General features: G+C 48.8%; 1 protein-coding gene across 1 annotated transcript; it reads left to right on the plus strand.

Annotated features, from left to right (window-relative positions):
- Positions 1–21956: 21956 nt before the first annotated feature.
- LOC144776450 (calcium-binding protein 2-like) lies at positions 21957–100704 on the plus strand. Its single transcript, XM_078659270.1, has 6 exons — positions 21957–22370; positions 48659–48689; positions 54260–54403; positions 75488–75597; positions 88207–88354; positions 96736–100704. Exons 1-6 carry the CDS (start codon positions 21960–21962, stop codon positions 96762–96764), a joined length of 873 nt encoding a protein of 290 aa, XP_078515396.1. The 5' UTR covers positions 21957–21959; the 3' UTR covers positions 96765–100704.
- Positions 100705–101049: the final 345 nt, after the last annotated feature.

Here is a 101049-nt window from a genome sequence, read left to right on the forward strand (position 1 = left end):
CTCCTAACTTTAGGAATCCTAAATGCCTTCTGTGAATAAAGAAAGTCTTACAATTAGGATTTTTCTCAATTTAGTAGTAGTAAAGTTGAGAAAAATCCTATTTTTAAGACTTTTGATATACACAGAAGGCATTTAGGAGTCTGAAAGTTCGGAGTCCTAACTTTACTACTACTAAACTGAGAAAAATCCTAATTTTAAGACTTTCGGTATTCACAGAAGGCATTTAGGAATCCTAAAGTTAGGACTACTAACTTCTGTGACTACCGAAATGAGTAAGTGCTTTCTGTGAATACCAAAATGAGTAAGTGCCTTCTGTGAATACCAAAATGGTAGTAAGTTTAGGATTTTGTCTTAAGTTAGTTCTGTGAATCGGGCCCTAGGAAAGTATGTTCGAATCCCAATGTTGTGTCAACAGCCTGCGAGCCTGGGCAAATCAATTAATCTCCAGGGCCTAAAATAAAAATGTATTTGATCTTGTGTCCTGTAGCTGATGCTCATATAAATCTCTCCATTGGCTTAGGCCGTTTTGAAGCTGTTTAAAGGTTAAAAAAAATACCTTCGATTTGTACATGTTTTAAGATTCTGCAAGGGCTTGACAATGATAATTGATGGTGACTCTATATAAAAGTCCATATTCCTTGTTACCAGGGCTTTTCTGCCTTTGTTTAGTTTAATGAACAGTCACCGACAATGAAGGCAGCTTTAGAACACATTTTAAAGTGCGTTTGGCGACATACTGATCAGGCAAAAAAAAAAATACCGGCTTCCGGTGATTTTCTTCATTTGCATACCAGCCAGGATATTAAAATTCCACTTATGCTGGTGTAAAATAACAAGAACAGGTGGTACCCGTATCCCGATCTGAAGTGGTGGCCTTTAGAACATTTTGTTTCACCTCGCCCGCTCGGCCAAAATGCAGTGTTCCTACTTTTCCCCAATGTTACTGGCTATAAGTTTTAAAAAGACTAATTGCGAAACATTTCTCTAAAAATGAGTCAAATGAGGCAAACCAAACGGTTTTTGGAGAAAGGTCATGATCAGGGCACATGAGCCACTTTTTTGGGAGTGCCCGGGCCGAATTGTGATCCCCATCCGACGCTATGTATGAGTGTTCAACTATAAAATGTGTAAGCAGGCCATTCACACTTCGTGCTGCAGTCCTGGGATAAGAGACCTGTCTGAAGTTTTCAGCCTCTTTACCTCTCTTCTCAGTTCTCTTTTTTTCCTACTTGTTTTACTGAGATTACTTTTAAGTAGTTGCTGTTTGGAAATATTCCACTAGAGGGCGCCAGAAGATTGTTTTAGCTTTATATAGCATGAACTCGACCCGAAGGTATTGGAGCGCTTTATATGAGCACCGGTTACATTACACAAGGAAGCAATCAGGCACATGGAGACCCGGGGCCTACCCTAGTAGCGCAGGGCAACGCAGCAAGTCAACTTGCGGTGCTGCCCTGCGTCACAGGAAAAGGGCAGGAATGCACCTTATTTATCGAATACAGCGCATTCCTGTCCTTTCCCTTGCGTCGGCGTCCTTTTAGCTGCCTAGCGTCAATGCAGGCTCCCTTGCACCATGGTTCAATGGTGCCTGTGTTGTAGGCAGGATTGTTTTTGTGCAGGAAGGGGTACCATCCTGCACAAAAACAATCTTGAGAGGCTTTTTCCTCTTTCTATGTGTGCTGCAGAATGCAGAGTACTGCAACACAGCAATGTGTTCTGCGTTACATTACTCCATGTTTTTGAAGACTGGCTTTGCATGGCTTCAAAAACATGACTTTAGGTTTGCGTCACTCAAGCCAGGTCATAAATATGGCCCTAATTGATTTGCCCAGAATCACAGGATGTTGAGCTGCTGCCAACACTCGAACCTGGATCCCCAGGTCCCAAATTGGCAACTCTGACTGTTATCCCACATCCTCTCGCTCTATACTAAATGAGGGTGGGGGCAATTTCAGGCGTGAGAAAGTCATTTGTTATTTGACCAACAGGTATCACGTGACAATGAACGTATGCCGAATACAATTCAGGCCTGTTGTTGTTGCAACTGCTAATTAGCAGTATCAGCCTGTGGGCACAGCTTCTCAAGGGTCACTGCATTGCTAGCAGACGGTGAATTCTCTCTCGCTGCTAGTAAAGTCAAGGCCACCCAGGGCTGGAGTTGGGGTACCACGCGGGTGGACGGCGTCCCCCCACGTATTTTAACTGGAGCTCGATCACTGGAGCAAATGGAGCCAGACAATCACTTTTTGGCCTCTCTTGGATCGAGATTGGAGCCCATTCAGAATGCTGCTCATGCGCTGTCATCTCTGATGCAATCGCATCAACGAGGTGAGTGAGGGGAGGCAATGAGTCTGATGGTGCAAACCACCTTTCGTGACGTCACTTCCTGTCGGGGCGAGATTATAGTAAGCGGAAAAGAAAAGTCTACCAAAACGGATGCGGATCGCATACCGTTCATGTGATCTATGCGCGTGCACAGCCACATAACACACCACCATTTGTCTGTGCCTCGGCATCAGACTTCAAGGGCTGCCGCTTCCCCGCCCCCGCATGCACATCGAGCACCACCATTTGTCTGTGCCTCGGCATCAGACTTCAAAGGCTGCCGCTCCCCCGCCACCACGTCCCCGCCACAGCAATGCCGAGAGCTTGTTTCTGCACGAAAGTGAAAGCCTACCGTGCTTGTTTACAGTAGCCTTGCTCCTCAAATGCTGTTGCTGTGTTGCTGTCTCTCTAGGGACACTCATCTTGAAAACACTCGACTTGCTAGCTGCAATGCTACATCCGCTATGCTTTGCCTCAAGACACGTTGATCCCTCGCAGACTGTGCTGACTCTGCTCCTCCTGATTCTGAAACTGACCAACGTAGTCACCACGCAGTCTCTTCTCTCAGTCTTATGATGTCTGCCCTGCCACCATTTACTTCGGCCCTCACCCTCACACCTCCTCACCCTCACACCCCCTCACCCTCACCCTCACACACCCTCACCCTCACGCACCCTCACCCTCACCCCGATCACCCTCACCCCATCACCCTCACCCTCACACCCCCTCACCCTCACCCACCCTCACTCACCCTCACACCCTCACCCACCCTCACAACCTCACACCCTCACACCCCTCACAACCATCTCACCCTCACTCACCCTCACCCCCCTCACACCCCCACACACCCTCACCCTCACACACCACATCACTCAGGAACACCACCACATCACTCGGGGACACCACCACATCACTCAGGGGCACCATTCAGGGGCACCACCACATCACTCAGGGACACCACCACATCACTTAGGGATACCACCACATCACTCAGGAACACCACCACATCACTCAGGGACACCACCACATCACTCAGGAACACTACCACATTACTCAGGGACACCACCACATCACTCAGGGACACCACCACATCACTCAGGGACACCACCACATCACTTAGGGACACCACCACATCACTCAGGGGCACTACCACATCACTCAGGGGCACCACCACATCACTCAGGGACACCACCACATCACTCGGGGACACCACCACATCACTGGGGGACACCACCACATCACTCAGGAACACCACCACATCACTCGGGGACACCACCACATCACTCTGGGACACCACCACATTACTCAGGAACACCACCACATCACTCAGGAACACCACCACATCACTCAAGGACACCACCACATCACTCAGGAACATCACCACATCACTCGGGGACACCACCACATCACTCGGGGACACCACCACATCACTCGGGGACACCACCACATCACTTAGGAACACCACCACATCACTCAGGGGCACCACCACATCACTCTGGGACACCACCACATCACTCAGGGGCACCACTACATCAATCAGGGACACTACGACATCACTCAGGGACACCACGACATCACTCGGGGACACCACCACATCACTCGGGGACACCACCACATCACTCTGGGACACCACCACATCACTCAGGGACACCACAACATCACTCTGGGACACCACCACATCACTCGGGGACACCACCACATCACTCTGGGACACCACCACATCACTCAGGGACACCACCACATCACTCAGGAACACCACCACATCACTCAGGGGCACCACCACATCACTCGGGGACACCACCACATCACTCGGAGGCACCACCACATCACTCGGGGGCACCACCACATCACTCGGGGGCACCACCACATCACTCGGGGACACCACCACATCACTCAGGAACACCACCACATCACTCAGGGACACCACCACATCACTCAGGAACACCTCCACATCACTCAGGGACACCACCACGTCACTCAGGGGCACCACTCAGGGGCACCACTACATCACTCAGGGACACCACCACATCACTCAAAGACACCACCACATCACTCGGGGACACCACCCCATCACTCAGGGACACCACCACATCACTCGGGGACACCACCACAACAATCGGGGACACCACCACATTACTCGGGGACACCACCACATCACCCTGGGACACCACCACATCACTCTAATATACCACCACATCACTCTAATACACCACCACATCACTCAGCCCAACCACATCATCACTCAGCACCACAACAGCACTGTCCTTGCTTGCTACCAACAAGCATTGCCATAGACAATAGGACTCGCATTAGGAAAGTGTAAGCTATTGGCTTTGTGAATAACAATGCTATTAATTTATATATTTTTTAAAGCCGATACATATTAAAAATTGTGTCATTTACAATACCAATAGCTCACACTTTCCTAATGCGAGACCTATTGCATTGCAAATGCTTGTTTTTCTAGGACTTGTGCCCTGAGGTCACCCTCTTCCTTGGACGAGTCCTGGCAGATAAGGGTAGGCTGGCAGGATCTGCCACTTTTAAAGTGTGAGGATCCCACCTCAGGATGCTCGGTTCAGCAGCTGCTGAGGAAGAAACAGAGGAGGTTAGCAATAAACTGTCCTAGCCAGCTGTTTCTGAGGTGTCTGTGCTAGCAGGGATGCAGCAGGTCGTAGCCCAACACCAGACCTGCCAACTAACACAGTGCCACCACGTGACATGATATCAGCTTCCATCACAGGGTCACCCGGTGAGGAGCCGATATCACACAGTGGCAGGGAAAACAAGCTGAAAACCACTGTAAATCGTAGATTTCCTACTCGTTTTCTGAGGCTTTGACATGCCGATGAACTTAAGGGGTGTGAAAACGACCCAGGACTACGGCACCAGCCACAGTACGTTTTCTTTTTTTTGGGGAAGAGGGGCTTTGGGGGCGGGGTGGGGGAAAAAGTGCCTCTTATATACTTCTTGACAAGGGCCTTGCCCCATCTCACATGGTGAGAATTGTGCTCAAGTTGGCAGGTCTGCAACACCCCAATTAGCAGCCTTGCCCGCTCCGCAAGGTCCAGCATCCACAGTGTGTCTCAGAGAGGCTGGTGGGGCTGGCAGAGGGAGCACAATATATCCCTTTGTGCCCTGCCACTATGACAACAAGTTGTCCAGGCCCGCATCAGCAGGCTAAATCCCTTCCCAAGCATAGTGGATGTGTAGAGATTCAGTGCAGATATTCAGTGCTGCACACAAGGTAATTTTGGTTGGAGCACCTCATGATACCCAAAGTGTGTCAGGGTGCTATATGTGACCAGTGCATTTTAACGCATTGATGCGGACACTAACATTAAAATGCGTTAGTGTATACCTGATGCGTGGTACTTGACAGGGTTGTGTCTCCTGCCTGAATCAGGTGTATTCCCAACTTGACATGTATGGTATCGATACATACCAACAGACCTGATTCAGGTGGGAGACATAGGGTCCGCCCATAAGGCAAATCCATGCAGAGTTTCTGGAGTGTAACATGCCCGCTGTATGATCCTATAGTGAATGATACGTACTCGACTGAAAGTTTGTATGCAATAAAACTTCCACATCCCTCCAAATCCCTTCCTTCCTCCTAAGGATGTCTTGCCCTGTGAAAGAGACCAGACGTGTCTTCAATCATTTTACGATACAGCCTAGAGCTCATTTTTTTAGTAGAGGCTGCCGAAAGTCATTTGTCTAGTGCCTGACAAGAGGTAGGTTCATTAGGAAAGTCGGGAGTAAAAGAGAATCCTCATACCCCATACCTGTCCAGTCCACCCCAAGCCTTGGAGGTGCATATGGCCGTTGCCATTCTTAGTTTACAGTGCGGAAGTAGAGACCCCAAATATGGTCCTAAGTTGGGTAGGATTAGCTGCATCTTTCTCTACCGCTAAGTGCATAAGGTAAGGGGCATGGTAAGATCAATAGTTTGCAAACTGCACGTGTGCGCACAGATAGTAGAGCAATGGATCAGGTCCATCGAAGCAACCTCGGTGGAAGGGAAGCGTGAGATAGGAGAGCTCTACATAAGGAGCCCTATATAAGGTGCCTCGAAGCCACCCCGGTGGAAGGGCAATGTGAGATAGTAGAGCTCTGGATCAGGTGCCTCGAAGCCACTTCTTGTGGAAGGGCAATGTGAGATAGTAGAGCTCTGGATCAGGTGTTTCGAAGCCACCGTGGGGAAGGGCAATGTGAGATAGTAGAGCTCTGAATCAGGTGCCTCGAAGCCACTTCTTGTGGAAGGGCAACGTGGGATAGTAGAGCTATGGATCAGGTATCTCGAAGCCACCCCAGGGAAAGGGCAATGTGAGATAGTAGAGCTCTGGATCAGGTGCCTCGAAGCCACCCCGGTGGAAGGGCAATGTGAGATAGTAGAGCTCTGGATCAGGTGTCTCGAAGCCACCTCATGGAAGTGCAATGTGAGATAGTAGAGCTCTATATCAGGTGCCTCGAAGCCACCCCGGTGGAAGGGTAATATGAGATAGTAGAGCAATGGATCAGGCACCTCGAAGCCACCCCGGTGAAGGGCAATGTGAGATAGTAGAGCTCTATATCAGGTGCCTCGAAGCCACCCCAGTGGAAGGGAAATGCGAGATAGTAGAGCTCTGGATCAGGTGTCTCAAAGCCACCCCGGTGGATGGCAATGTGAGATAGTAGAGCTCAATATCAGGTGCCTCGAAGCCACCCCGGTGGAAGGGCAATGCGAGATAGTAGAGCTCTGGATCAGGTGCCTCGAAGCTACCCCGGTGGAAGGGCAATGTGAGATAGTAGAACTCTGGATCAGGTGCCTCAAAGCCACCCCCACAGGAAGGGCAATGTGAGATTGTAGAAATCTGGATCAGGTGCCTCAATGCCACCCCGGTGGAAGGGCAATGTGAGAAAGTAGAGCTCTGGATCAAGTGCCTCGAAGCCACCCCGGTGGAAGGGAAGCGTGAGATAGGAGAGCTCTATATAAGGTGCCTCAAAGCCTCTCCGGTGGAAGGGCCGCCTGAGATAGTAGAGCCCTATATAAGGTGCCTCGAAGCCAATCCGGTGGGAGGGGAATGTGAGATAGTAGAGCTTTATATAAGGTAACAAGTACAGAATGCCAACGGTGGACTCTAGATGCCGCACCAACTCCTGATTATTTCCACAAGTGTCAAAAAGGTACTTATAAGCTGTTAGTGTGCAAACATAACTCCTGCACCCACCGTTGCAGGGTGCAACCCAAGGGGATGGGAAGAAAGTCACTGACGTTGATGGAGTTGTGCACTACTAGGATATCCAGGCTATAATAAAGAAGCTCAATCAGTTTCTTCGTTGCAAAAGTCTTTATTTGATATAATTCCAGAATATAAAAGCAACAGCCAACGCGTTTCGTTCTTAGAACTTCGTCAGGGCAGTTAGTAAGTTGCATAAAGATCATCTCAATCTGTCCTGCCTGTAGGTTGTGGCAGTCTTTCAAGAACGTGTGCCACCTTGATAAGGGCCACATTATAGAGCTGTTAGTAAGTCGTCTCCGCGAGGTGCCGGATATCTCCTAGAACCTTTATATAAGGTGCCTCAAAGCCACCCCGGTGGAAGGGCAATGTGAGATAGTAGAGCTCTGGATCAGGTGTTTCGAAGCCACCCCGGTGGAAGGGCAATGTGAGATAGTAGAGCTCTGAATCACGTGCATCAAAGCCACTTCTTGTGGAAGGGCAATGTGAGTTAGTAGAACTCTGGATCAGGCGCCTCAAAGCCACCCCCGGTGGAAGGGCAATGCGAGATAGTAGAGCTCTCGATCAGGTGCCTCAAAGCCACCCCTCAGGGAAGAGCAATGTGTGATAGTAGAGGTCTTGATGAGGGGCCTCGAAGCCACCCCAGTGGAAGGGCAATGTGAGATAGTAGAGCTCTGGATCAAGTGCCTCGAAACCACTGCATCTAGAAGGGCAATGCGAGATAGTAGAGCTATGGATCAGGTGCCTTGAAGCCACCGTGGGGAAGGGCAATGTGAGATATTTGAGCTCTGGATCAGGTACCTTGAAGCCGCCCCTCAGGGAAGGGCAATGTGAGATAGTAGAGCTCTGGATCAAGTGCCTTGAAGCCACCCCTGGTGGAAGGGCAATGTGAGATAGTAGAGCTCTTGATCAGGTGCCTCAAAGCCACCCTTCCAGGAAGGGCAATGTGAGATAGTAGAGCTCTCGATCATGTGTCTCGAAGCCACCTAGTAGATCTCTGAATCAGGTGCCTCAAAGCCATTCCGGTGGAAGGGCAGCGTGAGATAGTAGAGCTCTTGATCAGGTGCATCAAAGTTACCCCTCAGGGAAGGGCAATGTGAGATAGTAGAGCTCTGGATCAGATGGTTCGAAGCCACCCCAGTGAAAGGGCAATGTGAGGGACTACAATGACATTCTAGGCTGCTTCCCAGACATGTAAATTTAATGGAAAAACGAGTTAGTAAGTTGTAAAGGGATGTTGATACACATATAGAGGAGTTTGGGTAACAGTGCCATTTTTATGAACCCACCACGTGTTGCTAGTGAAAAAGAAATCCACTGCACAGTCTGCTTAGACATCTTATTGACAGCAAGCCCATCAGTTTCTTTAAATATGGACTGCATATCACGATTTATCCTCATGCACAAATATTTAAGCAATCAATTACACCATTCCAGTGTGACTTCTGGGCCAAATCTGATTGTGTCATCAGTGACGGGACAATTGTGACTTGGACTAATCAGTTCTATATCCGATAATGCTCAAAATCATAACTATTCCCGGACAATCTCATTAAGACACAACCTTGAATTCCTAAGATATAGCATCATGTCATTGGCATAAAGGGATGTGATAAATGTCCAATTTGTGTATATCAAGGTGCGTGATGCATTATGTTGCCGGAGCTTAGCTATGAGTGGCTCGCGGGGCAATGCAAAAAGAATCAGAGAGAGGGGGCAACCTTGTCTTGTTACCATAGAAACATGCATGGGTGGTGAGAGTTGTTTATAGGGACAGTGTGATATAGGATATCCAACCTATAAAGGCGTTAGTCAGGCCCATTCAACATAGAATCGTGAAGAGATAGTCCCACTCCAGGGAGTTGAATGCATTTGAGACACCTACAGATACAGCTACTGCATCTAGTTCTGGGTTTAAGTCTGGCATGAGGGTGACTAATGTGCAGAAGTTGAGGGCAGTGGAGCGTCTCTGGACAAATCCAGACTCATCCATTCGCACCGGGTCTGGCAGCAACAGATTCAGGCAGGTCGTGATTAATTTAGCCAGTATTTTGGCATCACCATTGAAAAGGGCTAGAGGGCGGGAGGAATCACAGTGCAGTACTTGTTTGCCTGGTTTTAGTAGCATTAAAAATGATGCCCTCATGCATTGGGGGAGGTAAACTGCCTTGTTCCTGGGACTCTTCAAATACTGCTATCAAGTAAGGGGCAAGTATATTGACCTAATGTTTATAAAAATCAGCAGGCAGCCCGTCCGATCCCAATAATCACCTCCCTTATTTCATCGAGAGTAAACAGCTGCTCTAGAGCATCACTTAGCCATCTCAAAGCTGTATCCTCCAGGTAACCAGCAGTGCTGCGATGGCCACAGGTCCAGAGGATGAGGATAACACAGAAAATTATGGTTGAAAAGTCCTAATGTTTGCAGGGTGTCCTTGTAACAATAATCTGCCTAATCATCTAACTGTGTAATATCACAGATCTCCCTAGGGCGCTTAAACATGGTTACTAGTGATATTGCTCTGTGCTCTCCCTCCCCATATGCCCAAGCTCTAGCATACTTCCTCTGAAACCTGCATTCTCTCTCAGACATCTCAGAATACTCATTCAATGTATCTCTGATTCATGACTGTATCTGGACATGGCTAGTAGAAGTTAAGAAGGTTTCCAATGTCTTGAGTTCATGGCCAAGCCTAACCAGGTGGCATGTAGACATTTTGCAAACCCACTTTGTTTGGCAATGCATTTGCCCGGTATTGTAACTTTGAAGGCCTCCCTTATAATGCTCATTGTGGTCACCGATGCCATATTAACCTGAAAGTATTTCACTATGGCGTCTCGTAAGTCCATAGAAAACACCCCACCTAGGAGTGCCTCTGCATTCAACCCCCAAAACTCCCAGGTCACCAACATTCCAGGAGATCTAAGAGTCAGCAGCACTGGAGAGTGATCCGAGAGTGGGCGATCCAAGAGGCGCACATCTGTTAGCCATCGTATGTGATCAGCCAGTAATCCTGCTTGGACAACATATGTTGTACAATGGAGCAGATAATGCCATCTTTGTGTACGGGGTGATGCTGTCTCCAAATATCTAGAAGATTATATTCAAGAATTATTGCTTAAACATGACAGGACACTTATGAACAACCCCCAGGGAAGCTCTAAGACCTATCCAGGTGGTCCTGAAGTGTGCAATTTAAGTCCCCACTCCATAGCTGTGAGCTAGGTTTTGTGGCCACCCCCCCCCCCCTCATAAAGTGTTGTAGAAGGCTGGATCATCGATGACAGGGCCATACCAGTTGACTATTGTGATCTGTTTAGAGGTAGAGTTAGCACTTGGACCAAAGTGTGTCTCCTGTAGCAATGCAATCTCAATCAGGTGTCTGTCCAAGAAGGCCAGGGCTTGTCGCTTTTTTCGAGAATCCCCGGGTCCTCTAACATTCCAGATCAGACATGTCACCGTCATGTCTACGGTATTGGCATGCATGCGTATACTAGGAACATCAGGATCAGTAAGTTAGCCCGTAGAGTATACCTGTCCTGTGGCTGCAGCGATACGAAGAGTGCACTGGTGCAACTTATCTCTGTGTCATGCTGCAGAACTAAGGAACCCGCAACAAATCTCCCCTCCCTATCCCACCCACACTGATCGCCCAAACCCATCAGGACATGACCCATTATCAACCCTGAGTAAGACAAACTTAACTTTTTCATCAGCAGGGCGAGCTACTAGTAACAGAGAATGACCTAAAATAACAAATAAATGGACATACCACTCGGAAGCCAACAGAAGAGCCACAGGGGTCCCCCTCAGTCTCTTAATGAGGGTGGCACAGGAAACTTCATATGGCACCAATTCTAATGGAATACATGACTCAGGCAAATATATTATTTTAATACCTATTATAACACAAGCAATTCCAGAAGAGGCTCAGTTTGCCAAAACAGTCCCTAGTAACCCCGTAGAGGCAGGTCAGCGAAAGATGTAGTGTGGGTGCTAACATTTAGTCAGAGTTGACTTGGGGCATTGGTGAATTATCCCAGTCTGGGCTGTTCCTGTTATGTCAAAGCCACTGGAAAGTTTCTTTAGGAAGTCTGCAGACTGCTCTGGTGTTGAAATGGGGTGCTGTTCTTTCTCATGTGTGATTTTTTGTGAGGCTGTATAGAGCATGAAGTACTGTATTTTTGCCTTAATCAGCTGCTGCTTGACTGCTTCGAATTTCCTTATGGCCTCTTTCACAGGGATAGTGAAGTCCAGGTAAAGTGATAAGTCATAGCCCTTCAAATGATAACTTCTAGTCTTCCCTGGCTAGATGGAGCACCATGTCCCTGTTATGGAAGTTTAACAAGCATGCAATAATGGGGCTTGAAGGGCCACGTGGAGGCTGCCTAGCTACCAATTGCGTGTGCGCCCTCTCCACCACAAATAGGGGAGAGAAAGTGTCTGTCCCAAAGACCGCCTGCTGACGCCATATGACATAGTCCTCCAGTTGTCCAGTATTAGCTGTTTCTGGAACACCGATTATACGAATGTTGTTTTGCCTCAACCTAGCCTTTAGGCCTTCTTTCTTAGCAGCAATGACACGCAGCACCTTTTCCATATTGAGGAATGTTTCTCCTTTAGTTGTAAGACTTTGCTCTGCTGAGGAAATCCTCCGCTCGGCCTCCACGAGCCTATCACTGTGTGCCTCAATATTCCACTTGATGACATCCATATTGGTGGTGAGGGACTTCATTATATTATCTATGACCACTTGTCTGTCCTCCATTGCTCGCAGCAGTGACCTCATCCGTCCCCCAACTTCGGGGCTGGTTCAGAGGACCCCACTGTGCCATCATCCTGAGTCATCCTAGCTCCTAGCCGTTGCTCAAACTGGAGCCTTGGCCCCTGATTGTCTGTTTTTCCCCTGATGTAAGTGAGGTGTACAGCAGGCAATAACGGCTCCACCCAGCAGATCACACAATGGTTCACCAGGGACATAGTATTTGCAAAGTATGCACCAAGGATATCTGAACCATCCAACCACAATAGTGATTTCCCAGGTGTGGTGTTGAGCTACAGTGGGCGCTGGTTTGAAGGCTCCCCTTGCCCAGGCCTGGTTCTGATTGTCAGTGGGTGCTCGTGTATAGGCTCCCCTTGCTGAGACCTGGTTCTGATTGTCAGTGGGTGCTCGTGTGGAGGCTCCCCTTGCCCAGGCCTGGATATGATTGTCAGTGGGTGCTCGTGTGGAGGCTCCCCCTGCTCAGGCCTGGTTCTGATTGTCAGTGGGTGCTTGTGTGGAGGCTCCCCTTGCCCAATCCTGGTTCTGATTGTCAGTGGGTGCTCGTGTGGAGGTCACCCTTGCTCAGGCCGGGTTCTGATTGTCAGTGGGGACTCGCGTGGTGGCTCCCCTTGCCCAGGCCTGGCTGTGATTGTCAGGGGGTGCTCATGTGGAGGTCACCCTTGCTCAGGCCTGGTTCTGATTGTCAGTGGGTGCTCATGTGGAAGTCACCCTTGCCCAGGACTGGTTCTGATTGTCAGTGGGTGCTCGTGTGGAGGTCACCCTTGCCCAGGCCTGGTTCTGATTGTCAGTAGGTGCTCGTGTGGAGGTCACGCTTACCCAGGACTGGTTCTGATTGTCAGTGGGTGCTTGTGTGGCGGCTCCCCTTGCCCAGGCCTAGTTCTGATTGTCAGTGGGGACTCGCGTGGTGGCTCCCCTTGCCCAGGCCTGGCTGTGATTGTCAGGGGGTGCTCATGTGGAGGTCACCCTTGGTCAGGCCTGGTTCTGATTGTCAGTGGGTGCTCATGTGGAAGTCACCCTTGCCCAGGCCTGGTTCTGATTGTCAGTGGGTGCTCGTGTGGAGGTCACCCTTGCCCAGGCCTGGTTCTGATTGTCAGTAGGTGCTCATGTGGAGGTCACGCTTACCCAGGACTGGTTCTGATTGTCAGTGGGTGCTTGTGTGGTGGCTCCCCTTGCCCAGGTCTGGTTCTGATTGTCAGTGGGTGCTCGTGTGGAGTTCACCCTTGAGCAGGCCTGGTTCTGATTGTCAGTGGGTGCTCATGTGGAGGTCACCCTTGCCCAGGCCTGGTTCTGATTGTCAGTGGGTGCTCGTGTGGAGGTCACCCTTGTCCAGGCCTGCTTCTGATTGTCAGTTGGTGCTCGTGTGGCAGCTCCCCTTGCCCAGGCCTGCTTCTGATTGTCAGTGGGTGCTCGTGTGGTGGCTCCCCTTGCCCAGACCTGGTTCTGATTTTCAGTGGGTGCTCGTGTGGCGGCTCCCCTTAACCAGGCCTGATTCTGATTGTCAGTGGGTGCTCGTGTGGAGGTCACCATTGCCCAGGCCTGGTTCTGATTGTCAGTGGGTGCTCGTGTGGCGGCTCTCCTTGCCTAGGCCTGGTTCTGATTGTCATTGGGTGTTCGTGTGGACGTCACCCTTGCCCAGGCCTGGTTCTGATTGTCTGTGGGTGCTCATGTGGAGGCTCCCCTTGCCCACACCTGGTTCTGATTGTCAGTGGGTGCTCGTGTGGAGGTCACCCTTGCCCAGGCCTGGTTCTGATTATAAGTGGGTGCTCGTGTGGTGGCTCCCCTTGCCCAGGCCTGGTTCTGATTGTCAGTGGGTGCACATGTGGAGGTCACCCTTGCCCAGGCCTGGTTCTGATTGTCAGTGGGTGTTTGTGTTGCGTCTCCCCTTGCCCAGACCTCATTCTTATTGTCAGTGGGTGATCGTGTGGAGGTCACCCTTGCCCAGGCCTGGTTCTGATTCTCAGTGGGTGCTCGTGTGGCGGCTCCCCTTGCCCAAGACTGGTTCTGATTGTCAGCGGGTGCTCGTGTGGAGGTCACCCTTGCCCAGGCCTAGTTCTGATTGTCTTTGGGTGCTTGTGTGGAGGCTCCCCTTGCCCATGCCTGGTTCTGATTGTCAGTGGGTGCTCGTGTGTAGGCTCACCTTGCCCACGCCTGGTTCTGATTGGTAGTGGGTGCTCGTGTGGAGGTCAACCTTGCCCAGGCCTGGTTCTGATTGTCAGTGGGTGCTCGTGTGGCGGCTCCCCTTGCCCAGGCCTGGTTTTGATTGTCGGTGGGTGCTCGTGTGGAGGCCCCCCTTGTCCAGGCCTGTTTCTGATTGTCAGAGGGTGCTCATGTGGAGGCTCCCCTTGCCCAGGCCTGGTTCTGATTGTCAGAGGGTGCTCGTGTGGAGGCTCCCCTTGCCCAGGCCTGGTTCTGATTGTCAGTGGGTGCTCATGCTCATACCTGGGCAACCTGCTAAGGTCAATGGCGGCTTCCAAAAACCAAAACGGTGGTGAGTTGCAAAATTTTGGTTTTTGGAAGCCGCCATTGACCTTAGCAGGTTGCCCAGGTAACCAGAAAGGGCGTCTGGTCTCCCACTGCCTGCCTTCCTCCCCTCCCAACAAGCAGCTCACCGGAGCACGAGCGCGAACTAAGCCCGTATCATCCAGGAGCAGCTTCAATGTAACAGCTACAACCACATAGTGGGGACACAGGTCTCCTGATCCGCCCTGGATGAGATAAGAGGGTATCATCCAGGAGCAGCTTCAATGTAACAGCTACAACCACATAGTGGGGACACAGGTCTCCTGATCCGCCCTGGATGAGATAAGAGGGTATCATCCAGGAGCAGCTTCAATGTAACAGCTACAACCACATAGTGGGGACACAGGTCTCCTGATCCGCCCTGGATGAGATAAGAGGGTTCTCATTTTAACTTTTATGTATTTTACTCACGTGCACTTCACTTTGTTTTTGGTCCTGACGAAGCGCCAATGACCTACGGGCGATAGAGGCGCGAAACATGTTGACCTTGACTAGTGACACCCAGGCATAGTGGGCCTTGTGGGGTCAGTCATTTTTAAGCAGTACTTTTAACTGCCAAGGGTTACCTAGACAATCTTGTCGCTGCTTCCATACCCTTGATTTTATCACACTATCATGTTTGCACGTAATTGATTTACCCTCCCTTACCCTTCCCCACACACCTGCATGCAACATCCGGCTAATCCTCTAAAAGATCTCCGATAAAGTGACCTTTCGGGGACCCGTAGGGAATTGCAGCGCCGGCCCTACGAGGAGCAAAATTGCCCGATGATGAAGCATGACATCCTCCGGGGTGTGTGAGGGCAGCAGAGGATGTAGTATGTCTTTCCCTCTCCCATCAGGGTATTTTTTACCTAGGATTACTTTTCCCCATTCTTCCCTGTTTTTAATGTATGGGTGACTATTTGCACTCAGATACGTGGGTGACTTTTGCACCCTGGTATAGGAACTTTGTCCTCTTTTTGTGAACTTATAAGATAAATGTCACTAGTGGGTTGCATCAACTATTGAGTCAGCCACTGCAGCGACAGTGGAAAACATGGCTTCACGCCCACTATTGTAGCCTGACAGTGGCAGTTTAAACACTGCAATTCGACCTTTCAAAATAATCCCTTTTGTCGGGTCAAACCTACCTTTTAAATAGTAATAAGCTTTGCATTCAACAAGGTAGGTTGCATGGTATTTAAAAGTATAACATGTAGAAGTTTGATGTTACCACTCAAAAGCTATTTTTCATTGCAGCAGGACTAGCTATCCTATGTAGAAAACCAGAGTATAAATTAAAATGCTAATACCACATCTTGGGAATGGGACTAGCTAGAAAAATAATTAAACAACTATTTTAAGTACTTATTAAAAATCCAATTCAAGGGTTAAGTCAGATTTTAATAAGTATTAAGGAAAAGTAACTTTGATGTGCATCCCAGGAGCAACAGTAGGCTGATCTGAATGGGTACAGATGACTACTCTGACCCTATGAATATGCAATGTGGGGCTTGAGCATCCTTTTTGACATTACAGTGTCAAATCTTGCTTGAATCTTGAATCCTGCTTCACATGTCTGCTGGATTTTTACATATACTACTTGGGCTCACTTGAAAGGAGTGGAACCAGGATGCCAAAATAATTCTTGTGTAGCACTCTGTGGTTGCTGAATTACCTGTTTTGTCCCACAAGACACCTATCCCTGGGTTTTTACATATAACACTCAGAGTGCACTGAAAGGCAGGGAAACAGGATGACCAAAAAATGCATGTGTATCTGCTGTCTGGCTGCTGGAAAACCTTGTTTTTGTCTAACAGACGTCTGTCTCTGGGTTTATTAGTGGTTCCAAGGCTGCCTCAAACTTAATTTTACGGTTAGATGTTGGAGGACACTAGAATTACCATAGTACACTCCCCACACACCCCTAGCCCTGAGCCCATGTTAGTGATGCTGGTATCTTTCACCATGTTGAAATTGCCCAAAGTGGATATGGTTGGCCCTGTGAACTTTTACATCATTGGTTATGCTATCCCCAGGAGTCATTCTTACCCACTAGCTCATGTCAGGCATAAATGTGGCATCTCCAGGTACCAAGTTCTGAACGCTAACGCTCCTAGACCTGAAGAAGATAAGAAGAGGACTGAACGCGCTGTCTGAGACCTGAGAAGAGCCCTGTCAGACTGGACCGGCGCTGTCTTGTACCAAGGACAAGAACTGGACATGAAGGGTCATAAGGCTGACCTCCTGTTAAAGCTACGGCAAACAAACAGCTACAAGTGAACTTTTCCTGCAACGGCCCAGTGGCAACTGGACCTGAACTAGACCCTACTGTTGGCCTCTGTCTGACATCTTATGAGTTTCTAAATGCATGGGCAGGCAGGAGGAGCTTTAGAAGGGTACTCCTGTGCTGGATAGAGACTTAAAGAACTAAAGTAAGAAGGTAACATCTTTGAACAAGACTAACCTGGTTGGTGTATCCAACCCACGCTCCATTGCAGTCAGCATCCAATTGCGTCTTGGTCCCAGGCTACGGTGACCTTTGTCTATCCTTGACACTTTATGTTTCTTATCCCTACTTAAAACTTTAGAAAAAGGTATCCCTTGTTCCCCTTACTGTTTTTTTTTCATTTTGCTGTGAATATGTTTATTCAATTTTACTATACCTTTCTAATTCATTTTGGGATTTTTTATTGTGTTGTAGATTGACTTTATTACTGGTTTGGTATTGCATGAATACCTAACACATTCAGCTAAGTTAAGCCTGTTCGCTCTGTGCTTTAGCTAACAGTGGGTAGAGCTCAGGTTAATGTAGTGACTTTAAGGGTTATTAATATTCCTTGAGATGGGCATTCACCTGCTTTAGTTGCTCATTCAATTTCTTACACACTCCAAGTCCAAGGCTTGATTCTGATGTTCTCCCGCTGCTTGAGTGGAGTACTCCATGGTCGAGCCTAGTGATGTTGTGATGCCGGTACTCGCATGGTGGCTCCTTTGGCCAAGCTTTGGTGCTGTTGTGTAGTGGGTGCTTGTGTGGAGGATCCTAGAGGCTGCTGAAGACCAGTGCTAGCGCCTGCTGTCTTGTGCTGATGTTTTGAGGGTGCTTGTATGGAGAAATCCCATGCCTAGTTCTGATGTCTGTGGAGATTTCACAAGCACGGTACTGATGTTCAGTGGGTGCTTATGTGGAGGTCAGCCCTGGCCTAGGCTTGTGCGGATGTTCTATGAGTGTTCTTGTGGAGGCCTCTTTGATCCTGGCCAGGTACTTATGTCCCATGTTCATGTGGAAACAATGGGCCCAGACTGGTTCTGATGTTCTGTGGGTGCTCATGTTGAACCTATCCTCACGTAGGCTTTGGGCTGATGTTATGCCTCCTATGGAGACCTCTCTTATTCATGTTTGTTGCTTCTGTCCCATATGTGCTCTTGTGGCCTAATGCTGATGTACTGCGGTGCTCTGCCAGAGCTCTCACAGGTCCAGAACTGGTGCTGGGTGCTAGTGTGAGGGCCTCCCCAGGCCTGTTGTTTTAATGCTGTTGGTGTACATATGGCTGCTCTGTGGCCCAGGCCTGGCTTTGAAATTCCATAGCTGATAATGTGGATGTTCTCTTGTCCCAGGCCCAGTGCTGATGATGTGCTGGGGCTCTTTGGAGGCCCCCCAGGAACACACCCCATGCTTGTTCATGATGTCTGGTTTCTGTGTTTTGCAGGTGCTTGCATGGAGCGCTTCATGGCCGAGGCCTAGTGCTGATGTTCTGCAGGTATGCATGTGGAGGTTTCCGAAGCGTGGTGCTGATGTGCTGCAGGAGCTCGTGCAGAGGTTCCCCCTGGCCAAGGCTCGATGATGGTGTTTCCCAGGGCCTCCGTTGGAGGCACCCCTGGACCAAGCCTGGTGCTAATGATCAGTGGGTACTGGTATGGAAGTTTCCCCAGTGTGGTGCTGATGTTCTTTGGGTGCTGGTGTGGAGCCTCCTCAAGCAGTAGAGACCTTCCCAGGCCTGGTGCTCAAGTTCCTCATATGCTTATGTGGCTTCTCCCTTGACCCTGCCTGGTTCTGATGTCCCATTGGCGCTTTTATGGATGTTCCCCACCTCATGCCTGGTGCTTGTGTTGTGCTGGGGATCTCGAGAGGCCCCTCCCTTCAGTCCAGACTAGGCGCTGATGGCCCATGCTTGCATATGATGCCTGTATCTGCAGGTGCTCCTGTGGAACACTCCATGTCTGATGCCTGGTTCTGTGAGTACTCATGTGGAGATTTCCAAAGCGTTGTGCTGATGTTCCGTGGGTTATGTAAAGGCCCCCCAAGCATGGTGCTCATGTTCTGTGGGTACTAGTGTAGAGATTTCCCCAAGTGTGGTGCTGATATTTCCCTGGATGCTCGTGTAGAGTCTGACTTATTATATGGTGCACACTCATTAAAGTGATGCACCTTGCACTAATCCAGGCAATCCTTATGGTGATTTTTGTGGTCTTTGATAACCATACAAAGCTCTCAAAGTACTAGCTGCGGAGAGCAGCCTTCAGGCTTACCTTGAAAAAGTGTAAAGCAGTTTGTTTTACCAGTTTAACCTTAGGATGTAAGTTAAATTAAATAAAACCATACAGTGTGTATATAAAAATACTTCTATTTATTACACAAGATTCACTAACACATTAGTATATTTCCTACCTGGAGATAGCAACACAAATACCCAATAATAATTCAATTACAATAAGGTAAGAAGCACAAAATAGAGTGGTCTCCAGGGGAAGACCAAACCATATACTAAGAAAGTGGAATATGAACTGCAGAAGAGGATGGGACTTGGACCAGAAGACCCAGATGAGCCGGGAACACAAGGAACCACCCAAGGTAGGTACCCAGGAACCCCAAGGAGGCTGTCTACAGAGTGGGAACACAGCTGTGTGACCAATGGAAGTCAATGGAGAAGTTGTGGTTGCAATTTTGCAGAAGAAGGACTCTTCCAGTGGATCCCAAAGAATTCCCTTGGAGGACGGAAGGTTGGAGAGCCACCCCACCCATGGATGCCCTGGAGACCAGATTACCTACAGCAAGGAAGCCGAGTACATAGGGGTGAAGAGACATCCGAAACCTCTGTAGACGATAATAAAAAACTTAGAGAAAAGTGCCTCTGGAGAAGAAGGTGAAGAAGTCTGTTGGAATTCAAGGGTCGGTTTTTAAAGTGAAGAACCTGTAAGCAGAGGGGACAGAGTATATGCCACTCCAGATTGACCAGGAGGCACGGAAGAGCAATGCCCATGGATGTCGGATGCTTCAAAAGGGTTGACGGTGACATAGTGGCTGAAGCTGTGAGGACCAGGCGATGCTGAGGAAGACCAGGAGCTGTGCAGGAGCTGTCCCATGTCAGATGTCGGAGACTAGGTGGTGGGTGGCAAGCGGGAGATTCAACAAGCCTTGGTAGCCGCAACTGGCATGGAGAGCAAAGAAGGAGCAACGTTGGGACCAGCAAGGGCCAAGAAACGCACCAACCGCAGGAGAGTCAGAGCGGGCCCAGAGCAGGCAGAGGAGCACACTAAAGCAGGAGAAGACCCTCAGGAGGACCCACGGGCCGAAGGCGCAGGAGTCGTAAGAGGACCTCGAGTAGCTCACCAAGCAGGAAAGGCCCACAGTGCAGAGGATGAGGTGAAGACGCTGTACATGGCATGAAGAGATGCTGGAGGCTGGAGCTTCTTGTAACCTGAAGATCTCTGGAGTGCAGAGCCAACAAGCCTTGGCAACAGCAAGTCAAAGCAGTGCACATGGGTTCGGTTCCAGCGGTTCAATGAGGGATACTGGCCTCAAAATTGCAGAGAGGACATGTCAGGCCCGAGGGAGTTGAAGAACCACTACCTGTGTTGCCTGCCCCCGGGATGTCCGTGGGACCCCAGGAGCGCAGACCGGTCAGCTTGGTTGCGGTGCCTGCAGATGCAGGGGAATGACTCCTTCACTCCAATGACATTATTTGGGGTGGCATTGATACTCACAGGTCTGTCAAAGATCCTGGAAGAAGCCCAGACACAGATGACAAAGAAAACTTGCAGAACAGCGAGACCAGGAGCGGAAGGAGAATTCCTTGATGCAGTCTCAGTTCCAGGCGAAGTCCAAGTGTCCAGATGGTCAAAGAGTGGTGTGGTTTCAGTCTTGAGTCTTGTCCCATGACAAATCTGAGGACCCACCCACAGGCAATTCCTTAAGGACCCTAAGGGAAAGATTGGAACAACTCAAGGGTCCCCCCCAGAGGAGGGGCTGGAAATAGGGGAGGATACTCCCATGTCCTTTTGTTCAGTTTCACGCGAGAGCCACAGTGCTCCTTGAACTGGCTCAAACTGGAGTATGCAAGGAGGGCACCAAGTGTGCCCTTCAAAGCAGTCTGGTGGCGCTGGCAAGCACACCCACCCCAGCCCAATACGCTAAGTCCAGTCTGGGAGGTGGTCACACCTCCCTGCGACAGTCAACCTATTATCCTACCTTCCCCTGCTTGAGATTGACTCAGCAGAAGGAGGGTAGAAACCTGTCTTTGGTTGGCAGGACCACTATCTTGCTGTCAGACTCTGAAAGGCTGTAACAGGGGATTCAGGGGGGTACCTCAAGGGAGCCCCCCAGTACATGCTATCATACTTCGAAAACTGCAATCTGTGTTGGGGTATGATTCCAGCATGTTTGATACCAAACATGACTGGGTTCTGTACAGCCACTATATAGTTAGACATCTCATAGTGACTGATATCTACTATATGTATAAAACAGGCTGCCCGCACTTACAAAGCCTGGCGAATCAACTCTGGGGTTTGTAGGGGTGTCCTGCTCATGGTGTTCCCCAGATGCTTGTGTGGAGTCCCCCGGGCCTGACTCTGATGCTCCCCTGATGCTCGTGTGGAGGCCTCCAGGCCTGGCGGTGATGTTCCCTCGATGCTCGTGTAGAGTCTTCCCAGGCCTGATGATAATGTTCCGCGGTCCTGCTAATCCCATAATGCGGCTGATCTCTTCACCTTGGTCGCCTCCCATCAGCAGCAGTTTATGGTAAGTGGATTACAGGTCTGAACTCCTTCCTCCACAGGTGACTCTGCCGCCGAAGCAGACCCTGCAGAAGAGCAGTGCCACGGGTTGCCACCTTTAGTCCTCGCCATGCCGCGCAGCCAGGCTTCCGAGATGCCAGGCAAGGAACCCCGCAAAGCGGACAAGAAGAAGGAGGACGAGGAGGAGAGCCCTCGCAGGAAAGGGGAGAAGAAGGCAGAAGAACATGAAAGCCCCCACAAGAAAGACAAGAAGAAGGCGGAGGAGGAGGCCGCGAAGGACAAGGCGGCGAAGGACGGCGGGAAGGAGAAGCGCAAAGGGTCCAAGGGAGAAGAGGTGAAAGAGCCTTTGGAGGAGGAGGAGGAGGGCAAAGAGCGAAAGGGCTCCCTGGAGCATCACAGCGGTGGGCACCACCACCACCACGGACACCACCGTGGCCACGGACGGGGGAAGAGGCACAGTGACGCGCACTCCATCACCTCCAAGATGTACTCGCCGTTCCTCAACGCCTTGTTCAGCAAGGTGAGTGGGTGTCTGTACCCCAAAGACAGCCGTGGTGTGGGGGGGTAGAGAATTGAATAGGTGTCACTGAGAAGGGCACAGTAGAACCTGATATTGTTCTTGCTAAGCAACCTTGTAGTGCGTAATATGTTTGTGGCTTCATTATTTTTTTTATGCCACTGACATCACGCACAGATACTTCTGAGAGTGAGTCACAAAGAGACAAAATGGAGGCTGGTTAATAAAGATGGCCGGTTTAATAGCATGGGCTATATTACAGCCCAAACTTAGCCCATAGCTGCAAGCAGTCGCTGGACTGCTTCAACTTCCCCAATCCTCTCAGGCGACATACAACCCCATGGTTGGCTGCTCCCCAAAACCCCAGTCTGAGAGTGGGTACAATCCATGCTTTACTCAGTGTGTTGAGTATGGGACCAGGGACCACCCAGGGGCCTGGGGCAAGGCTGAAGGAAGATGGCGGCCACCCGACCTCCAACTAGGGCCCTAGTGGGAGGAGGTAGGGAAGAGGGGGCAGGAAGAAACACTGCCGTTCCTGTGGTGATAGGGGCTTTGTCTTATTTACAAGGCAGCATTAACCCACAGTAGCATAACCATACCTTTTAAATAAGGCCCCCGTTCACACAATGCTTAGCATGAAAGGGGAGGGCAATGGGTGCTGCTGTTGGCGTTCCACCGCAACACCCATTGTTTTTGACACTGGCCCGCAGCACCAGCATTAAAACCAGGGAAAACCTGGTCTTACTCTGGCGCAAAGAGGAGAAATGCTTCATTTCTCCTCGTTTTTGCTGTTTTCATGTGTTCTGCATTGTGCAGCACATATGAAAACAGCAAAAGGCCAATGATTGTTTATGTGCAGGAAGGCCCCCCTTTCTGCACATAAACAATCAGGGACTTATTTGTAAGCTCCTGCGTCACTTTTGCACCGCAGTTGCATCATTTTTTGTGACGCAGTGACGGCGTAAATATTGCGCCTTGTTGCAACATTTTTGCAAAGTGACACATCTAAACCCCTGTGCTACATTATACCTGCATCAGGTATAATGTATGCAGGGTGGGCGTCCCCACGAGTCGTCGGAGTGGCGCAGTGAAATCTATAAGATTTCACCTCGCCACTTCTAGGACGCCAATGTGTCAAAACGCAGGCCCATGTGAAAAGACACATTGCTGGAGTTGTGTCTGTTTTCAGACACACCCCAGCAATGCGCCTCGTTTGCTTTAAAAGATAAGTCAGTAATACTGACGTATCTGTCATTCCTTACAACATGATGCGTCATACAGTAAATATGACGTATCAATGGTGTCGCAAGGAGGGCGCACTGAAAAGTGACGCATCGCTGCTTTCTCGCAGCGATGCGATACTTCTCATAAATGAGGCTCTCATTTTAAAAAAAATGCTGTTTTGTTTTATGTGTGCTGCATTAAGTAGCACATATAGAAGTTACAAAACGGCATTTAAAGAATGTTTATTTGCAGGAAGGGGGACCTTCCTGCACATAAACAATCTTCCCCTGCACTCAGACACCCTTGCACTATGGTGCAAGATTGCCTGTATTGGCGCTAGGCAGCAAAATATTGTTGTAAGTATGGTGCAGCCTTGCGTTTCTTTCTGTCTTTTCAGAGTTTTATATAGCGCAAACCTGACCCAAAGGTATCAGGGATCAGAGCGCTTTACATGAGCACCAGTTGCGTTACACAAAGGCACATTCATTTTTGTTGAGCATGGGGAGATTAAGTAATTTGCCCAGAATCACAGGATGTTGAGCGTCATTGCCGAGACTCGAATCTGGTTCCCCAGATTTGAGGTCGACCGCCCTAGCTGTTAGACCACATCCTCTCCCCTTTCTGAAGTGGCGGAGCACGGCATTAAGCCAGGAAGGCGAACACCTCACTCTGCTACTTCCCTTGTAAATATGACTCTCAATATCTTTCCTGCTGTGCCCCTGATTTCCAGTGACTTGACTTGAGGGGGGACCCAATGCTACGGACACAGACAAGAGCTCTTAGCTGCCGCCCGTGTACAGTGCTGGAGGGGGCCTCCTCGAGCTCGGGGCCCCCGCACCGTGGGGGCTATTGTTGCGCCACATTTGAGGTGCAAAGGGCAGACTTACATGCTCCTTGCGGTACCGGTGCGTCACTTTTTGTGTTTTTTATGTTGCATTTTACTGCTCCATATTTACAAGGACAGGAAAAGCCACCATGCGTGACTTTACCTCTTGTTGTAAATACGGCCCCTTTGCACACAATCCTTTGCATGAAAGGGGCGCTGCATGGGTGTTGCTGTGGGTGTTCCCACACAACACCCATTGAACCAGACACATTTCCAGATTTACGAGGAATCGTAAACCTGGAAATGCGTTAAAATGCTACACCAGGTGGCATTGCGAGGAGAATTTTTTTAATTTCTCCTCGTTTTTTCCTCTTTCAATGCGTGCTGCATTCTACAGCACACATTGAAAGAGGAAAATGCCTGTAGTGATTGTTTTTGTGCAAAAAGGTGCCCCTTCCTGCACAAAAACAATCGCCCCATGACGCAGGCATCTTTGCACCATGGTGCAAGAGTGCCTGCGCCGGCGCATGGCAGCTGCTTCTGCGCCAGTGCAGGCGAGAGCACAGGAATGCGACATATCATTGTAAATATGTCACATTCCTGCGCTCTGAAAGTGCTTCAGCGTGGCGCAGCCAAAGGGCTTGCGTTGCCGCGCTGCGGCACTTTCTTGTAAATGTGCCCTGAGTTTATTTCCTTGGGTCGGGGGGTTCATGACCGCCTACTCTGATTTTGGGGTGCTGATCGTGCTCTGTGACGAGTCTGTGGACTCCCGTTTCCCCTGCACTGTGCTCCCTGATTCGGGGTGTCGTGGGTTGTTTCCCCTTATCCTGGGGGCTCAGGACCGCCCCCTGATTTTGGGGTGTTGGGGCTCTGTTTCGATTTCGGGCTCCTAAGGCCTCCACTCTCCTGCGCCCCCTGGTTTGGGGGCTCGTTTTGTTTTCTTCTATCTAGTTCGGGGTGCAGGGCCTTAGAGTCTCCCTGTCTGAGCTGAGCCTCTTCTCAGAGGGGGAGAGAGAGCTCCGGGCCATCCAGACCCGATTAGAGGCAGAAATAGACACTTATCCTTCGCCCTGCACGTGCGGGCCATTATCCGCCGATAATCCCGTAAGTATGGGCTGCCGGGGTCAGGGCAGGGGTGTGCAGTCTCAGGCGCTCGGACGCACATGACGTAATATAACCTTCCTCGCGCACACACACACGGATATCCTTCACACTTATATGTACACACACATTAATAATTAACAAAACACAGCCGTAGCTGTGGGTGCCCCAGTGTCACGGCTAAGGCGACCTTCCAATTTTGGAACACAATGCATTCTGGGACTTGTAGTTCTGCTCGTAAATGTGGAAGTAGAGGGCTCAGAAATCACAGGAGGTAAAAGTAGTTCCCAACAAGACAGGATTGAAAAGAAAGATATTGGGGCTTATTTACAAGGCCTTTGCGCCACTTTTGCGTTATTTTTAACATGGGAAAAGTGACGCAAATGTGGCGCAAGGGGCTTGTAAATTTGCCCCATAGTGAATAAAGCCACTTTGTACCTATGCACGAAAACAAGTACACACACACTCATACAAACACCTAGACCGACACATATGCACACACTGTTGTAGACACATATATATATATTGTAGACAAACACACTGATGTAAATACTTGCGCCACTTTTGCGTCATTTTTAACGTGGGGAAAATGACGCAAAAGTGGTGCAAGGGGCTTGTATATCTGCCCCTCAAAGTATAGTAATTCGTGATGGCACACAAACACACTCTCATATACAAATTCAGTCACTTCTAATTTCTTTATTCATGATCGATTAATTAAAATCATTAAATGTGGGCGCCTGGGTTAGCAGTTTGTTAACAGCATACAGTCGCGAAGGTGTGTATATATATATATATATATATATATATATATATATATATATATATATATATATATATATATATATATATGTATATATACACATATATATATATTGTTGCTTAAAAAGTAAATTGCCATTAAAAAAAAAATATATATATATTTATTTATATATATATATATTTTTTTTTTTATAAGATTCAAAGTAAATCCGCGAAATGTTACGAGTAGGTACGTTGAAAGTGCGTCTTTTAGTGCTTAGGGGACAGGAAAAGAAGAACCAGAGCAAGACAGTTTATCCCTGTACTGTTATACTCGTAGTACTTAACAAATTCAGCCATGTAATCAGGGCCACTGGAATTATGTGATTATGCGGCCTCTGCTTTTTTCGCAGAGTTATGTATTTACAGCACTTGCCACATCATCTCCTGTATAATCTGCAGATTTTAACAAAAATGTTTTGTTTCTAGCTCAAATGATTCAAAAGTTACTACAAACTCGATGTCTTGTTGCCCCGCAGTGGAAGTCCCATTGCAAATGTTGACTGGTCTCCTTTATGTTACTTATTGCTATATTTTGCTGTTAAACCAGCGCTGATGAGGTGCAACCTATGCCCAGACAGTGTTAACAAGTGTAAAAATGAGAAAATAATCAAGTAGTATTATACAGACTGTGCGGCATTACGCCGCATAATTTGACCCTCCACTGCCGCATAATTCCAACGTCCCTGCATGTAATGCAAAGTTGACAGTAGCCACTTTGTTATGGTTAAGTTTCACTTTCTTAAGATTTTTTTTAATTATATTTGACTTTTGTGCTGTTTGACGAACCAGCATTCACTTGATGCCTCCACCTTGGTTCCTTCATTTCAATTTCCATGCAGCTCGGTGCATTTGTGGGGATCTGAGGTAGCAGTTCCCATTTAATAGCCTCAGACATTTTTTGCTCTCTGCCTCACCAAAAAATAGTGAACGGACCTCATCATGGCATGAGGTAGAAGTTTACTCAGAATGGACAGTTCCAATGATGTCTAAGAGTCTGAGACCCCGTCAGACGTCAGATCCTGGAACATGGACACCTTATTTACGACTTATCCCACATTTGGATTCCTCTCCGAATTACCTACCTTTCCATCTATCCGATACTCTGACCAGACTGGTAGCCTTGAGAGGTGAAGAAGGGATTGGTCCACCAGTTGTCCAGCTTCAGTTGGGAAGAGGAAAAACATACCTATAGCTGGCCCCACCCTAACCTAAGCTTCAAGGGGCCATGATTGGCAGAGGATGTCCTCATATGCAATCCAGGAGGTTTTTACACACGTGTCAACCATTCCTGTGTATCCTACATCGGTTTACAGCGTATTAAGTAGCGACTGACAGAGTGTTCTGCCCACTTAGCTCATCTTGGCCCAAATAAGTCCAAACGGTTGTATTTGATTTAATAGAAAAACAATTTGATGGAAAACCATTACTTAGAACCAATTTCATTTAAACTCTTTAATGGATGAATGGCTTTTACCAATTGATAGAAACAAATGTATAGAATGCCTTTTTCTTTAAATTTGCTCTTGCATGTATATTTTTAAGATATATATGCAATGGCTGCAGGTCTGGCTTTCAGAAACATATCTGTCAGACATATTTATTTCAGTGCTTTACTTCATTGGACATTATTTCGGATCCTAAGTTTTACATCCTCAAAAATGTCTTCTGATGCTTTTAATTCACCAACCCCTCAACACCCGCAAACACCATCAAGCCCTGTCCCTTGAAAACCATTCATTACGAATAAACTCCATCCATCCCTGACCCCTAAACTCCACCCATCCCTGTACCATAAAAGCCATTCCTACCCCTAAACTCCACCCATCCCTGACCCCCTAAACTCCACCCATCCCTGAACCATAAAAGCCATTCCTACCCCTAAACTCCACCCATCCCTGAACCATAAAAGCCATTCCTACCCCTAAACTCCACCCATCCCTGACCCCCTAAATTCCACCCATCCCTGAACCATAAAAGGAATTCCTACCCCTAAACTCCACCCATCCCTGAGCCCCTAAACTCCACCCATCCCTGAACCATAAAAACCATTCATACCCCTAAACTCCACCCATCCCTGACCCCCTAAACTCCACCCATCCCTGGACCATAAAAGCCATTCCTACCCCTAAACTCCACCCATCCCATACCCCCTAAACTCCACCCATCCCTGAACCATAAAAGCCATTCCTACCCCTAAACTCCACCCATCCCTGACACCCTAAACTCCACCCATCCCTGAACCATAAAAGCCATTCCTACCCCTAAACTCCACCCATCCCTGACCCCCTAAACTCCACCCATCCCTGAACCATAAAAGCCATTCCTACCCCTAAACTCCACCCATCCCTGACCCCTCAACCTCCGCCCATCTCTGAATCCTAAAAGAAATCCTTACCACCTCTAAACTCCACTCATGCCTGAGCCTAAAAAGTCCTTTCTCCATTTTAACTTCACCCATCCCGCACCAGTGGCACCACCTTAAACTCCACCCATTCTTGAACCCTTAAACTCTTTCCGCCCATAAACTCCACTCATTCCGGACCACTGAGAGGGGCACTATGTGTGAGCTCTTAACAGAGGGCGGCCGTCACAAAAGTATGCTGTGAAGGTCGGCATCAGGGTGGTTTTGACTGAAAGTCAGGTGGAGCATCACAGTGAAGGACAAAAGTGGGAGTCCAACCTCTCATATGAAGATAATCTGACTGGGGATTTGTCTTGGTACAAAGATGGATAAAGGGAAGATGTCTTCAAAAGGGAAATATAAATAGTGGACTCAGCAGTCAATAACAGGGTAGCCCTCTGTGATCCCAACATAATGTGTATTTGTAAAGTGCACGATCACCCAAGGGTATCTTGGCGCTGAATATCAGATGTTTATTGTTGCTCACCTCAATGGTACTCATCGATCTCAGAAGGATGAAAGGCTGAGCGGCCCCGCTAGGATTTGAACCTGTGACCATGAGGTCGAACACAGACCCCTACAGTGGACGCATTGGACTACTAAGCCACCAGACCTGGCTTGGGCAAGCTGGAGCAAGCGTATGAATTGTACAAAAGGGAAACTTGCTGACTCTACCACAGAGGGCTCCGCCATCACTGCTGAGGGCTTTTTCACCTACTCCTCGCGGAACCCGCTCCGCGGGTCCCGCAGCGCTACCTGGACTCCTGAGACCAACGGGCGAGCAAAAAGGAACATCACCGTGCAGGCAAGGCTGCGAGCGTCAGGGGCCGGACTTCGTGTCCCAGAAGTCTCGGTTACCCTCGCCTCCCGCCATCGGGCCGCTCTCCTTGCCTGCCCCGCCCCCCTCTCGTTGTAGAAAAGGTAGCTGCACCTGGACGCAGTGGGAAACTTGCTGACTCTACCACAGAGGGCTCCGCCATCACTGCTGAGGGCTTTTTCACCTACTCCTCGCGGAACCCGCTCCGCGGGTCCCGCAGCGCTACCTGGACTCCTGAGACCAACGGGCGAGCAAAAAGGAACATCACCGTGCAGGCAAGGCTGCGAGCGTCAGGGGCCGGACTTCGTGTCCCAGAAGTCTCGGTTACCCTCGCCTCCCGCCATCGGGCCGCTCTCCTTGCCTGCCCCGCCCCCCTCTCGTTGTAGAAAAGGTAGCTGCACCTGGACGCAGTGGGAAACTTGCTGACTCTACCACAGAGGGCTCCGCCATCACTGCTGAGGGCTTTTTCACCTACTCCTCGCGGAACCCGCTCCGCGGGTCCCGCAGCGCTACCTGGACTCCTGAGACCAACGGGCGAGCAAAAAGGAACATCACCGTGCAGGCAAGGCTGCGAGCGTCAGGGGCCGGACTTCGTGTCCCAGAAGTCTCGGTTACCCTCGCCTCCCGCCATCGGGCCGCTCTCCTTGCCTGCCCCGCCCCCCTCTCGTTGTAGAAAAGGTAGCTGCACCTGGACGCAGTGGGAAACTTGCTGACTCTACCACAGAGGGCTCCGCCATCACTGCTGAGGGCTTTTTCACCTACTCTTCCCGGAACCCGCTCCGCGGGTCCCGCAGCGCTACCTGGACTCCTGAGACCAACGGGCGAGCAAAAAGGAACATCACCGTGCAGGCAAGGCTGCGAGCGTCAGGGGCCGGACTTCGTGTCCCAGAAGTCTCGGTTACCCTCGCCTCCCGCCATCGGGCCGCTCTCCTTGCCTGCCCCGCCCCCCTCTCGTTGTAGAAAAGGTAGCTGCACCTGGACGCAGTGGGAAACTTGCTGACTCTACCACAGAGGGCTCCGCCATCACTGCTGAGGGCTTTTTCACCTACTCCTCGCGGAACCCGCTCCGCGGGTCCCGCAGCGCTACCTGGACTCCTGAGACCAACGGGCGAGCAAAAAGGAACATCACCGTGCAGGCAAGGCTGCGAGCGTCAGGGGCCGGACTTCGTGTCCCAGAAGTCTCGGTTACCCTCGCCTCCCGCCATCGGGCCGCTCTCCTTGCCTGCCCCGCCCCCCTCTCGTTGTAGAAAAGGTAGCTGCACCTGGACGCAGTGGGAAACTTGCTGACTCTACCACAGAGGGCTCCGCCATCACTGCTGAGGGCTTTTTCACCTACTCTTCCCGGAACCCGCTCCGCGGGTCCCGCAGCGCTACCTGGACTCCTGAGACCAACGGGCGAGCAAAAAGGAACATCACCGTGCAGGCAAGGCTGCGAGCGTCAGGGGCCGGACTTCGTGTCCCAGAAGTCTCGGTTACCCTCGCCTCCCGCCATCGGGCCGCTCTCCTTGCCTGCCCCGCCCCCCTCTCGTTGTAGAAAAGGTAGCTGCACCTGGACGCAGTGGGAAACTTGCTGACTCTACCACAGAAGGCTCCGCCATCACTGCTGAGGGCTTTTTCACCTACTCCTCGCGGAACCCGCTCCGCGGGTCCCGCAGCGTTACCTGGACTCCTGAGACCAACGGGCGAGCAAAAAGGAACATCACCGTGCAGGCAAGGCTGCGAGCGTCAGGGGCCGGACTTCGTGTCCCAGAAGTCTCGGTTACCCTCGCCTCCCGACATCGGGCCGCTCTCCTTGCCTGCCCCGCCCCCTTATCTCAACCATTCATTTTCCCACACATTTAAGGAGAGACAATCCCCCGCGGCGCGGGAGCGTCCCGGGAGAAGCCCGGGACAAGGGCGGGACCGTCTGTGGCCGTCCGGGGCCGAAGGAGGCCGGGCCGGGCCAGCCCCCTAACAACTTCAGTTTAGTGACTTGTGCTTGGCCATACGTTGGACATGGCGACAGAAGAGGAAACTCCAGGGAAAAAAGGTAGACTACGCAACGGTTCATTGGAGAATTATTTCCCCAAGAAGAGCGAGGGAGATAAGGATTCCATTCTAGCGGAGCGTAGGGCAGAGCGGCGTCGCTCAGTTGAGAGTTTGAAACAAAGACCCCTTATTGACAGTTCCTTGTTGGATTCAACCCGGGATGGGTGTTCTGTAGATTTGAGTGGGGATAATGCTAGCACAGAAGGCGTCCCCCTATTGTTCCGTGACTTTGTATCCACACCTGATTTCCCCTTGGATAACATTATATCTGTCTCCCCTACCCCTAGTCCTAATTGTGCCCCTGTCACATCTATTCCCAGGAAACAAAAACCAAAGCTTTTAATTACTGCCCAGATCCACCGCCCACCACCTAGTAAAAAAAGAAAGACACTTAGGGTGGTACCTGGAAAAGTCAAAACCTCGCATACTGAGTTTGGCAAAAAGTTAAAAACTCCCATTTTATCTGATAGTACCCCAGTAGTAGAACAGGATTTTATACCAGCAGTAGTACCACCATTGGGTCACAACCCGCCTGAAGTAGTTATACAGACAGTGATTCCTGATGATAGTACTGGAGCGGCAGTTGCTGTTACCTCTTCCCCCCCTTGATTGATGGGAAACTTGGAGTTCTTGTTGAGATCTCTCCTCTTACCCATCAATGAGTCCATTAAAAAGGTGGAAATCAATCTGACCATACTGGAAGCCACCATAACTAGCATGGCCACTCTGACTAAAACCAAGGGGAGTGGGGTGGCGCATTCAACACCTTCGACATTGCCCCCTTCTAATTTGGCACAAAAAAACTCTCCCGTCCCAGCACAGCCGGCCAAGCAAACCCTACAGCCCCAGGGCACAGTTGATCTTTCCACCCAAAAAGCACAGCCCCCAACTCAACCAAAGCCACCAGGAACCGATTTAGGCGCCGCCCCAAACAAACCAACTTTAAAGGCTACGATAAGCGGCAACCAGAACACCCAAGGGGTAGGTCGGAATAACAAGATACCACACAAAAAGGTCCCACATGTAGAAATTCCCCCAGAAGCAGCGCCCTTTGTGGTGGTCTTGACAGGGGTCCCCCAGATAGCGGAAAATAAGAAGGAGGGATACGTTGACCTTAAGAACAAAATTATTCACTGGTTGAGAACATACAGGCCGATAGCGCCCAATATAGATGGGGACATAGTCCATGTTAGACGGATTAATTGGCTGGGGAGTAGCACTAAAAATATAGAGGGGGACATAGTGGTGGTGAATTTTAGAGATCCTCGGGCTGTTGATTATATTTTAAACTGGCCACCAGGAAATGGCGAATCCCGTATCACCCCTCGAGCCTTAACATATTTCTATCCCAGGACAGAGGCTGCCCCTTTTAAACATCCAAATAAATTCCTATCTTATAGGCCTTCCTTTACCCTGCCTCCTATTAACAACTATCCCCAGCATGGACAACATTTTCCCTTGATGCCTGATCAGCTCCTTCCGTGGTCTAGGGTCCCTTATAGACATATGAGTAACCACGACACCAGGCTGAGCCGTTTGAGACCCTTTACCCCGCTGGACACATATAATCGGTTTTTTCAGCTCTCGGGGCTGGAAGACTGTGATTGAAGTTCAGCGCCCGGGGGGGAGTCAAGTGAACTTCGTGAGGGGGAGACCTCACGACGTGCCTGTGGTAGTGTAGATATGGAGAAGGTCGGGCCACCCCCAGTCCAAACTGTGATCACTAATAACATTATTGAGGCTTCTATGTTCGCTAGCCCCTTGACTGGCGTGGATGGTTGTCCTGTGACCACTATCCCCCTGGTATCCGAGGGGGGGTGCTGTATGACCATGGTGGACAACGAGGGTGGGACTGGAGAGGGACACACCTTAGTGCCAAAAGGTAGTCGGGTAATAAGTCTCCTTTCCTGGAACATTGCGGGGTTAAAAAGGAAGTTAGAAATACCAGAGTGGCACGTGTTTATTGAGAGGTTCGATGTTTGCCTGTTTCAGGAAACTTGGAGCCTAAATCCACTATACAAAGCGGGGTATACCACTCACTTTCTTCCAGCAGTAAGTAAGGGAAAGGGTAGACCAGCGGGGGGCCTTACGGTGTGGATCAAAATAGAACTGGATTGGGTGGTCACACGCCATACCCTGCAGTGTAACGATATCCTCCATCTCTCCGGTAGAGGAAGGGTGAAGGGTAGCAGGCTTGACCTTTTTAACGTTTATGCTAGAGGGGCCCCTGGGGACCCTGCCTCCCTAACTTTAACAGCTGTGGACTCCGCCTTAGCAAACTGCCCGTCTTCATCAAAGATCATCGTGGGGGGTGATTTTAATTGCACGTTTGAACCGCTCCTCGGAGATGATCCCTTGGGCATCGAAGAGGAGGATTCAAAATGGTCCATCCCATCATTATCCCTGCCCCCGATTAGGAAATGGTCAGCTAGGGCAATTCAAATCAATGCACTGACTAGGGAGCACAAGCTAAGAGCCCTTAACGGTAGGACTATATCTGATCAGGCAGGGGCACTGACCTTCAATAGACTTACTGGGCCGTCCCGAATTGACTACATCCTAATGGATGTCTGTTTTTGGGCGGACCTTATTGACATGGAGGTCTACCCAAGTCAGGATAGCGACCATAATCCCTTGTGCTGTAAATTTAACTGGGCTACCCTAAAAGTGAGGAGGGCGAAAGTCACCTCAAAAATATCTATGGAGGTCATCCCATATAATAACTGTCGCAGATTGAAATGGGATAAGGCTAAACTCAGGGAGGACGATCTAGGGGACATTAAATCTTTGGTGGAGCGCTTGACTTTAGACCTGGAGGGCTGGATTGGTGAAGATCCGATTAGCAGGCTCCCTTACCCCTCCCTTGATTCTGCCTACAAGGCCACACTAGACCACGTTGGTCAATTTTTCACCGCGAAAGCGAAGTGCAATAGGGCCACTATTGTACCCCCCACTCTTACTAAACCCTGGTATACTGACCAGTGTAAGGACAAGAGGAGACAACTGACAAAAGCCCTGATTTCGGGGGACTCCTTGCTGGTTAGAGCGGCCAGGAAGGATTACCTGAAAGCATTATCACTGGCCAAACGTGAGTGGGAGGAACAGCATTGGCAGGACCTATCCAATGCTGTGAGCAGTAGGAACCCGAACCTCTTTTGGGATTTGATTAATAGATCTAGACAGAGGAAATCACAACCATTGGCTGCACACATAACTAGTCAGCAATGGTTTGATCATTTCTCATCCCTGTATGGAGGCTCTGAGGAAACAACCAGCCCTGGGACGGTTAGTTTGGGTGAGGGGGATACCCCAGGGGTGGACGACCTCCCATTTACGACCTCAGAGGTAGTGGCGGCGATCCGACACCTAACCCCTAAGAAAGCAGCCGGACAGGATGGGATTCCTGGAGATTTGTTGTTGGTGGAGCCACAGGCTTGGGCTAAATTAATAGCCATAATAATGAATCTGATCACTAGGGGTCACCAGGTGCCAGATTCTTGGAAAGGGGCAGAGGTGGTAACCGTGTTCAAGAAGGGGGCTAGAGAGGACCCTGCTAACTACAGACCTATCAGTTTGATAGACATAATCCAGAAAGTGGTTGGCAGGGTCATTATCTCTAGAGTAGGAGATTGGATGGAGGAGGCCAGTATTCTTTCCCACTTACAAGCGGGCTTTAGAAGAAAGGTAGGCACGATGGACCAGGTCTTTCGCTTTTTTGCTATCTATTGGAAGGCAGTGACCATCAAGAAAGGTAGTTTATATATGGCCTTCATAGATCTCAAAACAGCTTTCGACCTGGTCCCTCGTGCAAAATTATGGAAAATCCTAGGGGAGATGGGTTTTCCCAGTGGACTCCTTAAACTAATCGTAAGGCTCCACGAGGGGAATTACGCGAGGGTTAGATGGGGATCCCAGGGACAGTTAACAGATAGGGTCCCTGTGAGGAGAGGAGTACGCCAGGGCTGCGTTATGGCTCCGACACTTTTCTCCCTATTTGTGAATGGTGTGGTGGACCATCTGAAGGGAGAGGAGGCGGATGCACCATCCCTGACGGGGGAAAAAATCCCCACCCTACTCTTCGCCGATGATACCTTATTAATCTCCAAATCCCCTGTGGGCCTGCAAAAACTCTTGAACCGGTTTAGCTCCTTCTGTACCAACCGAGGCTTAACCATTAACACGTCAAAAACTAAATTGATGGCACTCTCCCCCTCCAAGAGATTCAAAAATAATCTTCTACTTAATGGTGTTCCTTTGGAGTTGGTTGAATCCTTTGATTATCTGGGTGTCCGGATAAACAGTCGTATGTCCTGGAAGAATCATTTGGCCAAAATGCTACTCAGTCACCAAAGAGTATCCGGGGTGACTTTGAGGGAGCTCCGTGAATCAAGTAGCAAGCCTGTCTCCCCTGCTATGGCCATTTACGAGGGCCAGATTCTCCCTGCGGCATTATATGGCTCTGAACTCTGGGGGTTCGAAAATGTGTCTGATCTATCGACAGCGGAAAATAACTTCCTAAGGAAGGTGGTGGCTCTCCCTACTTCCACCCCATTGATCCCCCTGAGACTAGATCTGGGTAGAAGAGCATTAAAGGACTTGGTAAGGCTTCGCCCGTTGCTGTTTTGGACTCGCTTGAGAAGAACTGCCGAGCTTGCAAAATACGCGGAAGGGCTTGATGATCTTCTGCTACTAGACACGGGCAAAAAAATAGTATGGCTGAATAAACTGAAAGACCTGGTTCTTAACCTGGGGTTAAGGGATGCATGGGAGTCACAATTGCCACCGCCCAAGGAAGTGATTAAAAAGCTATATTGGGACTGGGTCCAGAATAATGCGCTGAGGGCTGCGGATGGGGGCCCACTCACGGATCAATTCTTGTTATTTAAGTGTGTGAGGAAATTGGAGCCCTTCCTCGACCTGATAACTAAACCCCTAGATCGTGCGTTATACCTAAAACTGCGATATGGGACGCTTCCAGTGCATGAGTTCACGGCGAGGTGGTTAAACTCTGGTGCCCCCCTGCGTGCATGCCCAGGTTGTGTGGCACCAAAGGAGTCTGTGGCCCATTTGTTTTTTGCCTGCCCAGCTTACAAAGGAGCTCGGAATCTTTGGTTGAAACCAGTCTGCAGGGAACTGGGGTTGAGGTGCCATAATCAGGCACTTCGTGTTCTCTCTACGGACAGTTCATCTTCCATCATGATTTGTGGGGTAGCAAAATTCTTGGGTAGCGTGTGGTTGACGCGCTCCAGATTATTGAAACTGCGCCCGGGGGACTTAATGGTCTAATGCTGTATGCGTTGGTAGTAAATTAGAGTCTGTTGTGCATCCTCTTTTATTTGTTTTAATAATTTTATGGAGAATTGGTAAATGTATATGTATTTGTATTTCTTTTATGGTGATTAATTTGCCGAATAAAGATTATGACTGAGTACAAAAGGGGGCCATGCCTAACTACCCTATACCCAGCCTCATGGCAGTGCTGTGAAGCAAGAGTATGAGTGGCAGCTGCATCGAGAGACAGAAATGGGTCATATTTGATGCAGGACAGAAGAAAGAAAAAGTCAATAATGAGGGAGAGAGGAATATGGTACCAGAGGTAAGAACACTGAAGGGTGGCGTCAAGGTTACCTAGCAGTGGCTACATCTAAGTTTTTGCTTTGTGCAGAAATGGCTGTTAAAAAAGTCAAACAAATCAGCAGTCGATCAAGTACTATCCAGACAGCAAGTTCTGCATGAGTAATGAGGTCTTAAACACAGGGCAATATCCTGGCCCGATCAAAGAAGAGGTAAACAAAGTGAAAACATGATGAGAAAGGTTGACTTAAGGAAATAGGCCTTGGTGCATGAATACATATGGGGGTCCTGGACCTCTCAAGAAGTGCCCGGGGCAGTAGTGTTGTAGAGCCCAACTACCCATGTAGTGGCCGTGACCTTTGATTGAGATCTCCTCCCAGGGTGGAGCCCTCACACAGAGGGTGTCTGACAGCCGAAGAATCCCTCTGCCCAACCACATCCAGAGTCTGGATCAAGGGAGTGTGGGACAGAGTGGAGGTCACGGCTCCGCCTCCTTCCTCCCCCAGGCCAATGGCGTGGTTGAATGCTTCAACAGAACATTCAACAGCATGATGGAAGCCTCGGAGCAGCCAATCAGGAGCAAGCGGGAGATCCTGCTGCCATGACAGCTGCTCATCCTTTGGGAGGTGCTTCAGAACAAAGTGGGGGTTTCCCATTTTGTTTGCTTTTGCTCACCCTGTCTGTGAACTCCTCAACTGATGATGCTGGAAGTGAGGAAGAAGGGTTCCCAGCTGATGTGACAACCTCTCAGACCAGCCAGGCAATGACAAAGGACTGATGTTGACACTCAGTTACCGGTTCTGGATACCAGGAAGGTCAGGGAGCCCTGGCTAGGAAGCCGGGTGGCCCTGTGTTCTGGAGTGCAAGTAGAGTGGCCCTACCCCATCATGAAGGCAACTGCTAACTTTACTCGAGTGCAGGTCGAGAGCCTTACTGAACAGGATTAAACCATGTGACTCAAGGGTAAAGGTTGCCACAATTCTTCAAGAGGCAGATCAGGACATGGTGGACACCCAGGGCCACCTAGGACGCGCTCTTAGGAGAATCCAAACTAGCCTGACTGCACATGTAACGTAAACTAGTGAGTGCCACCAAGGCCCCTGTGAACCCTTCCTGGGTGTGGCCAGCCCTTCATAGAACAGACAGAACATAAACTGTATTTCAAAAGTGAACATTCACCTCTTGGGGAACCTTGGCAATGAATGACAAATATTTATTATTACCCTAATCAATGTTACTGATGTTATCGATGTCAGAAGGATGAAAGGCTGAATGGACTCATCTTAGGCAAGGAAGTTGGTGCTGGTCTGTAACAACACAATGGAAAAGGAAGAAAGCATCAATCGACGTCCTCTTACTAGAGAACAGAACATGAGCAGTGACTGAACACCAGTGCTTTGCAATTGTTTGGACTTTGAATGGCTTCTGCCTCTTTTTATCTGGGACTACCTCAAAATTTCAGTAAGACCATGTACTCCAGGTCCTGAAGAAAAGCCTTGACAATGGTTCCTGGACATGTGATCTCAGCATGTTCTGGCTAGTGACAGGTACTTAGTTAATGTTGTGATCAAACTGAGGTATCTTTATCCTTACTTGGACAATTGGAATCTAAAGTAAGCTGTTAAAACTTTTATTAACAAAAGAGGAGCAATTCAGGAAGAAGAACTCCACGGAAAAAAAATCATATTAGCAAAGTGCTTCTGAGCCTGGTCCACTATTTAATAGAACCTGCTGAAACGTGTTGTCTTTGGATTTCAAAAGCAAACAGAAGACAAGGAATGTCATTGTTGATAAAACTACAGACAGTGAACCAACACTGCACACTCCTTTTCAAAGGTTTCCCAGCAATTAGGGAACCAAGTGAGATCAAAAACAACTACAGTCTTCAGCTCTGAGAAAAATGGGAAAGAAATTAGCTTTTGAGTTCACCCCCCTTAGCAAGCAAGTGAGGCATAACAATTTGTGTCCCAACCCAGCGGACGTTGCCATCAAATTGCAGCGCTTGTCAGCCTGCTGATGCCTGTAAGGCAGGGCCAGGGGATCCCATGTTACATGCAAAGGACCTGTGCAGGCTGGCTCTCATGTTTGATACCATCTGTCGGCAGGGGGTTCGAGTATGTATGTATGTATGTATATAGTGCAAACCTAGACGAGAAGCAATGGAGTACAAGGGGTCGCGAACCAATCTAAAGGATCACGTACATCAAGTGGAGATTACACAAATACATTTTACACACAGCAATTGTGCATCAATTGAACACTGGCTTCAAACGTAGTGGACACATTTAACTAACGTACTATTTATAGATGTTAAAGTGCAACAGAGTCCTTATATGTGTAAATGTTAAACCATTATTGTAAAATCAGACTGACACAAATCAACTTTTTATATACACTCGAGCATTCTAAAATTAAATATTTAGAGCAATAAATAAATATAACAATTCTCCTTCCTGTTCTTCATATGAAATGCGCAGACTCTTGGACAGGGTTCATTCTGTATATAAAAGTGGGTCCCTCCAGTTTCTCGCCCCATCAGCCCTTCCCACCCTGTGTACATGCCTGTATCTCCCCTTGTAGCCCAGGCTCCAGTTGTGTGCCCTACATCTGCATTCTGGAGACATGGCCCTGAGTGCAGGACACTATAATCCGAGTACAGCCAACGGTGTCCTCCAGGCATGCCCCAGAACTGGACATAATACTGCCAATCACACCGCCACAAATTATGCGGCATGGATGCCCAAATACAAGAAAAGGCACATTTTGCAACATAAGGCTGCATTTTCTGTGAACATGTTATTCTTCTGTTTTGCCATCTAATACTATTTGTGTAAGTGTTTTACCTCATTGGCACTGGTTTAACACATGAAAACAGCAATCCACAACTGACAGGTGTCCAATTAACCTTTGCAAAGGGTCTACCCCTATGCAGCAACAAGTGTGGCCCTTCTAATTAACTTTTGATCTGTTAGATGTAGACAAATATTTTTTCCAGAATCTGCAAATGAAGCAGCAGGTGGTGTAATATGTGGCATGTAATGTAAAGCCACAATCGTGCAAAGATGCAGCACCTGTAGAATCCCATGATTCTATTGGCCCTGGCTATGTCCATTAGAGCAGGGCACGTTACCATATATGTGCCCTCCAGACATAGATGTAATACTGTAAAGGGCACCTACATACAGCCAATAGTGCACCAGATGCCCCCATGCCAGCCTCCCGTCCAGAACTGGACATTATTCCCCAGCTGCAGACTCCATAACTCAGCACAGTTCTACAGATCTGCCTTTCAAAAACTGGCACAAATATATGGAACAGAAGTCTAGAACTGCCCTCATGAACTAGGAACAGACGTCTAGAACTGCACTCCAGAACAAGGAACAGACGTCTAGAACTGCACTCCAGATCTGGATGCATTATTCATATGTGAGTATAGAACTGACCACAGTATTCAGACCTGTCGGGTCAATGTATGGAATTGCCCACAGTATTCAGACCTCTCGGTCTTTGTATAGAACGGACCACAGTATTCAGACTTGTTGGGTCATTGTATAGAACTGACCACAGTATTCAGACCTGTCGGGTCATTGTATAGAACTGACCACAGTATTCAGACCTGTTGGGTCATTGTATAGAACTGACCACAGTATTCAGACTTGTCGGGTCAATGTATGGAATTGTCCGCAGTATTCAGACCTGTCGGTCTTTGTATAGAACTGACAATAGTATGCAGACCTGTGATGTATTCCTATAGATTCTGTATCGATCCCCCTATTCCTGACCCTATTCTGGTTAGCAAACTAACAAGTTAACTAGCAGCCATCTCATGAGGCAGAAAACCCCCATGATGCAGGAACCGTTATCTGATAAAGCCACACTACGGCACAGGAACGTGTTATCTGATTAGGTCATAACGCTTGCCATCTAATTAGACAAGCGATATTCCTCCAGCCCCTGATAAGGCATACGGAGTTCTCAAAACAAATCAAACCTATGACAGACCTGGGAAAAACCCTGCGGCCATTGTTTTGATTTCACCGAGAACTTCAGCAAAAGAATGTGCTAACGACCTGGTCGTATGACATCCTTATTGACGTATCTATGTCCATCCTTACGTCAATCTCGGCACCTTAAAGGTGTAAATATTACCGATATTGCCCTATGCAAACACACGCGGTGGTGACGAGAACGGAGCAGCCAGACTTGCCGAAGCCCAGAGCAGAGCAGACCCCGCTGGCGCAGCCCCGCCTTCCTGACGCGCTGAGAACGAGCAGCTGCCTATTTCTCCTGCCGAGAAATCCAGCTCCGGCGCTTCCGGGTAGCCCTCGCAGGCAGCCTGGAATATCGAGACCAGAGACGAGAGATACCATCCCTCATCCATCCTAGATTCCAGGTACAGAACTGAATAACCCCTCACAGAGAATTCTTTAGTCAGTCACTTGGCAAAACAAACTTAACGTAAACTGTAACTTTCTATTCCCGCCCACGTATTAGGCTTAGGTCAGATACACGGGGTAGGCGTAGCTAGAAACACCAGTTGAGTACGATTAACCAAATGTATATGTGTATGTAATATATTTTATTCATTTTAAACCTTCATATGGCTTAGAAACCATATCAATGTTTTTACAGTATTATTTTATACTTCTGCTTTTAATGTATGCACTTTACTTAACCATAAGTATTGCAATAATATCGATCCATTTCTCTTGTATGAGAAAAGAGACTGATCAATAAATAACATCTTTTATTGAACACGCCCGTCTCTTCCTTTTCTCTACAAACTGATGAGACTAAGAATGCACGTACTGACTGAGTAAAATAAATTGCCTTTTGTTCACACGACTCTCGAGATACACTCTTGCTTAGGGGAGAGCAAAGTTGTCATGTTCTATGGTTGTCAGAAACTAAATCCCTTCTTGTCTATCCAGGGAGGTTCAACTCCTCCTTGCCTATTCGAGAAAGTTTCTAGTGAACTCTGAGCTAGCTGGCAAACCCAAACCTTTAAGTCTAATATCGACAGTAGTAGTCCTAGTTAACGTCTGGTCTAGGCCTATACTATTAAAGGTATTATTCCAATGCGCAGAGCCTATTGGGATAATAGGAACTACACTACAGACCTGTCGGTCATTGTATAGAACTGCCCACAGTATTCAGACCTGTCGGTCTTTGTATAGAACTGACCAGAGTATTCAGACCTGTCGGGTCATTGTATAGAACTGACCAGAGTATTTAGACCAGTCGGGTCATTGTATAGCACTGACCACAATATTCAGACCTGTCGGGTCGTTGTATAGAACTGACCACAGTATTCAGACCTGTCGGTCTTTGTATAGAACTGACCAGAGTATTCAGACCTGTCGGGTCATTGTATAGAACTGACCAGAGTATTTAGACCAGTCGGGTCATTGTATAGCACTGACCACAATATTCAGACCTGTCGGGTCGTTGTATAGAACTGACCACAGTATTCAGACCTGTCGGGTCAGTATATAGAACTGACCACAGTATTCAGACCTGTCGGATCAGTATATAGATCTGACCACAGTATTCAGACCTGTCAGGTCGTTGTATAGAACTGACCACAGTATTCAGACCTGTTGGGTCATTGTATAGAACTGACAAGAGTATTCAGACCTGTTGGGTCATTGTATAGAACTGACAATAGTATGCAGACCTGTCGGTCATTGTATAGAACTGCCCACAGTATTCAGACCTGTCGGTCTTTGTATAGAACTGACCAGAGTATTCAGACCTGTCGGATCATTGTATAGAACTGACCAGAGTATTTAGACCAGTCGGGTCATTGTATAGCACTGACCACAATATTCAGACCTGTCGGGTCGTTGTATAGAACTGACCACAGTATTCAGACCTGTCGGGTCAGTATATAGAACTGACCACAGTATTCAGACCTGTCGGATCAGTATATAGATCTGACCACAGTATTCAGACCTGTCAGGTCGTTGTATAGAACTGACCACAGTATTCAGACCTGTTGGGTCATTGTATAGAACTGACAAGAGTATTCAGACCTGTCTGGTCATTGGCAGCTTGGCAGAGCAGCACCACCACCATGAATCAGTGGTGTTTCAACTCCACCAAACTTCCAGTTATTGCCACCCCATTTAGAGGTGGAGAACCGAACGGGTTTCTGTCGGAAACCTCTGACCTGATGGCTCATCTGGCACGGGCCGTCAGGTCACAGTGATGGTTGCCTCACCCTATTAGGGTGGGCCGACAGATTTCCCTATCAAGACCGGCACAAAACCACAGAGGACACCCCCAAATAAAAATGTACGGTATGACAAAGTGGAAAGTAAACTAAACACAACAAAATATTCCTGCTCACCCTCTTAATCATTTATTGAGAAACTGACCCCATTTGGTGGAACAGATGATTTATACACCTTCTTCAGGACCTGACATGAATTTGCCTCTTTCTTCGAAGCCAGTGGCGTTTGATCGAGCCTAGTTCAGTGCCTCCCCCCTTACTGCATCAGAAGAACTCTTGCTAGCTTTCCTGTTGCACCTGGTATAACTTATAAATGCAGTACCACAATGTTAGTATAAATGTGCACGCAGCGGAACGCAATTCTTGTCTATGGAAGAATCTAATATACAGATAATGCTTAGTATGAGGATAATGTCCAATGATTTATTCTGCCCTTCAGTGGGCAAAATCATTCCTGGCTTTTGCAATGAAGAAAGTATTGTCGCCTGGAGGATTGCATTCAGAGACTGTGCTACAGAAATGATTTAGCCCACTGAAGAACTGAATTCTGCTGTGTACACATTCAGGACATTCTGGACTGACATTGCAGTCCTGCATTGATAAATTATAACAGGTACAACATGAAAGATAGCGAGAATTTCTAATGATGCTGTAAGTGCACAGGCACTGGACTCTGCAAGATCGAACACCACTGGCTTTGAGTAAAAAGGAGAATTCATGTTAGGTCCTGAAGAAGGTGGAATTAATGATCTATTCCACCGAAACTTGTGTTGACCAAGTGTGAAGTTCCCCTGGCCAAGTCACAACTGCTGTGGAAGATAACAAGATTGTTATCCAAGTTCAATTGAATTCTTTATTGTTTGATTAATTACAATCCTACAATATAGTAACAATAATTCCTACTAAAAAAAGTCCAGTTAAAAAATTAATAAAAACATGAATACATAAATCAGTCATTCTTATTATTAAATATAGCAGACTTAATAGTTCCAATTCCATACAATTTACATATTATATACATCCTATATTACATCTCAATTTGATTTTGCTGGCCTAACTTCATTCTTATCAATTATAAAAACTTTACAAAAGCTGAGTTCAGTGTTATATCGTCTGAATGCAGACATCTTATCAGTGCTTGTCTACAAGTCTGTATTCCGCAGGAATTAAAATGTCACTTGAGTATAGATTTTCCTTCAGCTTTAAGTTTTGGACATATACACAGCAAATGAATATTATTCTCTTCTCCCATTTTGCATAAGCGACAGAGCATCAATTCCACTGATCTAAGCCAAGGCATTACGCGACATAAGCCGGGGAAGACACCAAATCAAGCTTTTATGAAAATATATTTTTTCTTCAGAGACCATGGAGTTTCTACATATGATTGGACTCTCACTTTTGTATACCCATTCATTACCATGACCATGCATGCTTTCTTTTTGCAAAAGACTCTTAATAAATATACATTGATAGGTGTTTTGTTATTTTATTAATAGATTTTTTTAATGAATATGAAGATATTGGCATATCCCAGATCGAATTATCTGAATATTAATCTAAAGCGGCGTGTAAATACTTCGAAAACTGAGACTTCATTTTTTGTGTTTAGTTCCTGCCATAACAGATTGGACATTTGATTTACATTATCCATTTTTATTCTTTTCCATACTTCCAACTCGGCGCTCCTAATGACTTCTGCAAGATTCTAAATGCTGTTAATAGGATGTTAGCTCTCCTTTGTATATCAACCTTATGTGGATTAAATTTTCCTTTTTCGTCAAATAGTACTCCCAGGTATTTGTATGATCTTACTTGATCTGATTGCGATTTATCGAAGAACCATTTATGCTTATACTTTGTCCTTAGATTTTTGTTAACCTCCATAATCTTTGTCTTGGGTTCGTTTATAACCTTTCCATTTGCTTATGAATATGCTGATATCCTATTTATCCGGCGTTGCAGCCCAACCTGTGTTTGACTTAATAGGCTAACATCATCTGCATATAACAGATTTGATATCTGAGTACTAGCTAATTTTGGAGGATAGGCATTCACTTCATTCAACGCTTGTGTTAAGTCTGATAGGAACAGGCTAAAAAGCAATGGGGCCAAAACACACCCTTGCTTTAGGCCCATGGAAGTTGGAATTTACTTCATTACACACAAACCATCTCCCATCCAAACTCTAACCCAAGTGTTTGAATAGAGCAATTGGATTGATGTTAAGATGGAGGATGGGATACCTTGTTCTTCCAGCTTATGCCAAAGTAGTTGTCTGTGTGAACAATCGAAAGCTGATTTAAAGTCCACAAAACACAAATACAGTGATTGTTTATTTGCAATGTATTTATCCATTAATACTGATAATACTAATATATTTGTTGTGGTACCTAATCCTTGTATAAACCCTGTTTGATTCGGTGGAATTATCTGTTTCTCCTTTGCCCAGACAGTTAGTTTTGATAGTAGGACTCCTGCAAATAATTTGGCAACAGTGTCTTATAAGGTAATTAATCGATAATTTCCAGGATGTGCCCAATCACCTTTTTTATATATTGGTGATATTAATGACACCTTTCATGTTTCGGGTATTATTGCATCTTGACAATTTCCTTAAATACCTTTGTGAGATATTCTGCCCATAAAACCGTGTTTTCCTTGTATAGTACAAATGGAATGCCATTAGGAACAGGAGCACCATCTTTTTGTTTTCAAATTAGTTTGCATGCTTGATTTTTTGTTCTGTCAATTTCATGGTCTCAATCCTTTCTTGTCATATCTATCACATTCACACTGGCTTCCTGTTGGTTAATTTCCCAGTTGGTATTTAGGTGTGTTGTCAAGAATCTGATCCAATCTTCACTTAATGTGGATTATACAGCTGTTTCAATAGGTCGTGATAAACCATTTCTAATTTTCCAGAAATCGCTTGAGTTTGATTTTTCACTTGTGTACTGCACCTTAGTCCAGAGATTGTGCTTTGCTTTCTTTCTTTCATTCCAGATTAACTTCTGCAGGTTATGATTAGTACTTTTTAAGTTAGAACGTAAAACCAGATCATTTGGGCATTTTTTTATCTGTTTCTGAAGACTGTTACGTGATCTCCTCAGGATCCGCGTAGGGTGAGATCATTTGATTTTATTACTTGCCGCATTTTGACTCTTTTGGTATGTCTTATATTGGGTTTTTGAGACATGCGTTTTAACTAGTTTTTGTATGAAATACACCCATCTTTCCCTTCCAGACAAAGATTCCTCTTCAAAGCTTTCTTTAACCAATTTTTGAGCCAGTTTGTTGGTAGCTTCTTTTGAGTCTTCTTTCCAGTTTAGTCTCCTATAATTAATTGTTGCTGTCTGCCCGGGTACAGTTGCATATATTTTATGTTGTATAAGGTGTAGCTTTTTAACAAGTACTTGCTGGCTATGATCGCTATCGGTCATTTTCTCCATATGGAAGGATGTTATCTTGAAAATATTCAAAGATGCCATTATGTAATCGATTCTTGATTTGTTACTACGTGAATGATATGTCCTTTGTGGATGTGTGCCTTGTGGAAGCCTCCCATTTAAAATTCTTAATCCCATCGCTTCGAAATCTTTAAGGAAGGTTAATGCTATTTTACTTTGTGTGGTACTAATTACCGCAGGTATTGTTTGCTGAGGGATTGCCCATAAATAATCCTGTTGCCGGATTATGTTGTCTCCTAAACAGGGCACAAGTAGATTTAGGTTAAAGTCCCCTGAGATAATATAGTAAGTGAATGGGTCCTCAATCATTTGCTGTAATAAGAAACTGATAAGAATAGTGCTCATGTTCTTCCTTGAGCTTGTTGTAAAGTGTATTAATAATAATGATTTGATTCATTGTTTTCGATGTACTGTAGCTTTACTGTTAATAGATTCATAATCACTTGTTCATGCTCCACTTTCAGGTCTATGGCAATAAATGTTGCCAGGCCGCCGCTGGGGCGTCCATATTTGTTTTGTTTGATTGCCGGTTCAAAATATCCTTTGTAACCTTCAAGCAATACGGAGTTTGAAGACCAAGTTTCCTATAAAAATATAATCTGATAGTTGTTTGGCATTGATGTTAGGTATGCATTTTTTATTTTTAAACATACCCCATTCATATTCCATGAGCAAAGTTTTAGGGATTCACTATATTTATATTTTTCCTCCTTAGGTCTTCTTGGTTTATTCTGTCAATGTTGGCTTTTCCCATAAAGGGCCGTTGTAATCCAGTTTTCATTTAATCTAATTGGTCTTTCTATTTTAAATTGGTTCATTATCGATATTGCTGATTTATCCATTTTGCCTATGGGATTTTTTAATATTGAAAAAACCTGATGATTTGTATTTTTCTGTTGGAGTTTCGGGCTCCCATTTATAGTAAATATCTCCAAGTTGTTCCTATAGGAATTTCTTGGGGGGATTTTGATAAATGTTGAATGAATGTATAAGGTTATATGTGTGGTGTGCATGGAGTTGATTGGCTGTGGGGCAGGAAGTTGTATTTTTGTATGTCATATTTATTATGAATTGAGAGATGTATTGTAATATTTGATGAAAAGTTGTTTATAATGTATAATGACGGATTTGTGGTGCATTTTGGCAATTGAAAAAATAAATTATGAGAAATGAAAGAAAAGAAATTGACCTAAGTGAATGGGGTCAGTTTAAAAATATAGGATTAACTCCATATAGAAGGAATACAGGTGAGTGGGAATTTTTTTGTTGTATTTAGTTAACTGCCAAGACCACCTTGGAAAACATGGCAGTCCGAGAAGGGTAAACTACTCAATAGCCTCATGTGCAGAGACAAAACTCCCTGTGGCCATGGCCAGTGATGTTCTGTTTTGGAAGAGCAAACTCCTACTTTGGAAGTTTATTCTTGAAAAACAAAATAATTTGCTAAGCAGGAGCAACAAACATCTTTTTATAAGAACAACCATCACACTGCTGATTGTTTGGAAGGCATAGAGGCCTGTAATGCGGCCGGCAGTCCTTCCACAGAGGGAAGCTCAGCCCTGGCCTTTGTTGACCTGGTGGCATGCAAGTTGACCACCACGGTCTAAATGAGGCCGATAGCCTAAAAATGTGATACAGTGATGTCACTGGTTTCGTTTATTATGCTTCTTTCTCTGCATCCCTTTGTGTGTTACTCAGTCGCGGCTTCCTTCCCAGTTGTGGGTTTCTCTCCCCTCTAGGAGTGTGCCACAATTCTTTATACTCTGTATAAAGCCCACCTTCTCTCTGTCATTTCCTTTCTGCTGCTGTAGGAGCGGGAGCTGGCCCCAGAAGAGATGGACGGTAAGTCTCTGGCATTAGAACTTTAATCTTTTACCCTGACCCTTTGGAATGAGCTATATTGTATTGTACTGTACTGCAACATTTATATAGTGCCTACTGCCCCTACGTGGGTTGATGAAGCGCTTGACTACCCGGGTAGCATACTACACAGTGTACCATGTGTGTTTGGAAGTGTGTTGTCTTTGTTTTGATCCTATGTGTTTCCAAGTCATGCATGATGAGTACTGAGGTGTGATTAGCGTGTTATGGGGCACAGCGCTCGGCAATGTGACAGACGAAGAAGTGCGAGGGAGAGGCTCACAGGTTGTAGTTTTCAGTAAACTGGGTTGTCTATTCTGAGATTTTTTTTTAAGTTTATGGTCTTGTGCATAGGTTGGAGGGAGAAATGGCGGAGAGATTTGTTTTGTTAATAGCATCCCATTTCTGATTGATTATGTGAGATGTCAAGAAGTGGTCATAGTATGTGGATTGTTGGGATCTGCAGTCCTAGACTAAATAAAATTCCTCCATTGCCCAGTGGTGCATGCTTGATCTCGTCAGTCGTCAGTAATTCCATATCAGTTCAGCTGATATGGGTGATTGATTGCTGTGGGTTGGTACTCTACTGGGGGATGGGCATGACCCATAGCAGTTTTGTCTTATGTGAGTGTAAAAGTGTCAAGCATTATAAGTGAATTATTAGGCAGCTTTATGAATAAGTTGACCGCCTGATCGCTGAATTATGCTGTTATTGTGGGCCAGGATGAATATACACGCTTGGCCAGTACACAACGCAGGGATCAGAGAGCTGTTCAAAATGGTACACATTAAGAGAGAAATACAATTGAGAAGTGATACAAAACTTTAATTTTCACAAATGAAATACAGCCTTATATTCTGGCGACCGAAGGCCTGTTAGAGTATGTAACACGCAGGACGCATGGGTTTGCCTGAGGGGAGCATTAACAGTTTAACACAAGCGCATACACAAGGGCGTAGCTTCAGAGGAGGGTGTTTGGGGTGTTTTTCTGATAAATATTTGTGTTCAGAGCTTTCCGTAGGGTATGGTGAGGTGTCTGTCAGATTTTACCTGGAATGTTTACATACACACTGACAAAAAAACATACAAACGCCCTCTGTTTTGAAAGGCCTCTTTTTTTTTTTTTACAAAATATTATGTTTTCTCTCACTTAATACTCCTACCAATCCACACACCTCTCCATTTCCACTGCCCCTTAAGCCCCTCTCATGCACCCTGCTTATTGAATAATGTATTTTAACATTCAATGCCAGCGTGATTGTTGGAAAATCTGAAGCTCACCCCCCCTCGCAATCTTAAGCTATACCCCTGCGCACACAGCAGTCTGTTGCCAGTGAAAATTCTTGAAAAACACCTTAATAGTACCCTTTTGGATTTTTTTAAATTAAAAACGAAATTCTTGATGAACCTCTGCATGGATTTAGAACAGATCACAGTGCTGAAATGGCACTGGTTGCTGCCACAGAGGAGATAAGATCCATTATGGACAATGGGGGGGGCTGCGGTCATTCTTTTGGCTCTGCCCGCAGCTTTGAACACCGTGAATCATGTGATCCTTTAGATTGTTTGGCCAATATAGGGGTACGTGGCTCTGTAATAAATCTCCTCCAATCTTTCCTTATGAATAGAGAGCAGTTGGTCTTCCGTGGGTAATTCAGTTAGAAACCCTTCTCCCTGCCTTGTGGCGTTCCACCAGGGTCATCACAGAGCCCCACACTTTCTAATGTTTATGTGGCCCGTTAGCCAAATTGATTCAATCTTTGGTTTTTCAACAACTTCATACGCTGACGACATTCAGATTATTGTGTCGATTTCTAGCAATGTGGAGGAAGTCTCTCACTGCTTCAACAGTTGCATGGGCGATGTCGCAAAACGCAGGGCCGGACTGGGAACCACAACCGGCCCTGGCAAAGTGCTCGGCCACCCCCCCTCCCCACTCAGGGGTGGGGAGGAGGTTGGAGATGCTGCAAAAACGTCCCTGTAACAAAAACGGCCCCCAGGGGCCAAAAACCGGCCCCCATCTGTGCGGCGCAGCGGGGATTGCCCGGTGCCCGCTATGGCCAGTCCAGGCCTGGCAAAATGGATGAAATGTAATCGTTTGAAGCTGGACTTGGAGGTCCTTCTTTTTGGAAAAGACCTCTAATTTTGGAACCCGTCCTTGTGCCCCAGTGTCTAGGACCTCTTCCCGCTCCGGTCTCGAAAGTAAAGAACTTGACATTGATCGTTCATTTATAGACCTGATAAATAAACTTACCTCTGCCGGTTTCTTCATCTTAAAAACTTTGAGCAAAATTCTTCCCTTTATTTCCCTTGATTTGCAGAAATCAGTGGTGACTGCATTGGGATTGTCCAGGCTGGACTGTTGGAATGCTATCAGGGCATCCAACAACGGAAAACAGCCATTACATCTCATGTGTTACAATGCATGCGGTTACAACGACCGCGTTGTTACATTGCAGTACACTACAATGCAAGTTGTTACATCGACTTGCTGTAGGTGGCGCGCTAACCTAAGTAATAGTATAATTTACTATTCCAACACCTTCCCTACTGTTGCGCACACTGGAGTTGGAATAGTAAATTATGCTATTCCAAAGTCCAGCACGCCGCTACAGCAAGTCGATCTAATGACTTGCGATGTAAAGGTATCGCGTTCTAACAATGCAGTCGTTGCAACAACTGTGTTGTAATTGCATGCGTTGTAAACCCATGCGAAATAAGTTGCTATATTCCGAATAACTTTCACTAAAGAAACTCCAGCTTCTGCAGAACGCAACCACCTGCCTCCTCAAAAAACAACCAAATATCTGTCAGTCTGTCTGGCCTCAGTGGGGTGACACTGGCTTCCAGTTAAGAAACGTGAGGTCTTCAGGGCTCTTGTGCAGCACATAAAACACACCACGGGATTGGCCACGGATAATTGAGGAAAAAGTTCACCTGGTTTGCACCAGGGAGGACTCTGCTCTCAGCTGCATTGAAAACAGCTTCCATACCAAGATGCAATCAAGCACCCGGGAGAGTGGGGGGGGGGGATGTTCAGTGTATTGCACAACAGTAAATATCAGAATAAAGACCCCTGGGAGCTTAAGAACCAACAGAATCTTACTCGTTTTAGAAAACTGCTCAAGTCCTGGGGTTTCTCATCCCCTGTCTGAACCCTTGGGTGCTTTATTTCTGATACATGTCAGCGCCTAGAAGCCGCCGGGCATTTGTGCGCTTGATAAATATGATCACTATCAATACAGGGGAACTCTTTTAAGCAGCCTTAGCATACTGACAGATTAATTTAATAATATAATGCCCATGTCCAAAACAAGGGATTGCAGGTGACGTGTTGTTATGTGCAGACCTCTCTAAGCTGTTAAGCTGTTCCACCATGACTGCAGCTTGTAATTTGCATGTTCTCTGTGATAAACGCATTAACGCACAGAGCTGTTTTACAAAGAAAAGAAAACATGACCTGCACGTTATATGCAGTGCTCGACAGCAGGTACATGAACCCTCTAAAGTTACTGACCGTCGGTTCCGCATAGATCTCTGATGCAAGAACATTGACCCCCGAAGTGGCCGGAAGTGACAAGCAGGGTCTTAAAGTGCAGTCTGTTACTGACCAATGAAAGTAACCACGAACAGCTTTACTGGAGTTTGTGAAAAGATTGAATATGTGTTGACACACTGAGGGGTGTCTGTCAGTGACTCTGCTCCTGAGTCACCCCCTTCAGACGCCACCTCTTCCTGTCCCAGAACCCTCCCTTCCCCTCCCTTTATGGGCCTCTAAATACACACCCTGGCACCCAAGCAGAAGCCCTGCCCAGGGAAGGCAGCCGAGGGCTTCTGAGTGGGTCCTTGTCGTGGTGGAGTGAAACGGGTGGAACACATTTGTAAATCAAGCAACTCTATACTTTTTAGACAAACCTAAGACAGACTTAAGACAAAATCCTAACTTCTGAGAATACCAAAAGTAGTAAGTGCATTCTGTGAATGCCAAAAGTAGTAAGTGTATTCTGTGAATACAAAAATAGTAGTAAGTTTAGGATTGAGTCTTAAGTTCATTCTGTGAATCGGGCCCAGCCTCTCTATCTTCCTCGATGTCTACCTCCCATCAGGACTCCGTACCCATCAAAAGTTAAAGTCAAGAAAATGTCAAAGTCTTTTGCACCCAAAAATCGTTCAGTACGACAGCATGTTGTGGTTTGAAAATAAATTTGAAAAGCAGCTTTTTTTCTCTCTTCCGAACGGCCTCTTTTATACACCTTTTTCACTAACTATCTAACTAAAACTTGACACTTTAGGGTCCATACTCATTTCTCATTGGTCCATTCAAAGGGTGGTGAAGATCACCTCATCTCCTCATTGTCCAAAATTTGCAAAGTCACTTCCATAATTCTCATGTGGTCATAATTGTTTGGTTTTGTTGCACATCTTCCTGTCCTTAATGTCGATACTTCACTCAATTTTCCCAGGCTCACAACTCGAGCATCTCCTTTGGCACCATTCCGCTTTTCTGGGCCACGCTAACCTTGACACCAGTAGCCCAGGCACAGGCTGCTCGTACATCTCTCGAGCACAGTCGCGCATGTGTACTAGTGTCACACTCTCTCAGAGTCTCGAAAAACCTTCATTTTTTACTAGCCCGCACGGTCCTTAATGGAAACTATTATAGAAACAAACACAATTAAATGTTAGATTTTGAAGTAAAGCCCTTCTGTTTACCTCCCACCATTCTAAGTTTTACCCTGTTAATGGTTACCTAGCAAAAAGCAATGAAAATGCACAGTTTACTTACCAATTTTCTTTGTTTTGCCTAAAAACATGCTTATAATAAGCATACACGCATAGCTATACTCACTTAAAAGCATTATTGCACTATATTAGTATGACAATTTCACAGGATTAATGTATTACAGTTTGCAACATGAGCAAATTAGTATCCCATGTGTACTTTTCTGTGTGTGCTTTTCTTTTTGTTGATTAGTTTTAACACTCCACTCGATTAATACATGTTATTATGACAAGGGGTACACAAAATGTTTTGCCACTACCTTGCTCCATCAGCATCATGTTAGTTAAACAAGTCTACAAGAGGATCCAATGTTACTGTTTGCCAAAAGCACTGTCGGTCCCGAGATCTCACTTTGTTTTAAGGTCACAGGGGCCTCGCTTGGTTCTAATTGTGTGGTGGGTCCTTCCAAAATTACCTACATCTCTGCATCTTCTCCAGTTCAATTAGAACGGACATATTTTAAGTGTAGCAACACAACTGCAATTACCTTTAGTTTTTAATTCCCAGGACAAAATCTTTCCACCCTGCTGATTAGTATATTGAATATAACAGGGGTTGTGACATCACTTGACCTTTGGCCTAACAACACCATCACAGCACATGACCTGGCATGAAAGGGAGTCCATGGGATCCATGGATGAGCTTGGATCACCTTGACCCCCCTTTGCCCACCTAACAGTTTGAGTGAATGGTAAGCGCAGCAGCGGGTGATCTGTTTTTGGTATTGATTGAACCCTAACGCATGCGCTCTCTCGTCTTCCCCCTCAGAGCTCCTCGAAGCCTTCAAGGAGTTCGACACGGACCGCGATGGATACATCAGCTACAAGGACCTGGGCGAGTGCATGCGCACCATGGGGTACATGCCCACCGAGATGGAGCTGATCGAGATCTCCCAGCACATCAAGATGAGGAGTGAGTGTGGGGGCGAGGAGGAGTGAGTGTGGGTGGTGGTGCCAGGGGAGAGCCAACACTGAGGCTGCCATGGACAGGACCCACGAGGCACAGCATTATCCATGACATGTCATAAATAGGACCCTTGAGGCACAGCTCTATCCATGACATGGCATAAATAGGACCCCTGAGGCACAGCTCTATCCATGACATGTCATAAATAGGACCCCTGAGGCACAGCTCTATCCATGACATGGCATAAATAGGACCCCTGAGGCACAGCTCTATCCATGACATGTCATAAATAGGACCCCGGAGGCACAGCTCTATCCATGATAAGGCATAAATAGGGATGTATCTCTTTACAACGAATGCGCTACAACGCATTCCATTACAACACGGTTGTTACAACGACCACGTTGTTACAACGAGAACCATTACATCGCAAGTCGTTACAACGACTTACTGTAGGGGGTGCGCTGGACTCAGGAAAGTTTGTGCAACAGCAGGGAAGGTGTTCGATTGTAAATCCAACACCTTCTGCCCCCTACCGCAAATCATTGTAACTACTTGCAATGTAATGGTTCACGTTGTAACAACACGGTTATTGTAACAACCGCGTTGTTATGGAATGCGTTGTAGCGCATTCGTTGTAAACAATGTCTCCTCATATATAGGACCCCTGAGGCACAGCTCTATCCAAGACATGGGATAAACAGGACCCCCAGAGACACAGCTCTATCCAAGATATGGGATAAACAGGACCCCTGAAGCACAGCTCTATCCATGACATGGCATACACAGGGTCTCTGAGGCACTGCTCCATCCATGGCATGGCATAAACAGGACCCCTGAGGCACAGCTCTATACACGACATGGCATAAACAGGACCCCTGCGGCACAGGTCTATCCATGACATGGCATAAACAGGACCCCTGTGGCACAGCTCTATCCATAACATGACATATACAGGACCCTCTGGAGCACAGCTCTATTCATGACATGGCATAAACAGGACCCTCTGGAGCACAACTCTATTCATGACCTGGCATAAACTGGTCCCTCTGGATCACAGCTCTCTTCATGACATGGCATAAAGGCACTCACACAGACACAGCTCTATCCATGACATGTCATAAACAAGAGCCCTGAGGCACAGCTCTGTCCATGACATGGCATAAACAAGAGCCCTGAGGCACAGCTCTGTCCATGACATGACATACGAGGGACCCTCTGAGGCACAGCTCTATCCATGACATGACATACGAGGGACCCTCTGAGGTGCAGCTCAATCCATGACATGGCATAAACAGGACCCTCTGGAGCACAGCTCTATCCATGGCATGGCATAAACAGGACCCTCTGGAGCACAGCTCTATCATTGACAAGGCATACGAGGGATCCTCTGATGCAGAGCTCTGTCCATGACATGACATACGAGGGACCCTTTGAAGCACAGCTCTATCCATGACATGGCATATGAGGAACCCTCTGAAGCACAGTTCTGTCCATGACATGACATACAAGGGACCCTCTGAAGCACAGCTCTATCCATGACATGACATACGATGGACCCTCTGAAGCACAGCTCTATCCATGACATGGCATAAACAGGACCCCTGAGGCACAGCTCTATCCATGACATGGCATAAACAGGACCCTCTGGAGCACAGCTCTATCCATGACATGACATAAACAGGACCCTCTGGAACACAGCTCTATCCATGACATGGCAGACGAGGGACCCTCTGAAGCACAGCTCTGTCTATGACACGACATACGAGGGACCCACTGAAGCACATCTCTATCCATGACATGGCATAAACAGGACCCTCTAGAGCACAGCTCTATCCATGACATGGCATAAACAGGACCCTCTGGAACGCAGCTCTATCCATGACATGGCAGACGAGGGACCCTCTGAAGCACATCTCTATCCATGATATGACATACGAGGGACCCTCTGAAGCACAGCTCTATCCATGACATGGCATACGAGGGACCCTCGGAAGCACAGCTCTGTCCATGACATGGCATACGAGGGACCCTCTGAAGCACAGCTCTGTCCATGACATGGCATACGAGGGGCCCTCTGAAACACAGCTCTGTCCATGACATGACATACCAGGGACCCTCTGAAGCACATCTCTTTCCATGACATGGCATAAACAGGACCCCTGAGGCACAGCTCTATCCATGACATGGCATACGAGGGACCCTCTGAGGCACAGCTCTATCCATGACATGACATAAACAGGACCCCTGAGGCACAGCTCTATACACGACATGGAATAAACAGGACCCTCTGGAGCACAGCTCTATCCATGACATGACATAAACAGGACCCCTGAGGCACAGCTCTATCCATGACATGGCATAAACAGGACCCTCTGGAGCACAGCTTATCCATGACATGACATAAACAGGACCCCTGAGGCACAGCTCTATCCATGACATGGCATAAACAGGACCCTCTGGAGCACAGCTCTATCCATGACATGGCATACACAGGAACCCTGAGGCACAGCTCTATCCATGACATGGCATAAACAGGACCCTCTGGAGCACAGCTCTATCCATGACATGGCATAAACAGGACCCCTGAGGCACACCTCTATCCATGACATGGCATGCGAGGGACCCTCTGAGGCACAGCTCTATCCATGACATGACATAGACAGGACCCTGAGGCACAGCTCGATCCATGACATGACATAAACAGGACCCATGAGGCAACGCTCTATCCATGACATGGCATAAACAGGACCCTCTGGAGCACAGCTCTACCCATGACATGGCATAAACAGGACCCTCCTGAGCACAGCCCTATCCATGACATGGCATAAACAGGACCCATGAGGCACAGCTCTATCCATGACATGGCATAAATAGGACCCCTGAGGCACAGCTCTATCCATGACATGGCATAAACAGGACCCATGAGGCACAGCTCTATCCATGACATGGCATAAACAGGACCCCTGAGGCACACCTCTATCCATGACATGGCATACGAGGGACCCTCTGAGGCACAGCTCTATCCATGACATGACATAGACAGGACCCTGAGGCACAGCTCGATCCATGACATGGCATAAACAGGACCCATGAGGCACAGCTCTATCCATGACATGGCATAAACAGCACCCTCTGGAGCACATCTCTACCCATGACATGGCATAAACAGGACCCTCCTGAGCACAGCCCTATCCATGACATGGCATAAACAGGACCCATGAGGCACAGCTCTATCCATGACATGGCATAAATAGGACCCCTGAGGACCAGCTCTATCCATGACATGGCATAAACAGGACCCATGAGGCACAGCTCTATCCATGACATGGCATAAACAGGACCCTCTGGAGCACAGCTCTATCCATGACATGGCATAAACAGGACCCTCTGGAGCACAGCTCTATCCATGACATGGCATAAATAGGACCCCTGAGGCACAGCTCTATCCATGACATGGCATAAACAGGACCCTCTGGAGCACAGCTCTATCCGTGACATGGCATAAATAGGTCCCCTGGGCACAGCTCTATCCATGACATGGCATAAATAGGACCCCTGAGGCACAGCTCTATCCATGACATGGCATAAACAGGAACCTCTGGAGCACAGCTCTATGTAGCCGTACTCGTAAAGCGCACTGATACTCCTGAGTGTCCTGGCGCTGTACTCATACCGCTAGGGAACCCTTCCTGGTTTTTCCCCGTGAAATGTCCACTCCTGGGCATCCCCAGGGTGCAACCAGGCATCCCTAGCGCTGTAGGGGGCCGTTGTGGAGACTAAGCAAGCTATTGCCCAGAGTTGCAGCGTGGGACCCATGCTTAGAGTAGGCACCGAGGCGAGAAATCAGGTCCGAGGAATTATGAGCCCAAGATCCGCCGAGACCAGCCAAGGCAGGAATTGAACCCTGGTCCTGGGCCAGACCTCTGCATCAGGGTCTGCCGCTCTAACCATTGAGCCACACTTCTCCACTCTCTATCCGTGACATGGCATAAATAGGACCCCTGAGGCACAGCTCTATCCATTAATTGGCAAAACAGGAACCCCGAGGCACAGCTCTATCCATGACATGGCATAAACAGGACCTCTGATTCACAGCTCTATCCATGACATGACATATGAAGGACCCTCTGAAGCACAGCTGTATACATGACATGGTATGGCATAAACAGGACCCCTGAGGCACAGCCCTATTCATGACATGGCATAAACAGAATCCCAGAGATACAGCTCTATCCATGACATACACAGGATCACTTAGGCACAGCTCTATCCATGACATGGCATAAACAGGACCCTCTGGAGCACAGCTCTATCCATGACATGGCATACGAGGGACCCTCTGAAGCACAGCTCTGTCCATCACATGGCATACGAGGGACCCTCTGAAGCACAGCTCTGTCTATGACATGGCATACGAGGGACCCTCTGAAACACAGCTCTGTCCATGACATGACATACGAGGGATCCTCTGAGGCACAGCTCTATCCATGACATGGCATAAACAGGACCCTCTGGAGCACACCTCTATCCATGACATGGCATACGAGGGACCCTCTGAGGCACAGCTCTACCCATGACATGACATAAACAGGACCCCTGAGGCACATCTCTATACACGACATGGCATAAACAGGACCCTCTGGAGCACAGCTCTATCCATGACGTGACATAAACAGGACCCCTGAGGCACAGCTCTATCCATGACATGGCATAAACAGGACCCCCTGAAGCACAGCTCTATCCATGACATGACATAAACAGGACCCCTGAGGCATAGCTCTATCCATGACATGGCATAAACAGGACCCTCTGGAGCACAGCTCTATCCATGAAATGGCATAAACAGGAACCCTGAGGCACAGCTCTATCCATGACATGGCATAAACAGGACCCTCCGGAGCACAGCTCTATCCATGACATGGCATAAACAGGACCCCTGAGGCACACCTCTATCCATGACATGGCATACGAGGGACCCTCTGAGGCACAGCTCTATCCATGACATGACATAGACAGGACCCCTGAGGCACAGCTCGATCCATGACATGGCATAAACAGGACCCATGAGGCCCAGCTCTATCCATGACATGGCATAAACAGGACCCTCTAGAGCACAGCTCTACCCATGACATGGCATAAACAGGACCCTCTTGGGCACAGCCCTATCCATGACATGGCATAAACGGGACCCATGAGGCACAGCTCTATCCATGACATGGCATAAATAGGACCCCTGAGGCACAGCTCTATCCATGACATGGCATAAACAGGACCCATGAGGCACAGCTCTATCCATGACATGGCATAAACAGGACCCTCTGGAGCACAGCTCTATCCATGACATGGCATAAATAGGACCCCTGAGGCATAGTTCTATCCATGACATGACATACGAGGGACCCTCTGAGGCACAGCTCTATCCATGACATGACATACGAGGGACCCTCTGAGGTGCAGCTCAATCCATGACATGGCATAAACAGGACCCTCTGGAGCACAGCTCTATCCATGGCATGGCATAAAGAGGACCCTCTGGAGCACAGCTCTATCATTGACAAGGCATACGAGGGATCCTCTGATGCACAGCTCTGTCCATGACATGACATACGAGGGACCCTTTGAAGCACAGCTCTATCCATGACATGGCATATGAGGAACCCTCTGAAGCACAGTTCTGTCCATGACATGACATACAAGGGACCCTCTGAAGCACAGCTCTATCCATGACATGACATACGATAGACCCTCTGAAGCACAGCTCTATCCATGACATGGCATAAACAGGACCCCTGAGGCACAGCTCTATCCATGACATGGCATAAACAGGACCCTCTGGAGCACAGCTCTATCCATGACATGGCATAAACAGGACCCTCTGGAACACAGCTCTATCCATGACATGGCAGACGAGGGACCCTCTGAAGCACAGCTCTGTCTATGACACAACATACGAGGGACCCACTGAAGCACATCTCTATCCATGACATGGCATAAACAGGACCCTCTGGAGCACAGCTCTATCCATGACATGGCATAAACAGGACCCTCTGGAACACAGCTCTATCCATGACATGGCAGACGAGGGACCCTCTGAAGCACAGCTCTGTCTATGACACGACATACGAGGGACCCTCTGAAGCACATCTCTATCCATGATATGACATACGAGGGACCCTCTGAAGCACAGCTCTATCCATGACATGGCATACGAGGGACCCTCTGAAGCACAGCTCTGTCCATGACATGGCATACGAGGGACCCTCTGAAGCACAGCTCTGTCCATGACATGGCATACGAGGGGCCCTCTGAAACACAGCTCTGTCCATGACATGACATACCAGGGACCCTCTGAAGCACAGCTCTTTCCATGACATGGCATAAACAGGACCCCTGAGGCACAGCTCTACCCATGACATGGCATACGAGGGACCCTCTGAGGCACAGCTCTATCCATGACATGACATAAACAGGACCCCTGAGGCACAGCTCTATACACGACATGGAATAAACAGGACCCTCTGGAGCACAGCTCTATCCATGACATGACATAAACAGGACCCCTGAGGCACAGCTCTATCCATGACATGGCATAAACAGGACCCTCTGGAGCACAGCTTATCCATGACATGACATAAACAGGACCCCTGAGGCACAGCTCTATCCATGACATGGCATAAACAGGACCCTCTGGAGCACAGCTCTATCCATGACATGGCATACACAGGAACCCTGAGGCACAGCTCTATCCATGACATGGCATAAACAGGACCCTCTGGAGCACAGCTCTATCCATGACATGGCATAAACAGGACCCCTGAGGCACACCTCTATCCATGACATGGCATGCGAGGGACCCTCTGAGGCACAGCTCTATCCATGACATGACATAGACAGGACCCTGAGGCACAGCTCGATCCATGACATGACATAAACAGGACCCATGAGGCACAGCTCTATCCATGACATGGCATAAACAGGACCCTCTGGAGCACAGCTCTACCCATGACATGGCATAAACAGGACCCTCCTGAGCACAGCGCTATCCATGACATGGCATAAACAGGACCCATGAGGCACAGCTCTATCCATGACATGGCATAAATAGGACCCCTGAGGCACAGCTCTATCCATGACATGGCATAAACAGGACCCATGAGGCACAGCTCTATCCATGACATGGCACAAACAGGACCCCTGAGGCACACCTCTATCCATGACATGGCATACTAGGGACCCTCTGAGGCACAGCTCTATCCATGACATGACATAGACAGGACCCTGAGGCACAGCTCGATCCATGACATGGCATAAACAGGACCCATGAGGCACAGCTCTATCCGTGACATGACATAGACAGGACCCTGAGGCACAGCTCGATCCATGACATTACATAAACAGGACCCATGAGGCACAGCTCTATCCATGACATGGCATAAACAGGACCCTCTGGAGCACATCTCTACCCATGACATGGCATAAACAGGACCCTCCTGAGCACAGCCCTATCCATGACATGGCATAAACAGGACCCATGAGGCACAGCTCTATCCATGACATGGCATAAATAGGACCCCTGAGGACCAGCTCTATCCATGACATGGCATAAACAGGACCCATGAGGCACAGCTCTATCCATGACATTGCATAAACAGGACCCTCTGGAGCACAGCTCTATCCATGACATGGCATAAATAGGACCCCTGAGGCATAGTTCTATCCATAACATGGCATAAACAGGAACCCTAGAGGCACAGCTCTATCCATGACATGGCATAAACAGGACCCTCTGGAGCACAGCTCTATCCATGACATGGCATAAACAGGACCCTGTGGAGCACAGCTCTATCCGTGACATGGCATAAATAGGTCCCCTGGGCACAGCTCTATCCATGACATGGCATAAATAGGACCCCTGAGGCATAGCTCTATCCATGACATGGCATAAACAGGAACCTCTGGAGCACAGCTCTATGTAGCCGTACTCATAAAGCGCACTGATACTCCTGAGTGTCCTGGCGCTGTACTCATACCGCTAGGGAACCCTTCCTGGTTTTTCCCCGTGAAATGTCCCCTCCTGGGCATCCCCAGGGTGCAACCAGGCATCCCTAGCGCTGTAGGGGGCCGTTGTGGAGACTAAGCAAGCTATTGCCCAGAGTTGCAGCGTGGGACCCATGCTTAGAGTAGGCACCGAGGCGAGAAATCAGGTCCGCGGAATTATGAGCCCAAGATCCGCCGAGACCAGCCAAGGCAGGAATTGAACCCTGGTCCTGGGCCAGACCTCTGCATCAGGGTCTGCCGCTCTAACCATTGAGCCACACTTCTCCACTCTCTATCCGTGACATGGCATAAATAGGACCCCTGAGGCACAGCTCTATCCATTAATTGGCAAAACAGGAACCCCGAGGCACAGCTCTATCCATGACATGGCATAAACAGGACCTCTGATTCACAGCTCTATCCATGACATGACATATGAAGGACCCTCTGAAGCACAGCTGTATACATGACATGGTATGGCATAAACAGGACCCCTGAGGCACAGCCCTATTCATGACATGGCATAAACAGAATCCCAGAGATACAGCTCTATCCATGACATACACAGGATCACTTAGGCACAGCTCTATCCATGACATGGCATAAACAGGACCCTCTGGAGCACAGCTCTATCCATGACATGGCATACGAGGGACCCTCTGAAGCACAGCTCTGTCCATCACATGGCATACGAGGGACCCTCTGAAGCACAGCTCTGTCCATGACATGGCATACGAGGGACCCTCTGAAACACAGCTCTGTCCATGACATGACATACGAGGGATCCTCTGAGGCACAGCTCTATCCATGACATGGCATAAACAGGACCCTCTGGAGCACACCTCTATCCATGACATGGCATACGAGGGACCCTCTGAGGCACAGCTCTATCCATGACATGACATTAACAGGACCCCTGAGGCACATCTCTATACACGACATGGCATAAACAGGACCCTCTGGAGCACAGCCCTATCCATGACGTGACATAAACAGGACCCCTGAGGCACAGCTCTATCCATGACATGGCATAAACAGGACCCCCCTGAAGCACAGCTCTATCCATGACATGACATAAACAGGACCCCTGAGGCATAGCTCTATCCATGACATGGCATAAACAGGACCCTCTGGAGCACAGCTCTATCCATGAAATGGCATAAACAGGAACCCTGAGGCACAGCTCTATCCATGACATGGCATAAACAGGACCCTCGGGAGCACAGCTATATCCATGACATGGCATAAACAGGACCCCTGAGGCACACCTCTATCCATGACATGGCATACGAGGGACCCTCTGAGGCACAGCTCTATCCATGACATGACATAGACAGGACCCCTGAGGCACAGCTCGATCCATGACATGGCATAAACAGGACCCATGAGGCACAGCTCTATCCATGACATGGCATAAACAGGACCCTCTAGAGCACAGCTCTACCCATGACATGGCATGAACAGGACCCTCTTGGGCACAGCCCTATCCATGACATGGCATAAACGGGACCCTTGAGGCACAGCTCTATCCATGACATGGCATAAATAGGACCCCTGAGGCACAGCTCTATCCATGACAAGGCATAAACAGGACCCATGAGGCACAGCTCTATCCATGACATGGCATAAACAGGACCCTCTGGAGCACAGCTCTATACATGACATGGCATAAATAGGACCCCTGAGGCATAGTTCTATCCATGACATGACATACGAGGGACCCTCTGAGGCACAGCTCTATCCATGACATGACATACGAGGGACCCTCTGAGGTGCAGCTCAATCCATGACATGGCATAAACAGGACCCTCTGGAGCACAGCTCTATCCATGGCATGGCATAAACAGGACCCTCTGGAGCACAGCTCTATCATTGACAAGGCATACGAGGGATCCTCTGATGCACAGCTCTGTCCATGACATGACATACGAGGGACCCTTTGAAGCACAGCTCTATCCATGACATGGCATATGAGGAACCCTCTGAAGCACAGTTCTGTCCATGACATGACATACAAGGGACCCTCTGAAGCACAGCTCTATCCATGACATGACATACGATGGACCCTCTGAAGCACAGCTCTATCCATGACATGGCATAAACAGGACCCCTGAGGCACAGCTCTATCCATGACATGGCATAAACAGGACCCTCTGGAGCACAGCTCTATCCATGACATGGCATAAACAGGACCCTCTGGAACACAGCTCTATCCATGACATGGCAGACGAGGGACCCTCTGAAGCACAGCTCTGTCTATGACACGACATACGAGGGACCCACTGAAGCACATCTCTATCCATGACATGGCATAAACAGGACCATCTGGAGCACAGCTCTATCCATGACATGGCATAAACAGGACCCTCTGGAACACAGCTCTATCCATGACATGGCAGACGAGGGACCCTCTGAAGCACAGCTCTGTCTATGACACGACATACGAGGGACCCTCTGAAGCACATCTCTATCCATGATATGACATACGAGGGACCCTCTGAAGCACAGCTCTATCCATGACATGGCATACGAGGGACCCTCTGAAGCACAGCTCTGTCCATGACATGGCATACGAGGGACCCTCTGAAGCACAGCTCTGTCCATGACATGGCATACGAGGGGCCCTCTGAAACACAGCTCTGTCCATGACATGACATACCAGGGACCCTCTGAAGCACAGCTCTTTCCATGACATGGCATAAGCAGGACCCCTGAGGCACAGCTCTATCCATGACATGGCATACGAGGGACCCTCTGAGGCACAGCTCTATCCATGACATGACATAAACAGTACCCCTGAGGCACAGCTCTATACACGACATGGAATAAACAGGACCCTCTGGAGCACAGCTCTATCCATGACATGACATAAACAGGACCCCTGAGGCACAGCTCTATCCATGACATGGCATAAACAGGACCCTCTGGAGCACAGCTTATCCATGACATGACATAAACAGGACCCCTGAGGCACAGCTCTATCCATGACATGGCATAAACAGGACCCTCTGGAGCACAGCTCTATCCATGACATGGCATACACAGGAACCCTGAGGCACAGCTCTATCCATGACATGGCATAAACAGGACCCTCTGGAGCACAGCTCTATCCATGACATGGCATAAACAGGACCCCTGAGGCACACCTCTATCCATGACATGGCATGCGAGGGACCCTCTGAGGCACAGCTCTATCCATGACATGACATAGACAGGACCCTGAGGCACAGCTCGATCCATGACATGACATAAACAGGACCCATGAGGCACAGCTCTATCCATGACATGGCATAAACAGGACCCTCTGGAGCACAGCTCTACCCATGACATGGCATAAACAGGACCCTCCTGAGCACAGCGCTATCCATGACATGGCATAAACAGGACCCATGAGGCACAGCTCTATCCATGACATGGCATAAATAGGACCCCTGAGGCACAGCTCTATCCATGACATGGCATAAACAGGACCCATGAGGCACAGCTCTATCCATGACATGGCATAAACAGGACCCCTGAGGCACACCTCTATCCATGACATGGCATACGAGGGACCCTCTGAGGCACAGCTCTATCCATGACATGACATAGACAGGACCCTGAGGCACAGCTCTATCCATGACATGGCATAAATAGGACCCCTGAGGACCAGCTCTATCCATGACATGGCATAAACAGGACCCATGAGGCACAGCTCTATCCATGACATTGCATAAACAGGACCCTCTGGAGCACAGCTCTATCCATGACATGGCATAAATAGGACCCCTGAGGCATAGTTCTATCCATAACATGGCATAAACAGGAACCCTAGAGGCACAGCTCTATCCATGACATGGCATAAACAGGACCCTCTGGAGCACAGCTCTATCCATGACATGGCATAAACAGGACCCTGTGGAGCACAGCTCTATCCGTGACATGGCATAAATAGGTCCCCTGGGCACAGCTCTATCCATGACATGGCATAAATAGGACCCCTGAGGCACAGCTCTATCCATGACATGGCATAAACAGGAACCTCTGGAGCACAGCTCTATGTAGCCGTACTCGTAAAGCGCACTGATACTCCTGAGTGTCCTGGCGCTGTACTCATACCGCTAGGGAACCCTTCCTGGTTTTTCCCCGTGAAATGTCCACTCCTGGGCATCCCCAGGGTGCAACCAGGCATCCCTAGCGCTGTAGGGGGCCGTTGTGGAGACTAAGCAAGCTATTGCCCAGAGTTGCAGCGTGGGACCCATGCTTAGAGTAGGCACCGAGGCGAGAAATCAGGTCCGAGGAATTATGAGCCCAAGATCCGCCGAGACCAGCCAAGGCAGGAATTGAACCCTGGTCCTGGGCCAGACCTCTGCATCAGGGTCTGCCGCTCTAACCATTGAGCCACACTTCTCCACTCTCTATCCGTGACATGGCATAAATAGGACCCCTGAGGCACAGCTCTATCCATTAATTGGCAAAACAGGAACCCCGAGGCACAGCTCTATCCATGACATGGCATAAACAGGACCTCTGATTCACAGCTCTATCCATGACATGACATATGAAGGACCCTCTGAAGCACAGCTGTATACATGACATGGTATGGCATAAACAGGACCCCTGAGGCACAGCCCTATTCATGACATGGCATAAACAGAATCCCAGAGATACAGCTCTATCCATGACATACACAGGATCACTTAGGCACAGCTCTATCCATGACATGGCATAAACAGGACCCTCTGGAGCACAGCTCTATCCATGACATGGCATACGAGGGACCCTCTGAAGCACAGCTCTGTCCATCACATGGCATACGAGGGACCCTCTGAAGCACAGCTCTGTCCATGACATGGCATACGAGGGACCCTCTGAAACACAGCTCTGTCCATGACATGACATACGAGGGATCCTCTGAGGCACAGCTCTATCCATGACATGGCATAAACAGGACCCTCTGGAGCACACCTCTATCCATGACATGGCATACGAGGGACCCTCTGAGGCACAGCTCTATCCATGACATGACATTAACAGGACCCCTGAGGCACATCTCTATACACGACATGGCATAAACAGGACCCCCTGAAGCACAGCTCTATCCATGACATGACATAAACAGGACCCCTGAGGCATAGCTCTATCCATGACATGGCATAAACAGGACCCTCTGGAGCACAGCTCTATCCATGAAATGGCATAAACAGGAACCCTGAGGCACAGCTCTATCCATGACATGGCATAAACAGGACCCTCCGGAGCACAGCTCTATCCATGACATGGCATAAACAGGACCCCTGAGGCACACCTCTATCCATGACATGGCATACGAGGGACCCTCTGAGGCACAGCTCTATCCATGACATGACATAGACAGGACCCCTGAGGCACAGCTCGATCCATGACATGGCATAAACAGGACCCATGAGGCACAGCTCTATCCATGACATGGCATAAACAGGACCCTCTAGAGCACAGCTCTACCCATGACATGGCATAAACAGGACCCTCTTGGGCACAGCCCTATCCATGACATGGCATAAACGGGACCCATGAGGCACAGCTCTATCCATGACATGGCATAAATAGGACCCCTGAGGCACAGCTCTACCCATGACATGGCATAAACAGGACCCATGAGGCACAGCTCTATCCATGGTGTCATGCTTCATCATCGGGGTCTTCGCACCAGAACCCGGTAATAAACGAATAAGAGAGATGTACATGCTACATGTGACCCGACCACATACGTGGAGGGGGAGGGCCGCACAGGTATCGCCCGTACATGGTCATTTACCATTTCCGCCTATTAACCAATAAGAACACGCCTTAACCCCTTATTTATACCGCCTGGGTCATCCGCAATCCATTCACGGCGGAGCAGCACAAGGTGTCCCTAATTAAGACAGAAAACCTCGTCCCTTTGCACATTTTTTAACAGCACCAGCTAGGGGTATTTAATAAAAATCTTTTTACTTCACCCACTAGCCAGGTACTTTTTAAACTTATCACTACACCTCCCACTCACATCCAAAACCCTTCACTTGCACTCAACACACACCACACATAGTCTGATTTGTCAACGCTCCCGCGTAGTCGCAGGTCGAAGCGTGCCGCATCCCTTCAGCGGGGTGCGAAGACCCCGATGATGAAGCATGACACCAAGGGGCCTGTTGGTGTGTGAGGGGTATTTTACACAACACTGTGTGCTTCCCCCCCCCCCTGTTTCTCCCTTTTACACAGGTAGTAGGATTCTTCTTGTTTAGTTACTAGTGCCCGTGGAGTAGGAATCCTACTTTATACTCTACCTCCCCTCTTTGTTAAGTACAGCTATATCCATGACATGGCATAAACAGGACCCTCTGGAGCACAGCTCTATACATGACATGGCATAAATAGGACCCCTGAGGCATAGTTCCATCCATGACATGACATACGAGGGACCCTCTGAGGCACAGCTCTATCCATGACATGACATACGAGGGACCCTCTGAGGTGCAGCTCAATCCATGACATGGCATAAACAGGACCCTCTGGAGCACAGCTCTATCCATGGCATGGCATAAACAGGACCCTCTGGAGCACAGCTCTATCATTGACAAGGCATACGAGGGATCCTCTGATGCACAGCTCTGTCCATGACATGACATACGAGGGACCCTTTGAAGCACAGCTCTATCCATGACATGGCATATGAGGAACCCTCTGAAGCACAGTTCTGTCCATGACATGACATACAAGGGACCCTCTGAAGCACAGCTCTATCCATGACATGACATACGATGGACCCTCTGAAGCACAGCTCTATCCATGACATGGCATAAACAGGACCCCTGAGGCACAGCTCTATCCATGACATGGCATAAACAGGACCCTCTGGAGCACAGCTCTATCCATGACATGGCATAAACAGGACCCTCTGGAACACAGCTCTATCCATGACATGGCAGACGAGGGACCCTCTGAAGCACAGCTCTGTCTATGACACGACATACGAGGGACCCACTGAAGCACATCTCTATCCATGACATGGCATAAACAGGACCATCTGGAGCACAGCTCTATCCATGACATGGCATAAACAGGACCCTCTGGAACACAGCTCTATCCATGACATGGCAGACGAGGGACCCTCTGAAGCACAGCTCTGTCTATGACACGACATACGAGGGACCCTCTGAAGCACATCTCTATCCATGATATGACATACGAGGGACCCTCTGAAGCACAGCTCTATCCATGACATGGCATACGAGGGACCCTCTGAAGCACAGCTCTGTCCATGACATGGCATACGAGGGACCCTCTGAAGCACAGCTCTGTCCATGACATGGCATACGAGGGGCCCTCTGAAACACAGCTCTGTCCATGACATGACATACCAGGGACCCTCTGAAGCACAGCTCTTTCCATGACATGGCATAAACAGGACCCCTGAGGCACAGCTCTATCCATGACATGGCATACGAGGGACCCTCTGAGGCACAGCTCTATCCATGACATGACATAAACAGTACCCCTGAGGCACAGCTCTATACACGACATGGAATAAACAGGACCCTCTGGAGCACAGCTCTATCCATGACATGACATAAACAGGACCCCTGAGGCACAGCTCTATCCATGACATGGCATAAACAGGACCCTCTGGAGCACAGCTTATCCATGACATGACATAAACAGGACCCCTGAGGCACAGCTCTATCCATGACATGGCATAAACAGGACCCTTTGGAGCACAGCTCTATCCATGACATGGCATACACAGGAACCCTGAGGCACAGCTCTATCCATGACATGGCATAAACAGGACCCTCTGGAGCACAGCTCTATCCATGACATGGCATAAACAGGACCCCTGAGGCACACCTCTATCCATGACATGGCATGCGAGTGACCCTCTGAGGCACAGCTCTATCCATGACATGACATAGACAGGACCCTGAGGCACAGCTCGATCCATGACATGACATAAACAGGACCCATGAGGCACAGCTCTATCCATGGCATGGCATAAACAGGACCCTCTGGAGCACAGCTCTACCCATGACATGGCATAAACAGGACCCTCCTGAGCACAGCGCTATCCATGACATGGCATAAACAGGACCCATGAGGCACAGCTCTATCCATGACATGGCATAAATAGGACCCCTGAGGCACAGCTCTATCCATGACATGGCATAAACAGGACCCATGAGGCACAGCTCTATCCATGACATGGCATAAACAGGACCCCTGAGGCACACCTCTATCCATGACATGGCATACGAGGGACCCTCTGAGGCACAGCTCTATCCATGACATGACATAGACAGGACCCTGAGGCACAGCTCGATCCATGACATGGCATAAACAGGACCCATGAGGCACAGCTCTATCCGTGACATGGCATAAACAGGACCCTCTGGAGCACAGCTCTACCCATGACATGGCATAAACAGGACCCTCCTGAGCACAGCCCTATCCATGACATGGCATAAACAGGACCCATGAGGCACAGCTCTATCCATGACATTGCATAAACAGGACCCTCTGGAGCACAGCTCTATCCATGACATGGCATAAATAGGACCCCTGAGGCACAGCTCTATCCATGACATGGCATAAACAGGACCCTCTGGAGCACAACTCTATCCGTGACATGGCATAAATAGGTCCCCTGGGCACAGCTCTATCCATGACATGGCATAAATAGGACCCCTGAGGCACAGCTCTATCCATGACATGGCATAAACAGGAACCTCTGGAGCACAGCTCTATGTAGCCGTACTTGTAAAGCGCACTGATACTCCTGAGTGTCCTGGCGCTGTACTCATACCGCTAGGGAACCCTTCCTGGTTTTTCCCCGTGAAATGTCCACTCCTGGGCATCCCCAGGGTGCAACCAGGCATCCCTAGCGCTGTAAGGGGCCGTTGTGGAGACTAAGCAAGCTATTGCCCAGAGTTGCAGCGTGGGACCCATGCTTAGAGTAGGCACCGAGGCGAGAAATCAGGTCCGAGGAATTATGAGCCCAAGATCCGCCGAGACCAGCCAAGGCAGGAATTGAACCCTGGTCCTGGGCCAGACCTCTGCATCAGGGTCTGCCGCTCTAACCATTGAGCCACACTTCTCCACTCTCTATCCGTGACATGGCATAAATAGGACCCCTGAGGCACAGCTCTATCCATTAATTGGCAAAACAGGAACCCCGAGGCACAGCTCTATCCATGACATGGCATAAACAGGACCTCTGATTCACAGCTCTATCCATGACATGACATATGAAGGACCCTCTGAAGCACAGCTGTATACATGACATGGTATGGCATAAACAGGACCCCTGAGGCACAGCCCTATTCATGACATGGCATAAACAGAATCCCAGAGATACAGCTCTATCCATGACATACACATGATCACTTAGGCACAGCTCTATCCATGACATGGCATAAACAGGACCCTCTGGAGCACAGCTCTATCCATGACATGGCATACGAGGGACCCTCTGAAGCACAGCTCTGTCCATCACATGGCATACGAGGGACCCTCTGAAGCACAGCTCTGTCCATGACATGGCATACGAGGGACCCTCTGAAACACAGCTCTGTCCATGACATGACATACGAGGGATCCTCTGAGGCACAGCTCTATCCATGACATGGCATAAACAGGACCCTCTGGAGCACACCTCTATCCATGACATGGCATACGAGGGACCCTCTGAGGCACAGCTCTATCCATGACATGACATAAACAGGACCCCTGAGGCACATCTCTATACACAACATGGCATAAACAGGACCCTCTGGAGCACAGCTCTATCCATGACGTGACATAAACAGGACCCCTGAGGCACAGCTCTATCCATGACATGGCATAAACAGGACCCCCTGAAGCACAGCTCTATCCATGACATGACATAAACAGGACCCCTGAGGCATAGCTCTATCCATGACATGGCATAAACAGGACCCTCTGGAGCACAGCTCTATCCATGAAATGGCATAAACAGGAACCCTGAGGCACAGCTCTATCCATGACATGGCATAAACAGGACCCCTGAGGCACACCTCTATCCATGACATGGCATACGAGGGACCCTCTGAGGCACAGCTCTATCCATGACATGACATAGACAGGACCCCTGAGGCACAGCTCGATCCATGACATGACATAGACAGGACCCCTGAGGCACAGCTCGATCCATGACATGGCATAAACAGGACCCATGAGGCACAGCTCTATCCATGACATGGCATAAACAGGACCCTCTAGAGCACAGCTCTACCCATGACATGGCATAAATAGGACCCTCTTGGGCACAGCCCTATCCATGACATGGCATAAACAGGACCCATGAGGCACAGCTCTATCCATGACATGGCATAAACAGGACCCTCTGGAGCACAGCTCTATCCATGACATGGCATAAATAGGACCCCTGAGGCATAGTTCTATCCATAACATGGCATAAACAGGAACCCTAGAGGCACAGCTCTATCCATGACATGGCATAAACAGGACCCTCTGGAGCACAGCTCTATCCATGACATGGCATAAATAGGACCCCTGAGGCACAGCTCTATCCATGACATGGCATAAACAGGACCCTCTGGAGCACAGCTCTCTCCGTGACATGGCATAAATAGGTCCCCTGGGCACAGCTCTATCCATGACATGGCATAAATAGGACCCCTGAGGCACAGCTCTATCCATGACATGGCATAAACAGGAACCTCTGGAGCACAGCTCTATCCGTGACATGGCATAAATAGGACCCCTGAGACACAGCTCTATCCATTAATTGGCATAAACAGGAACCCCGAGGCACAGCTCTATCCATGACATGGCATAAACAGGACCTCTGATTCACAGCTCTATCCATGACATGACATATGAAGGACCCTCCGAAGCACAGCTGTATACATGACATGGTATGGCATAAACAGGACCCCTGGGGCACAGCCCTATTCATGACATGGCATAAACAGAATCCCAGAGATACAGCTCTATCCATGACATACACAGGATCACTTAGGCACAGCTCTATCCATGACATGGCATAAACAGGACCCTCTGGAGCACAGCTCTATCCATGACATGGCATAAACAGAACTCCCAAAGACACAGGTCTATCCATGACATGGCATAAACAGGACTCACAGAGACACAGCTCTGTTCATGACATGGCATAAACAGGTCCCTCTGGAGCACAGCTCTCTCCATGACATGGCATAAACAGGACCCCTGGGGCACAGCTCTCTCCATGACATGGCATAAATGGGACTCCCACCGACACATCTCTGTCCATGACATGGCATACGAGGGACCCTCTGAAGCACAGCTCTGCCAGTGATTGATATATACAGGAGCAGTCGGATCACAGCCCCCTCATCCATCAGAGCTCCGTGATGAAGCATTTGGCAGCCCACAGTGGATCAGGGGTTGAGGTTTGTCTTTCAAGGAATTAATCGGTTGAATGCTTTTGACAGACATTCCTTACATTTCGGAGTGGCCTTTGCCGGGCAGCCCAAGTCTCAGCTGCAAAACCAAGGCTGGCCAGGATCGTTTCCATAGTCAAATCTTTGCAGCATTTCTGTACCGTGATGTTGAATGGATTCGTATAAAACATAATGTGTAGGGTGGCACTTGTACAATTTATGAGGCCTAATCTGCTCTCTCTATGTTTATAATTGTTATGTCTGAATGTAAAATACACTTCACACCTGTATTAAACAATAGACGTGGTATATACACCGTTTTCCACTTTAATTAGCGTTCTCTTGTCTATTGATCGCACTAAAGTACTCTGGCGCCTCCCAGTGGCGTATTTTGTGAAAGACAAAACTGCAAAAAATAAAAATAAAACGTACAAGATGTCACGCGCCGCGGTGCAACGTGCGTGCCTGGTTTTGCTGTAGTCAGAGACGTTTTAAGTGCAAAGTGGGCTCTGGCCCAGGGCCCCAATCTTTCAGAGGGGCCCCCTGAGAGAGTCTTGCCCTGATGACCTTGAAACATTCTTAAAACAATTGTTCTAAAATAGCGTTTTCTTTTAATCTATTTTTAATGTGGGTGATATGTGAGAGTCTATTACACATTTTTCTGACAAATGTTGTGTTTATGTTTCATGCAACATCTCTAAAAAAATAATCTTTTAGATCAAAAGAGGACTTCACATGTGAGAAATGGGAGGGGGGTCACAGAGAATATTTGCAGTGTTAATAGTGAGCTGCAGCTGTATTACAATCTTGAAAACACACGTCACTATCCCTGAATATTAGATGCAAACACATTTAGGGGCAGATTTATGACTTTTGGCGCCTCTCTGCTAATCAGGAGAGATGCGCCAGAAGAGTTGTCGCATCTGCCCACCCGTACGCCACCACTGATGCGCCGCATTTACAATGCGGCACACCGTGGCGCTCGGATGGGCAGATGCGTGCCCTATCTCTAACATGCCGCGTCAATCCTTATGCCTGCTTAAAGCAGGCGCAGGGTTTTGACGCAGCATGGCCCTAAAAGTGACTGAGTGAAATCTTATAGATTTCACTAGCCACTTTTAGGAGGCGTTCCTGCGCCGTAACGCCCCCCCCCCCCTTTGCCAGAACGCCTACAACGTGACGCATCTCCCAAATGCGTCATGTTGTAAATACCCCATAGCATGACGCTGGCTTTGCGCCACTGCTGCATCCCAAAAGTGACGCAACGGCGGCATCAAAGAGGCGCAAGAGGCTTTTAAATATGCCCCTTAGAATTTATACCATTGTCCCTGTGCATTGTCAGTGACCCAGCCAAAGGGGGCATGACAGAGATGAAACTGGATCACAAATTCATAGCTGAACAAGGGCCCACAAAATACGTTTGGCCCAGGGCCCCCAAATTCCCTAAAATGTCCCTGGGTGCAGTGTGCTGGTAAAACTCAAAATCTAAAAATTAAGACATTAATACATTAATATTTCACTTTATAATTGAAGACCTCCATTGCCAGTGTCAACAAACTGAGACCTGCTCATCTCCTCTTCCTAATGCCAAAGGTAAGTCCCACCCCAAATCTTATTCTCAACCCCCCATGTCTCTTGTCCTCCGCAGTGGGCGGCCGCGTGGACTTCGAGGACTTTGTGGAGCTGATAGGGCCGAAGATGCTGGCTGAGACGGCGCACATGGTGGGCGTGCATGAGCTGAAGATCGCCTTCAAGCAGGTACTTACCGCAGCTCCTGGCCGTGTGTGGGGGGGGAGGGGTAGTTACATCAGGGGGAGGCAGACTAGGGCAGAGAAGGAGAATAGGCAGACTCAGGGGGTGCAGTGACCTGTGCCATCACACCCAGGGGCACCCTCCATCTCCTCAAGGAAATGATGCTGCAGGTGTAAATACAGTATGGTGCCTCCTGCTGGCAGCACGTAAGGCAACCACTTGGTGTTGCCTTGTGCTGGAAGGAGGTTCAGAGTGAGCTGAGGAGCTGGCCTGAGGCTTAGATCTGACGTCCAGCTAAGAAGATTTCCACTGCAGACCAGACAGTGCCCGTGTTCACATGCAGACAGGGTTGAAGCGGCTCTGACAAGTGACCCCACATTGACGTCACTGCAGCTGGTCAAGACTCATCCACGGCCTGTAAAGAAATGATCACATCACCCCCATCCTGATGGAACTCCATTAACTCCCATTTCCGACTGACCACATCTTCAAAACCAGCAGCATCATTTACAAAGCTGTCACAACCAGCATCCCCATATTTCTGACTGATGAGTTTCTCATCTCAAGTGGCTCTCAGCACACCAGGAGAATGGAGGCAAAGAAGTGCAGAGAAGAAGGCAAGAAGCCTTCACCATTTATGCATCCAGGATGCAAAACATCATCCCTATATCTGTCAGGACTGCCCACACCTGCTCTATTTCAGGGAAGAGCTGAGGCTGTACCTCCTTAAAGAACACTACATCAATGCAGTAACAGGTGCCTACTCTTGCCAGAACCGAGCTACCGCTCCAATCACTTGTTAACTGTATCTTTGGCTGTACAGTGCTCCACTGTCTTTTGGCTATGTTTGCCCTATACAAATACCCCATACATACATGCACACAGGTGAGCTAAATAGCCAAATGTTACATAAAAGAGTCAATTCACAGAAAGGATAAAAAGAAGGCTGTGAGAAGGAAAAAGAAGGAAAGGAGAATTGACAATAGAAATATATGAGGTGAGAAAGAAAATACAAGGGGCATTTATTATAAGATGTAAACTATAATAACCATGATTTAAAAAAAGTTTTAAAACACTTGATAAAACTCACTGAAATTCATAACAAATAGAAACTGAAAACAGGAACGATAAATATGTCTGACCTATTGTGAGAAGTTGGCCTGGTAGGGGATGTTTCCAATTCTGGAACCACCTACTACCTGACCAAACAATCCCTTATGGTGTCTGGTTGTAAGTCAACCTTATTAGACAAGCTATCCTAGGGGTAGCATGGACTAAGCAGCCTAAAGGCTTAACTTAAGAGGTCGTGTTAAGCGAGCTGTTTTACCACATACAATCCTGTAATACCAAATGAAAGGACACCACACAAGTATATATTATAAAAATATATGTGTTTATTACTAAAAACAATCCCCAGTATTCTTTATGAATAAAGGGGCACAAGCGTTAAATCAAAAAGCACTGTTTAAACATACAAGTTGCACAATTATGGATGAGGGCGGGTGGCCACTCAAACCATATACTAAACAAGTGGTATAAGAGATGCCACTCGAGCAGTGGTTAGGCCTAGGGCCTAGGGAATCGCTGGGAGCAGTCAGGACAAGCAATGCTGAAGTCGGGAATGGCCCTCGGGATTCGGGAGATGTGCGGAAAGCGCACGCATGCACCAATGTTAACCAATGGTGCGTAAAAGTCAAAGAGTTAAAGTTTAAGGACACTTCCGCTGAACCTAGAGGAACAAAACTTAACACACAGACCCTAGAGGTGTGCACCAGTGTGGGAACACCGGCGGAGCAAAGTTACCTCACCCACAGGAAGTGGGTGCACAGGGTCGAAGTGGCGTCGGGTTTTGACACGCAGGCTCTTGGTGCTTGAAGCTGAAAGGGCTGCAGGCGGGTTAAAGATGAAGTGTCCGGTGGAGTCCAAGGGTGGACTCAAGTTGTAGAGTACCTGAAAGCAGAGGGGACAGAGTCTGGGTCACTCAGCAGTGACCAGGGTGGAACCAGGACAGAACCAGGCAATGTCGGGCGCAATCAGGTGGTCGTCGAGGAGCTTCTCTCCGCTGTCACGTGGGCTCTGGGGCATCTGCAACGTCAGGAGCAGGTCACGATCTGTCCCACGCAGACTCTCACCGTCGGTGCAGTCGGCTTCAGGTTTGGAGCAAACAAGCCTTGGTAAGAGCAATCCACGCAGGATCGGAAGATTGCTTCTCACTCGGACCAGGAAGGTCAGAGTCGGGGCTCCTTTTCAGGGGAGCTGGTGTGGATCTGGAGCAACCAGAATCACAAGTCTTCTTAGGTAGTTCGTCGGCACAGGGACCACAAGCCAGCTGGCAAGTGACCGGGCCAACGCGTTGAGCCAAATCGTGCCAAAGGGCCCCACGCAGCACTCGTCGAGTGTGGAGGGCTGAACTTCGGCTCAGGAGTAGCTCAGGGTGGGGGCTTCTCAAACCCCGGTGCACAGCTTCGAGGGTCACTCGTGGGCTGCACGGTCAGCGTCTCGTGGTCACTTCAAGATGGCGTGCCCCACGCTTCCGGTCGCCTCCACGGGTCTCAGCTTTGCAGGGACTGTGGATCGGGCTGTTAGAAGCTGGGCAGGCTTGATCTCGTTGATCTCAGTCGCTCGAGTTCCGGCGGGAACTGCAACTAAGTAGACGTCGAGGGCTGGATGGTGCCTGCTGCTGCAGGGTGGTCACTCCTTGACCACAAGGGAGATTCTTCGGGCTTCCACGTTGAGATGGAGGGCGAAGGGTCCAGAATATCGTTTCAAATGTTTCTTCCAGGAAATCTGATGTGCATTGGCACTGCTCCCACTCTTATTCGAATCTGGTGGGCGTGATTACCTGCTAGGTCCCCTCCTATGGGTGGGACCCAGGAAGTGGGTGGATACACCCCCTTCCTTTGATCCAGGCCGCCCTGGCACGAGGGCTGGAGTGCCCCAGAACCGGTTTGGCCGGATTATGCAAGGGGCAGCCTTGTGCGCCCCAGGCAGTGTCTGGTTTCTTTCAAACCTCCCTGCTACAATACACTATCTCCTGTCTGGAGGGCGGTGACACCCTCCTGTGACAGGAAACCCTTTGTCCAGGACCCCCTTGACTGAGTTTCGGTCAGCTCCAGGGGTCCAGACATTTGTCTGTGGCAGAGGCATCCATTTTGTGGATCTTAAGGCCTTTGGAGAAATCAACCGCATTAAAGTGAAGTAACATGTCTTACCCCTCTAGAGGGGTGGAATGCCATCCCCGTCGCCAGAACTGGCGAGGGGATGGTATTCCAAAGCGTATGACACCTTACACGACATGTTTTGATAAAGCCAAACCAAAGTTGCTAAATGACCGCGAGGATTATAAGGCACTTAATAGTATATGGTATGGCATTATCCTGAAACAGCTTAGGGATTTGTTCCCGACGGCTGCAGACAGGCTCAGCTCATGCTAGAGCTCCATCTCACATAAAACCATGCACCCAGCCTCCAGGATTGGTGAGGCCTGACTATAGGAGTGGCTCACAGGTTTACATGTGTCCAGATATAGGTTTAGACATAGGTATACTATATCTAAGCAAGGGGTGTGTACACCACCTTACCCCAGCTGAGTGATCAGCCAGTTGTGTCAATTTAAGAACCAGCCAGGGGTGGCAAAAGATATGCTGCAGCCCCTGGTAGGCCTTAGTGTCTCCTGTGCCCTGTGCACCTATAGTGCATTCTACAGGGGCTGACAAGGAGTCCATTTCCAATTGGTATGTGCCTATAGCACATGTGTCATTAATTTAGTGAGAGAACAGCAGGCTGGGGGTCTGATCAGCAGGCCCACAGCCTCAGTAGTCGAAAACCAGTGAAGCAAAAAGCAAAAATTTGGGGTGACCATAGGATAGCAGACCCTACTCTCCTACACAACCCCCCCCCCAAACGCAGGGACATTAAACTAACCTTGACCAGATAAGTCTTCATGTTCTAAGTGGAAGTACCTGGAGAGACCATCTGCATTACCATGGTCAGTCCCTGGGCGGTGCTCCACTGTAAAGTCCATCCCCTGTAGGGAAATGGACCACCTGAGTAGTTTGGGATTTTCACCCTTCATCTGATTAAGCCATAAGAGGGGCTTATGGTCTGTCTGCACCAGGAAGTGAGTTCCAAACAAGTAGGACCTCAACTTCTTTAATGCCCAAACCACAGCAAAGGCCTCCCTCTCAATGGCTGACCAACGTTTCTCTCTGGGAGTTAGCCTCCTGCTAATGAAAGCAATAGGCTGGTCTTGACCATCTTGATTAAGTTGTGAGAGCACAGCTCCCACCCCCAACTCAGAAGCATCTGTCTGAACAATGAACTGTTTGGAGTAGTCAGGACTCTTTAGGATAGGTGCAGAGCACATGGCCTTCTTCAGGTCTTCAAATGCCTTCTGACAGCTAACTGTCCACTGAACCTTTTTTGGCATCTTCTTGGATGTCAAGTCATTTAATGGTGTCACTATAGACCCATAGTTTTTCACAAACTTTCTGTAATACACAGTCAGGCCCAAGAAGGCTCTGACTTGTGTCTGGGTAACTGGAGGAGCCCAGTCCTGTATGGCCTGGATTTTGCTTTCCAGTGGCTGAACCTGGCCTCCACCTACTAGGTGGCCCAGGTATACAACCTTACTCTGCCCTATCTGGCACTTTGTGGCCTTGATAGTTAGGCCTGCCTTTTGCAGGGCCTCCAAAACTTTCTTCAGGTGGATCAGGTGATCCTCCCAGGTGGAGCTAAAGACAGCAATATCATCTAGATAAGCTGCACAAAAGTCATCCAACCCAGTAAGGACTTGGTTCACCAACCTTTGGAAAGTGGCAGGTGCATTCTTCAAACCAAAGGGCATTACCACAAACTGATAATGTCCACTAGGGGTAGAGAATGCTGTTTTGGCTTTTGACTCCTCAGCTAGTCTGATTTGCCAGTAGCCAGCTGTCAGATCAAATGTGCTCAGAAACTTGGCAGAAGCCAATCTGTCAATGAGCTCATCTGCTCTTGGAATGGGGTGAGCATCTGTCCTAGTGACAGCATTGAGACCCCTGTAATCCACGCAAAACCCCATTTCTCTCTTACCATCTTGGGTATGAGGTTTTGGCACCAGGACTACTGGGCTGGCCCATGGGCTCTCTGATGGCTCAATCACTCCAAGCTCCAACATCTTTTGCACCTCAGCCTTGATGCAATCCCTGACATGATCAGGTTGCCTGTAGATCTTATTCTTGACAGGCAGACTGTCACCAGTGTCCACAACATGGGTACACCAGTCAGTTTGGCTGGGTGTGAGTGAAAACATTTGCCTGTGAGCCTGCAAAACTTGTCTGCAGTCCCTCTGTTGTTGGTCAGTGAGGCTGCCTGCCAAGGCTACTCCATCAACTGAACCATCATCAGGGTTCTGAGAAAGCAGGTCTGGGAGAGGGTCACTCTCTTCCTCCTGTTCCCCATCTGTGGCCATGAGCAAGCTCATGTCCTCCCTGTCCACAAATGCTTTCAAGCGGTTCACATGGATTACCCTGTGAGGGCTCCTGGGTGTTCCAAAGTCTACCAAGTAGGTGACTTCCCCTTTCTTCTCAATAATAGGATAGGGTCCACTCCATTTGTCTTGGAGTGCTGCTGGAGCCACTGGCTCCAGTACCCACACCTTCTGTCCTGGTTGGAACTCTACCAGCACAGCCTTTTGGTCATGCCAAGCTTTCTGCAATTCTTGGCTGGCCTCCAGGTTTTTGGATGCTCTTTCCATGTACTCAGCCATCCTGGAGCGGAGACCAAGTACATAGTCCACTATGTCTAGTTTGGGCTTTTTGAGAGGTAACTCCCATCCTTCCTTCACCAAACACAATGGACCTCTCACAGGGTGGCCAAACAAAAGTTCAAAAGGGCTGTAGCCAACCCCCTTCTGTGGGACCTCTCTGTAAGCAAAGAGCAGGCAGGGTAAAAGAATGTCCCATTTCCGCCTGAGCTTCTCTGGTAATCCTTTTATCATGCCTTTAAGGGTCTTGTTAAATCTCTCCACAAGCCCATTGCATTGTGGATGATATGGGGTGGTAAACTTATAGTTTACTCCACATTCCTTCCACATTGCTTTTAGATAGCTGGACATAAAATTCGTCCCTCTATCTGATAGTACCTCCTTAGGAAAGCCCACTCTTGAGAAAACTGCAATGAGGGCTTTTGCCACCACAGGTGCTGTGGTGGTCCTTAGGGGAATAGCCTCTGGATACCTGGTGGCATGATCCACTACCACCAGTATGAATCTGTTCCCAGATGCTGTTTGGGGGTCCATTGGACCCACAATATCAATTCCAACTCTCTCAAAGGGGACCCCCACCACAGGTAGTGGTATCAGGGGGGCCTTTGTTGTGCCACCTGACTTACCACTGGCTTGGCAAGTGACACAGGAGCGACAAAACTCCTTGACATCCTCTGACATGTGAGGCCAGTGAAAGTGTGGAACAAGCCTGTCCCACGTCTTGTTCTGGCCTAAGTGTCCTGCAAGGGGAATATCATGGGCCAAGGTAAGGAGGAATCCCCTAAACTGCAGAGGTATCACCAACCTCCTGGTCATGCCAGGCTTGGGGGCTCTAGCCTCTGAGTAAAGGAGTCCCTCATCCCAATACACAGTATGGGTACCTTGGGCATCCCCAGCAGCCTCAGCAGCAGCCTGCTGTCTGAGGGGTTCAAGGGAAGGGCAATCTAATTGAGCCTGCCTCAGGTCTGCCCTTGAGGGTCCCCCTGTCCCCAGAAACTCAACCTGGTCAGGTTCAAGCTCCTCAGAGACAGTCTCCTCTTGGACTGCAGAATCAGTTTCCTCTGAAACCTGATCCTCAACCTGGGGCAAGGTGGAAGGCGAGGCCTTTCCTCTCTTGCTCCTTCTCTTGGGTTGTGGCTGGTCTATTGTCTCAAGATCCACCACTGGTTCAGGAAGGCACTTCTTAGCCTGAGCCCTTGTCATGGCAAGGACATGCTCTGAAATCCCTAGCATTTCTGCATGAGTCCTGTACTCCACTTCTGACCATGCTGAGCTTTCAAGGTCATTGCCTAACAGACAGTCTACTGGTAGGTCTGCACTCACCACAACCTTCTTTAGGCCATCAACCCCGCCCCAGGAGAAGTTCACAACTGCCACACTATGGGAGGTAGTGGAGTTGCTTGCATTGGTTACTAGGTAGCTCTCTCCTAGTACAATCTGTCCAGGGTCCACAAAGCCAGGGGTCACCATGGTGACACTAGCACATGTGTCCCTGTAAGCTTGAGCCAGTTTCTCATTTATTAAGGGAGTCTGCCTGTATTTGCCCAGGTTAGTGGGGCTTACTGCAGTGGGCAACTCAATGTCCACATCATACAGGAGAACTGCCAGTGTAGGGATTCTGACTAGGCCAGATCCTACTTCAATACCCAGGGTCAACCCAGCTACACCCTTGGACTGTGTTCCACCACTGCTTACTGTACTTGGGGTTGCAGTTGCTTTAGGAGCTGTAGTGGTGGGAACTGGATTTGCCTTGGTGCACTCACTGCCCCAGTGTGAAACTGATTTGCAGGTATTACACCAAGGTGTCTTTGGACCTTTGTTCTTCTTCTTCTTGTTACCATTTTGGGAACCACCCTCCTTACTATTAGTTTGGGGGCCTGAAGACTTCTGGTCTTTTTCTTTATCTTTCTGATTCTGATTACCACCCTTCTGGTCTGTTTTCTTCTGGTCACCACCTTGGTTCTGGGGTTTCTGCTTAATCCTTGTTCTGACCCATTTGTCTGCCTTCTTTCCCAATTCTTGGGGAGAGGTCAGATCAGAGTCAATAAGGTATTGATGCAACAGCTGGTTTGTACAGTTATTAAGGATCTGTTCTCTCATCATAAGATTGTACAATCCTGTATAGTCTGAAACTTTACTTCCCTGCAACCAACCCTCCAAAGCCTTAGTGGCACACTCCACAAAATCAGTCCAGTCTTGAGTCTGTGCTTTCTGGGTGTCTCTGAACAACAACCTGTATTGCTCAGTGGTTAGGCCATACCCTTCAATGAGAGCACTCTTCAAAACAGAGTAGTTTTTGGCATCCTCAGGTCTAACTGTGAGGAGCCTGTCCCTCCCTTTCTCAGAAAAGGAGTACCACAAAATTGCAGCCCACTGATTCTCAGGAACCTGCTGCACCATGCAGGCTCTCTCAAGAGTAGTCATCCATTTGTGGATGTCATCCCCTTCTTTAAAGGGGGGCACAATTTTGGTCAGGTTTCTATTATCATAGGCCCTGTCTTTTTCTCTTGGAAAATTGCTGCCACCAGTGACATCTAAGCCACTTAATTTCTGCTCTCTTGCCAAGGCAAGTCTAGCTTGAGCCAAGGCTACCTCCTCCCTCTCTATCTGGAGTTTGACAGCCCTCATTCTGGCCCTATGCTCTAGCTTTTGAGAAGCATTCATGCCTCTCTGTGATTCTCTGGAGGCACTAGAAATATGAGAGTCCCCTGAGGGGGATCTCACTCTTCTGTTGCCTGGGAGAATAACATGTTGGGTTCTGGGGAGGTGCTGGCCCTCTCCATTCCCCAGTAGGTCCAAGTTGGCCTGGCTAAGCCTACCAACTGGAACCTGGCTACCCTGATCCTGTACTTCTAAGTCCTCAACCTCTGAGTCCTCATCCAAGTCATCATCATCCTCCTCTTCAGGGGGATCAACTGCAGGGGGGTTCCCTCCAGTTCCTGTGTCTAGGGAAGCTGCTTTTGCCTTCTCTAAGTCATCCTGTTCTAGGATTTCTACCAGGATTAGGCAGGTGGGGCTTCTGCCCCTTTTTAACCCTCTTGCTTTGCACAAGGCAATCAAGTCTCTGCGGGTTAGTTTGTCATATCCAAAAGTTGCCTGGGTAGGGTCAACTGTCACAGGACTAGACCCTGAGGCCTTTCCTGTGTCAGACATGGTTACTAGTGAGGTGTAAGTGGTGCACTTACCTACACTAAGTGTTTTCCTACTGGACCTTGCTAGTGAGTTGTAGTCAGGGGTGTGCTACTCCCTTCAACCTACAACTACTAAGTTCAGTAGAACTTAATATGCTAAGCTTTTGATTTTATATGTACCTAGAGGTACTTGATGTGATCTTTCAATTTGATATAAAGATTGCAATGGTAAAACAACAGCAAGCTCAAATCCGCACCGCTGCTCACCAATGTGAGAAGTTGGCCTGGTAGGGGATGTTTCCAATTCTGGAACCACCTACTACCTGACCAAACAATCCCTTATGGTGTCTGGTTGTAAGTCAACCTTATTAGACAAGCTATCCTAGGGGTAGCATGGACTAAGCAGCCTAAAGGCTTAACTTAAGAGGTCGTGTTAAGCGAGCTGTTTTACCACATACAATCCTGTAATACCAAATGAAAGGACACCACACAAGTATATATTATAAAAATATATGTGTTTATTACTAAAAACAATCCCCAGTATTCTTTATGAATAAAGGGGCACAAGCGTTAAATCAAAAAGCACTGTTTAAACATACAAGTTGCACAATTATGGATGAGGGCGGGTGGCCACTCAAACCATATACTAAACAAGTGGTATAAGAGATGCCACTCGAGCAGTGGTTAGGCCTAGGGCCTAGGGAATCGCTGGGAGCAGTCAGGACAAGCAATGCTGAAGTCGGGAATGGCCCTCGGGATTCGGGAGATGTGCGGAAAGCGCACGCATGCACCAATGTTAACCAATGGTGCGTAAAAGTCAAAGAGTTAAAGTTTAAGGACACTTCCGCTGAACCTAGAGGAACAAAACTTAACACACAGACCCTAGAGGTGTGCACCAGTGTGGGAACACCGGCGGAGCAAAGTTACCTCACCCACAGGAAGTGGGTGCACAGGGTCGAAGTGGCGTCGGGTTTTGACACGCAGGCTCTTGGTGCTTGAAGCTGAAAGGGCTGCAGGCGGGTTAAAGATGAAGTGTCCGGTGGAGTCCAAGGGTGGACTCAAGTTGTAGAGTACCTGAAAGCAGAGGGGACAGAGTCTGGGTCACTCAGCAGTGACCAGGGTGGAACCAGGACGGAACCAGGCAATGTCGGGCGCAATCAGGTGGTCGTCGAGGAGCTTCTCTCCGCTGTCACGTGGGCTCTGGGGCATCTGCGACGTCCAGGAGCAGGTCACGATCTGTCCCACGCAGGCTCTCACCGTCGGTGCAGTCGGCTTCAGGTTTGGAGCAAACAAGCCTTGGTAAGAGCAATCCACGCAGGATCGGAAGATTGCTTCTCACTCGGACCAGGAAGGTCAGAGTCGGGGCTCCTTTTCAGGGGAGCTGGTGTGGATCTGGAGCAACCAGAATCACAAGTCTTCTTAGGTAGTTCGTCGGCACAGGGACCACAAGCCAGCTGGCAAGTGACCGGGCCAACGCGTTGAGCCAAATCGTGCCAAAGGGCCCCACGCAGCACTCGTCGAGTGTGGAGGGCTGAACTTCGGCTCAGGAGTAGCTCAGGGTGGGGGCTTCTCAAACCCCGGTGCACAGCTTCGAGGGTCACTCGTGGGCTGCACGGTCAGCGTCTCGTGGTCACTTCAAGATGGCGTGCCCCACGCTTCCGGTCGCCTCCACGGGTCTCAGCTTTGCAGGGACTGTGGATCGGGCTGTTAGAAGCTGGGCAGGCTTGATCTCGTCGATCTCAGTCGCTCGAGTTCCGGCGGGAACTGCAACTAAGTAGACGTCGAGGGCTGGATGGTGCCTGCTGCTGCAGGGTGGTCACTCCTTGACCACAAGGGAGATTCTTCGGGCTTCCACGTTGAGATGGAGGGCGAAGGGTCCAGAATATCGTTTCAAATGTTTCTTCCAGGAAATCTGATGTGCATTGGCACTGCTCCCACTCTTATTCAAATCTGGTTGGCGTGATTACCTGCTAGGTCCCCTCCTATGGGTGGGACCCAGGAAGTGGGTGGATACACCCCCTTCCTTTGATCCAGGCCGCCCTGGCACGAGGGCTGGAGTGCCCCAGAACCGGTTTGGCCGGATTATGCAAGGGGCAGCCTTGTGCGCCCCAGGCAGTGTCTGGTTTCTTTCAAACCTCCCTGCTACAATACACTATCTCCTGTCTGGAGGGCGGTGACACCCTCCTGTGACAGGAAACCCTTTGTCCAGGACCCCCTTGACTGAGTTTCGGTCAGCTCCAGGGGTCCAGACATTTGTCTGTGGCAGAGGCATCCATTTTGTGGATCTTAAGGCCTTTGGAGAAATCAACCGCATTAAAGTGAAGTAACATGTCTTACCCCTCTAGAGGGGTGGAATGCCATCCCCGTCGCCAGAACTGGCGAGGGGATGGTATTCCAAAGCGTATGACACCTTACACGACATGTTTTGATAAAGCCAAACCAAAGTTGCTAAATGACCGCGAGGATTATAAGGCACTTAATAGTATATGGTATGGCATTATCCTGAAACAGCTTAGGGATTTGTTCCCGACGGCTGCAGACAGGCTCAGCTCATGCTAGAGCTCCATCTCACATAAAACCATGCACCCAGCCTCCAGGATTGGTGAGGCCTGACTATAGGAGTGGCTCACAGGTTTACATGTGTCCAGATATAGGTTTAGACATAGGTATACTATATCTAAGCAAGGGGTGTGTACACCACCTTACCCCAGCTGAGTGATCAGCCAGTTGTGTCAATTTAAGAACCAGCCAGGGGTGGCAAAAGATATGCTGCAGCCCCTGGTAGGCCTTAGTGGCTCCTGTGCCCTGTGCACCTATAGTGCATTCTACAGGGGCTGACAAGGAGTCCATTTCCAATTGGTATGTGCCTATAGCACATGTGTCATTAATTTAGTGAGAGAACAGCAGGCTGGGGGTCTGATCAGCAGGCCCACAGCCTCAGTAGTCGAAAACCAGTGAAGCAAAAAGCAAAAATTTGGGGTGACCATAGGATAGCAGACCCTACTCTCCTACACCTATTGTCCTACAAATACAGACTGAGATAGAAAGATAGGGAGAAACTAGCAGACAGCTAAAGAGATTGGTAGAGGAGAACTGGAAAAGAGGTTCATGAAAGGGGAGATCGAACAAGGGGTGTCCATTGTAGGTCCAGGAAGGCTAGTTTACATACCAATCAATGATTAACAGAATAGGTTTAATTGTTAAATTGTTGAACATGCTGATAGGATGGTTCGGTGAGTGAAATGCTGAGTGGGAGCACCTGCTCCGCACTGCTAGTCATGAATTCAAATTCTGGCATGGCCAATTCTGACTTCCATCCTTCTAATGTTCGTAAATTCAGCATCACAAAATTAGGCAATAGTAATACCTATTATTTGTATAGTAGGAACAGAAGGAACTATGTTGTCCAGTTATTTATTTTGATTAATTGTACATAAATGTATCTAATGTGGATTATCTCAAAGAATTGTCATGGATTTAATTCCCACTGGCATACTCTAGACAATCCTTAAGAATGTAGAGGGGGAAAGGGAGGGAAATAGATGATGGAGAAGGGGATGTAAATGAGAAGATTATTGTGTGTGTGAGAGAGAGAGAGAGAGAGAGAGAGAGAGAGAGAGAGAGCGAGAAAGAGAGAGAGAGAGAGAGAGTGAACGACGGTAAGGATCAGGAAGGGAGACCGTCCACTCGACGACACCAGGATCTAAGCATGCAATCAGATCTCTCTTTTTCCCACAGTTCGACATCAATGGTGACGGGGAGATCAGCACGCTGGAGCTGCAGGGTGCCACGCAAGCCTTCCTTGGGGAGCAGCTCAAGCTGAATGAAGTGGAAGAGATGATCCAGGACGTGGACCTCAATGGAGATGGCCATGTGGACTTCGATGGTGAGAGCATAAGCGCCCAGTGAATAGGCGCAGCCACATTAACAAAGATGCACACACTCGCTCTCTGTGGATCCCAGGTAAAAATATGGGACCAGGTGTACGGAGCATTTTTATGGTCGCAAATGCTCTGATTCTGCATTTATGACAGTGAAAATACTTTTTCAGATCTACCAATTCTATTTTAGGAGATTAAAATGTTTTTCTGACTCCTGAAATGGAACAGAGAATGCATACCGATTTGGTATTGGAAAGGGTGCTTTGTAGGCGTCCCTTCCAAATACCCAATCAGTAGGTGTTAGATTTGGGGGTCTCCAGTTGGCAGAGGTAGGTACCTTTGGGAAATAGGGACCCTTGCGTCTTGTCAGGGTAAGGGGATACACTCCTTAAATAACTCCTGCTCACCCACTTGGTAGCTTGGCACGGGCAGAAAGGCATATCTCAGAGGCAGTGTGTAAACATTTGTGAACACATACAGTAACCCAGTGACAACCCTACAGATGGACATCACACAGTTGTATATTAAAAATAAGTATTCTTTATAAAAGACTTAACACAAGACCACCAACAACAAAAATCCACAATACTGCACTTAAAATGGTAGAATTAGCTTAGTTCTCTTTAGATGTTCAAAAGCGACACTTTGAGTCAATGTACCTTAGGATGCGTAACGCAATACAACGAAAGTGTTGCAGGGAAGGTGATGCGTCGGTTCCCTACTGCTGCGTAGGGGATGGTGATGCGTTCATTTCTTACTGCGCTTCCAAGGCGATGCGGCTCGCAACGCCGTGATACAATGACGATCCGGTGCGATGAAACAAAGATGGTGTCTTTCTTTTGATGTGACATGATGTGGACTGCGACACGCTTCTTGGTGATGCGGCGGCGTCCGATGCGACATCAAACCTCTTCTCCGACAATGCAAGGCACTTTGACAACTATGCGAGCCACGACAGGCCCTGTGACATGCTTCCTGGTGATGCGGCAGCGTCTGATGCAACGTCGATTCTCTTCTCCGGTTATGCGCAGTGCTTCAACAACGATGCGAGCTGCGACAGTCCCTGCGACATGCTTCCCAGTGATGCGGTGGCATCTGATAAGACGTTGATCCTCTTCTCCAGCAATACAAGGTGCTTTGGTGGCCCTACAATGGCTCAACGGTTCTTCTGGGCTGCGACAGGCCCTGCGACATGCTTGCCGGGGATGCGGCGGCATCTGTGGCTACGTCGATCCTCTTCTCCAGCGATGCGAGGCCCTTTCTCATTGTGAAGTAACAGCGGCAGTTCGGCGTCCCGCTTCTTGCTCGTGAGTCGTGCTTCCAGCTCCTTGCAACACACAGTTCCTCAGAAAGTCCAACACAACTGCAGGCACTTCCAAAGAACTCTTGGGGAGCTGGTGAGTGAAGTCTGTTGTCCCTGAGACTTCAGCAGGAGGCAAACTCTTTTCTCAAGTCCTTGGAGATCCTTCAAAAGTTGATGAAAGTACACACAAAGTTCCTCTCTCCTTTCTTTGGCAGTCAGGCAACCACTGCAGGCCAATCCCCCAAGCTGCACTTCAACTTAGGGATAGACTATCCTCAGTCGCTCTGGTTCCTCTCCTCAGCAAAGGTTTCTTCTTGTTTCCCAAAAGTGATCTAAAGTTGCTGGGTCTGGGTCCCAATATGTATACTACTTTTCTCTTTGTTCTCTGAAGGCAGAGAAGCCTTTGCCTAGTCCAAACCAGTTCTGGTCAGTCCTGGAGCACTTTGATTACAGGACTCCTTCTCTTCCTTTGACAGTGCAGGCCAGGGACATCAGACAAACCACAGGGGGTGGAGCCAGCATTGTGGAGGAAAGGCACAGCCCTATTCAGGTCCCAGGTGCAACTCCTCCCTCCCATCTGCATGCAGATCTCTCTATTCAGCTCTGTGCTGACTCACCCTGTCTCCTGGAATTCCCTAGCCCCTATCACTCAAACTCCAGACAAGAAATACACAACCTAGCAGAGGCAGGCTTGGATAGTTAGGCAAAAAAATACCTACTTTCTAAAAGAATGTTAAAACCAACTTCACTAAAAGATATATTTTATCATTCTGAGTTCAGGCATACTAAACTCGAATTTCTACCTGGTTCCCTGAGTCAGTTAGGATTATAAAATGTAATAATCTAACTGCCCATTCTGGCCTATGGGGAACAGGTAGCCTTGCAATAGTGAAAAACGATAATGGCTGTAATTCACTATTAGGACATGCCACACACACCAGGGCATATCCTACCTTATACTTACAATACACCCTCCCCTTGGGCCTGCCATAGGGGTGACTAATATGTATAAAAGGGAAGGTTTGGGACTGGCAAGTGGGTGCACTTGCCTAATCAACATGGCAGTACCAGACTGCCCACAGGCTCAATCTTAAATCAGTCTGAAATTTTGATCTCCTCTTCGTTTGTTCCTATTCAAAGGTAATAAACAAACTGCTGGAAGGTGGGTCTGGTGATGATGCTGTGAAAATTGATGAGTTGCTGCATAATGCACATTTGACTTTCCTGGCTTGAATATGCTTGAAAGACCGTGGGGCATATTTACAATAAGTGGCGCATCCCTGCATATCAGCAGGGATGAGCCACTTACAATGCGGCGCACCATGGGGCAAAAACGGCACAGATGCGTGACGCATCTGTGTCGTAAAAGTGGCGAATTGCTGGACTTGCGTCGCAAGCGCGATGCAGCTCCAGCAATGCTCTGGGGGGCCCATCTTCTTAATGCTGCGTCAATCCTTACGCCTGCTCCAAGCAGGCGCAGGGTTTTGACGCAGCATGGGCCCCAAAGTGACTGAGTTAAATCTTGTAGATTTCACTCAGCCACTTTTAGGAGTCGTTCCTGCGCCGGAACGACCCCCCGCTCAGGGACGCCTCCTTCTGGCGAAGGGCTTTTCCACGTGACGCATCTCCCAGATGCGTCACATTGTAAATACCCCGCACCATGGCGCATCTTTTGCGCCACCGCTGCGTCACACAAGTGACGCAACGGTGGCGTAAAAGAGGCGCAAGGGGGTTGTAAATCTGCCCCCGTATGTTTAGGGGATTTATAGTACTTCCAATATAGTCTATTTTTTGTCTTGGGGGGACAAATAAGGGCATCTATGACATATTCTAACAGACATTTTAGAAAAGCTAACAGTATATATTATGGAACAGCACAAAATAAATTCAGCTACTTCAGCAATACTTTCCTAATGGCCTAGGTCTGAAGCGGATGGTTCTTGCAAAAGATATCATGTAAGAAATATGTGGCGTGTCTCCCAAGTCAGATCATGTAATCTGCTGAGTACATTCAAGAAATCTGTGCTGTGTCTCCCAAGCCAGGTCTTGGTCACAAACATCATGCCAAACCCAAACCCTACATGTTTCAGGAGCCTGTTTATAACTTTATACCAGCATTGGGAAAGCCAAGAGGTCTTTCTATAAAAGGTATCACCAGACCTCTTGGATTTGCCTATGCTTTTTCCTGATGTAGTTGTGCATCTGCAAAAATAAAAACACTTGCCCGATGTGGTGGAACACCATCAGTAAAATAAAATAAAAAGCCACTGCAGGGTTCTGTCTTAAACGTGTTTATGTATGAACGTAGGAGTCAATGAGGCTGCAGTCTCAGCAGGTGGGGTTGCAACCTCAGCAGGTGAGGCTGCAGTCTCAGAATGTGGGGCTGCAATCTCAGCAGGTGGGGCTGAGACTGTAACCTCAGCAGGTGGGGCTGCAGTCTCAGCAGGTGGACCTGCAGTCTCAGCAGGTGGGGCTGCAGTCTCAGCATGTGGGGCTGCAGCCTCAGCAGGTGGGGCTGTAGTCTCTGCAGGTGGGGCTGCAGACTCAGCAGGTGGGGCTGCAGTCTCAGCAGGTGGGGCTGCAGTCTCAGCATGTGGGGCTGCAGTCTCAGCATGTTGGGCTGCAGTCTCAGCATGTGGGGCTGCAATATCAGCAGGTGGGGCTGCAGTCTCAGCAGGTGGGGCTGCAGTCTCAGCAGGTGGGGCTGCAGTCTCAGCAGGTGGGGCTGCAGTCTAAGCATGTGGGGCTGCAGTCTCAGCAGGTGGGGCTGTAGTCTCTGCAGGTGGGGCTGCAGTCTCAGCAGGTGGACCTGCAATCTCAGCAGGTGGGGCTGCAGTCACAGCAGGTGGGGCTGTAGTCTTAGCAGGTGGGGCTGCAGTCTCAGCATGTGGGGCTGCAATCTCAGCAGGTGGGGCTGGGGCTGCAACCTCAGCAGGTGGGTCTGCAGCCTCAGCAGGTGGGGCTACAGTCTCAGCAGGTGGGGCTGCAGTCTCAGCATGTGGGGCTGCAGTCTCAGCATGTAGGGCTGCAGACTCAGCAGGTGGGACTGCAATCTCAGCAGATGGGGTTGCAACCTCAGCAGGTGGGGCTGCAACCTCAGCAGGTGGGGCTGTAGTCTTAGCAGGTGGGGCTGCAGTCTCAGCATGTGGGGCTGCAATCTCAGCAGGTGGGGCTGGGGCTGCAACCTCAGCAGGTGGGTCTGCAGCCTCAGCAGGTGGGGCTACAGTCTCAGCAGGTGTGGCTGCAGTCTCAGCATGTGTGGCTGCAGTCTCAGTATGTGGGGCTGCAGTCTCAGCATGTGGGGCTGCAGACTCAGCAGGTGGGACTGCAATCTCAGCAGATGGGGTTGCAACCTCAGCAGGTGGGGCCGAAACCTCAGCAGGTGGGGCTGTAGTCTTAGCAGGTGGGGCTGCAGTCTCAGGATGTGGGGCTGCAATCTCAGCAGGTGGGGCTGGGGCTGCAACCTCAGCAGGTGGGTCTGCAGCCTCAGCAGGTGGGGCTGCAGCCTCAGCAGATGGGGTTGCAACCTCAGCAGGTGGGACTGCAACCTCAGTAGGTGGGGCTGTAGTCTCAGCATGTGGGGCTACAGTCTCAGCAGGTGGGGCTACAGTCTCAGCAGGTGGACCTGCAATCTCAGCAGGTGGGGCTGCAGTCACAGCAGGTGGGGCTGTAGTCTTAGCAGGTGGGGCTGCAGTCTCAGCATGTGGGGCTGCAATCTCAGCAGGTGGGGCAGGGGCTGCAACCTCCGCAGGTGGGTCTGCAGCCTCAGCAGGTGGGGCTACAGTCTCAGCAGGTGGGGCTGCAGTCTCAGCATGTGTGGCTGCAGTCTCAGCATGTGGGGCTGCAGACTCAGCAGGTGGGACTGCAATCTCAGCAGATGGGGTTGCAACCTCAGCAGGTGGGGCTGAAACCTCAGCAGGTGGGGCTGTAGTCTTAGCAGGTGGGGCTGCAGTCTCAGGATGTGGGGCTGCAATCTCAGCAGGTGGGGCTGGGGCTGCAACCTCAGCAGGTGGGTCTGCAGCCTCAGCAGGTGGGGCTACAGTCTCAGCAGGTGGGGCTGCAGTCTCAGCATGTGGGGCTGCAGTCTCAGCAGGTGGGCTGCAGACTCAGCAAGTGGGACTGCAATCTCAGCAGATGGGGTTGCAACCTTAGCAGGTGGGGATGCAACCTCAGCAGGTGGGGCTGCAGACTCAGCAGGTGGGGCTGCAGACTCAGCAGGTGGGACTGCAATCTCAGCAGATGGGGTTGCAACCTCAGCAGGTGGGGCTGCAACCTCAGCAGGTGGGGCTGTAGTCTCAGCATGTGGGGCTACAGTCTCAGCAGGTGGGGCTACAGTCTCAGCAGGTGGACCTGCAATCTCAGGAGGTGGGGCTGCAGTCACAGCAGGTGGGGCTGTAGTCTTAGCAGGTGGGGCTGAAGTCTCAGCATGTGGGGCTGCAGTCTCAGCATAGGGGCTGGGGCTGCAACCTCCGCAGGTGGGTCTGCAGCCTCAGCAGGTGGGACTACAGTCTCAGCATGTGGGGCTGCAGTCTCAGCATGTGGGGCTGCAGTCTCAGCATGTGGGGCTGCAGTCTCAGCATGTGGGGCTGCAGACTCAGCAGGTCGGACTGCAATCTCAGCAGATGGGGTTGCAACCTCAGCAGGTGGGGCTGCAACTTCAGCAGGTGCGGCTGTAGTCTTAGCAGGTGGGGCTGCAGTCTCAGCATGTGGGGCTGCAGTCTCAGCAGGTGGGGCTGGGGCTGCAACCTCAGCAGGTGGGTCTGCAGCCTCAGCAGGTGGGGCTACAGTCTCAGCAGGTGGGGCTGCAGTCTCAGCATGTGGGGCTGCAGTCTCAGCAGGTGGGCTGCAGACTCAGCAAGTGGGACTGCAATCTCAGCAGATGGGGTTGCAACCTTAGCAGGTGGGGATGCAACCACAGCAGATGGGACTGCGACCTCAGCAGGTGGGACTGTAGTCTCAGCAGGTGGGGCTACAATCTCAGCAGGTGGCCCTGCAGTCTCAGCAGGTGGGGCTGCAATTTTATCAGGTGGGGCTGCAGCCTCAGCAGGCGGGCTGCAATCCCAGTGTGTGTTTTGTTATTGGCTAAAATCCAAGGAACAGTGGGCCTCGTTTGTTTTGAGGTGAGCACGCCCCTGAACCAGGTGTCTGCTTGTGTAAGCATCTTCTTTATATTACTAAAGCTGCAGATGGGGTGTGCACGAGGAGGGAGCTCCTGTTCAGCTGGACGTGGGTGTAAATCACCAGGTCTCTCTACCTGAACGCACGCGCCTCTTATCCAAACATGCATCGGTCGCCAGCCCTTTGTGCACAGGTGCACTGGTGCACGTTATGCCAGCCTATGCTTCATTTGTGTTTATTGGGTGCACCAGATATGAACGACACAGTATAAAAGCTCGCTGCATAGTGCCTGTGCTGGAACCATGCTGCACACAGTGCTGATCACCCCTACTGATGTAAGTGGCCCCGGTGGCCCTTGTGCCTGGCTTCGGTGCTTTTCATGGCAGTTTTATTGTTTCCATATTTGCACCTCTGAGGCCTGCAGGGGGGTGGATGGGAGTGAACTCCAAGCTGCTGCAAGCAAGGAGTGAGACCTGTAAACTCCTGACTGTAAACAGAGAAGCTAAAGCAGAGGGCACTGTTCCCTCTGTGTTGCTGGCTAGGCTTTGCAGAGAGGTGTGGCGCAGAGGCCAGAGCGACTGGCTCTGGATTGCGGGGCTCACGGTTCAATCCCCGGTGCCGGCGGCAGCTCAGCTCAGCACCATGTGGCTCTGGGCAATGGCTCACTTAATCTCCCCGATAGCCCCCCGCGCCTGGGTACCCTTAGGGGTGATAAGTCACACTTTACAAATCTGGAATTATTAAATCTAGAGTTATTTCTAAAGTTTCAAATGCTTTACATTCTGATACAGGATTATTATACAACATGCGGTTTGAGAACGCACAAAGGGGGTGTTTGCTGCTGGAAAGAAGGTGGGTTTCATGAGCCCGCTGTCCTGTAAAGTAGTGAGAGCTATTTTAGAGATGCGTTAAGTCACAAACAGAGCATTGGCAACATCTTAAGTTTCATATTTTTTCTAGTTTTAACACCGAGACCAAAGAATACAAATGCCTTGTTTTGATTGAGTTTAATCAACTTCCCTGGAACAACCAGTTGATGAATGTGTGTGGAGAAGTGTGGCTCAATGGTTAGAGCGGCAGACCCTGATGCAGAGGTCTGGCCCGGACCAGGGTTCAATTCCCGCCTCGGCGGGTCTTGGGCTCAATTTCCTCGGACTTGATAATTCTCGCCTCGGTGCCTATTCCAATCATGAGTCCCACTCTGCAACTCTGGGCAATAGCTTGCTTAATCTCCACCACTGCCCCAACAACGCTAGGATGCCTGGCTTCACCTTGGGGGTGCCCAGGAGTGGGCACTTCACAGGAAAAGGTCAGGAAGGGTTCCTCAGTGGTATTCTTACAAGCGCCGAGATGCGTCCGGGTAGTTGTGCGCTATACAAGTACCTCTACATTTATGAATGGTTTGGAGTCTGGAGCAATGGAGGCAGGGGTTTCATTGAAGAAGCAGCCAGGACTGAGAGAACTGGAAAAGACATACCCTCTTGTGAAGTGCATAATTGAAAGGAAAACAGTGCCTTAAAAAGGGAGCAGTGGGAGGATACAATTCAGCCTGTCAAAAGGATGGTAAAGAGGCTATGCTCCACGGGAGGACAAAGATGGTGGGAGGCCTGAAGGAAATAGAGCGAGTGAATAGAACGCAAGCAAATGTGAGTTACAGAACACAGAGCCGATGGTAAGCAGTGGGAGGATGGCATTCCTAGGTCAGCTTTCAGCATGTCCCCAAAATGTCTTTACAACCAACAGCTGCGCTGTCTGCTAGGCTTCGACCTAAAAATGTGCTCAGTGGGAAGAAAACACATGCCAGCCACAGGGTCTGGTGCCACCTAGTGGGTTTAGCCGCCATGAATAAACAGGGCAGGCTTGCCTCAGCATTGCCTTCCGAATAAGAGCTTTCTGCACCGCTTTCTAATGAAGCTGTATAGTGCCTTCATTTCTCCTTTTCACCTGTTCTCTCCTCTTTCCTAGAGTTTGTCATGATGCTCTCCTCCAGATGACACCGACTGGGCCCCGGGATCTGCTCCTGTCACCCCGGCTCTTCTCAGTCCCTCCCTGGTGGCCCAGAATGGCTTGTGAGATGGAGCCTGTGGTACCTGTGATGGACTTCTCAGCACTGAGGCCGAACATGTCCGCCAGGGACATCACATCCGAGTGATGGAGCAGAACAGCTACCTGGAATATTGATCGATCACCTCCAAATACCACTACCATGGACCAAACAATGGAGAAAGGCGAAATGCAGATGTCAGCCAGATGTGAAATGTGCATTACATTTCCCTTCCCTTTTCCAGAAACGTAGCAAGGATGCCGTGGGCCCTAGTGCAAGCAAGGGAAATGGACTTTTGACTGCTGTTGGGATAGTAAAATACAGCAATAATCAGAGCTCAATGGGCCCGGTGCAACTGCACCTACTGCGTCAGTAGTTGCTACGCCTCTGCCCTTTTACTGCTCGCTTTAATTCCCCCCAGCACCCCCGACCATTAGAAGACAGTCTGACTATCCGAGGCCTAGCTATCATTGGTGCAGCATGTGCAGTGTCACCAGGACCCAGAGGTCTCTTGCTGTCCCACAACAGCTTTCATGAAAGTAAATGACACTAGGTCTTGGGCACTGTCAAAATGGTTGCGTGTGTGCTGGTGTATGAGTCACAGGCACTGACACAAGGGGGCCCATTAGGATGACGGGAGGACTTAGTCCGCCCGCCATCCCATCATGGACAGGGACCGCCCCCCATAAGGGCGGGGGTCCTGTGGGGGAAATTAGAATGTGCCCGCCACAGTGGCAGGCGCATCCTGTATTTTTACCATTGCGGCGCTGAAAGCACCGCCCGCCACAATGGTAAAAATACATGTTGTGTATTTCAAATCACAACGTGACAGGCACCGCACGGTGCCTGCCACGTTGTTCTGTGAAATGCAGGGAGGTACCATAGGTACCCCCCATGTGCACCCCCCATCCCCCCGGAGTCCCTGAGGGCCCGCAACGGGCCCCCGCAGGTAGCCTCCGCATGCAATGCCGCCACGGAAAGGCATTGGAAAATGCCCATTGTAATATGGCTGGTGGTGTCTGATAGACACCGCCACCATATAGAACCACCGGAGGGGAAAAGCAGCGGACGGTGTTTCCGTCTGCCGCGGACCCCCCCAGCCATGATAATACGGCCAGCGGTGGCTACCGCCAGCCTGGCGAGGGCGATCCGCCCACCATCCTAATGGACCCCTAGGTGTTGAAAGCAAACAATGTGAAACATAAGTAGTGGGATGCAAAGGCTAAGGTATGACCAGGGCTACTGGAATTATGTGGTTCTGCGGCTGTGGTATTTTTTTGCATGATTATGTATTTGCCACATACACCATCATTTGCTGCATAATTTGCAGATTTTACCCAAAAAATAGTTTCTAGCTTGAACGAATTGAAAGTTACTGAAAACGCAGCGAGAAGACCCTCTTCAAAAGTTGACTGGTCAGTTTTCGATTGTCTATTACTGTATTTAAGTGTTACACAAAATTGCCACAGTACTCCACATAATTTGCCTTTTCTTGCCCCATAATTTCCTCAACTCTGCCGCATAATTTGATGCACCTCGTCACATAATTCCTGTGGCCCTGGGTATGACCGATTTACCAACAATGCTTGACTTTTTGTGAGTCAAAGGTCTCTGTGTAAGGTCACGTGCAAGAGGTGAGGGTTTGGCTCAGTTACCTTGCATGGCTCGTTGTCATGCACACGAGCAAACCATGGGTGCTTCTGCTCTGTTCGTGACATGTTTGTTTCTGTCCCGGAGTGGAGGTTGTGACTTGACCTACACAGCATGTGCCATTAAGTGGCTGTAGTGGGTTCTATGATCCAGCGTTTGTTGTAGTCAATAAGTGTGAAACAGTAACAAATGCAAGATAAGAAATATATAAAGCGCTTTCATGATACCACTGGTGAAATGCAGACCAAGAAACGCTAGGTACAAACATGAAAAGTGTATTGGCTTTTAATTATGACCAGTTTTTAAATTAAAAGGAAATATGCTTATATTGTGGCTATGTCATAAACAACTATAGAGGTACAAACAATTGTATTGGTTTCCTTTGCTGTGGAAGGGGCCATGTCTTGAAACTGTGGCGACATGTAACTTTGTATTAACAACGCTGTCATGGACTTATTGTCATTAAAGATCTAACATTGACGTCTCGGCCAATGGGCTCTTACTTGGTGGCAAGAGTGTAGACTTCTGACTCCAGAGGGGCATCTCGGCGGGATGCCTGTGTGTCTTCATCAGTGTTTGCCTCCATCTTGTCCTCTCACTGTCCCCTCGCGCTCTCCCTTCCCCGTCTTCTACCTTCTCTTCCCCTCACCTCTTCACTCCTGCTCCACCCTACACAACACCTCTTGTGCTTCCTCTTTCTACCTTTCGGTCAGACACCAAAGACAAAAGTTAAGTGTTTCCACGAAACAAGTGCTTGCCCTCCACACAGCTGTGATCATTTTGTTCATTTAGCCAGCTGCCTGAGCTTGCACTTTCAGGGGCACACACATGACATTGGGTTGGTATAAACGTTTAGTTATCAATGGAGCGCACACCGCTAGCCCCTCCTCCGGATCGCTCCTCGGGACTCTGGTACTTGTAGTTCTTTAGTGGATCACCCAGGCGGGTGCAAGTCGGTACTTGTTGGACTGATGAATCTCTAGACCCGATACATGTCCCGGGTTTTAGGATATCGCCCGAGACATGTCTCGGGTTTCGGGATAACTTCCCTCATCAGTAGAGAAAGATCGTTAGGGGTGGAAGAGAAGGCCGCCACACAACAGTCAAAGGCCTCGATGCCAGAACCGGCACGCAGGTGCGTCGTCCAAGAGCCCGTCGGCCCAAAGCTCAAGGGAGCCATATTGTGTTTAGTCATCAATGGAGCGCACACCGCTAGCCCCTCCTCCGGATCGCCCCTCGGGACTCTGGTACCTGTAGTTCTTTAGTGGATCCTAATGGACCCCTAGGTGTTGAAAGCAAACAATGTGAAACATAAGTAGTGGGATACAAAGGCTAAGGTATGACCAGGGCTACTGGAATTATGTGATTCTGCGGCTGTGGTATTTTTTTGCATGATAATGTATTTGCCACATACACCATCATTTGCTGCATAATTTGCAGATTTTACCCAAAAAATAGTTTCTAGCTTGAACAAATCGAAAGTTACTGAAAACGCAGCGGAAAGACCCTCTTCAAAAGTTGACTGATCAGTTTTCTATTGTCTATTACTGTATTTAAGTGTTACACAAAATTGTCACAGTACTCCACATAATTTGCCTTTTCTTGCCCCATAATTTCCTCAACTCTGCCGCATAATTTGATGCACCTCGTCACATAATTCCTGTGGCCCTGGGTATGACCGATTTACCAACAATGCTTGACTTTTTGTGAGTCAAAGGTCTCTGTGTAAGGTCACGTGCAAGAGGTGAGGGTTTGGCTCAGTTACCTTGCATGGCTCGTTGTCATGCACACGAGCAAACCATGGGTGCTTCTGCTCTGTTCGTGACATGTTTGTTTCTGTCCCGGAGTGGAGGTTGTGACTTGACCTACACAGCATGTGCCATTAAGTGGCTGTAGTGGGTTCTATGATCCAGCGTTTGTTATAGTCAATAAGTGTGAAACAGTAATAAATGCAAGATAAGAAATATATAAAGCGCTTTCATGATACCACTGGTGAAATGCAGACCAAGAAGCGCTAGGTACAAACATGAAAAGTGTATTGGCTTTTAATTATGACCAGTTGTTAAATTAAAAGGAAATATGCTTATATTGTGGCTATGTCATAAACAACTATAGAGGTACAAACAATTGTATTGGTTTCCTTTGCTGTGGAAGGGGCCATGTCTTGAAACTGTGGCGACATGTAACTTTGTATTAACAACGCTGTCATGGACTTATTGTCATTAAAGATCTAACATTGACGTCTCGGCCAATGGGCTATTTCTTGGTGGCAAGAGTGTAGACTTCTGACTCCAGAGGGGAATCTCGGTGGGATGCCTGTGTGTCTTCATCAGTGTTTGTCTCCATCTTGTCCTCTCACTGTCCCCTCGCGCTCTCCCTTCCCCGTCTTCTACCTTCTCTTCCCCTCACCTCTTCACTCCTGCTCCACCCTACACAACACCTCTTGTGCTTCCTCTTTCTACCTTTCGGTCAGACACCAAAGACAAAAGTTAAGTGTTTCCACAAAACAAGTGCTTGCCCTCCACACAGCTGTGATCATTTTGTTCATTTAGCCAGCTGCCTGAGCTTGAGCTTTCAGGGGCACA

This window comes from Lissotriton helveticus, chromosome 1_1 (genome assembly GCF_964261635.1).
Source record: "Lissotriton helveticus chromosome 1_1, aLisHel1.1, whole genome shotgun sequence".
NCBI lineage: Eukaryota > Metazoa > Chordata > Amphibia > Caudata > Salamandridae > Lissotriton > Lissotriton helveticus.

Coding starts and splice junctions, on each gene's coding strand:
- LOC144776450 (XM_078659270.1), top strand. CDS start 21,960: ATGCCGCGCAGCCAGGCTTCCGAGATGCCAGGCAAGGAACCCCGCAAA. Junction 54,404..75,487: donor CCAGCACATCAAGATGAGGA/GTGAGTGTGGGG, acceptor TGTCCTCCGCAG/TGGGCGGCCGCGTGGACTTC. Junction 88,355..96,735: donor TGGCCATGTGGACTTCGATG/GTGAGAGCATAA, acceptor CCTCTTTCCTAG/AGTTTGTCATGATGCTCTCC.